General features: G+C 37.1%; 13 protein-coding genes and 1 pseudogene across 33 annotated transcripts in view; 8 read left to right on the forward strand and 6 right to left on the reverse strand.

Moving 5' to 3' along the window:
- Positions 1–269: 269 nt before the first annotated feature.
- On the reverse strand, positions 270–12,250 carry LOC306869502 (chymotrypsin-like elastase family member 2A; the record flags this gene model as incomplete). The annotated part of the gene is made up of 7 exons (XM_079416265.1): positions 270–431; positions 921–1,041; positions 1,361–1,397; positions 1,554–1,690; positions 2,230–2,327; positions 10,936–11,024; positions 12,235–12,250. The coding sequence occupies 7 exons, from the start codon at positions 12,248–12,250 to the stop codon at positions 270–272; spliced, it is 660 nt and encodes a 219-aa protein (XP_079272391.1).
- On the forward strand, positions 2,638–4,959 carry LOC306870487 (carotenoid-cleaving dioxygenase, mitochondrial-like; annotated as a pseudogene). Its single transcript has 9 exons — positions 2,638–2,748; positions 2,997–3,169; positions 3,266–3,477; positions 3,671–3,783; positions 3,839–4,006; positions 4,115–4,247; positions 4,310–4,492; positions 4,587–4,697; positions 4,848–4,959. The product of its transcript is annotated as a carotenoid-cleaving dioxygenase, mitochondrial-like (transcript).
- A 651-nt stretch (positions 12,251–12,901) lies between the features above and the next one.
- LOC306869326 (uncharacterized protein) lies at positions 12,902–17,126 on the forward strand. Of its 2 annotated transcripts, none has more exons than XM_079416034.1 (5): positions 12,902–13,095; positions 13,522–13,769; positions 13,931–14,008; positions 14,802–15,958; positions 16,059–17,126. In XM_079416034.1, the coding sequence occupies exons 2-5, from the start codon at positions 13,707–13,709 to the stop codon at positions 16,447–16,449; spliced, it is 1,689 nt and encodes a 562-aa protein (XP_079272160.1). In that variant the 5' UTR covers positions 12,902–13,095; positions 13,522–13,706; the 3' UTR covers positions 16,450–17,126. The 2 variants fall into 2 exon arrangements, with proteins under 2 accessions (XP_079272160.1, XP_079272159.1); XM_079416033.1 differs by having other exon boundaries at positions 13,842–14,008; positions 16,059–17,122.
- Positions 17,127–17,363: 237 nt separating this feature from the next.
- On the forward strand, positions 17,364–29,197 carry LOC306869892 (dihydrofolate reductase-like). The gene is made up of 6 exons (XM_079416819.1): positions 17,364–17,543; positions 22,316–22,365; positions 22,469–22,574; positions 22,670–22,796; positions 27,173–27,288; positions 28,546–29,197. The coding sequence occupies exons 1-6, from the start codon at positions 17,452–17,454 to the stop codon at positions 28,625–28,627; spliced, it is 573 nt and encodes a 190-aa protein (XP_079272945.1). The 5' UTR covers positions 17,364–17,451; the 3' UTR covers positions 28,628–29,197.
- A 5,144-nt stretch (positions 29,198–34,341) lies between these two features.
- Positions 34,342–37,472, forward strand: LOC306869224 (ankyrin repeat domain-containing protein 34B-like; the record flags this gene model as incomplete). Its single annotated transcript, XM_079415896.1, has 2 exons — positions 34,342–34,544; positions 36,053–37,472. The coding sequence occupies 2 exons, from the start codon at positions 34,342–34,344 to the stop codon at positions 37,470–37,472; spliced, it is 1,623 nt and encodes a 540-aa protein (XP_079272022.1).
- Positions 37,473–38,087: 615 nt separating this feature from the next.
- Positions 38,088–41,378, reverse strand: LOC306869277 (protein FAM151B-like). Its single transcript, XM_079415966.1, has 6 exons — positions 41,183–41,378; positions 40,958–41,083; positions 40,685–40,844; positions 40,321–40,538; positions 39,393–39,528; positions 38,088–38,807 (listed from the first exon to the last, which is right to left on the reverse strand). The coding sequence occupies exons 1-6, from the start codon at positions 41,286–41,288 to the stop codon at positions 38,657–38,659; spliced, it is 897 nt and encodes a 298-aa protein (XP_079272092.1). The 5' UTR covers positions 41,289–41,378; the 3' UTR covers positions 38,088–38,656.
- Positions 41,379–42,062: 684 nt separating this feature from the next.
- On the reverse strand, positions 42,063–45,842 carry LOC306869743 (coiled-coil domain-containing protein 125-like). The gene is made up of 12 exons (XM_079416639.1): positions 45,804–45,842; positions 45,241–45,535; positions 44,773–44,831; positions 44,515–44,601; positions 44,351–44,428; positions 44,165–44,250; positions 43,976–44,058; positions 43,777–43,889; positions 43,592–43,699; positions 43,287–43,440; positions 42,481–42,593; positions 42,063–42,371 (listed from the first exon to the last, which is right to left on the reverse strand). The coding sequence occupies exons 2-12, from the start codon at positions 45,524–45,526 to the stop codon at positions 42,072–42,074; spliced, it is 1,467 nt and encodes a 488-aa protein (XP_079272765.1). The 5' UTR covers positions 45,527–45,535; positions 45,804–45,842; the 3' UTR covers positions 42,063–42,071.
- A 281-nt stretch (positions 45,843–46,123) lies between these two features.
- LOC306869415 (cell cycle checkpoint protein RAD17-like) lies at positions 46,124–52,821 on the reverse strand. Of its 2 annotated transcripts, none has more exons than XM_079416183.1 (17): positions 52,668–52,821; positions 52,200–52,285; positions 51,807–52,055; positions 51,387–51,464; positions 51,124–51,286; positions 50,810–50,946; positions 50,543–50,595; positions 50,323–50,445; positions 50,163–50,232; positions 49,945–50,056; positions 49,644–49,832; positions 49,435–49,520; positions 49,195–49,341; positions 48,892–49,038; positions 48,661–48,781; positions 48,369–48,426; positions 46,124–47,134 (listed from the first exon to the last, which is right to left on the reverse strand). In XM_079416183.1, the coding sequence occupies exons 2-17, from the start codon at positions 52,239–52,241 to the stop codon at positions 46,888–46,890; spliced, it is 2,022 nt and encodes a 673-aa protein (XP_079272309.1). In that variant the 5' UTR covers positions 52,242–52,285; positions 52,668–52,821; the 3' UTR covers positions 46,124–46,887. The 2 variants fall into 2 exon arrangements, with proteins under 2 accessions (XP_079272309.1, XP_079272310.1); XM_079416184.1 differs by having other exon boundaries at positions 46,504–47,134; positions 52,200–52,280; positions 52,668–52,805.
- LOC306870114 (adenylate kinase isoenzyme 6-like) lies at positions 52,790–54,552 on the forward strand. Its single transcript, XM_079417188.1, has 5 exons — positions 52,790–53,033; positions 53,178–53,270; positions 53,351–53,409; positions 53,634–53,779; positions 54,089–54,552. The coding sequence occupies exons 1-5, from the start codon at positions 52,997–52,999 to the stop codon at positions 54,276–54,278; spliced, it is 525 nt and encodes a 174-aa protein (XP_079273314.1). The 5' UTR covers positions 52,790–52,996; the 3' UTR covers positions 54,279–54,552.
- A 2,746-nt stretch (positions 54,553–57,298) lies between these two features.
- LOC306870079 (MARVEL domain-containing protein 2-like) lies at positions 57,299–61,869 on the forward strand. The gene is made up of 8 exons (XM_079417125.1): positions 57,299–57,361; positions 57,719–57,786; positions 58,165–59,363; positions 59,485–59,514; positions 59,961–60,133; positions 60,293–60,464; positions 60,738–60,788; positions 61,139–61,869. Exons 3-8 carry the CDS (start codon positions 58,185–58,187, stop codon positions 61,256–61,258), a joined length of 1,725 nt encoding a protein of 574 aa, XP_079273251.1. The 5' UTR covers positions 57,299–57,361; positions 57,719–57,786; positions 58,165–58,184; the 3' UTR covers positions 61,259–61,869.
- A 923-nt stretch (positions 61,870–62,792) lies between these two features.
- LOC306869402 (occludin-like) lies at positions 62,793–71,582 on the forward strand. 3 transcript variants are annotated; one of them, XM_079416168.1, is made up of 9 exons: positions 62,793–62,995; positions 63,961–64,050; positions 65,617–66,271; positions 66,494–66,661; positions 69,452–69,558; positions 70,069–70,167; positions 70,314–70,485; positions 70,705–70,746; positions 70,886–71,582. In XM_079416168.1, the coding sequence occupies exons 2-9, from the start codon at positions 64,007–64,009 to the stop codon at positions 70,982–70,984; spliced, it is 1,386 nt and encodes a 461-aa protein (XP_079272294.1). In that variant the 5' UTR covers positions 62,793–62,995; positions 63,961–64,006; the 3' UTR covers positions 70,985–71,582. The 3 variants fall into 3 exon arrangements, with proteins under 3 accessions (XP_079272294.1, XP_079272296.1, XP_079272295.1); XM_079416170.1 differs by having other exon boundaries at positions 62,832–62,983; XM_079416169.1 differs by having other exon boundaries at positions 62,954–63,287.
- A 154-nt stretch (positions 71,583–71,736) lies between these two features.
- Positions 71,737–76,246, forward strand: LOC306869980 (general transcription factor IIH subunit 2-like). Of its 2 annotated transcripts, none has more exons than XM_079416973.1 (15): positions 71,737–72,089; positions 72,798–72,875; positions 72,967–73,003; positions 73,096–73,182; positions 73,259–73,309; positions 73,389–73,443; positions 73,529–73,634; positions 73,757–73,847; positions 73,946–74,033; positions 74,103–74,210; positions 74,499–74,553; positions 75,024–75,127; positions 75,228–75,330; positions 75,408–75,447; positions 75,538–76,246. In XM_079416973.1, the coding sequence occupies exons 1-15, from the start codon at positions 72,034–72,036 to the stop codon at positions 75,646–75,648; spliced, it is 1,170 nt and encodes a 389-aa protein (XP_079273099.1). In that variant the 5' UTR covers positions 71,737–72,033; the 3' UTR covers positions 75,649–76,246. The 2 variants fall into 2 exon arrangements, with proteins under 2 accessions (XP_079273099.1, XP_079273100.1); XM_079416974.1 differs by having other exon boundaries at positions 71,740–72,089; positions 73,131–73,182.
- On the reverse strand, positions 76,094–85,555 carry LOC306869979 (endoplasmic reticulum aminopeptidase 1-like). Of its 2 annotated transcripts, none has more exons than XM_079416971.1 (19): positions 85,241–85,555; positions 83,675–84,182; positions 83,429–83,567; positions 83,146–83,280; positions 82,899–83,019; positions 82,658–82,812; positions 82,437–82,550; positions 82,193–82,324; positions 81,956–82,087; positions 81,570–81,653; positions 81,320–81,477; positions 80,481–80,560; positions 80,087–80,270; positions 79,756–79,912; positions 79,223–79,407; positions 77,131–77,292; positions 76,918–77,058; positions 76,761–76,842; positions 76,094–76,637 (listed from the first exon to the last, which is right to left on the reverse strand). In XM_079416971.1, exons 2-19 carry the CDS (start codon positions 84,163–84,165, stop codon positions 76,467–76,469), a joined length of 2,823 nt encoding a protein of 940 aa, XP_079273097.1. In that variant the 5' UTR covers positions 84,166–84,182; positions 85,241–85,555; the 3' UTR covers positions 76,094–76,466. The 2 variants fall into 2 exon arrangements, with proteins under 2 accessions (XP_079273097.1, XP_079273098.1); XM_079416972.1 differs by lacking the exon at positions 85,241–85,555 and adding an exon at positions 85,102–85,184 and having other exon boundaries at positions 76,177–76,637.
- Positions 85,556–90,534: 4,979 nt separating this feature from the next.
- LOC306870081 (splicing regulator ARVCF-like) overlaps positions 90,535–110,399 on the reverse strand; it is a 226,293-nt gene continuing 206,428 nt past the window's right edge. For 6 of the 14 annotated variants that reach the window (XM_079417131.1, XM_079417139.1, XM_079417133.1 and 3 more), the window contains 8 exons: positions 105,329–105,456; positions 103,405–103,555; positions 102,551–102,743; positions 100,396–100,507; positions 99,549–99,636; positions 97,618–97,671; positions 96,851–96,942; positions 90,535–92,997 (listed from right to left, as the gene is read on the reverse strand). In XM_079417131.1, coding sequence (XP_079273257.1) covers positions 92,992–92,997; positions 96,851–96,942; positions 97,618–97,671; positions 99,549–99,636; positions 100,396–100,507; positions 102,551–102,743; positions 103,405–103,555; positions 105,329–105,456 — 824 coding nt within the window. In that variant the 3' untranslated portion in view covers positions 90,535–92,991. Of the gene's footprint in view, positions 92,998–94,241; positions 94,355–96,850; positions 96,943–97,617; positions 97,672–99,548; positions 99,637–100,395; positions 100,508–102,550; positions 102,744–103,404; positions 103,556–105,328; positions 105,457–110,399 lie in introns of all 14 variants that reach the window. The other 8 variants (XM_079417127.1, XM_079417136.1, XM_079417134.1 and 5 more) reach the window with 3 other exon arrangements.

A 110,399-nucleotide genomic window follows, 5' to 3' on the forward strand; every position in this document is an offset into this window, starting at 1 on the left:
GAGATCAAATAAAGATTTAAAACCATAACAAGAAATAGTTTAATAGCTATGCTAATGTTTTTTAAATCAAATCTTTGCATAGTTATGACAGGAAACACTGGCATCTAGCAATAGCTTAGAAAACAAAGTTAATCATAAAAAATAAAGCAAATACATTAATCCAAATAGGAAATAAACCAGTTACTAAATAAACATGTGTCCTAAACTCCTGAAACAATGGAGCAGTCTCATATTTTAGAGCAGTCAATGCAATTTATGCAAGAAATCAATTAAATCGGTATGTGGGAGATGTCATTGAAAGCGGACACACGGGTGAAAACAGTAGGTTTCTTCACAGTGTTACAGCCCAAACCAGAAACGAAGCTGGCAATACCGTGCACCTCCCAGACACCGGCAGAGTTCTTACAGTTCAGGGGACCGCCAGAGTCACCCTGTTGGATGTTAACAAAAAATTGCATATGTAGTCCACACACACAAAAGTGTGTAAAAATATTTTGATCATACAAAAATTTGTTTCAGTATTTGAATTTGACTTGATTTGTGTGCAGCATTCCAAGACCATTTTTAGTGCAGTTTAAATGGTTAGCCAACAGACAAGTGATTACATTTTATATACGCAGATGCTTTCTTTTGTGGTTTGGTTTGTAATGATATTCGTTGGCAAAGCCGAAACAGAAAGGTTACTGGCAACATTGTGTCTAGAATGTAAGTTATGCAATATTAACTGTTCGTTTATTGGGCTGGCACTGTTGAATGAAATCAATATTACACTCGCAATTGCCTGAAAATTCGGGACAAAAACACTCTGGCTCGAGTGATAATGCTATAGTTACTCTGTAAATATAAGCTAACAGATGTTTAAAAAATGATGTGGCTCAAGATAATTAATAAATGAACACAGACCGAATAACTTTACTCACATTGCAGCCAGCAATAACGCCGTCTCCACCAGCGCAGACCATGATTTCTTTGACGGTGGAACCCCACCAATCAGACCTGGAGCAGGTAGCGTGATCCACAGCAGGCATCAGTGTGTCAGTCCTCTGTCATGTGTGTCATGTGTTCCTGCCTCTTGTGTCCATATTTGGCTTGTTTTCTGTCCTTGTTAAATGTTATCATTAGTTTATTCTTGTCCAGCCGTGTTCGTCTCGTTATTTATGATTTACCTGTGTATTTATAGTCCTGTCTGTTGAGTTAGATTTCGTCTGGTCTACTTGTTACTCCCTGGTGTTTGATGTCTGCCTTGCCTTGTCCTGCCCTGTCCTGCCCTGATGTCTTGATGTTATCAGTAAAGACATATTTGCGTTTACATCCTCGTCTCCGTGTTCCCTGTTCCTCCCTCGTGTGTGCACTGTGACACAGTGCTTGCTGCAGTTTCTCAGGAAGAGGGCCTCCAGCTGGGTCACAACCACAGTATGTAGGTTTATGCAAACTTCTGTACAGTTTACTTTATGTAAACACTAAAACATGTAGAAAAATCAGGTTTCTTATACACTAAAAATGTTCCAACTATGTTTACGTGTATGGCAAGTCTCGTGTGCACAAGCACTTACTGGAGAGTCTCCCCCAGCCTGTTATATAGCAGGGGTAGTTGTTTTCGAGGATGGAGCCAGCAGGAGGAACGCAGCCCAGCTGAACAGTGTCACTCAGTGTCACAGGCTCGGACAATTTGATCAGGGCAATGTCGTTTCTGAATGAGCACAAGAATCACAAGTGAGAGCTGTGTTTATGCCCACAGTCTGTGTCACACAATAAACCTGACAGGGCGATAATGACAGACTGACTGTACAATATATATAAAGTAAAACTGATTTGAGTTTTTATATAATCACATTATTTTATAATCCACCTAATTTTTCAAGCTATTTCCTGTGAATGAGGGAGACTTAAAATCTATTATTGCCACAGGAATATAACTAGAAGAAAAATAAAGTAAATGGTAATATTATTTGCTCAACAAACCATTGTGTTTCTGATTATTATAATAAATAAATATTGTACTAAAATTGGACAGTTTTACAATATAGTGGTCCTTATACAAAAATACTTGACCACAGAACGCCATAACAACCTAATTAATTAAAATCTAGCTGAAATCTATTAATGTCCTCAAGTTCACAACATTTAACACAATTAAAAAATTTGTTCATGTTGTTAGTGCTGTTTAATTGAACTCTGTACCAAACAAAGATTAATATATTAGTGGAACAATGGATTGGACACTTATACCTGATGCAGTGAGCAGCAGTCATTACCCAGTTTTCAGCAATGATTGATCCTCCACAAGTGTGATACCATGAGCTACCGCTCTGATACTGCAGAGAGATCTAATCATGGGATACATAAAACGCTCATTAGACATACAGATGCATGCTGAATTTGACTGCTCAGACAGTAGAGCATTGCACTAGCAACACCAAGATCATGAATTTGATCATGGGTTTGATTACCATGGAATGCATTAACCAATGAAATATAAACCTTGAATGATGTAAATTGCTGTGTATAAAAGTGTTTGCCAAATGCATAAATGTAATGTGGGAGAGGGTGTAATGACAAAGTGTGGAAAGTATAACTGTGGCAGAAAGAGTGGCTATTTTTGAGACCAGAGGTAGTAAGAGCAGAAAGGCAGACAAAATGGTGCGACAGTACATACCTGCCAGGGCCAGCTATGGGCCCTGGCTTCCTCTCCAATCACTTAGTGCAAATAGCCGTTGCCATATACATCATGGCTTGTTGGTGTTCAGGGTTAGGCAACATTAAAGGCAACACACAGCGAAGAGATAATGAAACACAAGTGCAACACTTGAGGTTGCCGAAATTTCTTTGCATTCTCTGTATTATTGCACTCAGTTCATGAATAAAATAAGATACCATTTCAGTTCCTCATTAACTCTGATGTCCTCCAGAACACGGTACAGTCTAATCATCCGTCACATTGTCTGTGTCACACCTCACACCATGATTTGATTTGTTATGGTGTGATTTCTTCTCAGCTAACAAAAAAACAGCCATCTGCCAGTGGTCTGGAGTTCATTGGTCCTCTTGTGAGCTCTGTGGAGGAGACCCCAGACCCCATCAGTACAGTTATTAAAGGTGAAATTCCCTCCTGGATCACTGGCAGCTTCCTAAGAAATGGACCTGGAAGATTTGAGTTTGGTGAAAGCAAGTAAGAGAGCAAAATATTGCTATAATCACAGCAAGATCTGTTCAATTTGATCTGGTTGCTTTCTTTGCTCATTTGGCTTCATCTCTTCCTCCTCAGATTCAACCACTGGTTTGACGGCATGGCCTTGATGCATCGTTTCCACATTAAAAATGGCCAGGTGACCTACAGCAGCTGTTTTTTGCGCAGTGACTCTTATGTGCAAAATGCAGAGAAGAATCGAATTGTGGTTTCTGAATTTGGCACCCTGGCAACACCTGACCCATGCAAGAACATCTTTGCCCGGTTCTTTTTACGTTTTCAGATTCCAAGTAAGCATCAGTTGGAGGTGACAATGGCATGTTATCATAAATTCAGATCATTCAGACAATGCTCTGACTGCAGGCCTATAATCTATAAAGATTAGATCAGAATTGACAAGTATAATACTTGTCAAAGTTAATGCAATTACTACAAAACCTTCATCTGAACCTATTCTAATCCTCAGTTGTGTTTGATTAACAGATGCGACTGATAATGCAGGAGTGAGCTTTAAGTACAAGGGAGAATTCTATGTTAGCACAGAGAGCAACTTTATACGCAGAATCAATCCTGTGAGCCTGGAAACCAAAGAAAAGGTAAATATGATTTTTCTCGCTTCACATCTAACATCCATGTTTTTCATCCACACAGCTCATCAAGACAAAATACTACAGTAGTGCCATGTTCACACTGCACCAGATTAATGCTTATGAGGATAATGGATATTTGATTATGGACATGTGCTGTGGAGATGATGGCAATGTGATTGGTGACTTCACAATGGAGAACCTTCAGGCATCTGGAGAAGAACTTGACAGGGTAACACCTTCACAATCCAAAATATGTCAAATGTCAATAATGCTTACCTCTCTTTCAGTTTCATAAAAATGTAACTTTAATGCAATGTTTAACTGTTGGCTTTTCCAGTTCTTCAATTCATTGTGTACAAACTTACCACGGCGATATATACTGCCTCTGGACATAAAGGAAGATGAGCCTAATGACCACAACCTCATCAATTTGCCATACACCACTGCCTCTGCCGTGAAGACTATATGGGGTATGGGAGCAAGTGAGAGGGGGACTGAGAACAATAATATTTATGAATATCAAAAAACTTAGGTGTTCCTGAGCCATGAAGATCTCTACAGTGATGACCTGTTGCAGTATGGTGGTCTTGAGTTCCCACAGATTAACTACACGTATTACAATGCTCATCCTTATCAGTACTTCTACGCCTGTGGCTTTGGACACGTATTTGGTGACTCTCTGCTTAAGATGCATCTAGAAGGAAAGAAGCTAAAGGTACCATCTTAAATTAAAATAGAATTGTATGAGATGAGTTTGAGAGTTCAGTTCAATTGAGAATATAATGTTTGCTCTGTTTTGTTGTCTGTAGGTGTGGTGCCACGCTGGTTTGTTCCCATCAGACCCAGGGTTTGTTCCAGCACCTGATGCTAAGGATGAGGATGATGGTGTGGTCATGTCTGGGGTCATTACACCAAGAGAGGTGAAGTTCATTGTTTCATCATAGCTCCATTGGTTTGATTTTATGACATATGAACATATTATATAAGTAATATATAATCTTAATTTGGTCAAAGTTCAATCTCAAAATTCAGTCTTGACAGGTGTGATAATGTTGTGTAACTTTGTTTAGAAAAAGACCTCCTTGTCCTTGATGCCAAGACCTTCACAGAGCTTGGACGAGCAGAAGTTCCAGTGGACATCCCGTATATGGCACTCATGGACTCTTCAATGAGATGAGCTAAATAAATAAAAAATCAACTCATAAAAGTAAAACCAGCTATGTAATCTTTATAATATGATTTGTTGTGTTTGTATTATATGTTAAACATTTTCTTTTTATCCTAAATATTTTGTACATGGCTAAGTGACATTAAATATTTTGGAAAAACTGACATGCTCGTTTTTTGATTAACTATATTTACTGTATTTTATCATTAATAGATGATGAAATTGAATATTTGTACTTAATGCTTCAGGACCATCCAGTTTCAAGTTAAGGTCACAAGAACATTTTTATGCATCAACTACCCTAATTTTGTATATAGTATAATTTACCCATACATCTCTACTATTTTTAAATTTCAAAATTAAGTGCAACAGTATCTAGAGAGAGAGAGAGAGAGAGAGAGAAAAAATATCGAAGCAACACTGAATAGAAAATAAATATGGTGTCCAAGCATGATCTGCTTATACAAAACTGCTGAATCTGACAAACATTTAAAAATACACGTTGCTGTGTGTTTTTAGTAAATTTAATTTAAAATGTACTATTTGCATAGAGTACACTTGCTGTTTTAATTCATTAGTTTGTATTTTGGTCAATTATGTATTTTCAAATAGGGTTTTGCCTATAATTATTAAAGTAAAACTATACGTTTAGCACAGGTGAGATGTGGCTCCAGAAGGCAGTTCTTCTTTTTGTTATGATAAATGCATTTATTGTCTTTATCTATATCAGTAACTGTCAGGGTGAAATATGCACACACTGGAAAGGGAATGTCAGAGGAAGAAAAATGGAAGAATGAATGGACTGAGGATGAGGACGAACCATCCACACTGATTGGCCTTTGTCTTCAAAGCCTAGCCGAAAACATGAAGGAGATGTGGGCAAAAGATTGTGCCCAAAAATACATGGACCAGTATTTTTTCAGATACATCATGGGTCCCTTCAGCTCATTACTTGAGTACTGCAACATAATTGTACATTTGTGACTTGTACATGTGTAGATGTTCATTAAAACATTTATTTTGTGTGTTTCTCTTTCAGCTGGTAAGTTGTAGGAAGAGCTGTTGTGCATCCTGTCCTCTCTCAGCAAAATAATAGTGTTTTCATTTTTAGGTAAGCTTTGGTAAAATAAAATACTGTTGTTACACATCTTTTCAGTTTGTTGAACACACAATTTATCACAATTGATCACAATCATTGTGCAGCGGAAGCTGTCTTTATGTGCAAGAATGATAATAAATTCAGTAAAATAACATTCAATTTTGAATGCTAAACAATCTATCATATCACATTGTATATATACAGGTGAATCTCAAAAAATTTGAATATTGTGAAAAAGTTTTATTTCAAAAAGTGAAACTTTCATATATTTTAGATTCATTACATGTAAAGCATTTCAAAAGTTTTTTTGTTTTAATTTTGATGATTCGAGCTCATGAAAGTAAAAAAATCCAGTAACAGTAGTAGTGTGAAATGTTACAGTTTAAAACTTTACTCCAGTCTTCAGTGTCACATGATCATTCAGAAATATGCTGATTTGATGCTCAAAAAACGGTGATGCATTTTTTCATGATTCTTTGATGAATAGAAAGTTCAAAAGGACAGCATTTATTTGAAGTAGAATAGAAGTAGAAAAAGTCTTTGCTGTCGTGTTCGATCAAGGCCAGTGTTTATTTCTAAATCTCCAGCTAATGCTCTGATATATTGATTCAATAATATAAGAGGTGTTTGTTTGTTTCTTGTGCCCTGTGTGTTTCATATTTTTCAATAGCTATAATTTGTAACATGTTTGCAGTTATATAAATCCAATGACTATTCAAATTACTATTTACAAATGTATAAAATAAAAGCATCTAACAAAAACATTAAGAAAGAATGGTAGAGGGAAAAATATTAGCAGAAGAATGAACATTTTATGACTGCACAGGTCTTTAGTTAAAAACTTGACCTTTGTCTTGGAGTCCATTGGTAAATAACAACATTCAGCACATTTCCCCCATGAGCGCAAAACCCAGACACACTACAGAAAAACCCCTGACATATTCCTAAACATTAACAAAGCAAACCTGAATATGCATCAAATCACTGTAATTGTATACAGATTTCTTCCTTTCTGAGTACATTAAATTTATATTTTTTTATCTAGGCTTTAATATTTAACTCACCTTCACTTTTCCAATAATGCAATCTTCTTTTACTTTTTTGTGGAGTAAAATTTTATTTGTAGAAGTTGATCCCTTATTTAGCTATTATGTATTTATTTTCCTTGGTGGGTTGGTTTTCCGGTATTAAAATGAGGTCAGCATCCTTGGTTCATCTTAATTGTTCATCATGACCTTAAATAAGCAGAGAGACAAACGAATGAAAAACATGTCATTATTAATTCATATGTAAATCTTTCTAATATTCTTTAGGTAATTTCCCAATCATAGGGATTTGTTGGCAAGAATGGCTCGAGAGAGCGCATAAAGGGACCGGGTAACCAGAAGCAGGGAGAGAGGGACAGACTGCTGACTGGTGGATGTGTGTGGTGATTGTTTGCTCTGGAGATCCCAAGACTGAGATTGCGTTTGCATTGTGTTATATTGAGTGCTGGTTGTGCAACGGTTTTGTTTGTTTACTGAGAACCAAAATAAATACCACCAGTAGCAGTCAAGCCGACCCCGTCCTCTGACTTTGTTACATGAATACATTACTTCTGTTAAAAAGTAAGAGACCAAAGACTATAAAAATACTAAGAAGTTTTTGAGATTTCAGGAGTTCCCCATTAAAGTAAATAGGATTTGGTGTGGCATACTCAAAATAACTGCAACTGAATTAATTGGCAATATTGTGTCTGAAATTAAAGTGACTTTTTTATGAACTGTTTGTTTATTGCACTGCTGTAATGTTGATCTTGCAGTCATCCTAAAATTCAGAATATCAGCACTCTTGCTTAAGGGATAGGCCTTTTGCTTAAATGAGTTATGTAATGTTACTCCATAAACCTCAGCTAATATATGCTTTACTCACATTGCAGCCAGCGACAACACCGTCTCCACCAGTGCAGACCATGGTTTCCTTGATGGTAGAATCCCACCAGTCAGACCTGGAGCAGGTGGCGTGATCCACAGCTTGCTTGCTGCAGTCTGTCAGGAAGAAGGCCTCCCGCTGGGACACAGCCTCGGATTCTCCTCGGACTGCTGGTCGAGGTGGAGGACTTGCATCAGTTTTTAAAAGTCATTTTGGCTGTCGGAGACTGCCGGCTGATGTATACTCCAGCTTTGAACTGCAATTGTTGCAAATTGATTTAAATAATACAGTGCTATGTGCGCTGGTTTACCGACCTCCCAAATTACATAAGGATTTTATTTCTGAGTTTACTGAATTTTTAGGAGGAATCATGACAAAGTACGACAGACTGCTAATTCTCGGGGATTTTAATATTTATGTTTGTTGTCCTTCAAACTCTCTGGCTAAAGAGTTCTTAAATCTTATTGACTCTTTTAATCTTGTTAAGTCTGTGACTGGGTCAACACACGAACATGGTCACACCCTAGATCTTGTTCTATCCCATGGTTTTACTGTATGCGATATCTCTGTATCTCTGATACTGGTTTTTCTGGTCACAAGCCTGTTTATTTGAAATTTCTCTACCTTGTTCTGTTGTTAAACCATGTGTGGCTGCCCGCTTTCTCCGTACAGTGAATTCTGAAACTATTAATGATTTTTGCACTGCTTACAATGATGTTTTTTCTCCTCTAAATTTGGATTGTGTAAACTTATCTTCACAATTATGTGCTGAAGAGTTACTTTCTCTGTTTAATTCTACATGTAGCAGTATTTTAGATTCTATTGCACCTTTGCAGGTTAAGCATGCAAAACATAAATCAAAGCCTTGGCTAAATTAATCTACTTGTGCCCTCTGACAGATTTGTAGATGAGCAGAGCGCAAATGGAAGAAGGACAAGCTTCAAATTTCTTATATGACTCCCTTTAGGGTCTATCTTTAAGAAGCATAATGTCTCATTTCACTGTTATGCAGAAGATACGCAGATATATACCATTACAACAGAATAACAAGAATGTTCTAACTCCTATTTTAGAATGTTTAAATGATATAAAAGGCTGGATGTCCTTACATTTTTTTAAACTAAATGAAAACAAAACAGAGATGATTATTTTTGGGCTGAGTAAGACTGTTAACCTTGGCCCTCTGGCCTCGGGTGTTTTATTCGATAAAGCTTTTAAATTTGACATGCAAATTAATGCTGTCGTTAAATCCTGCTTTTTCCACTTGAGACTTTTAGCTAAGGTAAAGATATTTCTCTCTTGAGAAAGTCATCCATGCCTTTATTTTTTCAAGGCTTGAATATTGTAATTGCCTTTATATAGGAGTTAGCCAGAAAGCATTGTCGCGTTTGCAGGCAGTCCAAAGTGCAGCAGCTAGGATGCTGACAGGCACTCAAAAACGACAGCACATCACACCAGTTCTAATTTCCCTTCATTGGCTGCCAGTACGTTTCCAAATAGAATTGAAGCTTTTATTCTTTGTTTTTAAATCATTAAATGGTTTGGCACCTCCTTACCTTGCAGACCTTCTTAAATGACACACGCCTACTAGATCCCTTAGGTCCTCTGATCAGCTTCTTCTAACTGTTCCTAGGTCTAGATTAAAATTTAGGGGTGATCGGGCCTTTTCGGTAGTTGTACCTAGACTGTGGAATTCTTTAGCCCTGCATGTTAGAGCAGCGCAAACTATACTTACATTTAAAACTCTGTTAAAAATTAATTTATTATCACAGGCTTTGTATGTTCTTGGTTTTTATTTGTTTTACTTTGTTTGTACAGCACCTTGGGAACAATAGTTGTATTATTGTGTGCTTTAAAAGTGAAATAAATAGAAACAGCCACAGTATGTTTGTTGGTGCTCTGTACAGATTACCTCACAAACATTAAACAAAAAAACAAAAAAATTCAGGTTTGTTTTATACACTAAGAATATTCCAACAATTTTACGTGCATTAATGTCAGGTCTTGTGTGCACAAGCACTTACTGGAGAGTCTCCCCCAGCCTGTTATATAGCAGGGGTAGTTGTTTTCGAGGATGGAGCCAGCAGGAGGAACGCAGCCCAGCTGAACAGTGTCACTCAGTGTCACAGGCTCGGACAACTTGATCAGGGCAATGTCGTTTCTGAATGAGCACAAGAATCACAAGTCATTCCTCATGATGAAACAAGCTTATAAATCATACAGAATGATTGAAAATGTAAAAATGCTGAAAGTTTCGAGTGATGTATAGGTTTAGGGGTAGGGTTATATAATATGCGGATATGTATATTGTTATTTTTACTGTTATGTTTACATTTGTACTGTTTGCCATATTTTTGTAGTGTTAAATATTTGTTCCTGTTTTGTTTAACTGAATCTGAATTAAATAAAGCAAATAAATACATTTATTTTTAAACTGTAATTATTTAAAACATTAATTTTGTAATTTATTACATTTGCTATAAATGGTTAGCCAGCTTTAGAGCATTAAGAATGGGTGTCTCAACTGTACCATGCTACTGTTTCAACTGTACACCATATTGGTGCAAAAATGCACCTCATGTTTATGAGCTAATTGTGGAAAATACAAACTACTTATGGCTATTATCAATTTATGATATTTTAGTACACAAGCAAAAGAAATATAATTTGAAAAATCACTTAATTTCAGCATCTAGTTTTTGTGTAGTGATGAAAAAAGAGGAAAGTGTCTCTGCTGTACTCAGCCTACCCTATATAGATAGAGCAACACCAAGATCATGGGTTTGATTCCCATGGAATGCACGAAGTGGTGAAATGTAAATCTTGAATGATGTAAATTGCTGCATGTAAACGTGTTTGCCAAATGCATAAATGTAATGTAGAAAAGAAGAAGATGAAATGACAGAGATGTTATAAGACAGAGGTAATAACGGGAGGGAATGAGCAATAAAGGCAGACAAAACTGTGTGACATTACTTACCTGCCAGGGCCAGCTGTGGGCCCTGGTTTCCTCTCCATTGACCACACCAGAGCTGAGAGGTTCAGTGGGTGGTTTTCCACACCCAAAGGCTGCAGTAGAAATTCAGAATAACACCTTTATGTAATTTGCTTATATATTTGAACAATATCTGACTGTAATCGTTGTTGCAGGCTCCTGAGCACTTCAGTTCAGGTGTGCAGACTTCTTACCGCTAGCGATGCTAGGATGAGGGCGAACGTGTTGACTCGGGTCAGCTGCCGAACGCTTGTCCACTTTTATACCTTCTTTATTAGTGATGTCACATTGGTCACACAAAATAATGAATTACACGCTGCATGAAGTACTCCACCTGTTTGGCAAGGAAAAAATGATCAGCTGCTTTCCTTGAATCCATTCACACGGCCTTCGTGCACAAACCTCTGTCTTGACTAGCAGCTCCTGACAAGGTGGGGCAGATTCTGGGTCGTATTGTAGGGTATATTATCTGCTGGTAGTTTAAGTTTTACATTTAACTGACAGAACACAGGTCTAGTGTCCTTGCGTAATTCAGCCTGAGGGTGGCGCTCTAATATTGATGGGCAGGCTTTACATGCACACCATAATGTAGTATTTATTGTCTTTATATTGATTGAGAATATTACAGGTGTGGGAAAAAATCAGGAGAAGAACAATTTACCGAGAATCCATGAGCACATGGGGAACTGGGTTGTTAAACAAAACAATGTTGAGAAATGTTCTAGAAGAACCTATAAAGTTGTCAGGCATGTGGAAGCTGACTGTGCCAATTAATCCCATTTTTAAAAGGTGCCCATGTCTTTTCAGTAGCAGCACCATGCCCGTGGAACGATTTGCCAGTGCACATCAGGACGTTTGGATACAACATGTAGTATTTATATGTGAAATTTTAAAAGATTACAAATTTTAATATATATTTGAAAATGTAATATTCCTAAAATGGCAATGCTGAACTGCAGTCTTAAGTTTCACATTCCAATAAGCTGATTTACTGCTCAAGAAATATTTATTATTCTTATTAATATTAAAAACAGTTGTGCTGCTTAATATTTTTTGTGGAAACGGACACTTTTTTTCAAGACTCTTTGATGAATAGAAAGTTCACAAAAGCAGCATGTGTAATACAAATCTTTTGTAACATCATACATGTCTGTCTTCTCACTTTTTTATCAATTAAAATATTAATTTTTTACTATCGAATAAATTTTTTTTTTTTCAAGGTATAACATGTTGTTAGTGATTATTTCACATAGTGATTGTGAACAATGTTACATTTGAATGTACTGTAGGTATAACCCATGGTCGAGTTTGAATGAGGTCAGCAGATGATAAGTTGTCAGGGAAATTAGTTTAATATCAGGAATGACTGCAATATCTACCTCCATAATGTCAAAGCCTTAAAATCAATAACACTGTGTGCATCTTATAATATTGGTTCTTTTCTATAATGTACAGATGACTGTATGCTCTGTGACCTTTTGCCTGGTTGGTTGTAAAAAAAGTGCCTTTTGAGGCACCATTACTTTATATAATGTAATTTATATTACCCCTGGCCCTGTGTGTTTTATTTTGTTTGTTTGTTTGTTTTGTTTTTTGTTCTTTATTTCTTGTTGTTTTGTGATTTTGATGTTACTAGGGTTGTATATTTTTATATACTTGTTGATAATTCTAATAAAAAATAAATAAAAATAAAATTGACTGCATTCCTTGCTTTTTGTGGTCAGAAAATTCAGCACACACACACACACACACACACACACACACACACACAAGATAATAATAATATTGCAGTATCGAACCCACTGAGAACACTTAAGATTTTACATGCAGTATATTTATAGGCCTATACTTTAAAATGCATACAGCTTGCTTATTTATTTTTTACTTTTGTGTATTTCATTATATGACGTCAACACAGGTGATCTCCAAATCACTAGGTGGCGCTAATGCTATACGGAAGCGCTAGTTTACACTTCAACTGTGTAGGCTATTTGGCTCTTCTTTACTCTACAAACGGAGAAAAGACAAATAGAAATTATATACTTGATACTAATAATTCTGAAGTCTCATACAAAACTGCTGAATCGGACAAACCTGTAAAAATACACTTTGTTGCTGGAGGTGTCGCGTTACAGCAGTTCATTTGTAAGTGACATTGCATTTTCAGTGATTTCTCTTTGTTCCAGCCTCAATCATATATTTATGAATCGATCAAACGTATGGACTTGTGTTTAGACTGAAAAAAATTTTTTTATGTCTTTACAAAGAAGCACAACACGGATCTTCAAACTGTTGTTAAGACCTGTTTTTAGTAAACTTCATTTACTATTGTATAACACTGATATTTTCAGTTATGACCTGACATGAGTTCACTTGCTGTTTTAACTATTTACTCAGTCAGTAATTTGGTCAATCGTGTATTTTAAAATAGGTTTTCTACTATATTTATAAATATTAAACTCTTTTAAAGAACTATACATTGAGCACAGATCTGTACAGGTGAGGTGTGGCTCCAAAAGGCCATTCTGCTTTATGTATGATAAATTAATTTATTGTCTTTATCTATGTCAGACAGTAAATGTCAGGGTAAAATATGCCCTTGTTCCGGCAACTTGAGCCCACACCGGAGAGGGAACGTCAGAGGAAGAAAACAATTAAGAATGAATGGACTGAGGATGAGGACGAACCATCCACACTGATTGGCCTTTGTCTTCAAAGCCTAGCTGAAAACATGAAGGAGATGTGGGCAAAAGATTATGCCCAAAAATACATGGACCAGTATTTCTTCAGATACATCATGGGTCCCTTCAGCTCATTACGTGAGTACTGCAAATATACAACTTGAGTTCATGTGTAGATAAGTGAGTGTTATCTGTGTGTTTCTCTTGTAGCTGGTGAGTTGTTGGAAGAGCTGTTACGCATCCTGTCCTTGCGTAATTTATTGACACGTGCTGCCCTGCATCTCCTTCTCCTCCCGCAGCTGAGCAGTTTGTCCCTCACATCAGCCTGCAGCCTTGTCAATGCCAACCTCTGCTCTCTTATCCAGATACGCTGCCAGGTTAAACACACACACACACACACACACACACACCCACCCCTTTCTAACTTTAGTATATTTCGTATTTGCCCACCGTTTCTTTAAACATACAGATGTGCTTGTAAGGCTTCAGTGAACTAAATTTAAAGTTACCCATATCAGACCGCAAATACCAGATACGCCAATTACTTCCAAATTTCCATCAATTTAGCAGTGCCTAAAATGCAGCAAAAGAATATCTTTTTTTTTTTTCTAGGTAAGCCTTGGTAAATAAAATACTGTTGTTACACATCTTGTTTTCAGTCAGTAGCACTGAAAAGTTTTTAGTTATTGTGCAGTGGAAGCCATAATTTTTACTTTTAATATGACAAAACTACAAAAAGAGAATACAATAAAAATAATCATGAAATAATAATAAAATGATTAGTAAACAGTCAAATATAATAAAAATGTATACATACTGTTTAAAAGTTTGGGTTGGTTTTTATATTTTTGAAAGAAGTCTCTTATGCTCACCAAAGTTGCATTTATTTATTAAAAAAACATTTTTTTAAATATTACTCAAGTCTTCAGTCACATTATATTTTAATATGCTGATTTAGTGCTCACGAAACATTTCTGACTTGTTATTAATACTGAAAACAGGTGGGATGCTTAATATTTTAACCAGAATGTTTGAAGAATGTCAGTAAAATGCTGCCTTGCAAACATTTTAATAACATGCATGTGAATGTTGTTAGTCTTGCCTGTTGTCAGTACACACAAAGCTCACTCTATTCTTATGTTCACTCTTTTGTCTCTTTGTTCTGCACAGAATCTTCAGTCTCTGGATCTTAGTGGCGCACAGAATATATCTGCATCAGTGCTGTGTGAGCTCCTGGGCAGCCAAAGTCGTCTCCGTTCCATCTCCCTGGCTGGAACTCTGTGTGATCAGAGAGTGATATCAGTGATCTGCCGCCAGTGCCCCAAACTGAAACACCTGGATGTGTCCCGGTGCCTTCACCTCACCCCTGCAGGCCTGCTCCCTCTGGCCTACCAAGAACCCCTTGTCAGGAACGCAAACATCAGCAGTCTGCTAGCTCTGGATATCGGTTTAGCAGAAAATGAGTTAGATACAGTAGCTGCAGTTGCATTTCTCCTGCTCAGCTTACTTGGTCTTCAGAGGTTGGCAATGGAGGGATTGGGACAGGCTTGTGCTCTCATACAGAACAAGCAGTTTGAGGTGACTGAGGAGTTTACTAGACGAGAAGGTGTGCCACTTCTCAAAGACATGTGGGCGAAGCGAACACAGGAAGAACACTTAAAAGACAGCAGTTTACTGTGTGCAGATAGAGAGGAAAGTTATACTTTGGAAGGAAAAATCGATGAATGTTTATCATTAGAGGAGAGTCAGACAGAAGCTAGTGATAGTACTGATATAAATGAATGGACAAGGGCTTCAGGAGAGGGTTGTGAAAAAGATGGATGTAGAAGTAAAGCTTGTAATGGAAGAGATAATGTGACAACATCTCTCAGGGATGTAGAAGGACTGTCTCTGGATACTATAGAGGCGGTAGGGAAGGTCTGCCCTGAAGTGTGTGTCCTGTCTTTGGACTGTCTCCAGAGCAGTGGGGATGATAATGTTGACCGCTTTGAACAGGCAGCAGTTTTAGCCAGAGGACTTGGTAGGTTTTCTGGACAGCTACGCTGTCTTTCTCTACAGTTTGCTGGTCTTCTCTCTGAACTGGTTCCAGCACTTAAAGCCGCAGGCTCACATCTGCTTTCGCTCACCTTGGAAGGCATCAAAGCTGATGGGCATATTCCTCTTCTGGAGCTCATTCATGCCTGTCCCAGACTCACTTCTCTCACTGTTAATTTAGACCCACCCAGGAATAATTTGAATGTAGATGATGAGGAGGAGGAGGAGGATGAAAACGAAGGTCTTCTTTCTAATCTGCCATGCATTCCACACCTCCGCTCTTTAACACTAAAGTAAGTCAAATTAAGTCATTCTTGCTAAACTTTATGCTGATGCACTTTCCCATTACAATCAAATGTGCTGTTTACTGTTTTCTGATCTGTGTCCCAACAGTTTTTCCCTAGATGAACGACAAATAAAGCCTGCATTGTGTTGGAGGTCTCTGAAGAGAGTGCTGTGGGCACTACTTAGAGGAGCTTCACTCCTTCAGAAGCTCTCACTAATCGCTGTTCCTTGTCGACTGGACCCTGTGTTCAAACTTGTCCTGAATCATCCGGCCAAACCCCTCGGAGCCCTAGACAGTCCCCCACTGCACAGTCTCAGATCTGCTAGCCTGAACCGTTCAGATATCTCTATGGAGACTGTAATACATATAGTAAACACTTGTAGGAGCTTGTCTCATTTGGATTTGAGTGGCTGCTGGGCATTGACTTTGAGCAATATCACAACGTTACAATGCAAAGCCAAAAGGAGGCGCCATATGATGCAAATAACATGGACATGAGCTGGGGAAAGAAAAGGCCATGCTGAGATTGAAAATGGGTTGTATCTCACTATGTGATTTTGTTGATTTATATTTTTAGCTTTCACTGGCGTCTAGAATTTTACTGTTTTATTACAAAAAAAGATAAATGTAATGTAATTACATATTCTATGAAACTGATGAAAATATATTTGTTGCTGATACAAAGATAAAACTTATATGATTAACCAAAATTACAGTGCACTGCTCATAATCAGATTTGTAAATTTCCATTGTAATTTTCTATCCATATATCCACATGGCCTGAGATTTAGAATTGATTACCACAAACATAATTATTATGGGTATTTTTGAACCCATAAAGTTGTTTTTAAAAAGGCACTTTAAAAAAAAGAGGACCCAAAGCTGTTCATTACACACTTTGTCAAAGGTTTTTTAATTTTTATTTTTTTAGAAAAAAGTGCCATGCACTTTCTTATATTAGAATAACTGCCGTTTCTATGCAAAAGCCCCGGATAAGAGCAAGTAAATGTACTTTTTAATTTTTTTTTATCACTTTTTAATTTTTTATTTTATCACAACCTTTAAACCATCTGCGTTTTAATGTTGCTGGTAAAAGTGTTGGTGCAATAATAAAATATTATTTAGCAAGCAATAAAAATAACACTTGTATCAATAAAATCTTGTACTCTTTACAGTTGTGTTGTGTTTATTTATTTGTTTATCCACTTCTGATTTTATATTTTATATGCATTGTAATTTGATCTAAACGCTGCTTTCTGTTTGTGTACTGCACTCTTTCTTCTTTCACTGTGGCGCGAAGTCTTCACAATAGTTTATGCTCATTGGCCAGGTTACTAGCGCGAACTTATTCCTAGAGCCAATCAGTTCATCGGCGTCCCACAACGTAATTCATATTCATGAGCCAAGCGTTTGACGTATATATTCGTAAATTCGCTGGCGGGAGGAAGACAGAGAGAGTGCTAGATAAAGTGTAATTTGTTTATTACTTTCAGGGCAGTTATGTCTCGAATACTCAGCTGTATTGTAGCTGTTTGTCCAGACATGGGAATAGGGAAAAATGGAAATCTCCCATGGCATCCAATAAGACTAAGGTGAGCTCGAATTTGTTGCTAAATCTCCAGCTAATGCTCTGATACATTGTTTCAAAAATATATGAGGTGTTTGTAGTTTTCTAGAGCCCTGTGTCATGAGTTTTGTATTTCGCAACAGCTATAAGTTGTGCAAATCGAATGATTATTCACAAATGAATAAAGTAAAAGCATCTTACTAAACATGAATAAAGAATGGCAGAAGGAGGAATATTAGCTGAAGTTGTAACGTTGTTACCTAAGATCGAATATTTTATGATAGCACAGGTCTTCAGTTAAAAGCTTGACCTTTATCCTGGAGTCCGTTGTTAAATATCAACATTCAGCACATTTCCACCGTGTCAAGGCAAGTCACCTTTATTTATATAGCGCTTATAACAATACAGATTGTGTCAAAGCACTTAACAGTATCAAATTGGAGGATAGAGTGACAGTAATGTATAGAAATAAGATTAAACACTCAATTTTCAGTTAAAGGCATTTCATTATTGAATTCAGAGATGTCATTGTCTAGATCAGTTTAGTTTAAATAGTATCGGTGAAATCAAATTGACCATAATCACTAGAAATCAAGTGTCCCCAACTGAGCAAGCCAGAGGCGACAGTGGCAAGGAACCAAGACTCCTTGGGGGGGGCAGTTCTCCTCTGGCCAGGAGATTATTGTTTGAATTAAAATTTTAAATGTATTCCATTTTATATTGTTGCAATTTCTAACAATAATAGCATTATGTAGTTAGGTATTTTATTATTTTTTTTACTTTTTAATTTTTTTATTTTTAGCTTTATTGTATTTAAGTCGAGGGCTTCACTGGGGATATGTCCCTGGGGCTCGTCCAGGCCGCCGCCGACAATCAGGGAGACATCATCTCCCGGCGCCAATCCACCATCTGATCCGCACACGGACTGAGAAACAGAATAAGAAAGAAACAGACAAATATTAGCGTAGATGCCATTCTTCTTACGATGTAACGAGTACATCGTGTGTTATGGGGAGTGTTCATGTGTCTTTAATCTAGATTTAAACTGACAGAGTGTGTCTGCCTCCCGAACAGTAATAGGTAGATTGTTCCAGAGTTTGGGTGCTAAATAAGAAAAGGATCTGCCATCCGCAGTCGATTTTGATATTCTAGGTATTATCAAGCGGCCAGAGTTTTGAGAATGCAGCGGACGTGGAGGACTATAATGTGATAAGAGCTCGCTCAAGTACTGAGGAGCTAAGCCATTCAGGGCTGTATAAGTAGTTAACAAGATTTTAAAATCTATACGATGTTTGATAGGGAGCCAGTGCAGTGTTGACAGAACCGGGATAATATGGTCATACTTCCTGCTTCTAGTAAGAACTCTAGCTGCTGCATTTTGGACCAGCTGTAGTATGTTGATCAAGCGTGCAGAACAACCACCCAATAAAGCATAACAATAGTCTAACCTTGAGGTCATAAACGCATGAATTAGCATTTCTGCATTTGATGTTGAGAGCATAGGTCGCAATTTAGATATGTTTTTGAGATGGAAAAACGCAGTTTTACAGATGCTAGAAACATGGCTTTCAAATGATAGATTGCTATCAAACAGCACACCTAGGTTCCTAACTGATGAAGAAGAATTGACAGAGCAGCCGTCAAGTGTTAGATAGTGTTCTAGGTTATTACACGTGGGGTTTTTAGGTCCAATAATTAACGCCTCTATTTTTTCAGAATTTAGCAGTAAGAAGTTACTCGTCATCCAGTTTTTTATATCGACTATGCATTCCGTTAGTTTCTCAATTTGGTGTGTTTCACTGGGCCACGAAGAAATATAGAGGTGAGTATCATCAGCATAACAGTGAAAGCTAACACTATTTCTCCTCATAATATCTCCCAAGGGTAACATGTGAAGCGTAAAAAGTAACGGCCCTAGTACTGAGCCTTGAGGTACTCCATACTGCACTTGTGATCGATATGATACCTCTTCATTCACTGCTACGAATTGATGGCGGTCAGATAAGTACGATTTGAACCATGCTAAGGCACTTCCACTAATGCCAACAAAGTGTTCTAGTCTATTCAAAAGAATGTTGTGGTCGATAGTGTCGAACGCAGTGCTAAGATCCAGTAGCACTAATAAAGAGATACAACCACGATCAGATGATAGAAGCAGGTCATTTGTAACTCTAATGAGAGCAGTCTATGATACGGTCTAAATCCTGACTGGAATTCCTCACAGATACTATTTTTCTCTAAGAAGGAATATAATTGTGAGGATACTACCTTTTCTAGTATCTTTGACAGAAAAGGGAGATTTGAGATCTGTAATTAACTAGATCTTTGGGGTCAAGTTGTGGGTTTTTTAATGAGAGTCTTAATTACAGCCAATTTGAAGGTTTTGGACCATATTTCATATATCCCCTAATGACAATGATGAATTAATAATAGCCAAAAGAGGATCTATGACTTCTGGAAGCAACTCTTTTAGTAGTTTAGATGGAATAGGGTCTAACATACATGTTGTTGGTTTAGATGATTTAACAAGTTTATACAATTCTTCCTCTCCTATAGTAGAGAATGAGTGGAATTGTTCCTCAGGGGATCTATAGTGTAGTATCTGATGCGATATTGTAGCTGACGGCTGCATGATTACAATTTTATCTCTGATAGTATCGATCTTGGAAGTAAAGTAGTTCATAAAGTCATTACTGCTGTGCTCTTGAGGAATGCCAACACCTGTTGATGCTTTATTTGTCATTAATTTAGTGACTGTATTGAATAAATACCGGGGGTTATGTTTGTTTTCTTCTAGAAGAGACGAAAAGTAATCAGATCTAGCCGTTTTTAATGCTTTTCTGTAGGATAGGGTACTTTCCCGCCAAGCTATACAAAATACCTCTAGTTTTGTTTCCCTCCAGCTGTGCTCCATTTTCCGGGCTGCTCTCTTTAGGGTGCGAGTGTGCTCATTATACCACGGAGTCAACAACAAAACTCACCCACACTACTACAGAGGTGGGTAGAGTAGCCAAAAACTGTACTCAAGTAAAAGTAAAAGTACTTGTAGAAATATTTACTCAAGTAAAAGTAAAAGTAATAGTCTGAATAGTTACTTGAGTAAGAGTAAAAAAGTATCGGATAAAAAAACTACTCAAGTAGTTAGTTACTAGTTACTTTGGATCATATACTGAATATAGTCTATTTTTATTTAGATATATAGATATTTAGATACAATTTACACACACACACACACACACATATACATATATATATACATATACATGCACACTGCCGTTCAAAAGATTTTTTTTTAATGTAATTTATTTCAGTGATGCAAATCTTAATTTTTATTAGCCTTTACGCCAGTCTTCAGTGTCACATAATCCTTCAGAAATCATTGCAATATGTTGATTTATTATCAATGCTGTTCTTTTAACCTTCTATTCATAAAAAAAAATCCTTAACAAAATGTCACGTTCCCAAAAAAAAAACTGCAAATCCCTGTTGAAAAAAACAGCATATGCTGGTATTGGTATGTTTTGAAGCATGGGATGCTGGTTTGAGCTGGTTTAATGGTCCGACCAGATTAAGACCAGCACATGACCAGCATAAACCAGCATCCCAGCTTCAAAACATACCTATACCAGCATATGCTGTTTTTTTCAACAACACTGATAATAAATCAATATATTAGAATGATTGCTGAAGGATCATATGACTCTGAAAACTGGAGTAACAGCTGATAAAGATTCAGATTTGTATCACTGAATTAAATTATATTTTAAAGTATATTAATTGTTATTAATTAATTATTAATTATGTATTATTTATATATGTATATAACCTCTGACACGGAGAAGAGAGAAATCTCCTCACATGACATCTAAACATAACGAAATAAATGCATATGATGGATCTTCTTCCGTCTGTTCCGCAAAATGTAAACAAATGTGGCCTTTATTTCTGCAAGCCTAAATATTGTGAAAATATCTATATTAATTGTGTCTAAGCAAAGGCATTCCTCCTGGAACTAACGCGGGTTTGGCGGGTGTTCATTTCATACTCTGTGACAGCTTATTTAATGAATAAATTCTGGATTGTATTTAATGTATAAGGTACATTTATAACTAACTGGTAATGTCACAGTGATATCGTGTAGTCAGTGCAATCGAATCTATAGCCTACCTGTGGAACCGACAGCACTGTTCATTTAATAAAGATCTTCATAGCTAGCAAACCATAGCCTTTGCAGATTTGCTTTCACCTGACTGTAGATCCAAAGCCACGTCTTCAGCGCTCTTGATGTTCTTAAACTCTCTGTTATCTGAGAGAGAACCGCTTCAGACGACACTGAACGAATCATTCAAACTGATTCACGAATCGATTCACTGGTTTGCCAACAGGTTTGTTTGAGCCTTCGAACAGAATTGACTCAAAAGAATGAATCATTCGCGAATGGGCATCGTTCATTGCCCAGAGAAAAGTAGACGGCGCGTTTGGAATAAACTGAAGCATTTTTAACTTTATTATTACGTATTGCAATAAGATAAAGTAACGAGAGGAGCGTCGCCCACAGTAACTAAGTAAAAGTACCGTTTTTTCACTAAAAATGTACTTGAGTAAGAGTAAAAGTACCCATTTTTAAATATACTCTAAAAGTATTAGTTACCCAAAAAATTTACTCAAGTAAATGTAACGAAGTAAATGTAACTAGTTACTACCCACCTCTGCACTACTATAGAAAAACCCCTGACATATTCCTAAACTTTTTAATGTATCCCAACCATTGGCTTTGACTCTTTCTTATCGTTTCAGTAATGAATTCAAGCACTTTCAGAAGATGACCATGACCCCTTTAATTGAGGGTAATGCTGTGCTTACATTGTCTTATTTTTGTCACATTTTATGTTTGTTCAGAATTTATTAAAATCTTAAACCAAGTCATACATTCTGTGTGTCATTTGACAGGTAAAAAGAATGTGGTCCTGATGGGCAGAAAGACTTGGTTCTCTATTCCTGCTGCAAACAGACCCCTAAAGAACAGGATCAACATTGTTCTCAGCAGAGAGCTCAAGTAATCCCCTTTTAATGTTTACAATTTTTCCATCTTGTATTAAATCACTATCCTTTATAAAAGTCAAGTATCTGTTTCTATCACTCACTACACAGGACAGCCCCAGATGGAGCTCACTACCTTGCTTCAGACTTCAGTTCAGCTCTCCATCTGTTAGACAGCAGTGAGCTCGAAAAACAAGTGGACCAGGTTTGGATAATTGGTGGAAGCGCTCTGTACAAGGTTGGTAAAATTATGCAAGCCTGTCATATCTATTGAGAAGTTCAGAGAAATTATATAAAAGTATACACATATGCTGAATATGCAGTAAACCTCTTATAAATGCATTATTATATAATATAATAAAATATAATGTACACACACACACACACACACACATATATATATATATATATATATATGTGTGTGTGTGTGTGTGTGTGTGTGTGTGTGTGTGTATATAATTAATTAGGGCTGGGCGATAATTTGATAACGATAATTATTGCGATTGTAATTTTCCTCGATAAAATGATATGAAGAGTTGATAAATATTCGATAATCGGTGCATTCCAAACGGGATATATCGCCCTCCGAAGGGCACTTCGGAGTGAAAACAATCATGGCCGCCATATTGAAGTGTCGTTCCAAACCGAAGTGCTCAAAATTAGCCACTTCAAAGGGCCCTTCGGAATGAAGGATTTCGAAGGGTACAACTGATGGACACTTCAGGCCCCCATGATACTTTGCGCTGATTCTTTGCATGATTCTCCGTGTGATGACCACAGTTGTGTTTTTTTGGGCTTAAAAAAATATGGTTGCTTGTTAGGGAAATCTGACAAGCAATTTTGTTTCTTTATTTATGTTCGCAGTAGCTTGGTGGAGAATAGACTCATTTAGACCAAAATATTAATTTGGTTTAAGCCAGGTTTCAGCCAGGCAGAGTACATCAAAATTATTATCTGTGATCATTTCATTTACAATAACTGCTTTGGGTGCGAGTGAGCTAATGTTTAGGAGCCCAAGCTTTAAAAATTGTTTTTGTTCATTTATTTGGCGTTTTTCTGGTTTAATCACGATCAGATTTTTTCTAGATCCTGCATTAAATTTATATTTTGACCTCGCTATTCGGGGAACAGACACAGTCTGTATAGATTGGACAACGCAAGTACTTCTATCTTTTAAGTGGGTAGAACAAAAGTCATCATAGCAGTTATTTGAGAATTGGCTTACTAGTCAGATGGAGCGTAGCGTCCTGGAGATGTTGTCCGACAGGAGTTCCGCTCTGACTCTGCTGGGGTGCAGGCCATCAGCACGGAAAAGCCTAGGACGCTCCCAGAGAAGATTCCAATTATTAACAAAGAGCAGTTTCTGTTCTTTACACCATGACAATAACCATTCGTTTAAAGCAAAAAGTCGACTGAACCTTTCGTGTCCTCGTATATACGTGGGAAGCGGTCCTGACACGATGATCGTCTTCGTGGGCGATGTGCTGCGTACCGTCTCGATCAGGCTCCTGAAGTCCCTCTTCAGTGCCTCCGTCTGCCGCAGCTTGGTGTCGTTAACTCCCGCGTGCAGCACAACAGCACCGATGCTCTCATCGCCCTTCAGGATAGCGGGTACCTGCGCAGAAACATCGAGAACACGAGCACCGGGGAAACAGTGAGTGCACTTTACCTTCAGCTAATGTAGCACGAACGTGCCGGACGATGGAGTCTCCGACGATCACAGAGTCGCGTTCCGTCTCGCGGAGGGGAGCGAAGCGGTTCTGGGTGGAGATCTCGAAGACCGGAGGTGGAGAGGTCGTCGCCCGGGGCCTGGCTCGCGTCTTCCGCTGCTCGTGCACCCAGGGTCCATGGTGTCCCAGCCCCGGAGTGAAGGACATCTGGGATCGCGTCCTGGGTGCACAGGGTCTGTGCAGAGAAACACACGGAGTAGAGGTGGTGCTGTATACTTATTTGTGATTAAACTTATAGCATATGTGCATTTATACTGAATGTTTTTAGACTACAGTTTTTCATAGTTATATTTTTATCATGGTATTGAGGTGCTATACAGTCATGGCCAAAAATATCGGCACCCTTGGTAAATATGATCAAAGAAGGCTATGAAAATTAATCTGCATTGTTAATCCTTTTGATCTTTTATGAAAAAAAAATCACAATTTAACTTTTCATTGGATAATAACAATTCAAAATGGGAGAAAATATCATTATGAAATAAAAGTTTTTCTCTAATACACATTGGCCACAATTAACGGCACCCTTTTATTCAATACCTTTTGAAACCTCCATTTGCCAGTTTAACAGCTCTAAATTTTCTCCTATAATGCCTGATGAGGTCAGAGACCATTCCTTCATCCAGAATCACTCCAGACCCTTTAGATTGGTTTTGTGCTCAATGACCCATTTTTGTGTTTTTTTTTTTAGGTTTGTGTTTGGATTATTGTACGGTTGGAAGATCCGGCATGGCCCATTATAAGATTTCTAACAGAGTCAGTCACTTATTGATTTTTTTTTTTTATCTGTTGGTGTTTGATAGAATCCATGATGCCATGTGTCTAAACAAGATGTCCAGGACCTCCAGCAGAAATATAGGCTGACAACATCAAAAGTACAGCAGTATATTTCATTGAGTACACATGGGGTACTTTTTACTGTGTTCACCAAACCCATCTTGAGTGTTTTCTGCTAAAAAGCAAATTTTTTTTTTTTGTTTCATCTGACCATAGAAGCCAGTCCCATTTGAAGTTCCAGTCGTGTCTGATAACTGAATATGCTGGAGTTTGTTTTTGGATGAGCTAGGATAATTTTTCTTGAAACCCTCCCAAACAAAATGTGGTGATGTAGGGGCTGTTTGACAATTTTTATTTTTTTTAAGGCTTTCTTACCCCAAGACTCAACTATTTTCTGCAATTCTCCAGCTGTGGTCCTTGGAGAGTCTTTAGCCACTCAAACTCTCCTTCTCACCGTGCATTAGGACGATATAGACATGCGTCCTCTTCCAGGCAGTTTCGTAACATTTTATGTTGATTGGAAATTCTTAATTATTGCCCTGATGGTGGAAATGGGAATTTTCACTGCTCTAGCTCTCTACTTAAAGCCACTTCACTAATTTGTGAAGCTCAATTATCTTTTACTGTACATCAGAAATATATTCTTAGGTTTTTCTCATTGTGATGGATGATTAAGGGAATTTGGGCTTTGTTTTCCCTCCCATTTATATTTCTGTGAAACAGGAAGACATGGCTGAATAATTTCATGTTCATAATCACCCTGGAGTGCTGAATATACTTCAGAGATATTTTACTCATAAGAATTTCTAGGGGTGCCAATAATTGTGCCAATGTTTATTTGAGAAAAAACATTTATTTCATAATGATACCCCCCCCCCCCCCCTCATTTTAAATTCTTAACCAATGAAAGGTTAGATTTTTGTGATTTTTTTTTTTTTTTTTTTTTTAAATAAAAGATTTAAAGTAAAAGGATTGGCAATGCAAAAATTTACAGATGATACTGATTTTGATAATGAACAAATTTACCTCTGCATCATAACTCAAGCTAATATCAAATGTGCATTTCTAAGAGACAAAAAAGTGATATTATTATTATTATTATTATATTATTAGGCAACCCAAACCTGTTTCTTGATTTGAAACAATATCACTCATTAGAACGTGCAGAAACTAAGAAATTAATCTTTTTTATTGAGATATGTATTTTAAGGAAATTTAATGGTCTGGTTTCTACAACTTTCACTTTGGAGCAAAAATCTGGCTTTAAGCTTGAAAGAAATAAAGATGTGACATTTCAATATCGACTGATATGAAAAAAAAAAAATTGTGATTTTTTTTTTTTTGGTTTTTTTGGCCAGATAACCCAGCCCTAAAAAAAAATATGCACACACACACACACACGTTTGTTTTTGTGAATTGTGTGGACATTCCATAGGCGTAATGGTTTTTATACTGTAAAAACCATATTTTCTATTGCCCTACACTTAAACCTACCCCTTACAGGAAACTTGGTGCATTTTTATTTTCTCTAAAAAAACTCATTCTATATGATTTATAAGCCTTCTGAAATATGGGGACAATATGGGGAAATGTCCTCATAAATCACCTTCCCCTTGTAATACCTATGTCATTATATAAATTTGCGTCCTCATATGTCACAAACACACACACACACACAACATTGTATGGCTTTTGATCAGTTCCATGTGTTTGTATGCACATTCTCCATTTATTTCTTCCTATCTATATAATACATTAAAATATATATTTTTTTGCAACCTAGTTTTTAAAATTTAAGGCAATCATACAAATGATTTATTAAATTAATTGTTTTTGTAATGTGGTTTGGTAGGTTTTAATATGAGGGTAAAATGGGCTGTTTCACCAGTTATATGCATACAACAATATAAATTCTACACCCACCTATACATCAGTTGTATCTCAGTTATAGCACAGTTTAGTCAGATCTTTGTATAGTCAGTTGTTATGGAAACTGCCTCAAGGCAAAATATACAAAAGACTCCCTTCCTTCATACTCCTCCCTCCTCATTCTGTTAATATCTTGTACACTGTAATCACTTTGTTAATGTTGTGCTGTGTTCTTCAGGAGGTGATGGAGAGTTCTGGTCCCAGGCGTCTTTTTGTAACACGGGTCCTCAAGCAGTTTGACTGTGACACATTCATACCTGATATTAACATGGACAAGTACAAGCTCTTGCCCGAGTGAGTGCTCATACAGTTGTTTGTATGCTTACATGAAGGTCTGTGTGAAGAGAGTTTAGCATTGCAGTTCTTGAAGGCAGCTGCTCAGCTACATTAAAGTGACAGTGAAAACATTGTTACAAATGATTTCTCTCAAATAAATGCTGTGGTTTTGAACTTTCTATTAATCAAAGAATCCTAAAAAAATTACTGTTACTACAAAATATTATGCAGCACAGCTATTTTTAACATTGATGCTGATAAATGTTTATTGCGCATCAAATCAGTATATTAGAATGACCTCTGAAGGATCATGTGACACTGAAGACTGGAGTAATGTCTGCTGGAAATTCAGCTGTGCCATTAGAGTTTCAAAAGTTTTATTTTGAAAACCGAGGTTTTAAATTGTTATATTATTTCATAATATTACTGTATTTTGGATCAAATAAATGCAGCCCTAGTGAGCATAAGATACCTCTTTCAAAAACCTAAGTAAAAAAAAAGGTACCAAACTATTAAATGGTATTGCATTCATTTCAAGCTTTCAAGAGCCCTGCAGAATAAATTAATTTGCATATTGCTTGCAAAAAATGTTTCATAACATAAGTAATATTAATTCTTCAGTTTAGTGTTAAACTTCAAAAGGCCATTTGCCAAGGCTAAAACTCCTGACTGTTTTGAAACACGCTTTTTTTAGGCACAACCTTTTTTTGTACGTATGTTTAGGAATATTTGTCTGGTCGTGTCCTTGAATAAAGTGGGATTAATGGATTTACTGGCACTGGAACAGACATATGCTGTATTATGGATCCAGAGAGAATAGTGAAGAGTTACATTAATGAGGAGAAAAAGCTCTCTTGTTATGTAAAAATGGCATCTAGCATCAAAGGTGGGCCGCATGACATGTCACATCTCTCAGGCACACAGTAAACCTTTAAAGAGAAGTTAAAAGCACGCAGAATGTTGACACAGGTTCATCACTGCCACTTCATCTGACAAAGAGCAACATGGATCTTTTGTTATTTGTTCTCAAATTCATTTGGTTGGTTTCAACAGTTAATTGGCACATTGAACAAGAATCTATATCAGTCTAAAGTGGAAAAAAAAAATATGAAAGTACAAGCATGTAATTGTGTATGTGTCTGTATTATGTTTTGTACTGCAGGTGATCTTTTCTTGTGTTAGTTGAAATGCGTGCTTGTAAAATCAGTCCATAGAAATGTGTGGGTAATGTCTTATTGTTCCTTCTATTTCTCTCTCTTGTTTCCTTCTGGTCAGATTCCCAGGTGTACCCACTGGCTTGCAGGAGGAGAATGGTCTTCAGTATGTATTTGAAGTATATGAGAGCACCGACCACTAAGAAGATCCTTTAAGAATGATGCTAAGGTTGGAGAAATGGCCTGGCCGGGTAGTGCGAGTGCTCTGACATGTTTGCGTGGCACAGTTTTTAATGGGAGACCTGTTTTTAAATCAGAGTTTTGTAATTGCCTGACCTCCTCCATCAACCCTTTTTCTCCGTATCATTTGTTTGCCACATTTCCTGTCCACTTTTACTTAGTAATAAAAATGAAACATGATTCTAGGACAGTTTACATGTTACTTAATGATTTTATTCTAAAATGTTATGTATGGCCTTTGTCTACTTTCCACTTTGTATATAAAGTTGCAAAGTCATGAAAAGACAGAGGGTGGGTAAAAGGATTAAATTGATGGGATCTAATCTCCCATGAGCACAACAGCTCAACATGTTGCAAGAGTGCTGACCATTAGGTCTGTGCTTATTTTATTTTTATTAAATATGCAAAAACAGTTGTTTTCCCACTGTCACTGCCATAATCTTATTTTATTAGTATCAGGTTTAGTTCCTGGATTATGATTTCAAATATTCAGAAAACAATATACCTAATTTTGATAATAGATTTTATTTTCCACATCTGCTATCCACTTAATTATTCTTCATCTTGCCAACTGCAAAAGACAACCTGCTCATCTCCATATCCAATAGCACTGAAGTGTCTGCTCTTAAGCCAGCCTGAAGATCTGACTGCTCTCATGAATAAGCATGTTGTGTTTGGTCTTCAGACTGGCTGATTGACAAAGGTCACAATACTAGCACTTTCTCTCTCACCCACTCAGAATCCTTCATGACCCCTAATTTACAGTTTTTCTCAATTGCTTTGGCACATTTTTTAAACCAGTCTTAACTGTGAGTGCAAATGTCACAACTGTTTGCTAGAACTTTATTGCATGTCTGCAAAATGTAGTTACTCACCCAAAACATTTCATTCATGCTTCAAAACCTAGTTATTGTGTCAATAATTTAACCAAGGCCACCAAAATATTTTTGTCATCGTGTGAGCCACACTGGTCGAAATGTTTAGTTGTTTTTTCACCATGACAATCAACCATGGAAATTAAGGTTTTATAAAAAAAAAAAAACTGATATTTGTTGAGAAGAGTCAATAGTACATAGAAAAAAAAGTATATGAGCATTTGTATTTATACAGTACATTTATGTTTGGATGAATGTATTACATGTAAAGTAGTGTGAAGTGTAACAGTGCACTCTGTTACAGTAGTGATGTAAACTATGGCAACAGTTTGGATGACAGTTACTGTACTGAAATGCAGAAGGCTGCACTTCTTATGTGTGCCATATTTCCTTTCAAAAGTACAAATTTACACATTACTGTGTGTGGGATATTGATTGAAAGAGACTGTTTCAAAATGTTTGAATTATTGAGGATATGGTCGATCTCCCAATTTTTAGCTGCACACTTCAGCCATTGTAATGCCATGAATGACAACATTATTTCATCTGATATGCGCCTATGTCCTTGGCCTCTTCTTCCTCTTCCTCTGTTTTGCCTCTGTACACTTCCATGCATCCTTACTCCTCTTCTTCCTCTCGGCTGTTGTCCCTGATCGTTTTCTGGATGTTCATCCATCGTCAGAATTTGTAACTCCTGTGTTGTCCTCTGTCTATATGCTTCCCAATTGAAGGGTCATGAAATGCACCTTTGAGCTATTTCAGAGAATTGGTTTATAATTGGTTCATCTATATTCTCTTCATTGGTGAAAGTCAAGATTCACTTGCTGAATTCATGGCAAATTTACAAAAAGTCTAATAGAGATGTGTAGAAAATATGCTTGACAGTTTAGGACAACTAGATCAACCATTTTGCATTTAATGACTTATGCGATGAACTAATGACTAGATGTTTTGAGGGGTAAGACAATAGCACAGAGAACTATATAATACATTTTGAGCAACATGATATTAGCAACTGATAATGTAGGAAACAGCAGACAAATGTGCATGATCAGTTGCATGAATGTACCAAAGAAATCACAATTTGTTCAAAAGAATGAGAAACTGCTTTTATGATGTGCACAATTGACTAGATGATGTGGAGGTTGAACAGGTAGTTTTGAAAATTTCAATTCTGTTCTGAGAAATGCACCAAAGCAACTGAGAAAAACTGTAAAAAGCCAAATGCCGCAATCAGGCAAAACCTTTTTAAGCTGATTGGTTTCAGGTATGTCAGCCTAATGTACTACGAATGTTTACGACCAGGCTGAAATAAACCTGACTGGAATTCCAATTACCTAGCACATGCACCTTGTACGCACCTTAAGTAGCACTTGGATTTCTTTTCAGGGTACAAACAGTATCTAGAGACTTGAGAAGTGTTTGCATTTTAATTATTTTATGCAAGTGAGTTGCCATTTCAAATCAAAAGGTAAAGGAGAGCAGTGGACTTGTTTTTGTTTAAGTTAGCAACTTTGTGTCCATTATTATTCCATTAGGAGCTTTATTATTGTCCTTTTCTTTAGTGCCATTGTTACAGGCTTATATATAGTGACTGCATCACTCAAATGAATCAATACACACCCTGCACATCCCTCAGGAGCTGAACTGCTGCCTCAAAGGCGAGACAGTTGTGTCATAATGATGTAACTGCACCATAGGAGTCACGATCATGTGAGCGTGTTGACATCAGAGTTAAACAAATGAGAATCTGCGCACAACCTCAGCATGTGAGTTCAATAACCCTCTTTTACAATGTGAGAATAATAGAGCAATCGCTTACTGACGCTGCATGTGTAGGGACTGGCGTCACCTTGCTCTATTAAGCTTGATTGTCCTGATACACAGGGACATGGTCTGTGTTGAGGTTGGTAGCTTGTTTCCAGACATGAGAGCACAGGCACTTGTTCTCTCCGTCTCTCTCCTCTATCTGTGCCACTCTTTCATTCACCCTCAGTGAGTGCACATCTGCACACGTTCATCTCCCACTTCAAGCTCCAGCTTTAGTCTCACCCCTGGATTACTCATCTATTACTAAGATGACATGCCACAGGAACAAGATGTTGGACTAGACCTGCAACTGGTTTAAAAGAGGTAAGGATCTAATCTCATCTCCTTAAGAAGTATGAATAATTTTTATGAAATAAATTACTTTACATTTTTATGCATTTTGCATTTTAACTTTTTGTGTTATTAAAGATTTCTTGCACTTTTATTTTTTTTGTTTTGTGAAGCTGCTGGTCTTGGTTTTTGACGCAAACCTGTGCAAGACTTTATGATGTGAGTGAATAGAGTTTTTTTATATATTAGATTTTACCTTGGCTCTATTCGTCGGTGTAAAAAAAAAAAAAAGAAAAACGCATAAATAGTTCACACCAAATAGCATTTCACATCAAAGATGATGTGAGATTTTTAAATGTGTATATATCTACATGTAATATGAATTTAAAGTTAATTTAAGTTTAAAATATTTCTTTAAAATAAAGTATAAAAATACACACACACACATATATATATATACACACATATATGTTATGTAAAATTATATCAAGTCTCTAAATGATTGAGTGTAAAACTATTTTAAACAATCCTTTTTATTTAAATTGTTTAAAATGATCAACTTTAAATACCTAGTCCCCCATGCAAAGTAAAGGAACTTGTTTGCTGCTTTCATTTAGCATATAAATTTATCGTATGGACATGGAAATGTATTCGTATCAGCTGAGGAGGCTTATAATTTATTCTCCTGATCCTGGCAAACCTCGAAAGCACAGTGAGGAAGCTTTTATTACCCTCATTAATCTAGACATACAAAAAACTATTCTTATTCAGTTATCATTTGATGTCACAGAGAGTGGGTTTTCATTTTCCCTGCAGGTGTTTTGAGAGGGACAAAATAAGCCCACCGTTTGCGAGGAGAATGAAGTATTGCGTGATCTAGCACGAATCACAGATGCATACAGGTGTGTGAAGTGGTCTGTTTGGTGCTCCACTTCAGCGCTGTCGCTGCAACAATCACCACCCTCGTCTGTCTTGGGCCTCATTTGCTCCATGCTTTTTAGCACGAGGCAGCGACAGAGAGAGAGAGGCCTGTCATTAAAAATTCTCTCTGTTCCCAAGGGCGATTGAAGACTAGGGGTATGGCACACAAAGCTGTGCTTTTAAATGCCAGCCCAGGGAGCTCTAGGAATTAGCAGCTTGAACCGAAATGTCCTGCAGGCATCAGGCAGTTTGCTTGAACCAGACCAATCAGGACTTTTGCATGTCTGCACAACTTGATTTAAAAAGCAAAAACTGTCAGAGCAAAGTGCTTTATTAGCATACAAAACATAACACGTGGAGAAAGAAAGATGAGGATGTCCTTGTTCAGGAAAGGCAGAAATAATTAACCTTAATATTAAAGTTAGGAACATAATGCTAAATGAAAGACTCAGCACCTTGGTTAAAAATGAAAAGAAGATGAGTGGATTATAATACCTTTGTCACATGCTGCCTCCACTTCCAAGAAAAGCTGCAGTTAAAGCATCTTCCCAGATTTTGATCCTTTTTATTTTTATTGGAGGACACAAAAAGATTCATCCTCTTACTCATCTTACCTCAACTCCAATGAATTCACATTTATAAACCTGACTGAGGCAGTATCGCGCTCACTCTTTGTTAAATAAAGAGTGCACTGCGACTGCGCTCTGAGTTGAGAGAACAAGGCCACATGCACAATAGACTGCATAAAGGAATGCCATCGTTCAATGAGGCAAATACAGACTGCCTCAAGCTATTGAATTTCAACCTACTGAAAAACTATTGCTCTTATAAGAACAGATTGTGCATGTCTGGTGCAGGCTAACATGTTAAATACAGCACTTATACTGTGCCCCGCTAATTTGAAAGTACAGTTAAAATTGTGTCAGCATCATAAATTTCATGTGTCTCTGTCCTTTTTCCGTTAAAAAGCAAACATCAAGGTTACAGCAATGCACTTAAAACGGAAACAATTGGGATTTTTTTTCTTTCTTATTAAACCAAGCTGGTTTTAGCTGTTTGGTCACCTGGTCTCCCAGCCTGACCAGTTAAAGAAGTGGTCAAAACCCATCTAAAACCAGCCTGCTGACCAGCTATGACCAGGCTACATGACCAGCTAAAACTAGCCAACCAGTTTTTTTTCCAGCAAGGTTACTGTAAACCACATTTTTGATATCCTTTTTAAAAAATGAAACGGGTTGAAATTTGAATTTTATGCCCAAAGTGCTGTCGATTCGGCTTAACTTTGTATTAAACCCAGAATATTGGTTTACATGTGTTGCCTAATTGCATGTTGGGAACAGAAATATTCAGTAAAAATTAAAAGAATATGAAAGGGGAGTAATTAAGCTTATGCAAACTGGATTAGATAACTAATTCACTTCTTCTTGTGAAGTGCCACCTAGATGTGCCACCTACATAGTCATCATAACAAACATCTTTCTATTAATGTCTATACCTGGTGAATGGCGAGAGACTATAGATTAGAGCAGGAAGCCTATCTAGCATATTATTCTGAGGCAAAGAGGGAGAGAACATTTCAATATCAAAGAGTTATCAGGTTTGCTTTGATGCGAATGAATCAGATAAGTAAACTTAACTTAAGTAAAAACTGCAAGAGAAACTGTGGTTCTGATGCAATGTGCTCACTTTCTCTTGCCTGACAGAAGTCAAAGAAGAAATCAGCTCCTATGATCCACTGAGCCAACGCGACATTAGCCTCTCAACGGTCTCACCACTTAATCATGGAGGACTCGACAGAGGTGCGGACGGACGGAAACTCTTTGCTTAAAGCAGTATATCTGTGCCGCCTGAGGTTGACGCGTCTGTTGCTGGAAGGAGGGGCTTACATTAACGAGAGTAATGAGAGAGGAGAAACTCCACTGATGGTGGCCTGCAAAAGCCACCATGCTGATGCTCAGAGTGTGCCAAAACCCAAGATCATCAGGTGGGTCTACTGTAAGTTAATTACACCAGCTGAATGTGCCATCAAACGTGGATATTAGTTTATAATTAAGTACATTAAAATGCTATTCATACATCAGTACAGTGACTCTTGTCTTATGAGCGTGTTTTAATTTCTGAAATGAAATTCATTTGATGTTTTTGGAGGAAGCATTAAGTGCAAAAAAAAAAAAAAGAATCTGGGTTGAGATGTGTCTCCTAAAATAAAATAATAAAAAAATTAAATATAGAAAAGAAAAGCTTATTTTGTAGTTTGTCATAAACTTAGTTTTATTTCTTAGAAAATAAATATTTAAAAAAAAATTGCTTAAATTCAGACCTGCGTGTCAAGGCAAAAAAATTATCTTAAACTACAAACAATTTTAAAAAGGTTTTGCCATTAAATGTACCTTACTGGTAAGATTATTATTATTATTATTATTATTATTATTATTATTATTATTATTATATATATATATATATATTTAAAATATATAAAATAAAACATTACTTAATAAACACATACTCATAATTTAACAATAATTAATTCAATTGCTAAAAAATGATAGTAAAGACATTTGTAATGCAACAAAAGATTTCAAATAAATGCTGTTCATTTGAACTTTGTATTCATCAAAGAATCCTGAAAAAATACATTAGGATTTCCACAAGAATAAGCAACACAACTGTTTTCAACATTGATAACAAAAAATGTTGAAAATGCACCAAATCAGCATATCAGCATGATTTTTTAATTTTTGGGATTATTTGATACTGAAGACTGGAGTAATGGCTTGCCATCACATTTTAAAAGATGTTAAAGTAGAAAATTGTTTAATTGTAATAACATTTAACAATTTCACTGTTTTACTGTATGTTTGATCAAATAAATGAGACTCCAAACTTTAGAATTTTTGATGTAGTGTAACGTAAAAAATTTTTGTGTGAGTGTGTTTACACTCATGTATGATACTTTATTGACACAATAATGAAATTTTGTCTTGCATTGCTTAATGCTAACGATTCTTAAAATTGGCATAAAGGTTTATAATTATCACTTGAAACAAGTGACATGACATGTGGCCAAGTATGGTAACCCATACTCGGAATTTGTGCTCTGCATTTAACCCATCCTAAGTGCACACACACCGTGAAGCACCTGAGCAGTGGGCAGCCATTTATGCTGCGGCGCCTGTGGAGCAGTTGGAGGTACAGTGCACCTCAGTCGTGGTATTGAAGGTGGAGCGCTGAATAGAGCGCTGTACATTCCCTCCCCTCACCTACAATTCCTGCCAGACCTGAGACTCAAACTCACAACCTTTGGGTTACGAGTCCAACTGTCTAACCATTAGGCCACGACTTCCGTGAATACCAAAAGTATATTTCTTGGCACACCACAGTTTCCCTTCTATTCACAAGATTTCTTTCTGTTTTTCTTTATCATGGATACTCTGATATGCCATTGATCTATTCCTTTATGAGCTCACTCCAACGAATCAATCTTCTCAACAGGTATCTTCTTGAAAATGGTGCAGACCCCAACATTCAGGACAAGTCTGGTAAGACCGCCCTAATGCATGCCTGCATAGAGCGGGCAGGCGATGAGGTGCTGTCACTTCTGCTCTCCAGTGGAGCTGACCCTAGTTTGGAGGACCACACTGGTTCCTCCGCTCTGGTCTATGCAGTTAACGCTGGAGATAAGGATGCACTGAGAGTACTACTGGACGCCTGCAAGGCCAAGGGCAAAGAAGTTATCATCATTACAACAGACAAACTACCGTCCGGAAGACAAATGACCAAGCAGTATCTGAACGTACCACCTCCTCCAAATCTTGAGGACCGATTTCACTGTGCCCCTGCGTCATATATGTGCCCTTCTGAAATTAAACTCTGTACCCCTCTTATCTCACCACCCACCAGTAACCAATCTGAGACCCTGGGATCCACACCAACACTGCCTACATCCAAGCCAGGATCACCGACTCAAGATTCAAGCCCTCTGCAAGCAGCTAGTGTGGCGAAGCTTTTGCAGCTTCAGAGGCTTCACTCTGAGCCCTGGCTGAAGATCCCTCCATCTCTGCTCCTGCAGCAAAGTAAGTCCTCATCCTTGACCGAGGAGCTTCTAGATATCACTCCTGAGGAGGAGCTCTCCTTTGGGTACAATGGTTGCAGACCTCCACTGAGAGCGATTGTAGCTCGGCACCAAAGCATCGACGTCAAGGACTCTACTGGTCTGCTTAGAGCCTTTGAGACAACATCTGATGCTGAAAGAGAACTAACAAAAGAACAGAAATGGCTGAGTAGAAAAATGTCTTATGATGGTGAATTGCTACCACACTCCTCACATCAGAGCCTCAAACAGGCATCCATCCCAGACTATCTTCCCAACCTGGCTGTTTCAAGCCTACGCAACGTGTTTCGCCGGCGCAACATCGGAATGGACCACTACAGTTCTGACTCTCAGTTGCCTCAATTTGGGAGACAACCCTCTGAAGACCTTGGGAAGACTGGAGGAGGAGGAACCAGGGGGACGGAGAAACGCAAGCTTGTTACCAGCCGCTCCTCCACTCTCTCTGGATCCAGAGAGTCTCTGGAGAGTCTTGTTCAGAGGAGCCCGGCCATGCTGGAGCGGAGGGGATCTGGAGCCCTGCTCCTAGACCATATCTCACAGACCCGGCCTGGTTACCTGCCACCTCTCAATCCGCATGCACCCATTCCAGATATTAAAGTCAATACCAGTGTTGGCCTGAATAGTGGAAGCAAGCCTGTGGCACAAACTACACCCATTGTTTCTGGATCGAGGCATTTTGTGCCCTGTGCCCCGAGCCATCCCAGAGATCACAAGAATAAGAAGAGTCTGCTAAGACGACACTCCATGCAAACTGAGCAGATCAAACAGCTGGTCAATTTTGAGGAGATCTTTGGTCAGTGAACACCCCAAAGGTAGGTTGGGGTAAATATAGAGATTTAATGTCATGTCAATCTACACTAAGTCTGAAATCTGAAGTGAATAAATGTTAGATTGAAATACGATTTATAATAAATATCTCAATCACCTCCTTTATGCACTTCCCAGACTGGACAATGGGAATATATGTTTGTTTTGATCAAACTTTACTGCACTTTACTTCTGTTCTTTGTGCTCTCACTCTTCTCTTTGGTGTACTGGATCAGAAAATTGACACTTTGTTGCTGTTTAAGGCACTGCTTTCTCTTTAAACCTGATTATTTTCTGCAGTGTCTCAGTATTTACAAAAACAAGAAAATAGTGTGACCTTGTATTTACCCATTGACTGAAAATAAATAGTAAAAAAAGTATAAAACATTGCTTTCACTTTCTTGCATATATAAGTGTTGTATGCACTTATATATATATTCTTCTAATTTACCTATTTATCAAATACACCTGGAAAAAATAAATTCTAAATGTTTAGCACAACTGTTTTCACTTGTGATAAATGGTACTTGAGCACAGTAGATTAGAATGGTTTCGGATGGGTCATGTGACCCTGAAGACTGGAGTAATGATGGCTCAAAGTTCAGCTTTGTCATTACCGGAATAAATTACAATTTATTGTGGTACAACGGTCATTTTAAACTGTAATAATATTTCACAACATTACTGTTTCAGCTGTATTTTGATCATACGTTTGGGCATACTTCACTGAGCATATTTCTTACAAAAACATCACAAATCTTACCGACCTCAAAATTTCAAACTGCACTGAATGTTAGAGGCATAAAAAAAATCCATAAATTTATTATGCATTTATGATGATAGAATTCAAATATACTAAATGTTACAAAATGCAAATGTAAATGACAAAAATATAACATTTCTCTGAGAGTTGTATTTGTGTCTCTTTGTACATTAGTGGGTAATTAAACATGACAACCAATGACATGCATGTTTAAACCTTATTGTATGACTCAAATACAGAGTACATGTTGATAGGTAAATCCCAGGTCACATATTTATGCACTATTCCAAACCGTTTTTTCTTTTTTAGTATAAATAGCGTGATTAGTGTGTTCACACTTTGTTACATTATTTATATATTGTGTTTTATTGCTGTTTTACATCTCAAAGACAACATCAGTTAGTGCATTTGCTTTTTAGGTGAAGCCAGGTAGTCCTTTAAACTGTTTGATCTGAGATTCTAACAAATCATAGTAGATCCTGGTTTTGCTGAAGTTTTGCCTGTAAAGCAACAGATCCTCCACTGTAAGAACATCATGTTTGCCTGTCCATACAGTCAGGCTGTACCTGACAGAGAAGATGAGATGTTAAACAGAATTTAATTTACAAGGCTGACATTAAGGTAGAAAACAATCAACTTCACCAGTGAATAAAAATGTATGAACGGTCCTTTAAATTTGACATCTTAATATGAAAATGTCAAATAAACTAAAGCACAAATAACACTCATTAAATAATTTCTTCTATTAATGCTTTTTCATGGTACAAATAAAGGCCATACTTCCCATTCACTTGTCTGAGTAGTTGAAAAAATTAATTTGCCTTTAAAACAACTGTTGAAGAGCAGCACTATCTCTGTAGAGGAGGCTTAACCCTTCCCTTCACATCCTCTATTACCTCAGAACTGACCTCCAGTAAAGCAATGAGTTGCTATTTCAGTCACAAACAAGTGTAATGGACAAGACAGAACCAAATTATCCAGCAAGAAATTACTGATCATTAGAAGGAACTTGATTGTGTCCTTGCTTATATAGCACAAATCAATCACCGAGGTAATAAAAAGGCTCCTTCATAGCCTGGCTCCTTAATAGCCTCTATAATAGTAAATATGGACATACATTTAAATAGACTGATTAATGGAGAATTTCTCACTGGTCTGACTGCTTCAAGAGCCACTGGAACTGTGGGAAGGACACAGGAAGGAGAGCTGCTCGGACTGGAAATGTGACTGGTTGCTTTAGGGATCTGCATAATTCTTCCATCTGATGAACCATCTCCCAGCTATAACCTATTTCCCAAAATAACACAAACACAGCAAATAATAATCAAAGTCTGAATAATAGTAATTGATTATTAAGACTGGTATACACCAAAGGAAGTCCAAACAAAAGGCTGGGGGCAAAAAATAAAAGTATTTTTGTTTTCATACAAGGACAGACCAAATATGCAGCTCATCTGCTTTTCATTGTGATTTTGATTTAAACGCTAAATCTGTGTGTGTATATACTGCCATTCAGAAGAGATTTTTTTTTTTTTTTGAAAAATGTTTATTTTCCTCACAAAGATACAGTGATCAAAAATACAGTAAAAACAGTCATTTTATAAAATATTGTTACAACGTTTAAATTTTCTGTTCTCTGTTTAAATATTTATTTTAAAATCATATTTTATTCCTCCTATGGCAAAGCTGAATTTTCAGCAACCATTAATTCAGCATTAAAGATACTTTAGAAATCATACTAATATGCTGATTTGATGCTCAAGAAACATTTCTTACTATTAATGTTGAATACAGACGAGCTGCTTAATATTTTCCTAATATTAAAATGTGAGCATTTTTCAGGAGTCTTTGATGAATAGAAAGTTAAAACAACAGCATTTATTTTATAGAGAAATGATTTGTAACATTAGAAATGCCTTTACAGTCATTTTTGATCAACTTAATGCATCCTTTCTGAATAAACGTCTCACTTTCTTTACATAAAATAAAAATCTTACTGATCCCAGACTTATATAAAGCTCAGGTCTGATCGCCAATAAATACAAAACTTTAGTCAACTTAGTGTAGTAACATTCTTACCGGGATTGTCTGCATCTACATCCCATCCAGTGGTCCAACCTAAAGAGAGAACATCATTTTCTGATTTTTGTGCTACTTCCTGTAGAAACACATGAGGGTCCAGAGGGGTGGCTGTGCCTCTAGGGCCAGGGAGAATATCAGCATTGATCCACACGGGTCCCTGCAGCTGATCTCGAACCTCTTCCAGTAGAGTCATGGATGGGGATACAGCTGCAAGACTGTGAATCAAAATGCAAATCAATGCTGATCTGCCACTCATTCATCAGCAGCAAAGACAGTATGGGAGAAATCAATCATGACTAGTGTCAGCATTATTAAAATTTAAGAATATAGAGGGGGGGGGAAGAAGAAAAAATTCTGCCACCTTTTGAAATCCAATTTTATTCCTTTGTCTGATTTCACAACTTCTTTAAGCCAGTCCTGCAGAGTTATATCACTGTCATTGTCAGGTGGGTGAGCCATAATAGGCACTTTTGGATCTTGACCCCTGAGAAGTACATCTGCTTCAATCATCTGTGCAGAACCTCAATGAAGACCAAAGAGAAGAAAGAGAAAACATCATCACATAACACATTATTTCTTAAGCTCGATCATGATATGGTCGTAAGAAAAACAAATGCTTCATATTTGTACTCACCTCGTAGAGCCTCTGTGAGTTTGCTTTTACTGTTTACTGCATGATACCACTCAACATCAGCAGCATCTTTTCTTTGTATCGTCCCCTTGTTGAGGAAATATTCCAGTGTATGTTCGCTCATTGGTCCTATGAATATGCAACATACGAATCTACACTGATTCTTTTTGATCTGGACCAATGCAATGATAGTATCTGATTGGACAGCTAGCAAGTTAGCTTTCTTACCTTTGGAGTTTGACAGTGACTGTAGTTTGAGGTAGCAAACGACAAAAGATGCGATAACTGTTGTACATAAGACAAAACGATACCATTTATTTTTAACTAACCCCATATATTGTTATAAGTAATATACTTTTTCGAACATAACATTAACATTACGACAGCTAACGTCCTAAACCGGTAGCATGAAGCATTATGGGATATGTAGTTATTCAGTCCTCTGTATTTCTCTCTTTCACTTCACGAAAAGTACAGTGCCAGTCAAAGGTTTGGTTATTATGAATAATAATTAATTATACCTCTATTAATAACGATGAAAATATGTTTTAAAACACAATATGTCAAATGTCGCAAAAAAAAAAAAAAATAGAAGTAAAAAAAAAGTATTTATTCCCTTTCCCTGTGTGAACCATGATATTTAAATTTTTCATATTGTGAAGATATTTATTCATGGGCACTTTTAATTCTCACAAAACTGTTTTTAAAAAATCGTAAAACTAAGTATTAGCTGTTGGAAAAGGTATATAATGTTTGTCCAAATATATTTTCAATAACTATTTAACATTATATAACTGTTGTGAAGCTTTAGAGATAAAAATGAAACGGAGATTGGTGACACATGGTTTTTTATTAGCAATGTCATTCAGCTTAGATTTTGATGCATAGATGAGGGAGGATTTAATTTTATAATCCATTTAGCTGTACTTTATGCATATTAGATCCTATCAACTGTTTAGATTTTTTGGGGGGTATTTTAAGTTCTGTTATTCTAGGTTATTCAGGGTTACCTGATGTTCTGGTTCATCCTAGGTATTGGCACAAAATATATGAAAACATTGCAGGTATTTGTCTTATGAAATAATACGACATGAAACTTCATTCTTTTCTCGTTCTTTTAAACATCTTTATTGGCAGTTTCTTTCATTTCAGTGGAGGGTTGATTTGGTTTGGAGGACTGCTCATCATCAGAAACAGTGAGATGCTGAGATCCACAGCTGTCTGCAGAGCATCTACAGTCTCTTCTTCTGCTCCATTCGCTCTCCTCAGAAGCCTCTGTTTTTGTTTTACTGTCTTTGTGTGAGAGGCTCAGTTCCTCTAGCTGCATCTGGAGGCGTTTTTCCAGATCTTCAGTGTTTCGCGCCAACATGTAGCTCACCTTCCTCTGATGTGCCAAAGCCTCCTCTTTGTCATTTAACTGGAGAGGGAAGACAGCCAAAAAGTAGTAAACTCAAATAAAGAGTGAAAGTATATAGAAAAGTATATACGAAATTATGAACATAGGCTATAATTAAATGTATACTGACCAGATCAAGCAGCATATGCAGTGTTTCATTTGAATCAGCTGATAACTTTCCTTCGCTTGTTGTGGGCAGACATTTTTTGAGCCTTTCACCTACACTGAGAGACCCTTGCTTCCCTTTAAAATAATAATAAAAAAAAACTAGTAGAGATAAAACTGTATTTTATAAAAAATAGCATTGTAAAATTTCAGCATTGTGCCACATGAAACTGCAGTAATGGTGTCTAGCAGAGATAGTACAAGGAAAAGACGGACCAGTTATAGAAATGAGCCAGTGGTATTATTGGTTAGTGCACTGCTTTCTGTTTTTGGTCCAGAATATGCATTCACATTTTTTCTTTTTTTTCTTTTTTTTATTGATTTTATTGATAGATTGATTGATTGATTGACTGCATGAGCCAGATCTATCATCACAAACTAAACCTATTCAAACAGTTTGATTTAGTGTAAATAAAGCTTAGGATATTACATAAATATTAGATGAATAAACATAAACAGTCTGGAGCAGTAAACTAAAATAAATAAAAACTAATACTTGAACTATAACTAAAACAGAAAATAAAAATGAAATCTGATAATGTCATCTATATAAACAATTGTATAAAAATAATATTACAAAATCTAGATATTAGCCAAAACAGCACAATTTCAATACCATTTTTGTCAAATTTTATTGCTGATTTTTCATTCTTTTTAAACTAAATATTACTCTAGCTTTGGAGATTTCTGTGAACAGTTTTAATGAAAGTGACATATGTTACACTGCATGATTTTTCTCAGTTTTAGCTATACAGGTGAGCAGCACTTTACTTCTCTCGTGTCTTTGGTAATGCGGCTGGTGTCTGTCGGTCTCAGCCTGCCGGAGCACGTTCTCACCGACTCTCCTTAACTGCTGCTCAAAGGCGATGCGGAAAGCATCCATCATGACGTAAGCCTCCTCCTTCCTCTTCTGCTGCTCCTCCAGCTAATGCAGACAAATGCATTGTGTTACAAGACCCTCAAAGACCAATGAGCAAAGCCAGCACTGTAATGGATTTAATACATGTATTGGCTGAATAGGAGGGTTAATTTGCAAGATAATGGAACAGAAGTATTGACAAATACAAGACGAGCACCTCTTGCTTGAGCTGGAGAACCTGTTTGCGACTTGCAGCAGCACTTCTAGCACAAGAGCACGACTCGCCCCCATTAGAGTTACACTTACATGCCCCATACACTGCCAGCTGAGAGATAAGAGGACAGAGATCTGTTTAGTCCAGAACAAAGCTGTTTAACACAGACTATAATAGATCAACATTACCTCTAGTGCCGAACCGTCTGTTCTCAGGCTGCATGGAGGCTGGGTCCTCTGGTAGTCCCTTCTTTCCTTAGCAGTGAGCATGGACAGGAGCTCCAGACATTTTTGGCTCAGAGCTAAGACACAAAACTCATAATTATTCACTGGAAACAAACCAGCAATTGGGTCCTGAAATAAATGTAAGAAATATGATGTGACTTACAAGCATTCTCTGTCTGAGCATTCTGATGCTCTCTTGTTTTCTCCTCTAGTGTTTTCTTTAGGGCTTCGTTTTCTGCCAACACCCTGAAGTGGTACAGACATGAACCAGTGGGATGTGGGCATTTTTAAAGTGACATGAATTTAGAATGTCGACAGAGAGAAGATGCCAACTTTAAAGGCATCTTTTTACCTCTCATACTTTAAACTCCATGAGTTTTCCACATTCTTGAACTGCACCTGGTTGAAAGTGATCTCCCATTGCAGTGCATTAACCTCCTGTGTGGAAAAGAATTCAAAGAAATTAGATCATATTGTTAGGAAAATGCTTGACTTAAAAATTTATGAAAACGGTTTAGTTATTGTTTGAGCAGGACACCTTTTCTAGGGCCTTGTTCCTCTCTTCACTCCTCTGAAGCAATATTTTAGTATGACAAGTTGCTTTGTCCAAGATTGCCTTAAGGGAAAAAATGTAGCACAGGGTTTTAAACCACTTCATAAATGACCTAATAATTAAATTAATAATCAAATATTTTGAAATACCTGTCCTTGCAAGATCCTAAGAGCCTCATGTTTTCCCTCCAGGTGGCGATGAGTGACCTCCAGTTCTGTGCGTAACAGCTCCACTTCCTGATACAGATGAGATTAAGATTTACATACACCTGAGGCATGCTCATATGTGAAGAGGTTTATCTTTTCTTCACTCCATTCAAAACTCACAGGGGTGCTACTTTTCTTCAGCTTGTCCTCTATTGTGTAAGACATGGAAAATATTTTGTTGGAAAATCTCAGTAAGTTTACCTCTGTGACCTCCTGTAGTCTTCTCTGCAGCTCTTCACTTGTGTCCTCAGAAGAGCTTTCTACAACAGAACGCAGTTAGATGTAAAAAACAATAAAAAATAAGACACTTTTGTTTTTTGCATGCCAGCACATGATTTCCTAGGTTTGCCAACACATCATATCCTGGTAGTAGTGTGGTTCTCAAATGACTATTGTTGAATATTTGTTTAAGTACAGAATTGCTCAAGGGAGTACACAAAGTTCCCTCCCCGGTAAGAAACAGCAGGTGTTGACTTCACCAAATATTGCAAATCAACAGAGCATGCACATTAAAAACCCCTGGTTGGACATTACCAGGAAGTTATCAAAAACTTTTAAACATGAAAATTAAACTCTATACAGTATAGCTTATTCTGCTCAGTGTCCAAGAGAGAATCTAGGCGGTCTGAAGTGTTTAAATGACTTTAGATACCAGTCCAGAAGACTAACCAGACTGTCTTTTCTCCCACTGTGCAGCTCGTTCAGCTTCCAATTCCTCCCTAAAAACAGCATACATGGCTCTGCATGATGTCCAAGAGAAGGGTCCATTGCTTCTTTCGCTGCCCCCTTTGATTGGTCGTGACTGAGACAGGAAGCCCAGAAACTTTCCCTTACTCTTCATTTGCTGGAGATGGTCATGATGTCCTCTGGACCTGGCCCCCATGCCATCACCTAGATCCCCCTCTCTCATGTCATCTTCTGTGGGGCACTGAGGGCATAAACCCTCACCTTGCATCACAATAAACTTAAAAAAAAAAAAAAAAAGTTTGAGAGACGAAAAAGTATAGGCTATCAGTTATGTTCAGTACTACGCCTAATTAAAGACATTAAAACTGAAGTCTATGTAAATATCATGTTTGACAGTCAAAACAGAAGACATGGAAATGTTAAAACGAGCTTGATACTTTCTGTGTGGCTTACTGGTGGTCAACTCAAAACGATACTTTTTTCGTTCCTCGAAAGTAGAAGTTAGAATAACAAGGTTAGACAATAAAAATATAACCATTACAAACCTTTAAGAAAACCTTCACTTCAAGACTTTCCGCTGACTTCGTGACGAAGTGAAACTAGTAAAGGGGCGTGTCTGACCCAACAGGTGCTTTCTTACAAAAGTACACACTATAGATCGTGAAATATGAGTTTTCAAGTGTTTCAGTTCCAGGTACCCCCAATAAGATAGCAGCAAAAATAACCTTCATTAAGATAATTTATAGAAGCTACTAGTATTTTCCTTTCCTATTTTGAGTTTCCACATGAAGGACTGTCTAAACCAATAAATAAAATAGAACAAGGACAGATAAACAACTGTAAAAAATGAAAAGATTGTTTCTTTAACCATCATATATAAAATCTTTAATGATTTATTTATGGGCTTTTTATGCCTTAATTGGACAGGACAGTGTAGAGTAGATAGGACAGCTTTGGGTGATGAGAGAGGGGAGCGGGATCGGCAAAGGACCACGAGTCAGGATTCGAACTCGGGTCGCAGTGAGCACAGTTGCGCGGCGCACTGACCGCAAGGCTATTGGCGCCGACAATCGTATATACAATTTTATATTTTTTTTTAGCTATACATTGTATACAAATGTAACCACATTTATAACAAATACATGACACATACTTTCCACTGACTCCCAGCTGTATCTTCAGCCCCTCAGCAACAGTAACAAATATGGATTCAGATATTTAATAAATAAATAACAAAACATCCATCAAAGTTGCAAACATTGATTTATTGCAGTCACTTAATTTACTTAAGTGTAGATTGTCTACTTCTCAGTCCCAGAGCATTGTTACACCGTGACAACATAAAACATTAATAATTATGGCTGTAAATTGTCATAGTATGTTTTATTTTTTAGAAATACTTTCACTAATATCCTCTGGAAAAAAAACATGTGTACAGAACACTTACATTTCAAGACAAGTAAGAACATATGAACAATTCTCTACAGCAAAAATACTGTGTTGAGACATAAATATCTACTAACAATTACCATCTTAAAACAAATAAACAAAAGCAAAAACCTATGACCTAAAGGTATAACAACTGCATCATGGCAAGTGATATTAAATATGTCCATAGCATGTGATCAGTCAATCACTGTCATATTCCTCAATTAAGAGGTCTTCCTCATCCAAAAGGGCTTCAGTGCTTGTGGGCTGCGGCTGGCTGGCACAAAGTTCCTCAGGAGGATCCTGGCTGTTTGGCAATGTGGGCTCAGTTGCGGCATTTCCTGCTGTGGATTCTGGGTCAAGGGACTGAGCAGCAGCAGAATCTTCATTTTCACTGTCAGCATCCAAAATGCCAGGGTCTTTGTCATTAAGTGCTTCAAGTCTCAGCCTGAAAATAAAGACTTGTATTAAACTATTTGACAGGGTTCCTACACATTTTCCATTTCAAAATTCCATACTTTTCCAGACTCAAATTTCCAAATCTCTCTGTAGATTTTCAGACCATATTTAACATAAAATGGTTCATAGAGCATTATTTTCAGCTTTATATTTGGTATATAGTACAGTCATCTGTAAATATTATTATTTATTGTCGCAGGGTTTTTTTTGTTTCATTTATTTTCACAAAATGACAACATACAGAGTCCCTAATATATATATATAAAAAAATACAGACTTTTACATGCACACAAGAAACATTTTTGGTGCCTTCGAGAAACTATTCACATGTGCATGGGGATGTTTTGCATGCTTGCGCATTACAGTTTCTTGTTTTATATAACCTATTTCCTTTGTGTATCACTGCCATCTTACTATGAATAAAAAGATAGCATGGATGCACATGAATTAACAGAGATCTACCTGCTTAAAATGTTGCTTTTCTTATGGTAGTACCTCTAATATCAAGGCCTAATGTACAATTTAACACATCCTCTGTGGTGGTGGAGAAACTGACACGAAATGGGCTGATGGCATAACATTTGCCAAGTTCAAGAGTCTATAAAAAAAGACTGGTACTGTAAAAAAGTGTTTAAGATTTGGCTTTCATTGGGGCAATATGCCATATTTCTAGGCCTTAGGTCTCTTTAATGCATAGTCTGTGGCGACCAAGAAACCACACTGCGAAATGGGCTGATGGCACAACAGGTGGCTCAGTGTGTATTGTCCTATGCTAAACTTAATGGTTTCTTGAGCGTACATAAAAGTCTGCATACTTTTTATTTTTGCAATGGTCCTTTAATTATGTAATACTGTGCTAAGAATATAGTGTGAAGAAACTCAAAATGCTTCTAACCTGCATTTTGCATAATGAAAAATGCACCTTGAATTCATTCAGTCATATTTAACGATCACTAAAGAATCACTAAACAGCTGCCATAAAACCTCACTTCTTGAACAATAAATTTATTTTCATTAAATTCTGAATTTTCTATTATAAAAAAACTAAATAGCGGCAAAGGTCTGGAAACACAAATATTTTTCCATACTCTGCTTTCCTTTTTCCATACTTTTCCAGACCTGGAAAATATTTATACTTTTCTATACTTTTCCAAATCCCGTAGGAAACCTGATTTGAGAAATCTTTCAAATGCAATAATACTTCAAAGTTTATTTTATCTCACCTTCCAGGAACCCTCTTTTGAGAAAGATGGCCAACATTCTGGATGAAGGCTATTTGAGCTGATATGAGAAAGATGAAAAATATATTAAATTGAATAAAAAGACAAAGCTGAATTATGTATGAGGAGAAATACACCATTCAGTTTTGACCACAGTCTTGCATACTTGCGTAGGAGGCAGGAAAATAATAAATATTAAACTTGAAAGATTATGATATGCAGTTTGATTACATTTTTTTAAATAAATTGAATTGTGTATTTGTATATTTTGTAAATGCTAAGGTCACATGTTCACCTTGATTTCTCATTGGGTTGGTGAGCTTTGCAAGGTAAGGCACCAGTTCTGTCAGGAGGCTCACAGGAGTAAGGCAGAAATTTAAGAAGAGTGACTGTGCAGTCAGGTAATTCTCTCGATACTGTCACAAAAACAGGGTTAAAATATATCAATATGATAGATTTAACAATTACTCAAAATTCAGAATAATACAAAAGTACACCAGATAGATAAAGTAAAAATTAAATATACCATCTTGTTTATGTGCAGCCAATGCGGTTTATGAAGAGGCCTGAATCCAGCATTGGACTGGCAGCCGGCTTGCGCTCGAGAAGAGTTTGAGTGCATAAGGCCTCTAGTGGCCACTGATGAGCCATATTCCAACATAGTCGACCTTGACTGTGAAAAGATGAACACCATTTAAACAAAGTTGTTGCTGGGATGCTACATAATGACAGTCCTCAGAAATCGAATGTTACATCTGCAGTACAATCAGAGCCACCCTGCATATCCCCATGTATGCTATTATGGAAGTCCAATAGCATTTGCACTCACGCTCCACTCTGCTGTCAGGAAGTCTGCATCAGAGAGGTACTCGCTGGCTCGTGCTATATCCTCCACATCCGAAAAGAAGTCAGGGTAGTTCTGATGCAGGTAGAGGTTGAAGAATTCCCCAGACATATGGGAACGTTCAATGACAATCTAAGGAAAATATCCCAATCAAAAGACTGTCAGAACATTAAAGCAGATGAAACTTTTTATATAGTGCAATTTACAACATAAATTAATATTTACTTCAGGATCAACAAGTAGTTTGTCCCTCTGATGATCTGTTAAATGTGGAGGCAGCTTGGGTGCTTGAGAGCTTTCATAGCTTTCACCTAAAAATCACATGCCATTCATTGGCATAAATATGAGTGAATTTACACACGGTTCATGAAGTACAACATATCATAGTAATCGGAGAAAAACATTTTGGAAAGAAAGATTTAAAAATGACTAACGTTTGCAGTACAGGATTTTCCCTAAAGCTCTGAAAAGGAAAAGTGAAGCATCTTTCCCTCCAATAGCTGGGCTTTCATCCTGCATGTCTGTTGATTTTGAAGACTTGCTCCTGCCCTTTGCCCTCGCGACAGGTTTTGCTGTGGATTTGCCCTTCTTGGAAGCCCAGAGTCTTTTCTCCAGACAATTGTCTGAGAATTTAAAAAATTAATGCATAATTAGAGCTATATACTTATTTTAAAGAATAACAGAATAAATAATTTCTATATACTATATAAACAGGTCCAATAACTAATTTCTCACCGGTAAATGAAGAAAACTGCAAACTGTTGATGGCACTGCGAATATCTCCTGAACTTCCTGAGCAAAGAAGATCTAGAGCACATTTATCAGGAACTGAGATCCTGCCAGAACTCTGCAAAGACCATTTAAAGATATAGATATGCTGAGTTAAGTATTATGGATCTCAGGGTTGAAACTATCTGCTCAGAAGGCATAGAAAAACAAACCACACAACCTACCTTTCCTGCCTCAATGGTTACAATGCGATTAAGGACCTTCATCATCATGGTGGGGGCCACAGGGTTAAAACTGAAAAAAAGAGATGCTTTACCTATGACGACCTTGGGTTAGAATATTTTTAACTAAATTTCTGAAAAATTTAATTGGTTGTATTTGTACCTAATGTTGTGAATTTCAAGTTCATGCAGAACATCCTTAAAGAGAAGTCTGGAGTTCTTGTCTCCGCTGAGACTATCAGACACAATCAGGACCAGCGGGCACCTGCCAGTCTTAATAAACTGCCTAAACGAACAAGCAACAAAAATAAGGACAATGATATGCAAGATACCAGTGACAGCTAAATATTAACAATACTTCAAAATATAGTGCTGGTGCTCACCTGAGTATATCGTGCAAGCACCCTGGTTGCCTATAGAACTGGTTTGGAAATTCCTGAGATAAAACAAGAAATAATGGGAAAGTGTCACTCAGCTTCTCAATTCTAATTTAATATTATTTATGTTCAGTTTCTCATCATCTTTTTCATCAGTTGCTTTTTACTTGCCCAACTCTTTCTTTTTTGTATAATGCATTTCAGATTTACGCAAAAAAAAAAAAAAGTTTTTCAACATCAGTGACATTTTTGAAGAGCAGTTCTGTGTAGCACCTCTATAAAAATTATTTTCCTGTCGTCAGTCACTTTCTCTCCGTTCATATGTAGACGGTTGTATTTGTTGGCTCTTAGCAGGAACTCTTGGAATAACCCTGTCTGTGAGTTGCCATGGAAACGGTTAAACCTTGAATCTGTTAGAATAAAAAAGTCAGAGAATTAAGCTACCAAAAATCTTTCATAATATACAGAGAGTTACTTCATCCATATATGATTCTGATATTTGATAAAAATAAGGGTGCTAAATAATTATTACGCATGGTGTCACAACATGAAAATCAGTCACGACTAGTAAGAAGACAACTGCTGACCTGGATCAAAGCTTTGTGTGAACAAATCCTCTGTTTTGTACTGAGTGGTGGTGGAGGGATTTGACCACTCTTGGATCTGAAAACCCAAATCCTTGGCAAGGACTCGAACAGTTGCTGTCTTCCCACATCCTGAGGGGCCAGTGAGCAACAGAATGGCGCCACCCTGTGGAGCCATAACCACAAACACAACACAGAGTATGAAACAAATCCTAAATGATTCAATAAACATACATCACCCAACATACATGTCATACTTGTCAGACCTTTTTTGATTTGTCCAAATTAACTCTCAACCAGCTTTCAACTTCTTCTATTTTCTTTTTGTGGACTGCCAATTCAGCCTGGTAGAGAGGGGGAAAAAGCATTTAAGCAACAATGCTTGTAGACTGAGATAAAAACGATATGAAAATGTTAAGTAACAGACAAATGTGTTCTTAGGGGCAAAATCTATCACACTCTAGAGTAAAATAGTTTGTATGACCTAGACTAGAGTACTCAGCCCTACTCAGTGAAATCTAATTTACTGCAGTTTTTAGATCAAACGCATCAAAACACTTTTGAAATAGTCATAAGTTACTTTAATCACACACCTAAAAGTGTAGAGGCTTCGGAACTAAACTGCAGGAAGGTGAATTTTCCAAGAATTGTACCAAGCACCCCTGAGCCTCACACAATTTCGGTACCTGTGATTGGGGAGCATGCATATCCACCCAAGGCTCATCCTGGTCTGGTTTATATGCTTCACTTGACACACTGATCTGGTTGCAGGACACATTAGTATCTCCTTTCCTCTTCCTGGATTTTGTCTCTGCTTGGTTCCCAGTAGATGGGCAGCGGGTAGTTTTGCTTTCCCCTGAGAGTGGCCCCTTTTTCAGGGACCGGTTCACTCCTCCCAAAAGTTCACCAAATGATGGTTCCACCCAGCTGTTTATCTTAACAGAAAATACAAGCAGAACACATAATACATCAGTATCAGTAAATTCAGAGCATCCACATCCACTCACAGTGTGCAGATGATCTTTTGGAATGCGAAAAAAGAAAGAATGATTAAAAGTACTTTCAAAGATGTTACATACTTTTCCAGAGGACTGCTTTCCTCCCAGAGACAGCTTTGACATTATCAATTCTGACGTCCCATTCAGTTACTCCATGCAAAACTGTGCTGAGATGAAAAACAAATCATTTACATAATTTATAAAATTATGGAATAAAAGATAGGATTCACCTCTGCGAGCTCACGAGAGGAGGACAGCAGTAAATGTTAGTATAATTACAAGTGGAGAAAACAGAAAGTAATATTCTGCTGCGTGCTACCAGAACAAACTTTATGAAACATGTTTTAGAGGAACTCTTATACCAGTAACCTCCACATTTAATAAAAGCGTTATCCAGCATTTTGGACACGTTTATTAATCAAAGTTCTGCAAGTTCGCTCCTGACCGTTAGCTCGACACAACGAAAGCTAGCAGTCATTGTCAAGTTATCAGGCCAAATAAGCAAAACCGTGGCTAGTACACTGTTTAGGCAATACAGTATTAACTTACCCTGGTCATTTCAACAGATGATGTTTGTAGAACAACAATGCTGACTATTTGTGGTTGCAAGTAACAAGTAATACTGTGCTAACTATCCCTTTAAAGCTGTGGCGAACCGCCCCTCCGCTGGCGTACACCGATGGCGTCATCAAACACGCGCCACAATTTTTAACACGTTTTATGTTGATCAATGTTGTGACAAGCACATAAGAAGATATGACCGACGGATTATTTACATATATGTTTTTGTATGCTTATTGATACTGAGTTTACATCTGAGATTTGTGGAAAACGAGCTGTGTTATTAATTGCATTATTTCCACGTGTGATACCTTGCAATGAGAATCATGAAGAGACCAAACGTTCTTCTTACAGGTGAGTCTACATTTTATTAGGTAGTTGTAGTTTGAATGTATTAAGTAGGTATAGCAATGATCAAAAATAGTTGTTGTAGTAATAATAATAATATATATTTTTCATGATTGCTAAACATTGATATGCTTCCTCATGAACGGGCAGGAACCCCTGGTGTAGGAAAGACCACTCTAGGCAAAGAGCTGGCTCAGAGGACAGGACTAACCTATGTGAATGTTGGGGATTTGGCACAGGAGGGTAAGTTATTGTTCTTTGAAATAAAGGTTTGTTGTTGTGGTTTAGTTTTAAAAAATATATATATATTTTTTTCTCTTTAGGTCAGTTGTTCGAAGGATTTGATGAAGAATACCAGTGCCCTATATTGGATGAGGACAGGGTATGCACTATTGTAATGGATCTAATTGTTCCCCCTTTAATTGGATGATGTAGTCACAGAATTTGTACAGTGTAATCTTGAACAATATACATTTTATAGTGTTTTATTAGATAGGGATAGGGTATTCAGAAGGTTATTGAAACAGCACTGATCACCAGTCAAAAGCAAATCCAACAGGCTGCACATAATAAAACAAAATGTTAACAACAATATCATTGTTTTAGGTTGTGGATGAGCTGGAGGACAAAATGGGAGATGGAGGCATCATTATTGATTACCATGGCTGTGATTTCTTTCCTGAACGCTGGTTTGACATTGTTTTCGTCCTCCGCACAGACAACACCAATCTCTACAATCGTCTTGAAAGCAGGTTTGTGTTTATAACAGTTAACAGTAATGTTCAAATCAGTACATATGCGATATTTGGACCTTTATGATTATTTTAAATCTTTAAAATAGATCTGGAATAAGCAACAAAGTAAACATTTGAGGACAAAAAAATCATTTTAAATCATCCTAGGTGCATAGAAAAGTTTCCCTTATTGGAGAATCACTCATATAGTATATTCAGAGAGTCTTGGTGATTAAAGGCCTAATGTACAGTTCGGCAGTCATTTACATATTGTGTGGCTGTATGCTTCCTGTTGCAGTGATTTAATTATATATTTTTCATATTCAGAGGATACACAGGAAAGAAGCTTCAGGACAATGTGCAGTGTGAGATTTTCCAGACTATCTATGAGGAAGCCATGGAAGCCTACAAAGAGGAGATAGTCCACCAGCTCCCCAGTAACACTCCTGAGGACCTGGAGAGGAATCTGGAACAAATTGTTCAGTGGATTGAACAATGGATGAAAGACAACAATTGACATGGGACATTATATGTGAAAGGCTCAAACACTTTTTGAGTTCATGTCAAAGTAGAGAGACATCATATTTCATAGTTATTGTTTCCCCAGACAGAGTGTTGTTCTTTTCACTATCATTGATCTAAGGACTTAAAATGTGTGGGGCTGTTAAAAATTATTCGATTTGAAACTTGCTTCCAAAATGAATGGAAGAAATAAATATATTTATACAGTATTTAAAAGAGCCTCTTTCTGTTAACTAGTTTTTGTTGTTGTTTTTTTTTATTAAATTATCAAAGAAAAAAATTAATTGTTGTTAATTATTATTGTTTAGCTGCCACCAAACACCAGAAACATTTTACATCTATTAGTAAGTGGAATTTAGGATCAAATCTAATTCACAAAAATAATGGTAAATTACTTTTCTCCTCAAAAGATGGATCACAAGTACATACGTAATTAGATTAATTTGGCAACTCTTAAACGTACTGTAGCTACACTGTCTTATTTCTAGTAGAGAAAAAGTCACTTTATTCACTTTTCATCAGTCATTTAAAATCGCCGTTTATATTTTTGCTTTAGAATTTTATTTTCTCTCTTATTCTCTGTTAATGGTCTATCAACAATCAAACCATCATATCTACTTCTAAAATTCCTGAATCATCCAGTCCCTCTGGCATATCATCAAGTGCAAGGATAAAAATAAAACTCAGAAGGATGAAAGAAACTAAGATTTTTTGTTGCCTCAGGTTGGTGCTGTGCAATAAGTGGCTTTTTCTTTTCTTTTTTGCAAATTTGAAAAGACTGCAAAAAATGTCATTCAAATAGACTGATCCCTTGTAATTGGAATAAGGTGGCCACATTAACAATATTCAGTGAGTGATTAACATTAAGAAATGTACAATTCTCAAATCATGTTAGGCTGCTGTGTTTTGCCTGATCCACTTCATGTTTAGCAATCTAGATGAACAATTATTAGAAGCTTTTCTGAATTCTTACGAGTAGTAAATTACAGTTTATGTTGTCATTACTGACCATTTCTACATACACAGGACAAACAGTGCAATCCTCTAAAAACCCACACAATTGTGCCAATGGGAAAATCTGAACCTACCTCAATTAATATAGGGTTAGATGTGAATGGTGAGGTATGATAAAACAATAGTTGCAAATAAATTTAATGACATTTTTACATTTGTAGCTACCAATTTAGTGGAACAGCTTCCCCTGAGTAAGGGAAGCTATGGGATTGAATTTGTCAGAAGGTTTTATGAAAGAAAGGGTGTATTGCCAAACTCTTTTTCATTTCGTAAGGTTTCGGTAGAAGAGATTGCGGTCATGTTAGAGCAGTTACAGGTGTCTAAGGCAACTGACTTGGATGGTATCGCAGCAAAGTTTTTACGGGACGCAGCTACTATTATTGCACTTACTTTTGCTCATATTGTGAATCTTTCTTTTGAGAAAGGAATAGTACCAGCAGATATGAAGATGGCTAAAGTAATTCCACTATATAAGAAGGGAAATAGACTGGATTCTGGTAATTATAGACCAGTTCCTATTTGGTGTGTTGTTTCAAAAATAATAGAAAAAGTTGTGCATAAACAGATTTATGACTATGTCAGCAAGAATAGATTAATTTATGATTTCCAGTCTAGTTTTAGAAGGTCTTATTCAACAGACACTTGTTTATTGTATTTCACAGATTGTATTAGAAAAGAGCTAGATAGAGGAAATTTGTGTGGCATGGTCCTGCTAGATCTACAAAAAGCTTTTTATACGGTGAATCATTCAATATTATTGGACAAAGTAGGAGCTATGGGTTTTTCGGATACAGGTAAATCATGGTTGGCTTCGTATTTATCAGGGAGAGAGCAAAGGGTAGAAGTTGGAGGGATGCTGTCTGAGAGTAAAACAGTTTACAATGGAGTCCCACAGGGTAGTGTATTAGGTCCTCTTTTGTTTTTATTATATATCAATGATATCCAGGCTGCTTGTGAGAGTAATATGTTCTTATATGCCGATGATGCTGCGTTATTGGCTTCTGGGAAGGAGACTAATACAATTCAAGAAAAATTAGGTGAAGAGTTGGTTAAGGTGAAGGATTGGTATATATATATATATATATATATATATATAACTAATAAAACATCGGTCAATTATCTAGGATGTGTTCTGGACAATAATTTAAGTGGGGCTAGTATGGCTAGGAAAGTATTTGGAAAAGTGAATTCTAGAATTAAGTTTATAGCTACATTTGCTGTTTGGGGGGGGGGGGGGGGGCAGAGATAGTTTAATGGTACTTGCTACAGTCTTAGTTCAGTGCCATTTTGATTATGCATGTTTTTCATGGATGACCGACTTATCCAGAACTTGGATGATAAAGTTACAAAAATCACAGAATAAATTGACAAGATTAGTTTTAGGATTACATTGTTTTAGTCATGTGGATAATATACACTTTCAACAGCTTGGTTGGTTACCGATTAAAAGAAGATTAGTATTACAGAAATGAAAAACAGCACATAAAATCATTATAGGGCTCCAGTATATTTTAATTCTTATTTTTCTCGGGTTAATGTAAGACATGGTCATTTTACTAGACAGAGCATTATGGATATTAATTTATGTAGATACAGGACACTGTATGGTCAAAGGTCGTTTAAATATTCAGGTGCAAAGGAATGGAATATGCTGCCATTAGATATTAAGGTATTAACTAATTGTGAGGGTTTCAGAATAAGGGTGAAGAGACTGCTTTTAAATAGGATGTCTTAAAATGTATAAGGAATTGATCTGTTTGAGTGAGCGGATTTTTTTACTAGGATTTTCTTCTCTCTTTTTAAAGCAAGGACCACAATGGAAATAAGTTACTGTAACTTTATTGTGTTATCCTTGACAAGAAGGTTGTAACAGTGAATTACTACTTTTTGTGTCAAATAAACTCAACTGAACAATTTGTCTTGATAGATTAGCGGATTTTTCATAATGAAGTGTTTCATTGTTTTCCTGTCGAACTGGTTTGTATTGTGACATCACACACTGGGGCAGGACAAGTCACGTGATCGATTCCCATTCACCTGCAGCACCAGAGGCGGAAGACAGGTGTAAGTATCGGTACCACGTAAGAAAGCGATGGCTTTTAATAAAATACTTATATTTTGAGGTAACATTTTGTAGTCAACACTCCCACATCTTGAGTGTAGATAATGAATACGCTCTTACAGTGCAAAATTATTTTGCGTTTATTCATTTTGGAGGACTTCAGAGCTTGTATGCGTAGTTCCGTTTTATTTCTTATATGTTCTTTGTTGACAGGCTGGTTTCAAACCGCGTTAAGATCAAATCATGCAAAGCTGACTTTGTGCCGTCGTTTCTATAAAATCACATTTTTGCTAGATTTTTAAACTCGCTTTTTAAGGTTTTTGACCGGTGTGTAACTCGTTTGTTTATTTTTGTTCCAGGTTGCTTTGTAAGGGGAAAAACACAGTTTTAAATTCACCCTGTGAGGCAATGTAACTACCGTACCCAGGTAAGACATTTACTCACTTCAGAGTTTTGTAGTATACAGTATGCAATTTTTTTATGTAGAGATATAATAGTGCTTACACATATCAGAATTTTAATTGTGCATTTTTCATAATGTAGATCATAACGTTGTAATTCCTACATTGACCAAAATATTTAAAACAATTGTTAAATGTAGTACAAATAATATTCACCATGTTGGTTATAATAATAGGCCATGGCATAACAGTAATTATTGGCTTATTAATATCAGATAGACTTTAAATATCAATGAATCCTTACTTTTATGTTGGTAAAAGATGTGCAATTGACATGATGTCTGTATGTGACACAAGACACTATAATAATGTAGATATCCTTTCTGATCCTCCGTTCACTCAAGCTGCTAGAAGAACCATCCCCATGTCTTTTGGAAACGGGTCAGCGTCCCGCTTTGATCGGGTCCGTGATATGCCTCATTATGATCAGGTGCCCATCGGTTCACTGCCGTGGGGTCAGCAGGCTCCTTACCCACTTGGCGGTGAAGTGGCAGCATCCAGCTATGACAGTTTACCACCACCACCACCCCCCGAAAACCCTCCTGTTGGCCCAGATTTCTACCCGAGTGATGTTGAAGACCAGGTAGATGATGCCATGGACATCAAACCTGTCCGACGCTTCATTCCTGACTCTGTGAAGAACCTCTTCAGAGTCAGTGGCAACCGAGGCAGCAAGAAATGGACCTTTCCACCACCACCACCTGATGTGAACACCACCACCGAAGGCGTCCTGTGCTCTCCTCCACACTCACGCGCACCCTCACCAACAGCCCCCAGCTCTTACCTAGACCCTTATGGAGGGTCTGGAGGCAGCTACAATTCAAGAAAGGAGCAGGCAATGTTATTAGGGGAGCCGCTGGAATCGGTTTCTGGACGCTCTTTGCAGACTGCTATGACTTACAGTGAGAAAGTGGAGGAATACAATCAGCGCTATGCGTATATGAAGTCCTGGGCTGGACTTTTGCGCATTTTGGGATGCGCAGAGTTGCTTTTGGGGGCTGCTGTTTTTGCATGTGTCTGTGCGTACGTGCACAAAGATAATGAGTGGTTTAATATGTTTGGTTACTCCATGCATTCGATGCATGGGGGTATGTATGGGGGAACATCAATGGGTGGGATGTATGGAGGAACTGGAATTTCCTACTCGGGACCCTTGACTCCTTATGTTATTGTGGTGGCTGGAGTGGCCTGGATAGTGACTGTCATTCTATTAGTGTTAGGCATGACCATGTATTATCGTACCATTCTACTAGACTCCAGCTGGTGGCCAATCACAGAGGGTGTGATAAACTTGGCGTTAGCGTTGCTCTACTTGTCAGCTGCAATTGTGTATGTGAGAGACACAGTGCGTGGAGGTCTCTGCTATTATCCACATTTCAACGCTGGGCCTAATGCGGGGTTTTGCCGAACAGAGGCTGGGCAGAATGCTGCCATCATCTTCCTCTTTTTCAACATGCTGTTGTATCTCGTGGGAGCAGGCGTGTGTCTGAAGCTGTGGAGACATGAAGCTGCAAGGATGCGCCGAGAGAGAATGGGTCAAGATGTAAAGTTCAAATCCTCAGTTCTTTGAAATTGATTAACATAAAGTGAAATATAATGCTCAAATGATTCAGTAATAGCAGTAAATCTAATTTGCTTGTTTTTCTGTTCTTATTTATATTTAGATGAAATCAGGAGGACTTCCGCTCAATATGGTAAGCGGTTGAATTTTAATAGTAAGAAGAACATTTTCAGATTTTAAAATCATTGTTGTAAACAAGTTTCAATTTATTTATATAGCACATATAAAACAGCCACACGGTTGACCAAAGTGCTGCACAGAGATTCAAAAATAATAAAAATAATCTAAAAATCAGCACGACTAAACAATTAAACAGGGTCTCGCCCTAAAAAATAAGTAAATAGATATTAAAAACACGAGAGACAAAAATATGAACCCATAAAAACTAAGCAAAAACTGTTAAACCTTAAATTATCTATAAGCCAGAGAAAACATATGTTTTTAGGAGAGATTTAAAAGTGGACAGAGTAGGTGCGAGTCTGATCTCTAAAGGGAGGCTATTCCATAACCGCGGTCCAACCACTGAAAAAGCTTGATCCCCTCTATGTTGGATCTCTAATGCACTATTTGTGATTATAGATTGGTGCTGGCTCAAGTGTCTCTGTGCCCATCCAAACCGCTCCAGTAATGGCCATTCCAGAATCTTATGATGGCACACCTGTCAACCCAGTTATGATGGAACCAGAGATCTTAAGGGGGCATATTCCTGCTGGCCACATCCCCAAACCTGTGGTCATTGCAGACTATGTGGCGTGAGTTTTAAAGAATGCTTATGTTCATTCAAGCTATTTCATGGAATATATAAACATTTTAATGAAGTTCAGAAACTAGCACACATTTAGGACTGGTTATTGTTACCTGATACGTTTTAATCTCTTATCCATTTTGTATCTGAATCTTTCTCCTCACAGGAAATATCCCACAATTCAATCTGATGAGGAGAGGGAGCGATACAAGGCTGTGTTTAATGATCAATATGCAGAATATAAAGAGTTGCATGCTGAGGTTCAGGTCTTAACGCAGAAGTTTGAGGAGATGGATAATCTGATGAGGAATCTACCACAACAGCCTTCCAGCCAAATGGTAATTGTTTTAAATTCTTTCATAATTATTATACTTGTTTTTATGAGCTTATATTATTTGAGAAACTACATGGAATATTTGTAATTGAAAATTTGTTTGTCACATCACCATTAAAATTAATTAGTTAAGACTCAAAGATGATTTAAAAACAGCGAAGAGCTGGTGACCAACCACAGTACAATTCCTTTATTCATTTATCAAAATACATTTCTCTAAAATCTTTTTATTAAAACAGAAATATTTTAGATATTAATCTTGGTTTTCCTCCCACAGGAGCAAGAGAGAATCAATAGCATTATTCAAGAGTATAACAGAAAAAAGGCTGTAAGTACTGTTTAATACTGTTATCTAATCTACTTCTATGAGTTTTAAAGTAATATACAGAATACATGTTAGGTATTTTACTTTTCCCAGAAAAGGTAAGCCATGACATATATGTTCTACAAGTTTCTTTGACCCATTTTAAAACATTCATCTGCCTGTTGCCTTTCTACATTCTTTAGTCATTGCAAAAGAATGCCATGGTATCTGTCTGCGTTTGAATGCCACAAACAGTAGAAACTGAAAAACTGGAAATGTTAGGGGGACATAAATGGAACTATTGACATGTGTACATACTTCCTGGCTGTGTGTGAGTGCACGCCAAAGATAACATTACCTGTTTCTGGTTGTAGGACCCGACATACCAGGAGAAAAGGGAGAGATGTGAATATCTGAAGAGCAAACTTGCACACATAAAGCAGAAAATTCAGGAGTATGACAAAGTCATGGACTGGAATGATGGTTACAGCTAAACAGAACTCCTTTATGCTTTATTTACAGAGGTTCCCAGAAAAGAAGCAACTGGCTGAAAGAAAATTGCCCATGGTTATACCTTCAGGAATGAATTGAGTTTTTGATTTGTTCTTGGCTGGTATTGAAATAATTTCATATTGAATTCAATAGAGCAGAAAAGTACAATGAAGGACACCTACCACTTCAAACCCATCACTGAAAATGTTACCTTCTTTATTACTAATATATCATGTGGAGCAACATCAGCAATGTTTTAATCATATACTGTATATTATATGTGATATATATTTCTATATATACTTTTTATTTTAGAAGTAGGTAATTTGTAGGAAATCACTGGAGTCTTTGAGCTTCCTGTAGTAAAGTATTTGTTTAAATAGCAGTATCTCTACAATGATCCTTGATTGCTTGGTATATTTATAGTTTTCTTAGTTTAATTTTCACTTTTTGTGTATTTTATACTGTACAGTCATGTGAGTTATATGTACATATTTTTTTATATTACATGTCCATCTACCTTCGACTTCATTATTTTTTCATTGATATTGTAAGTGGATAAAATAAACAGGCCTGCCTCTACATTGTACTGGCAAGCAGTTTTTTTTTGCACAAAATAATGATCTTGGAGTTCATATTCGGAGATACATACCACCTCTCATGTGTCTGTTTATACTCAACACGCTATATAATACATGGCTCAGAGCATTACAGGTCTGCTGTTATAGTTGTAATGTACAACTATAACAGCAATGTACAGTAATGTACACTGGCTTGACAGTTCTGAAGGGATCAGGTTACAAGCTGCAGTGCACTCCAGGGAGAAAAGCTGCTCATATACCTTATGCCTCATGAATATTGAATTTGGTGTGTAATAATCTAGCACAATCCTGCATTAATCATTGTTATTGTTTGCATGGCAATTTATGGTAATTGAAACCATAATTACAGGTCTGAGCAATGTTGAACTAAGGAGACTCTGACAATTAGCAAAGCACTTATGAACAACTTGCTTTTTATTTCTAATTAAAGGATGACTGGAAGGGATTTTAAAGATACCTCCCAGATTACAAGTGTGATTTGAGCAATCAGAAATTCCATTGGTATTATACATTTCTTACAATTTATGAGTATGTTTTCTAATTATAGGCGTCTAAGATAAATTTTTGCCTTTGGTGTAGCGTAGGGATGGAGAGACGACTCCCATAAAATTTTGCAAAGCATATTTAATTACTGAATATTTTCAATGAATGTGGTACGCTTTGGTGTTTTATTAAATATATCCTTAAAAAAAATTGGCATTAGAGACGGAAATAACAGAAATTGGTGTCTAAACTACTAGTTTACCACTAGTATAAATTATCTAACAAAATTAACACAGCCTGAAAAGTAGCTAGTTTTAAACATAAAATGTGTCAAGACAATATATTTGTAAAGCTATAGATATATATATGTATTGTGAAAAGTAGCTATGCAAATGAACCTGGCTTGTCTTGCGTCTGTGACTCCGCGCGCGCGCGCACACGTTCAGGGCGGGGCTGCACCTGTGCAGGTGAGGATCGGGGGAGGCTGGTTTCACTGATGTGTTGTGAGAGAGACAGCAGATCTATGAAACTCTCGGTATTCAGCGGGCGTTCCCTGAAGGCTGAGCGTCTTGCAGGTCCGTGAAATACTCTTGTGAGGAGTGCGGAAGGGTTACACAATATTTACCAGCTTTGACTGCTTTGGTAAGGAAGAGGGTGAGTTTCCGCGATACGATTAATTTTTTTATTTTGTAATTTGTTTTTAAATATTCCCAGCTGAATACCATAGTGCATTGTAGCCTATGTTGTTGATTGTTGTGTTTACTAATACGCAGCTGAACTTTAGGAATTTTAAATAGTTGTACGCTAAGCGTCGTCTTCGTGTTTTTGGACCATGTTTTTCTCCAGACCTTCGTGATGTGGTTATTCATGTAAAGGCGTCAGGTGTCCTAATTCTGAGAATATTTTGACGTTTTTTTTTCGAATGTACACAAGCTGAAGTACTGATGTAAGGCCTACTGATTTTTTTTTACACTTGACCTCAAACGTTGATATAATATTCTCATATTTCTTTGCATGTTAGAAATTTGCAACTTATCCATACACAAGATAAATTAATTAAAAGTACAGTGATATTAAGTTGTTTTGCTACAACCTACTACAGACAGGCTGTGATGTAACTCTAATTGTAAGCAACTGGACACATTTAAATTTAAACCAGTAAAATTAATTGAAAAAGAATTCACAATACTGACTGAAAACTCTAAAAACGTTTTTAATCTCACAATAATATATTGAAAAGCATTATAATTGTCAGCCATATTTTTAATTAAAATTAAAGATTTGAAAAAAATATATATAATTAAATTAATCTTTATTTATTTATTTATCCTAAACATTATTTTAGTGGTCATGATAGTGATCTTATATATCTTACTGGCTATACTGATGGTGTTAGAGGACAACACTTGGTCCCTTTTTACAATTATGTAAAAAAAAAACAAATCACATTCTGATTGCAGAGCCATTAATAAGTAATGTAAAAGCCACTTTGTATCTTAAGTTGTATCACCATCTCTGTATCTAGATTAGATCAGGGTCTGGTTTTTTGGTTTTATTTCCTCAACAGTGCATTATTATATCACATTGATTCATCAATTGTTTTTTCATTCTTACATTAGATTTCACCTGGATAACCCTGTGAAGTTTGTCCAGGAAGCTAACATCATGCCGAAAAATTCAAGTCGCCATCCTGCATATGGCGGCAGACAGTAAGTTGCATATTAGAGAAAGCATGTAATCATCCGTTATCAGTACAGACACATTTTCTTTATTGACCCTTTACTGCCTCACTGTAATGGTGTTATGACCCAAGCAGTGTTGTTTTAGTATCATTGATGTTTTATGGTTTTTGTTAATATATAGAATTATTTTTTATTTTTTCCACTTTAATCTTAGTTTAAATTTTATTTAATTTTGTTGTTTTATAATTTGTATTAGATTTTTTTATATGTCTATATAGTTATATGTGTGTGTGTGTGTGTGTGTGTGTGTGTGTGTGTGTGTGTGTGTGTGTGTGTGTGTGTATACACTCAATGGCTACTTTATTAGGTACACCTTGCTAGTACTGGGTTGGACCACCTTTTACCTTCAGAAATGCCTTAATTCTTTGTGGCATAGATTCAACAAGGTGTTGGAAACATTCCTCAGAGATTTTGGTCCATATTGACATGATAGCATCACACAGTTGCTGCAGATTTGTCGGCTGCACATCCATGATGTGAATCTCCCGTTTCACCACATCCCAAAGGTGCTCTATTGGATTGAGATCTGGTGACTGTGGGGACCATTTGAGTAAAGTGAACTCATTGTCATGTTCAAGAAACCAGTCTGAGATGATTTGAGCTTTGTGACATGGTGCATTATCCTGCTGGAAGTAACCATCAGAAGATGGATACACTGTAATCATAAAGGGATGGACATGGTCAGCAATAATACTCAGGTAGGCTGTGGCGTTTAAACGATGCTCAATTGGTACTAAGGGGCCCGAAGTGTTCCAAGAAAATATCCCCCACACCATTACACCACCAGCCTGAACCGTCGAGACAAGACAGGATGGATCCATGCTTTCATGTTCTTTACGCCAAATTCTGACCCTTCCATCTGAATGTCGCAGCAGAGATCGAGACTCATCAGACCAGGCAACATTTTTCTAATCTTCTATTGTCCAATTTTGCTGAGCCTGTGCCAATTGTAGCCTCTGTTTCCGGTTCTTAGCTGACAGGAGCGGCACCCGGTGTGGTCTTATCATCTCTAACTAGTCTGCCCATTCTCCTCTGACATCAACAAGACATTTTCATCCACACAACTGCCGCTCACTGGATATTTTCTCTTTTTTGGACCATTCTCTGTAAACCCTAGAGATGGTTGTGCGTGAAAATCCCAGTAGATCAGCAGTTTTTGAAATACTCAGACCAGTCCATCTGGCATCAACAACCATTCCACGTTCAAAGTCATTTAAATCCCCTTTCTTCCCCATTCTGATACTCGGTTTGAACTTCAGCAAGTCGTCTTCACCACATCTAGATGCCTAAATGCATTGAGTTGCTGCCATGTGATTGGCTGATTAGCAATTTGTGTTACCAAGCAATTGAACAGGTGTACCTAATAAAGTGGCCGGTGAGTGTATATGTTTATGTGTGTGTGTGTGTGTGTAGTTAAGTTAATTATTTTATTTCAAGTAAAGTGTTTTTATGGTTTTAGTTAGCTATAATAACCCTGGATCTGAGTAAAGTTTTAAAACATAATTAGTTCGTTATCTCACTTTGTCATTTCAGTCACCACCGATCCTCCCATCGCACACCTTCTTACCACCCTGATGAAATGCTTCACTATTACCGCTGGACGTCACCCCCAGGTGTGATGAAGATTTTGTGCATCATCATCATCATTTTGTGTGTGGCTATGTTTGCCTGTGTAGCCTCCACACTGGCATGGGACTATGATGCTAGCGCCATGGGCCTTGGGGGTCTTGGGATGGGCAATGGAGGCAGCTATAGCAGTGGATCGTACGGCGGTGGATACGGCGGTGGGCTTGGTGGATATGGAGGAAGTTACGGTGGGGGTCTCGGAGGCTATGGAGGCGGCACATACATGGACCCAAAATCAGGCAAGGGCTTCATCATAGCGATTGCAGCAATTACCTTTATCGCTGTGCTCATCATCTTCATCCTGGTGGTGTCGAGACAGAACGCTGCACAGTCTCCCGCATTCTATCTGGCCTCCATCATTATTTGTGCCATTCTGGCTGCGCTCATGCTCATCGCCACCATCGTATACCTGGTCGCTGTTAACCCCACCTCTCAGACGTCTGGATCCATGATGTATAATCAGATCTTGCAGCTGTGTGCTCAATACAAGAACCAAGATCAGGCCTCTGGCATCTTCATCAATCAATATTTATACCACTACTGTGTAGTTGAGCCTGAAGAGGTGAGCAGGTTCTTGTGAGCGGAAACCATTTTCATAATATTTGTTCAGTTCAGGTTGGTTATTATCAGACATATTTTAATACCTTTTAATATCTTTCTTCTAGCTGAGAGTCATACAAACACCGAAGCCAATCTGTTGTTGTTTATTTACAGTGCTATTTAAAGTGTTCTTTTTTTCTTTCTGTCTTTTTCCTCTCCCTTTCTCTCACTTTTTTTTTCCAAGGCCATTGCTGTTGTTCTTGGGTTTCTGGTTGTGGTTGGATTGATCATCTTACTTGTGTTCGCGGTGAAGACCCGAGGGCGGATCAGGAGATATGGCAGGGAGCGCGTTCTGTGGTATGACGTGAAGACCATCACCGACGGGCTCACGTCTCGAGGCATCGGGGAATGGGTAAGAATTTTCACGTGTGAATACCACAAAAGATATTTTTCATTTCTTGTTTATGTTAGTTTTGTGTTTTGGGTTTATGATACCATGAAATTTAATACTGTTTGTAGCATTAAGTTTGTACTACTGCTACTGTATATTTACCAAGAATGCTTCTTGTTTTATTTTCAAGAGTTGCTATGTGGTGCCTATACAGTGGGGCAAATAAGTATTTGATACACTGCCGATTTTTTTCAAGTTTTCCCAATTACAAAGAATGGAGAGATCTGTAATTTTCATCATAGGTACACCTCAACTGTGAGAGACAGAATATTAAAAAAAAATCCAGAAAATCACATTGTATGATTTTTGAATAATTCATTTCCATTTTATTGCATGAAATAAGTATTTGATCACCTACCAACCAGCAAGAATTCTGGCTCTCAAAGACCTGTTAGTTTGTCTTTAAGAAGCCCTCCTATCCTCCACTCGTTACCTGTGTTAATTGCACCTGTTTGAACTTGTTACCTGTATAAAAGACACCTGTTCACACACTCAATCAATCAGACTCCAACCTCTCCACTATGGGCAAGACCAAAGAGCTGTCTAAGGACACTAGGGACAAAATTGTAGACCTGCACAAGGCTGGGAAGGGGCTACAGGACAATAGGCAAACAGCTTGGTGAGAAGACAACAACTGTTGGCGCAATTATTAGAAAATGGAAGAAATTCAAGATGACTGTCAATCTCCCTCGGACTGGGGCTCCATGCAAGATCTCGCCTCGTGGAGTATCAATGATCCTGAGAAAGGTGAGGGATCAGCCTAGAACTACACGGGAGGACCTGGTCAATGACCTGAAGAGAGCTGGGACCACAGTACACTACACTACACTACACCGTCATGGATTAAAATCCTGCAGCGCGCGCAAGGTCCCCCTGCTCAAGCCAGCACATGTCCAGGCCCGTCTGAAGTTTGCCAAAGACCATCTGGATGATCCAGAGGAGGCATGGGAGAAGGTCATGTGGTCAGATGAGACCAAAATAGAACTTTTTGGTATGAACTCCACTCGCCATGTTTGGAGGAAGAAGGATGAGTACAATCCCAAGAACACCATCCCAACCGTGAAGCATGGGGGTGGAAACATCATGCTTTGCAGGTGCTTTTCTGCAAAGGGGACAGGACGACTGCACCGTATTGAGGGGAGGATGGATGGGGCCATGTATCGTGAGATTTTGGGCAACGACCTCCTTCCCTCAGTAAGAGCTTTGAAGATGGGTCGTGGCTGGGTCTTCCAGCATGACAATGACCCCAAACACACAACAAGGGCAACTAAGGAATGGCTCCGTAAGAAGCATTTCAAGGTCCTGGAGTGGCCTAGCCAGTCTCCAGACCTGAACCCAATAGAAAATCTATGGAGGGAGCTGAAACTCCGTGTTGCCTAGCAACATCCCCAAAACCTGAAAGATCTGGAGAAGACCTGTATGGAGGAGTGGGCCAAAATCCCTGCTGCAGTGTGTGCAAACCTGGTCAAGAACTACAAGAAACGTCTGACCTCTGTAATAGTAAACAAAGGTTTCTGTACCAAATATTAAGTTCTATTTTTTCTATTGTATGAAAGACTTATTTCATGCAATAAAATGGAGCTTAATTATTTAAAAATCATACAATGTGATTTTTCTGGATTTTATTATTTTTTTTTTTTTTTTTTTAGATTATCTAAAAGTTGAGGTGTACCTATGATGAAAATTACAGATCTCTCCATTCTTTGTAAGTGGGAAAACTTGACAAATCGGCAGTGTATCAAATACTTATTTGCCCCACTGTAATTTCTCCACTGTTTTTAGGAGTATCGTTGGTCTAGAGCAGTGCTTCCCAAACCTGTCCTGGAGGACCCCTAGCCCTGCACATTTTGTATGTCTCCCTTATCTAACACACCTGATTCAACTCATCAGCTCGTTAGTAGAGACTGCAAGACATGAATCAGGTGTGTTAGATAAGGGAGACATACAAAATGTGCAGGGCTAGGGGTCCTCCAGGACAGGTTTGGGAAGCACTGGTCTAGAGCATTGTTATTAACTATTCCATGAAGGGAAGTTTCAGAGCTAGATTTCCATGAAGAGGTGTTTTTAGGTCTAGTTTCTGGGTGTGTCCTCTTATGCACTTTCACTTGATGGAAAGCATGATTATGACCAAAAATTCCATGATGAAACGCATGGAAAACTTAATAGTGACTTAAAGGTTTATAGACTGGTTGGTGGGAATTGTTAGACCAAAAACATTTGCATGTTCTAGTGTTATTCGGTCACTCCATTGGCTTTCTTACACAAATCACCATGTAAGCAGTGGTTGTCCTTTGTCACAATGGTATTTGTGGAAGTGGTGGAACCGGTTTCGCCTGGCTTTAATGTTTGTCCAGACTATTTACCGTACAAAAAGACAGCGGAGTGAGTTGGGGAAACAGAAGCTTAAGTAAAAGAGGCCTACAGACTACCAAATGATGAGTGAAAATGTTTTGGGATTACAAATGTTGTCAAACTGGTTTTATGGAGCGGTGGGGTATTAAAAAAAACACTTTGGAAAAACACCTTTTGATACAGTGTTAAGATTGCTACAAACAGGACTTGTAACAGGTTTCAGTGTGTCAGGTTGTTTTAAATTGTTAAATGCACATGATATTTCCAAACCATAAAAATGAAATATGAAACAGTTGAAGGGTGAGCTAAATATTTTTTTAATGGAATTGCCTGCATGAAAGTTATTTATTTATACAAAATGTCTAGATATGAACTCAGACTTTCTTTGTTTTTCTTTAGGTTAAAAATGTTTCTGGAGATCCAGAGACTTTTGTCAATGACCGCAATGACCATATAGTGGTTGCACAGCCAATGGTTCACAGCCAGAAACCAATTTATCTTCCAAGGTAGGTAATCTCAGTGCTTTTAAAGATTTTATTGAATAAACAAATGCATAGCAAATGCACTACTTTTCATCCTTCTGTAGACTTTGTTCAGTGATTTTTGCCTTGATGGGGCTTGAATAAGTTTGATTATCATAGATATGAATTACATTTGTAGTAGCTGACTACAAAGATGATATCTGACTGTATGCAATCTCATAATCACAAATAAAATTGTAAGCACAGACTGACTCAAAATGATTGGTCTGCTCAATATTAGTCTGTCACTAGACGTGGTGCCACAGAGTGAAGGAATCCAGGAAATGTATGAATAGGACCTGGTGGATGTTTTGTCATGAACACGAATAACCAGTTTCACAAACTGATTAACTGAAACTATTGTGATCCGAAATCTATTCTCACTCTGTCAGTTACAATCAAAATTGTAATAATATCACACCCAAGTTATTAACTAAATTTCTGTTGGTGGTGTTTTTTTTTTTTTTGTTTTGTTTTTTTTATTTAAATCAAAAGTGATTCTGACGTGACCAGCACTTTCAGTGGACTGAAGAGTAAACTAAGAGACTATGACACTGGAGAGTCTGGAGATGAGCTGGACACTGACTATCAAAGGTGAGGAAAATCTTTGCGTTATAGTTGGTAGTACTGGAGCACAGTACTAAAAAAATAAAAAAACGCAGCATTTGTGAATCTTTGTAATTTAGTAACACTTGTCATATTTCCCCATTTACCTCTATTCTGTGCTGCCATGCTCTCAGTGAGTATCCTCCCATCATTAATGAGCAGGAGAGGCTAGAGTATAAGAGGGAGTTTGACAGAGACCACATGGAGTACAAGCGTCTTCAGGCTGAGCTGGATGATATAAATCAGGGCTTGGCAGAAGCGGATCGAGAGCTGGATGGCTTACAGGAAGGCAGCCCACAGTTCATGGTATGTAATCTTTAAAGTGAAACAAATTCATGCTTAAGGTTATGGGGTGGCAAGTCTTGCAGTATAAAGTCACAGTATCTCTTTCACATGTCAATAAAAAATAAACTTCCTTAACAATATTAAGCATTAATTTAATAATATCTCTCCTGTTTTGATAAAATCATTGTTATTTAAATGTTACATTAATATATTACTCTTGTTTTTTTTCCTCCTAAAAAGGATGCCTTGGATGTATACAACAGGCTCAAAAGTTTGAAGAAGGTAAACTCTTTCGGATTAGAATATTGTGAATTGCATAATTTGTCACAGCTGTTAAATATAACTGATGTTTATAGTAGATCATGATTATAACTTGTGTATAGGTGCAAATGTAAATGCTGACCCGTTTCCTTTCTCACAGTCTGCAGACTATCAGATGAAAAAGAAAAGGTGTAAACAGCTAAAGACAAAACTGTCCTTGATCAAAAGAAGGGTTAGCGACTATGACCACAGACAATAAATCGTGGCACTGGAAACTCAGGAGAGGATGTTATGTCATGTGATGTTTTTGGGACTTTATACTGTATCTGTATTTAAAAATATGTATCGCTGTATTACTATCAAGAACTGTATGGCTGCTGGATGACTGGTTATTGCTTTTGAGCCAAACTAAGCTTGATCAAAATATTGTGGTATCAATGAAGTATTTTGTTTTAATTTTTTAAAGCTAGATGAAGTCTGCTTTTAACCTTTTATCTTCTGCCGCAGTCAAGCCAAAGTTGGTGTATCTTTTATATATGAGCAAGTCTGTGGCCACTTTTTGTTGTAGGGATCTTCAAGCAAAGACATTCCAATGTTGATTGTTATAATAACTTCTTAGTGGATTTTCTTTTTTAAACATGTTTGTTAATCTGTCACCAGAATAATCTATTAAATACACACTTATAGAATAGGTGTGAATTCAATTTCAGTTATATAATTTATATAACTTGGTTCTTTAAGTCAATTCAGTCAAATTTATAGAGAATTTAACTTTTAATGTGGCAGGTGAATTGTTGAATGTAAAAAATGTGTTTGCTCGATATGTGTACATAGTAAAATAAAGCCATTCAATTTCCAAATGTCGTCTTTTGTATTCATTTCAGCTTCTGAGATTAAGGTGGACAGTTAAAAGCTAATCATAAAGTGGTTTTATGGATCCATATGTGGAACATGTAGGCCCTCCCAGAACTCGGAACTATTGTTCAGTTTTTGTACCGGAGGACATATATCGACGGACAAGGGTTGCCCGAAATAAATCCCGGGTGAAGTGGATTGTTTTTATAGTCCACTGAGCAAGTTACATATTAAAATGTCATTAATGCAAAAACCCAGTGTATAGACATTTTCCTGTATTTGAGTATATACTTTATTAAATATAAGTTTAAAGTACGAAAATCTATACAATGAATAAGGGAGTCTCTGTGAGGAGACAAAATGCAGAAATCTATTGAAACCTCTGAGTACAAACGTTTCTGAAGAATAGAATTACTCCATAACGTTCCCCTAAAGAAAGATTACTTCTAAAACATGGATGAAGAACCAGAGAGAGCAAAACGCTGGGAAGGAGGATACGAACGAACATGGTGAGAAGTTGAGCTTTATGCTTTAGCTAACTTGTGTGCGTTTTCAATTTAAATGCATTATCTCAAATTGCCACCAAAAAGTGGTCATTGTTAATAAAATATACTTCATAAAATATTTATTCCGTCAATAATTGTATGAAACAAAGGCTCAGAAACTATGGCTTAGTATGACTGTAAGGGGCATCACAAGACTGTCAGCCACTGATATTTGTGACCCTGGACCACAAAACCAGTCATAAGGGTCAATTTTTCCAAATTTAGATTTATACATCATATGAAAGCTGAATTCATAAGCTTTCCATTGATATATTGTTTGTTAATATTTACAATATTTGGCCGAGATACAACTATTTGAAAATCTGGAATCTGAGGGTGCAAAAAAAAAAAAAAAAAAATCTAAATATTGAGAAAATCGCCTTAAAGTTGTCCAAATGAAGTTCTTAGCAATGCATATTACTAATAAAAAAATAAGTTTTGGTTTACAGTAGGAAATGTACAAAATAGCTTCATGGAACGTGATATTTACTTATCCTAATGATTTTTGGCATAAAAGAAAAATTTATCATTTTTGACCCATGCAATATGTTTTTGGCTATTGCTATAAATATATCCCAGCGACTTAAGACTGGTTTTGTGGTCCAGGGTCACATTTATTAAAGCACATGAGAACACATACTCTGTAATGAGCAGTTGATGTGTCTCTCTTAGGGAGGTGCTGAAGGAGGATGAATCTGGATCTCTCAAAGCCACTGTGGAGGACATTCTTTTCCAGGCGAAGAAAAAAAGGTACAGTACTCAAATGCAAAATTTAAAAATCAGTTTGAGCTGATTGCATATTGCTTTGATATTCACTTGCAGTCTCTCTGTCACATTACAGAGTGTTTGAGAGTCATGGAAAAGTTCGGCTTGGGATGGTAAGATGCATTTTACGGTCCTCCATAGTTATATCATTATTTTTGTTGTCGGAGACTCATTATAATCATGCATATAATTCCCACCAAACCAGATGCGTCACCTCATTGTGATCATTGACTCATCTAGATCAATGGAAGATCAAGACCTGAAGCCCAACAGGCTCACCTCAACCTTGAAGGTTAGTAGCACTGCATCTGTAGCGACGTATGGAATCTTGACATTTAAATGAACTGATTTCATTTTGCATTCTTCAGCTGATGGAGTATTTTGTAGAGGAATACTTTGACCAGAATCCTATCAGTCAGGTAATGCACTTGTCTCTGTATCTGTTTGTGAGCGTTTACAACGTGTGCAGCTTCGGTTAACTGTACCATATCGTCACAGATAGGGATCATTACCACTAAGAACAAGAGGGCGGAGAAGCTCACTGATCTTGCAGGTTGATGCATTTGTATTATGTTTGCATGGTTTGAGAAGATTTTTTTTATCATTATCTTCACTTGACATTGTTTTACTCTTACCAGGGAACCCTAAGCAGCATATAGCAGCTTTGAAGAAAGCCGTGGACTCCACGTGTATTGGCGAACCATCTCTCTATAACTCTTTGAACTTGGCTATGCAGACTCTGAAGTAAGGCACATGTTCAGCGTGTGACACTTCCATCTGGAACTGAAATGCAACAGTGTTGCATACAGTGCTTAATAATCTACATATCCCTTTACCGCAGTAACCATATTTCTATTTTCATGCAGACACATGCCTGCTCATACAAGCAAAGAGATCCTGGTTGTTTTCAGCAGTCTTACCACCTGTGACCCAGCCAACATCTATGAGCTTATCAAAGTGAGTTTGAATTAAGTTAATGGCCGCATACTGCAATGGTTAGTATGGTCTAATGAACGCTCATTTCTTTGTGGTCTTGTGTTTTAATACATCAACAGACTCTGAATGGTTTGAAGATCAGAGTGTCTGTGATTGGCCTGTCAGCAGAGGTTCGGGTGTGCACCATCCTCACAAGAGAAACTGGAGGTTGGTAGTCTTACTTTAACATGAATTCTCACTTGTATAATGTTTTCTAAATTCTGTTTGGCCCAATAGGATCCTACAATGTGATTCTGGATGAGAGTCATTTTAAAGAGCTGCTGATGCTGCATTTGAAGCCGCCTCCAGCCAGCTCCTCCTCAGAGTGCTCCCTCATTCGCATGGGTAATCTCACAGTCATTGTCACCACATTTACACAATTTAAATGGAGTAAAATGTTGAAAGTACAACACCTATTACTGGTAGCTAAAAGCTTAGTCAAAAATTTGCCAACACGTTTAAGAAATATGTAGAACTGGGAATTTTCTGCTGTATGTCATTTTCTTTTCTTTTTTGTCTTCACTGCACTGTAAATGTAAAGAAATGAAAAATGAAATTTTGTATTAGTGTAAGCTACAATATATAATTTGTATTCTTCCACAACATCTTTAATGTGCATAATAATTTGCTTAGGTTTCCCCCAGCATGTCATAGCCTCCATGTCTGACCATGTCTCATTTAGCATGTCGTGAGTACAGTTTAAATCTTATGTTCTTACGCTCACCAATTCTGCATTTATTTAATCAAAAAGTAATATTATGAAATATTATTTAAAATAAACTGTTAATATTACATTATATTGTATTACATATAATGTAATACAATATAATGGCAAAGCTGAATTTTCAACCTTTAGACCCAAGAAATAATTCTTATTGTTATCAATGTTAGAAACCGTTGTTCTGCTTTATATTTCTGTGGAAACCATGATATTTTTTTTTTTCAGAATTTTATTGTTGAATAGAATTTTTAAAAAAGAAAATATCTTTACTGTCACTTTTGAACAATTTAATTCATCCATTCTGAATTAAAGTATTCTTTAAAAAAAAAAAAAAATCTTACTGACCCCAAACTCTTGAATGGTATCATTAATGTATAATTATATTATTTATAATTTGAAATCATATTTAGTATAGTTAATTTTCTAAAATATTTTAGGCACCTAGACAGCGCTGGAGAACCAGGACTCACTCTTGGCGGCTACTACTGCCCACAGTGCAGCGCCAAATACACTGAGCTGCCAGTGGAGTGTAAAGTGTGTGGTATGTTCTCAGCATGTCTCTGTTCTTCAGTCTGTACACTAATCTTCAGAGAGTATCGATGTGTTCAGTTCTCACAGTCTGTGTCTTCTCTCTGGTAAAGGTCTGACTTTAGTTTCCGCTCCTCATCTGGCCCGTTCCTTCCATCACCTCTTCCCCCTTGAGGCCTTCCAGGAGACCCCACTGGAGGAGTATGAGGGCGAGAGGTGAGCTCCACACTCACTCTGTGAAAAACCCTCTGTCTCATTACAGCATATATCATAGCATTAATCTGTCTTTTCAGGTTCTGTGAAGCTTGCCAAGGAGAGTTGAAAGACAAAAGTGTAGGTTTTCCCATTTAAAATCTTTTGCATGGGAACATTAATAGTTTCTTGTTTAAATGACATTTAGCCTCTGTTTTCTCCTCTCTGCAGGTGTTTACTTGTCTAGCATGTAAAAAAGTGTTCTGTGTAGAGTGTGATCTCTTCATTCATGACACGCTGCACTGCTGTCCTGGCTGCATGCAGACCGACAGGACGTCCTGATGTAAGATGGCCTCACTACAAGACATTTGTGACCTTCAGTACAAGTAGAAAATGAGAGATGCAGAAGAAAAATAGGAAGTCCTCAGATTCTCACTGATTATTGAGGGTTAACGTAATGAAAGCCAGTGCTTGTCAGATCTTTGCCATCTTTCTGTTTACTTGCATCATATAGTTGTGCTCAAGCTGTAACTGTATGAAAGGGCGCTCCCTATGGGGAAAAGTGTCTCACTGGACCAAATGAAACCAGCATCAGAGAAAAACATTTTTCAGTGTCCTATTTCTACTGAAGCCACTTAGTTGTAATAGATTTAACATGACAACTGTTTCTATATTTTGTTTCCTACATACCATGTTAATATACTTGCCTGTGCTCAATGACGCAGATGCAAACCTGTAACTAGGTGTTGAGATGAATTGTTCAAACAAATTAATTTTTTTTTCTTTTAAAACCGTACTGACTTTACATGACTTGTTTTTGCAAACTAAACTATTATATATATTGTATAAATGATTGCTGGTATATATGTTTAAGGTGTTGATGTTAAATGTCTCGATTTCTATAGTTAAAAGAGTTGATTGCAAGGACAAAGTGTATGACAAAAATAAAAGATATTATAAAAGTAATCCAATTCACAAGAATTTCATTTCTGTATGAAAGGTTGGAGACAGATGAGATTCTTCAGTTTGACCTTTACAAACAATGGTACAGCTATTCAAAAATATTTACTTCAGTACTTCTTCTCAAAACCCTTGCATCATATTAAATTGCATTATAAAATGTATACACCTATGACTTTGACATTTCCAGTTTAAGAGCTTCACAGCTCTGTATTTTTATGCTGGTCATACTGTCTGTGCAGCCAGGCCTTCAGTAGTGGGAGGTTCTTGTCCATCCAGCGAATGTTCTCTTCAATGTTCTCCAGGGCTTGCTGAATACATCTCAATTCTGCTCCGGTCTCAGCCCGCAAGGAACTGAAGAAACTACGAATCTGATGAAACAGAGAAACACATCATGTAATGAAGGATCAGAAATGCTTTTGGTCTAGACAAACTGATGAAAGCTCCTAATTATTTGTTGTCCTTATTATTTGTATAAAACCCCCAATACCTACCTCAGCTAGCATTTCTCTGGTGGAATACTGGTTGGTCACTCCCACTACCATGTGCGCTATAGAGTGTGAGCCAAGATCAAACCTATAAACAAAAACTTGAAGTCATTAAAGGGCTCAGAATATAACACTGGTGTGTCTAATTAAATCAGCATCTTACTTCTTAATCAGGGAGTCCCAGTTAGCTTTTAAAAAGTCCCATGCGTGTTTATAGGCCTTAGGATTTTTACTGACTGAAGTCACAACATATGGCAGATCCTGAGTCTTCATCACCTCTCCCACCAGACTCTGCTCCATCATCCTGACACAAATGAAGGATGACATGAGTGACAATTCTTACTTTCCTAAACTGATTTATATCTGAATATCTCACCATTTTAGCTTGTGATCGAGAGGGCTGGTCGTGAGGGCCATCTTTATCCTGCTCTTCATTGAGACGTACATGGACTCCTTGTACTTCTCAAACAAGAAATCCCAGCCATCCTCAGTCCGGGCGCCAACAGAAAACACAGCCATAGTAACATCATTAGGAAGACTAAAGGACAAAAATAATTAATTTCTCCTTACTGTTTCATTCATTAAGGGAGGAAAAAAGAAAACATGCTATTACTATTCCAGAGTTTTCAATGGTAACAGTGTAGACCAGGGGTCCGCAAGTAAGTTTGGCATCGGGCCAAAAAAAATAAAAATCCACCACTAGATGGCGGGCTAGAACATAGTCAAAGGATAATTTAAGATATTAATTGATGAAAAATGCAACCAGAATTGCCTGTGACTGACTGTTACAGTGTATTTTGTAACTGATAGTCAGCTGTTACTCTGTGTAAAATCCTGCGGCAGTCGTTAACACAAAGCCACATTTGTGTGGCGGACCGGTGTCCGAACAGCAGTGGCGGCACTAGGGCGGGGCTTGAGCCCCATCAGAAACTTGCTTAGCCCCGGCACAGCACCCCCCCCCCCCCCCCCCCCCCCCCCACCCCCCAAGGATTTCCAAATGATTTTCCTGTTTTTTAACTCTCGGTGTCACTCTTATAAACATTGAAAAATAAACATTAAAAACCTAAACAAAAAAAAGTGCCTCATATGTGGCCTATAAACAATTTATATTATGGGGGAGGGTCAAGCAGCTCAAGCAAACTGTGCGCAAGAGTTACAGTGAACATCAGTCAATTCACTATAGAGAAAGTGAAAGTAAAAAAAAACTGACGGCTAACGCTGCATTAACGGCGCATATTCAACGAGAGACGAATATGCTGATATGCTACTCTAACATATGCTGATAACGGGATATAATTGTCTTAAATTATTCCCTTAATATTTCTCTTGTGGCTAGTATATAGTGAAAAACATGAGAATAAATGTATTTCGCGTAATACAGGTTGTTTTTGAAAATCATGAAATAAAGCTGCTCTTAATTTTCATTGACTGCAGTGTTAATAATAATAATGTTAATAATAATAATTATAGGCCTATAATTCATTGTATAAATTAGTAGACCTGTTTTAAAAAATAATTTTAAAAACAGTTTCAATGAGTAAGCTAGAGCCTATTTTATTATCCTCACAGCGCATCATGCGGTGATGCGTTATAAAATTATTGTAGGGCAATAATTTCATGTAATTTATTAATAAAAGTACTCTAATAATAATAATAGGCCTAATAATAAGAAGAATGTAACAGGCCTATATTAATTGGAAATACTAAATCCTCTTAATATTGCCAATTTTTTATGCTTATCTCTGGCTATCATCGACACATGATATCATGCAAATCAGCACAGGGAGGTTATCACCTGCAATGTGTGCCCGTGTGGAAATAGTTTTATGAATTGTAAAAAAAAAAAAAAAAAAAAAAAGTAGTTTTTATTGAATTGGGGAAAAAAAATCAACTTTCTCTCTTTTCTATATTCATTCATAAATTATATTACTTTGTAAGTGTCATATTTGTCAGTTGGCATTAGTATATTACTAATAACAGTGGCAAATGAGAAGTTTAATACCACAGGAAAAAAGTAAAATGTGCCTTTTTAGAAGCTGCTGTATATAAAAAACTGATAGCTAAAGTTTAGGCGTTCATTACTTTCTCTCAATTTAATTAGTTTTTTTAGCACCTCCTCTGAACTGTTATAGGCTATTTAACATGTGAATTCTTGCTAAATATGCAGTTATATTGGTGGTGGAGCGCTCTTGGAGCGAGTGAAAACCACGACGCTCTGACTTTTAAAAAATCCGATCCTCACTCCGAAAATCACACTGCTCCGCTCCGCTCACATACTCTGATTGTGAGTATCTGTTGCTGTCATGAGAGATCTATTTCTGAACCAGCCGCTATCAAAATAATCTGGCAACGGGCGCAGGCCAGATATTATTGCTGGCGGGCTGCCTGTTGCCGACCACTGGTGTAGACCATAGTGTTCATTGTTCAAAAGGAAGTTTCAGAAAGGAAAGAAAATGATGACCTCTCACCTCATATTCCCATCTGAGTTCCTCCACTGGTTGAAGAGATGGGTAGCGGTGCTGACACAGTGAGGATGACCCCGCACACAGCCGAACAGAAGCAGGTAGCTGCGCAGCATCCTCTGAGACACAGAGCCATCATCAGTCCACGACTGCTGGTCTATGAGCTTCCTGAACAGCTGCAGTATGTAGCCCTGGACCACAGCGAGAGAACCAGCATTAGTTACACAACTACAACAGGGAACAAGGCATGGTGAGTTTATTTATACAACTCATTTCATACAAAATGGTCATTTAATATGCTTCATTCACTCATTTGTTTTTCTATATTAAAACAAACAAAAAGGTTATTTTAAAGTGTAATATTTCACAATATTACTGTTTTTACGGAACTATTGAATTATTTTTATTGAATTATCTATTATTAAATGTCAAAACAAATTTTTGTTTTATTCTTAGAATTGCACAGACTGAAAAGAAGCTGATTTCAAATCTGAATCCTGAATGAATTAATCCACAAGCTAGGAAGATCACTGACTGACCTTCATCTGGTTCTCCAGCTCCACCATGTCTCTCTTCTCCATGAGTTTGTACAGAGGCACAAGCTCACTGAAGCCCTGTGTCACTGGCATGATCTCAGTTTCCTTGCTTAGGTACAGGGTCAGGTCTAAAGCCTTAACCAGCGGAAGTTTACCAACACTGTCCAGAACACATGGAGGGAGGATGATTTTAAATCAACCAGAGCATGAGAGCTTGCCAACACTTTTATTGTATAATCTGCAGTACTTTACATTGACTTGTTTGAATCCTGATACATTTTCATCCTGCTGACCAATAAGAGCACATACTGTACACAGATGAATGAGGACTGACCTGACCAGCTGGAAGGCGTTGTTGATGAGGCTGGCCCGGTCATTGCTGCTGAGCGCTGTGTGATTGTGTTTGAGCAGCATGATGAGGTCATCCCAGCCAGAACCCTCATAGTGTACAATGTAATATCCACTCATGTCCACATTAAACTTGATCCAGTCCACCTCCTCCGGCAGATACAGAACATCTGTGACGACATACACAACAGATCTGTTAGAAATCAGTGCTACAGTGTTCTATGGATGATCTTTCAGTCTTTGTGTTGTTTAGTGATGTCTAAACACCGACATTTTAAATGAATGTAAATTATTATCAAAACAATATATTATATAATATTATTTAATAATATTAGCACAAAATTAGTAATAATATTAAATAATTCTATTAAAACAAATACCTGTTTTAGTCTTAAGCAGGAAGCGGTGCACTGTGGTGGAGTCGCTGGTAATGTAAGTCAATGGAACGTGCCACAGAAAGCTGTAAGATCAAGAATTTACAATCAAGTGTAAAAAAAAAGGAAAATTAAGAGTCTGAAAATCAGTTAATCCTTATAAAGCCTCTTGTACACAAAAAGGGCCTTGCCGTGACAAAGCAAATGGAATTTGTATGATTGTTCATGATATGTATGATTCACTGCTGCCCCACCGTTTTAGCTGCAAAAAAAACAGTCAATTGTGACATCATTGTTAACCCTCTGGTGTTGTTAGCGGTCAAAAATTTCAACTTAAACTGTGGTAAATCTTGAACGCAGACTTAAGTTTGGTCTCTTTTTAAAGACGCTTGACCGATTAGTGCTCAAATGAGAAATGCACTTTTAAAAAGTTTAAAAAGTGAAAAAGATTATTATTATGAAAAATACACAGATATACTATTTTAAAACGTTATATCAAATATATATTTTCCAAAACATGTTTTACTCTGAAACTGCTAGAGTTGTGCTCCAAATTTGAGGTTGATATCCCTACTAGATGAAATTAGCTTCCCAATCATTTCCAATGTGGCCATTTTTATCGCAAAAAAATACATGTGTGACTATATTTTTCAGGACCATTTAACCTTTTAAATTCATGTCCATGATTTTTTTTTTTGGTGTGTGTAAATGACTGTACAGAAAAAGAATAAAAGAATAAAAGAATAAACCCTGAATAAATCATATAAAAAATAAAATCACTATCAGTATCAGTATCACAGGCATAAAAAATAAGAAACTGTCGATCTCTGATATTAATATTAAACCTGGATGTTTGTGAGGGGTCATCACTCTTGAGGTAACGCTCTTGACTTAGTCTGACTTCGCGACCTTTGACCTCCACCGTAATGAGTGGAAAGCCCTCCTGCAACGTCCATGTCTCCATCATAGCCTTAACATCCAGCTCATCCTCAGAGTGCCATTTCTAAAAGATAAAATATCACAGAAGTACATGACAACACCCACTTAAAAACAGGGTAAAGAGAGTTCAGATTAATGATTAACAAAGTAACCCACAGAAGCTCCAGAGTGTGAGACTGAGCGCCGGCAGGACTCATCGCCCTTCAGTCTGCCTTCATCCAGACCATCAGAGTCACACACCTAGAACAGAGAGAGACTTTGAAAACTTGTTAACACTCACTACTATATCATCATGAGATCCTGTACTCCTAAAAACTTTGTGAAATTTTGTGAGCAAAAAAGGCCCATTGTCAGTAGTGTAGCAAGAGGCACAGCTCACAAAGAAGTCTTTTTTAAAACGAGCAGCTTTCTGTTGGATAATGTGGCAGATTTGCTTAACTAACTGGATTTCACCTGGGAAACTTAACAGGTAAATGTAAACGCAACTAATGAATTATAAGAAAGTTCTATGCATCTGCATCACACATGTAAATTGTACTCACATTGGTCAGACTTTCCCACAGGTTATTATTGACCGTATTCTGGTAACTGTAGCGTTTTAGGTATTTCACAATGCCCAATTTAAACGCATCTGGGGTCAGAAACTCTCTCAGCATGTTCAGAATACAAGCCCCCTGAAATGATATTAACAATTGTAAATTGGTTTTAAAAAGCTTTTGAAAGAGTATAACAAGAAACACATCTTGCACAGGAAAACTTTGCAAAGCTTGCTTATGCACCTTGTCATAGGAAACATCATCAAACATTTCCTGTATCTGGGCAGGGTTCTCCACCGGTGTGGACACTGGGTGAGAGGAGCTCAAGGAGTCTACCTCCATGGCCTCAAAACACTTGCCTAAGAAATAATCCTCCTGTGGCACAAAGAAAATTGGGATTTATATTAGCAAAGATCTTCATCCAACTCATGCTAAGTGCTTTTAAAATTATGATTATGAAAATAAAAAGCTTTTTACTAAAACTTACAACTTGCAGTTCAGGATTGGTGATGTTGACAGACACAAACTCCATGAACTTGGCAAAACCTTCGTTCAGCCACAGATCATTCCACCACTGCATGGTCACCAGGTTTCCAAACCACTGACAAGAACAGACAAAGAATGAACAATTCATTAATTAACCACAGCAACATGTAGAATAATTACTAGAATACATCCCGTCATAGTTAACTGATGTCATAAGTTTACCTGATGGGCCAGTTCATGGGCGATCATCATCGTGATGCCCAGCTTGTCAGAAGCAGAAGACTTGTGAGGGTCAAAAAGAAGGCCTGATTCCCGGTAGGTGGTCAGACCCCAATTCTCCATGGCTCCAGACTGGAAGTCTGGGATAGCAGCAAGATCTACAGAGCAGATTATTTAAATGATGAACTCAGAAACATGCCTTTTGCATTTTAAGTAGTAGATGAAATGCCCATGTGGAGCTAACCCTGTTTGGGTAGAGGGTACGGAATATCAAAGTAGTCATCATAGAAGTCAAGCAGTTTCACTGCAGCATCCAGAGCAAACTCTGCCTGGTCAATCTTCTCTGGCACAGCATACACTGAAATCTGAATTCACATCAAATAAATACATTTATGGAGCATCACAAAAAGTGATAATTGATGGAGGTGGGATCTTATGGTACATAAGGGCTTGGTTTGGTTTTAATGATATAAGACAGATCATCTTCTAACCTGGACTCCATGCTGACTCGTTTTGCTGATGGACAGAAAGTCAGAGACAATGAAGGCCACCAGGTATGTGCTCATCTTAACACTCACATCAAACTGGTCCTCAAACAGGCTGCCTGGCAGCTCTAATGTTCTCAGCTGGAGTAAAGAAAAAAAACAGACTCAACAGAAGAATCAGAGTCTCCAATGGCAGATTAATAGTTCATGCACTTTATGATTTATTCAGGTTTTAGTCAGAAAACAGCAAGATTGATCAATGGAGGATCTATGGATATTATAACAACACCTTAGGCATGTTTGAGAGGGCAATATGCTTTGCTTCTCTGCGAATCCGCACAGAAAAGTTGGCTTTGAAGGCAGGTTCATCAAAACAGGGAAAAGCTGCCCGTGCACTGGTCGGCTCAAATTGTGTGGAAGCCACAACCCTGAGAACGTGATTGGCACAACATCAGATTATTACTTCGAAACACTGATAAATCACTTTCAGAGCCACTCAGAGAGATATTGGCTGTGCTTACATAAGGGTTCTCACCTGAGGTCTCCCTTGTTGGTGCGATATGTGCTTTTGTAAAATCCATGAAAGCTCTCAGAGAGGTTGGCGGCAAACTCCAGTTGAATTGAATATACATGGCCTCTCTTCAGCACTGCATGCTCAGATATAAGTGCAATCTGCTGGAAGTATGGGTATTCTAGCACCTTTAGGGCCTGTAGCTGACCTATGTCTGACACTAGCAACCTTGCATTGGAGATATGAAGATCCTTGCTGTGCAGTATAATATTCTTGGTGTTTTCGAGGACCTCAATTTGGATCTGCACCATTCCAGTAAAGTCTAAACTTGTGAGGTTGGGGTGGATAAGGAGATGGTAATGAAGGGGAGATACTGTGTCTGGAAGTCTCATTTTGTTCCATGGGAATGGTTCTCCATTGGTTGATGTGGGGAATGAAGTGGACTCTTGAGTGACTGCAGCCCAGAGGTGAATGGGCAAAACTATGAGATACACGAGCAGAGCAAAGCAAATCATGGCTGCCCAGTACTACACTGTTGGGAAAAAGGGGGAAAAAATTTATTATAAGCTCCGATAATACAACACAAGCTCATAAACTCAACATGGGCTTGATTACTTTGAACAAGTTCTACTTTCGTCTTTGTTTAAAAATTATTTAGTGAGTAAGTGTATAATAATGCACTTATATGTGACCCTGGACCACAAAAGCAGTCTTAAGTCGCTGGGGTATATTTGTAGCAAAAGCCAAAAATACATTGTATGGGTAAAAATTATCAATTTTTCTTTTATGCCAAAACTCATTAGGACATTAAGATCATATGTTCCATGAAGATATTTAGTAAATTTCTTACGATAAATATATCAAAACTTCATTTTTGATTAGTAATATGCATAGCTAAGCACTTCATTTGGACAAATTTAAAGGCGATTTTCTCAATATTTTGATTTTTTTTTTTTTGTAATATTTGTATCTCAACCAAATATTGTCTGATCCTAACAAACCATACATCAATGGAGAGCTTATTTATTCAGCTTTCAGATGATGTAAGAATCTCAATTTCGTTAAACTGACACTTAAGACTGGTTTTGTGGTCCAGGGTCACAAATACACTGCATATCCCCTCTTGTAGAAATCTAATTTCTCCGAATCGGTTCTTTTGAACAATTCGTTTACGTCATGACGTAGTCATATTCGGTTTAAAACATCCCAGTAAAGCCGCATGTTGCACTTTTACTGATCGATTATGTATAATTAATAAGAGTGTTTATTGTAATTTCACATATCCAATGTCTGTTAGTTGCGCATATGATTCTGCTCATAAAAACATCATCATTTACAGAAACAACGCTTTTTAAAAAACGTTTTATAATTATTTGTTAAAAACAACGCCGTTTCGCACGTGTTAAGAATGTCATGCAGCCAAGTGCAAGATCATGCTCTACTTAGCCTACCGGTTTCCTACCAACGTCTTGTACTGTGATGTAAACCGAAACAAGCACTGCGCGTGCAATACGCTTCACCAAACGTCATCTGTACCGTATTGTCACGTGCCAGAGATAAAGTTCAAGTTTATTTTCACAGAATACTTACGACTGTGAACCACGCTTTTCAGTTAAAATCCTCGATGTGTTCTAAATGAATCCAGGTTTGGTTCAGCTGAGCATTCAAATCAATGAATGTGAAAGTGAAAATACAATTCCTCAACATTTGCATCATGGGAAGTTGTATTGTTATTATTTTTTTTAATTAAAGGCGCTGCTCTAACCGATTAGCTGTTTCAATATAAATTTAGGTTAACACTATCAAATAAATACAATCAGCAGGCCTATGCATATAAAGTGGTAAGTAACCATTGTAGACGCATGTTGCCAGATCCTCCCTCTCAGTTCCCCAGTCTGTGGAAATGACCTGAACCTTCAAATGTATGGAAGCATCAAGCATGTGTAGCAAAATTCAATTTGAAATGCAAAATGGCAATGCATTTCTGTATTTAAATGTACATTTTCCCATACATATGTGCAACATTTAGTGCAAAATGAAAATTCAATCATTTAAATTAGACATTTTCTACACAAGTTTTAATATGCAAATTAAAAACATATTTTAAAGCTTTATAAGTTGCAAAATTAAAATGAATTACCCAAATTGATTAGATATGTTTAACATGTCCAAGCAAAAACTGCAGCAAATTTATCATTGAAATGCTGTTTTTCCTAAATGCATTTAGGGGTAGGACACTTCGGGATTGCATTTTCATCGTGATACCGCGTGATAACTGTAGCGCAATGCATTGTGCAGCAAAAGGGAAGCAAAATGGTGATTTAAATGTATTTTTATTTTTCTTAAATGCATTGACACTTACATATATGCATTAAATTGCATTTTCAATTGTATTAAACATATCTAATCAGTTTGGGTTATATATTTTTATTTTTATTTTGTATAAGAAAATCAATAATGAAAAACTGTTTCATTTAGTTGATCCAGAAAACAGGATCTAGAGGTGGTCCAGCCATTTGCGGCATATTCCCCGGCAGGAAACGTCAAGGTGTCCTTTACAACCTTAATATACTTCACAGTTCATGCATGCTTATATATTATTCTTCAAAGAAACATTGTTTTTAGTTTAAATTTGATCAAAAGTCAAATTCAGCTTTGCCATCACATGAAATAGAAAAGTTACTTAAATTGTAATAATATTTCATAATATTACATACATTTTAATCAAATAAACATGCATTTGGTGAGAATAAGACTTCTTTCAAAAACATTACAAATCTGACACCACACTTACACAACAAATAAATTCTTATGTTAAATATTTATAAAAAATATTTTATAATACATTACATTAATAATTGCCTTTCCTCATCTCTAATATCAGTTTTTCCATTTTTTTAAACGCCTTCTGTGATGGAGGTGTTATCATGACAGAAAATCTGTTATCTTATGACACTGTAATGACAGATATAAGTTATGACATAACTGAGCAAGAGATGAAAAGGAATGTCTTTATTACACTTGATTGTTCTAGAAAGAAAGCGGAGCGTGTGATGACCTTTGGGGCTTATCAGCCCATATGACACCGTAGTAAACTCATCTACTTTTTTCTTTCACTAATGTTTCATGAATTACTTTATATACCAGGGTTCCTTATTAGCATATCTTGCTATCACTAACTTAAAGGCTGATAAAATTATGCCATTATTATATAGATATTATAAAAGTGATATTTATGCCTGAATCAAATTGTGATATAGTCCAATACAGCGACTCATCTGTTTTATATGCAGGGACAACTTGTCTATGCAAACCAAGGTAAAATGAGTGACTATGAGCTGTTAAACAGAACGCTGGATCTGAGGGGAACCATCGTCATCACCAGATATGGAGGAGAAGGGAATCCTTATAAGTTCCTTATAAGGAAAATGCAGAATTAGCTTTCATTTTAGATCTCTGACAAGATCTAGATAGTATGGTTGTATTGCCTTGAATGCATAAAAATGTTTTTACTCTCCTGTGGCATGAATATAACAGGCTATAAATGCAGCCAAGTTTGGGATCGTTGGGGTGCTGGTGTATACAGAGCCATATGACATGAATGATGGCCTGGTGTCAGAAAGTGAAACCTACCCTCACTCCTGGTATCTCCCACCTTCTGGCGTTGAGCGAGGCTCATACAACATTGACTTTGGAGACTTGTTAACATGTATTTTTGTATGTGTGTTGTTCAGACATTTATGGGAAACACAGGGACAGCTGGGTGCACGGAGCCATTGACCCCAGCAGCGGCACAGCAGTGATGCTGGAGATCACCAGAGTGCTGGGGAAGATGGTGAAGGAAGGTCAGGCCTAATAACATCCACTGAAAAACTGCTTTTGCCATTAGATGTGACTGTAGGGCTGGTTGTAATGACCCAAATGAAGTAATTTGCTATGGCACTAGGAGTATTACGGAAGTAACACTGTGTTCTTAAAACTATATGAGTGCTGGGTGGCAATAAAGAAAAAATAATAATAATATTGCATCAAATTCTAGTGTCAGTTACAAGCTGAAAGACTAACAAAAATCAAATATTTTCTGAAAGGGAGATGGCGACCTCAGAGATCCATTATCTTTGGCAGTTGGGGAGCTGAAGAATTTGGCGTTATCGGATCTGCAGAATACACAGAGGTTTGTTGATGAAGACGCCAGTAGCATTACTAAAAATCTGGAAATAGATCATAAAGGTGTTAAAAGAAATGTTCATTCTCAGGAGTACCTCAGTCAGCTGAGTGAACGCACTGTGGCGTACTGGGCTCCAACACTCCACCGATCTGGGCTTTATGGCGGTGTGGCCAAACTCAATCCTCTCCTCAGTGAAAACACATGAAAACACATTTGGAATTTGCAGAAAAGCACCTAAAGCACCCTCAGACTGTGAGAAACAAGATTCTCTGGTCTGATGAACCTCAATTCTAAGCATGATGTTTGAAGGAAACTAGCTCTGCTCATCACATTCAGAGCACTATCCCAAAAGTAAAGTGTGCTGGTAACAGCCTCATGCTATGGGGCTGTTTTTCAGCGGCAGGGACTGAGAGACTCATCAGAGTAGAAGAACAGCTCAATGCACCAAAATATTGAGATAGCCTTAATGAAAACCCAATCCAGAGAATTCACAACCTCAGACTGGGCAGAAGGTTCACCTTCCAACAGAACAATGAGCCTAAACACACAGCAAGAGTGGCTTAAAGGCAACTCTGTGAATGTCCTTGAGTGGCCTAGCCACAGCCTGGGATTAAACTCAGTCAAATATTTCTGGAGAAACCTGACAATTGCCAAATGCTGATGATAAAAGCTTGTCACATCAAACAAAAAAAGACTTGAGACTATAAAGGTGCTTCAGATAAATATTTAGTTAAAAGGTATGAATACTTATGCAATGTACTTATTTCAGTTTTTTATTTTTAATAAATGAACGAAGTTGTGACAATTCTGTTTTTGCTTTGTCAATATGGTGTATGGAGTGTAGATTGATGTGGAAAAAAAGGTCATTTAAAGCGGTTTAACAAGGCAGCAACATAAAAAATATTATGGGGTATGAATACTTTCACAAGGCACTGTATATGGTCAAAAAGATGAAATTCTGATAACTTGTAATGTAAATCAACAACTTTTTAACAATACATAAAATAAACAAACATAAAATGTCAGCTGCTTCTCAATTAGGTCTTAGTAAGATTATTTTGAAATACTTAGTTTTATATTCAAAGCTCTAGTTTTAATTGTTGTGTGCAAAACATAATGCACTGCGATATAATGATATACAGACATTCTTCAAAATCCTGATCTTATTTAATACTTTTTAACATGATTTTTTTCTAAAAAAAATACTAAAAGGCTTTTACTTGCTGAAAAGCAGAATCTATCAACAGATGAAAGAAGGCATGTAGAATAGTGTACAAAAACTCTTTTAGCAAAGTTTGCTCATGTTGGTAATTTAGATGCCTGAGATATCGGTCTATCATATACGTTTTAGAGGGTTAAAGTGGTGTAAAAACCACCTGCTGTGGTGTCATAATGGAATAAACAAAACTTCTGTCTTCACAACAGACCCCTGAAGGTTCGCCAAGTTAATGACCAGCTCATGCTGCTGGACAGAGCTTTCCTTGACCCGTTAGCATTCCCAGAACAATATGGTTTCAGGTATGAAGCAGCATTATTAAAACATCCTGCTACTAATGATTGGCCCCTTATGAATATTAATCAGCATCCCCCTTATCACTCTCCATTTTTTCATGTAATGTCACACCTGTTTGCAATCCCTTGTAACGCTGTCTGGCACCACACAGGCATGTGATATGGGCGTCGAGGTCATCAAGTGTGCCCACCTTCTCCGGCCTAGCAGATGCAGTAGAGAAGGCTGAGAGCACCGGGCTGAAGGAAGACTGGGATCAGGCTCACAAACACACATCCATTGTCACACAGGCCATCGCAGGAGCTGCACACACACTGGATAATGTGATTTAATGCACAAAAGGAAGAAATAGTTGACTGTTTTTGCCAAATAAAATTCTTGAAATTAATATTTCCTCTCTCAGAGTTGTTAAACAGCCAGAGGGAGTATCAACCTTTAGATCACGCACAAATGTAAAAAAATTGAGAGATTTCTGGAGGAACTAAATTATTGCATTCCCAGCAGATTCCTAGCACACTATGTAACAAAAACCTGAACAATCATTTGACAAGAGGTTTATAGTAAATATATAATTTGAAATGAAGATTGAAAGTGCCTTGTGTATTAAAGGGATGGTTCACCCATAAATGGAAATTTGGCCATTTACTCACACATAGGTCATCTGTATGGTTTTCTTTCTTCTGTGTAATGTTCTTCTTTGAATTTTTTTATTTTTTTATTCATACACTGAAAGTCAATGGGGTCCAAAACAACAAATTCACACCATTTAATTTTTTTGGTGCATGATACCTTCAACCCTAGTGAAAAATGAATATACTACAATGTATTTTAAATAAATTTATTTCATGCTAAGTACAGTATACTACAAATACATTTACACATTTATGTGCTTAATAAAAATATTTTTAGTATACTAAACTGGTATACCTAAAGTCTGCTAAATTGGAACAACTAATTTTGTGCTTAATACACTTTAACTGTATGGAAGTAGTGTTGAAGTCCAAATAAAATAAATTAAATAAATGCATTTTAATGTTCACTAGTCAACATATGAAGTTGATCAAAACCTTTCATCAAAGTTGTCATAAAACCTAAAAACCAAAATGTGACCACAAAACCAGTCTTAAATGTTGACTACTGTATTTTAAATATATTATTTTTTACTAGGGAAGTTAGGGGGGGAAGGAAAAGAAACAGACAGGATATGCTCTTTTCAGGCATGATTTATTGAAAACACACCAAAGTGATACTCTACAAACCTGTATTTATCTTTAACAAGAGCAAGTCTCTCTTCTGGGTATTAGTAAAATTAACAATACATTCGGTCACTGTGGCATTGTTCTTGAGTGCTAGGAAAGCATTAACAACTATATAATTAAACCCTTTTAATGTGTCTATCTTTTAAAAGTTTATAATACAATGTAATACAAGGCAAAACCCACCACCAGTCTAGACTACATTGAGAACACAGAGTGAGTGAAAGTGGGAGGAGCCAGAGAGAGGAGGTGTGTGTGTGTGTCATAGAGACAGAGAGAGAAAGAGCAGTTAGGGACCAATAAAACATATAAAACACACTTATTTTCATCTAACATGGAAAAAGGTTAAGGCACATGATAGTTACAAACACATTTGCTACCAAGTTGTACACGTACTGAGTTTTGATGCTTTGAATTAGTGATATCTACAAAGGTAGGTTTCTCTTGAATCCATTTCAACATCCATTTTTTCTATAAATATACAATCTGATGCAAATTCACACTCTGGGAACCTCTTGTACTACACGGTACCAAAATCCTTTGGTTGTTTTCTGCAAAAAGGCAGTCAGGAACAGACAGTCAAATATTAATAATGAACATACACAAGGCTAAAGATCTCGATGTGAACGTACACAACATTTCCTCTTTTAAAATTAAATCATTACACTGCTATTTTGTTATTCTGTTAAAACACTATGGAAAAAAACCTTGCTATAGAGAGTTAGATATAGAGTCACATGACAGAAATCAGATGAAAAAGCAGGTTTGTGCTGCATATTTCACATTATGAAGAAACTGTATGGTATAAAAAAAAAAAAAGTCGGTCTACTTGGTATGCCAGTGTTTGCTCATTTTTGTATCTGTATACGTATAACAGGATTTCTTTACACTGACAGTGGGAACATTTGAGTGTCCACAATGTAATATCCAAATTGCATAAAACTAAATGAATAAAAACAACATTACAAATTTGTTATACTCAAGTGATAAATTTTTGACGTAAAAGTATTTTGGCTAACATGGGAGCTGAAATGAAAGGAAGTCTCTATCCTCGCTTCCTCTTCTGAAATTAATTCTGGTCTTTCTTTAAAGTAGATCATTTTGAACATGTTTTCCAATTGAAAAAGGAACACTGAAAATAAATGCTTCCATTCAACACAAGATGATGTGCAAAATATAAAATATGAATAGACAATGACTCTACAGCCTTTGATACACATTTAACTAAAGCAATGATCTGTTTATTATATTATAAATCATTTTTATACAAACATGGCCATGCTTTATGTACGGAATACTGAATGTACTCTGAACAAACTGTTATGGATTCACATCTATCATTGTTATAAAGAAGATTGTGACCTTTTTGCCCTCTTTTTTAATATTTGTAACCTAATATACATTTATAAAAAAACAAAAATATAAAATGCTTTTAAAATCTACTTTTATGACAACAGGAGCAAGTGAATCCTCCTACTATCCCTCATACCACAATCTACATATTAACAGATTTTTTTTCCCTCATTACCCCTTATTAAATAAACCAAAGCAATAGCTGATAAGTGCCTCTGCAGCTCGACATGTCAAAGGGAATACGGGATCAGCAGACCAAATCTGGCTGAAGGCATAGCAGCTCTCCTCCTTTCAGCTCCGCTATGAGCAGATGTCATTGTGCAGGGTAAATCCCTGCTTTTGAACAGTTCTCAGTGAGAAGAAACAAACACAGTGATAATATGTCTTTAAAGTTGCTTTATAAAGCCAGCACACAGAAATTGCGAAAGCGTGCAGTTCAATACAGACCCCCCCCCGCCAGACTTTGTATGTGCCCCCACACCGTTGTAATGGACATCAACAACAAAAAAAATAAATATTTTTCTTCCTTTCACAAGTGTCCAAAACCCAAACTTTCATTAAAATGCTACAAAATGTAAAAAACAAAAAAAAACATTCACAATTCACTGCACTTCTGGGGAAAACAAATCCACAAAACAAACAGTAATCAGGCAGAAACATACAACAAAAATAATATAGGCAAAAATTATATTTTTTGTTTTGACTGTTTTTTTCTTATTTCCTTTTACCCCTCGATCCAATTCTTTCCGAAACACGTCCACGTCCATGACAGCACTTCCTGTACACTCAAATCAATCCATCATTCCAGCTCCATGACAGCAAATCCTCAGTTGTGGGTACACTACGTCCAGTGGGAATGTACATATGAGAAGCGTTTTTTTTTTTTTTTTTTCACTTAATCTCAAAATATTGGCTGTTGAATGAAAGTTTGCATTTTTCTCTCTTTCTTTTAGGCAAAAGTCTTCAGATGAGTCCACATAACGGTGAGCTCTGCGGTTAATGGCAGTGGTGACTTGTGAAATCCTTGTGTGGTAAGATGTGGCGCTGCTGCTAGCTAAGCCTGCAGAGGGCAGGAAAGCCATCAGATGACATTACCAGACTTAACATGTGTTCTAATGAGAGATATTTCAATTACGTTCACAAACAAAGACATGATTACATTTCTAAACATGTACAAAATAATGTCTACCAAATAAAAGTGAGCATGTTAATTGAATGATGGATGATTTTTAGGAAGTTGAAACAAATGACTTTTTTTTTATATATAGATTTAAACAATATAGCCAAACTTAAAAGAAAATACGATATGATATCAAAATAAAACTTTAGTCTTCAAGCAAATATGTTTTCATGAATGACAAACTAATAAGATCCATTGGACAAGACCTAATTCTATAAGTTTCTATATGACTTGAATTCAACTGATGATGCTTTTCTGCTAGACAGATACAGTATGGGATGAAGAAAGCAGGGATGATGAGCAGATATTTGGCAAGCATGAGAATGAAAATAAACACGATGGTGATGCAAACCCAGAGAAGTCAACACTGCCTATGAGAACATGTATGCCAGTGTAACTCGATCCTTTTAGTCCACTTTCCACAGAAAACAAGTCAAAACCGTTCAAAGGTTCAGGGTGAGGTTTTATTTATTATTATTTATTTATTTCAGCAAATATTCAGTAAGGATGCATTGAATTGATCTAAAGTGTCAGTAAAGAAATGTATAACCTTGCAAATGTTTTCTATTTCAAATAAATGCAGTTCTTTTTATTTACCAAAGAAAGCTGCAAAAATGTATCATGTTTTCCACAAACATTAAGCAGAAAACTGTTTTCAACATTGATAATAATAAAAGTTTCTTGAGCACCAAATCAGCATATTAGAATGATTTCTGAAGGATCATGTGACACTGAAGACTGAAGAATGAAGAATGATGCTGAAAATGTAGCTTTGCACAAGAATAAATTGGCTTTTAGAATAATTGTGATTTTTAAAAAAATATTAGTTTTTTTTAATTTTTATCGAAACCCTTCTTTAAACAAGATTTTAAAAACCCACCAAACGTTTGAACAGTAGTGTACATGCACTTAATCATGCTCCACTTTTCAAGATATCTGTTTGATACTATCTTCACATCTATTCTGATTCACAATCTGAACATGCACTCATCAGATTCAGACAATGCACTTCTCTGGTTTAGACAGAGCAAATGATAATAAAGGGTGGGTGTTATTTCATAAACAGGATGGGTGAGAACAAATCCACTACTATAAAACATCCAAATCAAACGCATAAAACCTACCATGCATGCATTTAGACCCAGGAGTCAACAGGCTGAGGTTTAACATCACAAGCATCCACCAGACTGACAGTTGGCCTGTTGCTCCTGATATAGTGTTTCCTATTTGTGTCATTCTGCAGCAACGGGAGAGGGGTTCAAATCAGCAAAACCAACAGTTTAAACATACAGAGAAAGGCCAGAGTTAGTCTTCGCAACAGGGGAAGCTCAAGGAGATGGTCCTCACTGCAGAACACAAGATCCAGGGGGGCGTGGTTGGATCTAGATCCAACTCCTCCCAACTTACATATACCTGAACCTACCTGTCTCCACCCCCTGATTCCTAAACCCACCCATCCCCACCTCTAAACCCACCCATCTCCACCCCTAAACCTACCAATCTCCACCCCCTAGATGTGGATCCAACCCCGCCCCTGGATCTTTGTTCTGCAATGAGGGGCTACTGAGCTCAAGGGGAAAATAAACAGTTTGAAATGATAGAAGAGAGAGGTCATTGAAGTCAATGCATGCAAGATCCAGAAAACAACAAAACTTTGTTTGGCAAGATATTTAGGGACAAAAGCATGTTGCGCCAACAAAGACCCCTAGAGGGAGCAAAGTCATCGTATTAGACGGAAAATAAACCCTTAATGTCTGCCAAATATTGTGGCAATAGAAAAGAATGAATCTGTTTGTTCAGTTGACGTTTGCAGTCGCAGCGACAGAAATCTGAATTAGTCATGACATCTATTAAAGCATCTGGAAAGCCTAACAAATAAATACGGCAGGCAGCTGTTGAGATACAAAGCCCTGTCACAACGCTCAGACGGACTACAGATGGTACAGAAATGTAGTCGTCAATAATGCAGCGCTCATCTATGTGCACAGTGTGGTCTCTCTCGAATGCAGACGCAGAAAAGTGAATCACTCTCATGCTGGGCTCTGATAACACTCATAATATGAGATGACTCCATAAAGTCAAAAGGGAGTGAAAGAACTCAATCTACTGTTGCAGTAGTCGGCCTCTCCTACAGATGCCAGTCAGAGCGGGAAAACAGCAGCACCAGGCAGACCCTTAATCATCTCTACATTAATGACTTTAAAATTCACAAAGCTGATGCTTAATTATCTATTTAAGCACAACATGCGGCTAACAACAGACTGTATGAGGGGAAGCCAAGTTATACTTAATATGGACAGATATGAGTATCTTAAACATACAGATATAGACTGTTATCTGAAAGTCTGCAATAGTAACTAATTACATGTAATCTACATTGCGTAATGAGATTCCAAAAATTAAGTAGTTGTATTTAGATTACATTACATTTTAAAATACTTTTAATCAGGCTACAGTTACTGATTACATTATTCACACAATAGCAATAAATTGTTCATAATTTATTGATTCTCCCTAATTCTTATTTTTCATCTTTTAAATTTTAACATGCTTATTTACATGTAATGCATTTAATTAAAGTACCCCTAAGATTTTAAAATATATATTTTAATAATTAGTTATCACATTTGCATGTTCATGGTTCTCTGACGTTGGTTAATGGTCACATGACATGCAGGTAAACAAAATAAGTATTTAATAAGTGTTTTATTTTGATTGATGTTATTTTAATATGATTTATTTTAATTTGCCATTTTTATGATTTAATTAATTATTTGATTTTTAATAAACTCGCAAACACTCGGTTCCCTCATGAACTAATGAGTTTGGGAGGCCTTGATAATGCAATGTAATGTTTAACACACTTCATGTTGTCAGTAACAACGAATGGAATATAGTTGCATTTTCTTTGTTTTTTATATCGGTATGGTAGATTAGGATGATTAATGACTATTTAAATCAATGTGATAAACGAGTTAGGTCAAAAGTAATCTAACAGTAATCAAAAAGTAGCCTGATTATAATACCTAAAATGTGTAAATGTAATGTAATGGATTATGTTACTAACTACAGTTTTTGTCATGTAATTTAGATTACAATATGTATATATATATATATATGTATATTATCAACAGAATCATTTGAATGGAAAGTTAATTTAAAAAATTTACCTTTTTTGCATTAACCAAATTCTTAATTTTTCTTGTATGTCTACCATCTTGGATGGAATTTTATTTCTTGTATTTTACAAGGCAGCATAATAGCTCTAAAGTATCTGCTGTTTTTAACTGCCATCATACTGGGGTTATCTATGATGCCATAAAATCAGTATTGCAGTGTCTTATAAGCGACTTTAGGAACTTTTTTCATTAGGCTGCTTATAAATATGGGCAGTCATGGGTCACGTTTCCAATGCATGAAAACCACTTTGGTTTGTTTTGGTGAACCAAATCGCTCATTTTGGCTCAGATTGCTTATTGTTCTACAGATCTGACAACACTGTTTTGCAGCCTTCCACTAATTAAACTCACCACTTCACTGTGGCTCCAACACAAATTCACTGTTAATATATCATTTCTCTTTCTGCCGCAAAACTGCAGAGTTTGTGCCTGAAGCAACAAATGAGACAGAGAGGATATTACCCCACTACCACAGACAGCACTGTCACGCAGTGTGCCTTCTCAGATTAAACAGATGTAGAAACGTGTCTCGTTTCTGACACTTCTGCTCTGACCTTTAACGGCTCCCGCTCCTGCAGATCCGACGAACCGTCGCTGCTCTTGTACTTGGAGTCTTTATCTCTCTGGTCAATCGTCGAATTGCCATCTAATGAGAGGGAAAGAAAGCAGAAAAGCTCTGTTATAACGATCAGTGTGTCAGCACCCTCAGCATGGCTCTTCAAACAAGCAGTGACAGATCCCTCAACCTTCAGCTGGGAGCATCCCATACGTGCTGCGTTCACAGATGTTCTCGTGCTCGCAGCTGAGCGTGTGATGCGTGTGATTACTGTGCGGGTTTTGTGTTTGTGTGCATGTGGGCCGTGTGTATGAGCCGTCCCCCACAGGCACCGCATTTCATCACTTCTTTCTACCCACTCAAGCAGCACCCCATCCTCAGCCTCTGTCCAATTATTGTCAGTCAGGTTTGGAGAGGATGCTGCTTCAGTGGAGAAGATCAGAGAGACGGCACCATAATGAAGAGGTGGTACTCTGTAGAGAACAAGCAATAGTGCTTCTGTTCAAATTTTCATTGGCCCAGAACACACCAAACACAACAACACTACAAACATCTTATTAAAAGAGGGGTACTGCAGACAGCGTTGGAATGAAACTCTTCAGGGAAAAAGAAATGCAGTTAGAATTAAATTACTTTTAAAATTAAACAATGTTGCTTGAGAGGAATTTTAGGGGGAATGGAATTAGAGGGATTATGGTTTTGTATTCTCACAAAACCACATTAGTCTGTAGTTTTTTTTTTGAGGGCATGCCGACATTGTCTTACCTGGACCGAGTTTGTCCATAGGTATCATATCCCCACCGCTACACCCTCTGTTGCCTGCAAAGCATTTTACAGGCTGGATTTTTCACACCACTAATACGCACGATCACTTTTAGAATGTCAATTTAAGTATAAAATCTCGAAATGTTGAAAAAGTATCTTAAATACATAATTCTCTGTGAAATCCTAAACTATCCACAATTGTAAAGCAAGAAACACCAATCAGAGAAGACACGGCAAGTGAGAACAGTGGCAAACTGACTCAAGTAACCACCCACCTTCCATAAAGCACGAGAATGACAATCAAATCAGTCATATTACACTCTCAGTCATTTTTTTATATTACTTTACACTATTGTTCAAAAGTATGGGGTCAGTACGACTCTTTTTAATAAAATTTCACAGAAAACTTTAAGCAGCATAACCGCTTTCAAATATGATAAGAAGAAATGTTTTTTTTGAGCAACAAATCAGCATATCAGAATGATTTCTGAAAGAACACTCAACACTGGAGGAATGGCAACTGCAAATTCAGCTTTGAGTTTTAAAATATATAATATTATATTCTATGTGCACTAGACACTTTACACACATTGCTGCGTGTACACAATTCCACAAAAGACTCAGCAATATATGTATGTTTACATGCTCATGCACTACAAATCATCCTGCTCTGTTCCCCAACCAGCTGCTTGACTCAAAATGTTTCTCTTTGCACATGTACAGTATTTATGTGAAGCATTCGTATAGTTTGTATTTTTTTTATTTTTTTTAGTTTGTATAGGGTAAATATTTATATATAGTATACTTATAGTTAAAATCTGTCAGCAGGTTAGTTGTGTATAGGTTTATAGTGTATATGTGTATAGGTTTATAGTGTTTTTTATAGGTTTAAAGGTCTAAAGTGTTTTTTTTACTTCATTGTTGTATGTCTGTATTTATGTAGCACCGTGGTCCTGCGAGGCATGACATTTCGTTCCACTGTATGTCCCCACATGTAGCGGAATGACAATAAAGCTCGACTTGAACTTGAACTTGATATTAAAACAGAAAAAAGCTATTTTACATTGTAATAATATTCTTATAATGTTACTGTTTTTTTACTGTATTTACATGTAATATAGATTTGTTTTGTATTTCAGATTAAACAAATGCAGTCTAGATAAGCATGTTGTTCAAAAATATTAAAAAACATTACCGTCCATTAATTTTTTAATGGTAATGCATATTTGAATATTTAAGAATACACTTAGAACATAATACAATGATATTAAGTTAAAAGTTTTAGATTTTATTGTTGTGCTGATTCAGTAACATCCTAGAGTATTTTATAGTGGTTAATTTGGTTCAAGACCTTTTTATAGTTTTTTAATACAGTTGTAGAGAAAATTAGTGAGAAAAATGCTTCTGAAACAAAGGCTTCTGAAAAGGTGGGCGGTCACTCTTGTGCTCTATTCTCCACAGTAAGGCAAGCAGGGAATGGCATGGGACTGATGGAAGTGATCAAATGCATCACTGTCACGAGCATCCATGCTAACAGCAGTAATAAAACCAGGAAAAAAAGCCAAAGCTGTCATGCTAACTCCTCTCTCAATGAGATGTGCCATGGGTGGACGGATGGTGCTTTTTATTGCAGCACTGCAGTAATTTACCATCATTTTACTTGAGAGTGAATGAATAATGAGCTCCTACACTGAGGCCCATTAATCTGCTGTCTGATCCTCATAAATCATGCTGTATCATATGAACCGCTCAAATGACCGATTAACGCACAAGAGATGCTGAGCAGCAGGGGTGAGAGATCAAGCATTGTGCCACGTGTTAAAACACAGAACGTAGTAGAGTTCACAATATATGCTCGCTCAGGTGCACCTGAACTGAACACCCAGATTTGCTGCTATCAGGGTGTGTAAAGTCTCTGTTTGGGGGCTAACCTTGGTTCTTCTCCATCAAGGGAAGTGTAGTATCGTCGTAGCCAGGCTTGCAGCTCTTGGATCCTTTGGGAGTTCCAGCTGCTATCGGCTGAGAAGGATCAATAAGAGAATGTTTCAGAAACACAGGCCAGAATGGCAAACCTTCACAAAAAACAGTTACAACTGAACTTTGTGTGTAAATCTCAAAGAAACCGTCAAGAAATGTCTGAATAATTTTTCACTTTCTAAAGAAAACTGTATTGTGCATCAAGGAAAAGAAATCTATTGTTTCGACCATTATGATTTTTTGCATTCTGAAATCATTTGACTGGCAACTTGGCACAATAAATCAAATTAAAAACATTTGATCTCATTCAACAACAACAAAAAAATACTGTGATGTGAAGAATATATGGGAAACATTTTCATAATAGAATTAATGTACATTTTTAAAATACAGCAAATATGAAGTATACATCACGGCAGTATTTGTTTCCTTGAATATTATTTTAATAATTATTATTAATTATTTTGATGACCTGTAATATAATTTTATATCATTTTTGTTTTATATTTTAAAATGTAAACAAAATCACTGTGTCCGGACAGGAATGTATTACGTTAATGAGAAGATTTTATTTTTTAAATAAGAATTTTGGGAGAATAATTCTGCTAGATTTCCACAAAAATAACTCTATTAATGTTCCATTTTCGTTATGCAAATATTTTCTTATGAATTTCTTTACATTTTTGAAGTGAAGTGTGACCCAGACATTTCTTTACAAGATTAACCCTTCTCCACTTTACAATTTGGTGCAAGAATAATGGAGAAATCAGAGTGTTTGTGTGTGTTTATGCTTGGCTCTACCTGGAAGTGTGTTTTATTCCAGCCATCCTTGGTCAGGGCGTTTCTCAGCTCCTTATAGCTCCAAACCGTCTGTAGTACATGGGAAGCAGCTTTGGTCTCCCTTGCTGACTGGCTGCATAAACATGGAGGGAAAGAGAGTTATGAGGAATCTAGAGCCCAGTGGAATAACTCTTAAATTCAAAGCCATCTATTCCCCTCCCAGCATCGCAGAGTCACTATAGCCCCAATCTCCAACCCCTGTGGCCACAAATTTCTCTCTTTTCACTTCATTAGCTTTTCCTGTGATCCTCACTTAATTACCAGGAGCCTATGACTTCAAAGCCGCATCTCCAGAGTCGGAGAGGGATAGAGAGAGGCCGTGTAGCCACTCTCCAGTCTAGCATGTACTCTTTAAAAAGTTAATCTCTCACAATCAATATTTAGTTTTGGGTAAAATCGCTGAAACAGTATAAATGATGTGAAGATTTAAATGAGGTCACATGTGAAAAGCATGGAGGAGGTTTGTTTAAAATATGGCTTACTCTCCGGAGGTCTCTGCTGCTTTTGATATCTACAGCACTACACCATTTAATATTCAGATTTTCACACGCATATATTAACGATGACATGTGTGGTGATAAAAATAAGACACTTCAAAGAAAAGGAACTCCTGTTGCTGTTTTTCTCTGCGAGTTGAGGAGGACCCAAACTAACATAAGATGTTCACACAGATCAAAAACACGTTGTTGGTATATAGACAGAACTAAGCGAGCCTTAAGAAATCATAACTGGTTGAAGTAAAAGTACTGTAGATAGTTGGCTTGATTTATAAATCAATTATAACATAGAAAGATGAAAAATAGAGGTTAAAGGGATAGTTCATACGAAAATGAAAATTCTGTCATTAATTAATCACCTCCATGACATTCCAAACCTGTAAGACTTTTGTTCATCTTCGGAACACAAGATAGTTTTGATGAAATCCGAGAACTTTCTGATCCTCCATAGACAGCAATGCAACTACCATGTTCAAGGCTCAGAAAGGCAGCAAGGACGTCGGTAAAATAGTCCATAAAACAGCATCGTGGTACTCTCATGAAAGCATGGTGAAGACTTACACGCAAGAGAAGAATCTATGAAATTTTCTTTTCATTCAAAAAGTATTCTTGTAGCTTCATAAAATTACGGTTGAACCACTGATGTCACATGAACTATTTTAACAATGTCCTTACAACCTTTCTAAGCCTTGAACGTGGTAGTTGCGTTGCTGTCTATGGAAGGTCAGAAAGCTCTCGGATTTCATCAAAAATATCTTAATTTGTACAATTTTCATTTTTGGTTGAACTATTCCTTTAAAATGTTAAAGCTCTTTTGATTTAATATTCTAGATTCTTAAAACATCTGATATGAGCAGAAATCAGAAACTTGCAATGTGAATATAGCTTAACTGATCAAAGGGACACCATATATTGTGCCACTAGCATAAACAAAGCAAAAACGCTTGTTTTGTTTACTGACTGGAGACATGCTGATATCTCGTTTGGTCTCGTTCTGTCTCGCGTATCTTGTCAGTGTCTGTGCTTGCTTGGCCATTTGTTGTGGAAAAATAAGGAAAGTGTGTCCAGCTAAATTCAATTAGTATTTTGTTAGACGGGTATAAAAAAGCTTAGTTTACCGCGGCAGTTGTCGTGTGAAGGCCTTTTATTAAGTTTTAGTTTTATTTAATTTGAGTTATTTTAATACTTCAACAAACTAAACTGAAATGAAATAAATATACATTTATAAATGTGTATGTATATATATTTATGTATGTGTGTGTGGTTGTACATGTATACATATATATAGTTATTTTTTTGGTGTTTGGCTTAGTGTTATGGTAGAACTTTTGTTCTTTAATATTTTGAATTGTTTTTAGCTTTATTTTTTGTTTGTTTTTCATTTAAATGTTAAGTTTTGAAATTTTGTTGTATGCATTTGTCATTTTTATTTAATTTCTTTATTTTTAAAATGTGTATAGGTAGTATTTATAAAGTTTTGGCTTTTAGTTTTGGATCTGTTCTTAGTTGTTTTTAATACTACAATTGATTACTTCTGTTGTCCTCATTTGCTAAATGACTAAATAATAATAATAATAATAATAATAATAATCTTGGTCCATTTTCTGTTCCCTTCTTACCTGGTCCTGTTGATGGCAACTAGTTTGTCGATTGCTTGAGCAGTAATGAGAGAGCGGGCGTTCTCAGAGCTGTCAGTGATGATTTCATGGATGGTGTTGAGGATGGCCACCACTGTGTCCTCCTCCAGGTTTTTGGCTGGCCGCTGCTGTCCACTGGGCAAGTTGCTGACCAAGTCCCTCATGGCGTAACTCCCTGAGGATGATAATATAAAAGAATGAAAGATTCAGCTCTGAAAGAATGTTAAGCAAGTTGCAGAGTCACCCTGCCAAACCACAAACATAGAGTTATATTCAAAATTAATTTACATGTTAAAAGAATAGTTTACCAAAAAATGAAAATTTAGATTTTTCTGATTTTGAATTACTCAACCTAATGTCATTCCAAACCCGTTAGACCTTTGTTCATCTTCCGAACACAAAATAAGGTATTTTTGATGTATGTTCAAGGCCCAGAAAGGTAGTAAGAACATTGTTAAAGTAGTCCATGAGACATCAGTGTTTCAACCTTAATTTTATGAAGCTATAAACAGAATGACAGAATTTTCATTTCTGGGTGAACTATTCCTTAAAGTGTATTAACATTTAACGTTGTGTGTAAAAATCAAAGAACCCCAAGTAACCAATTAAAAACAATTAAATGAATTAAATAAAAATCTACCAATGTACTGATTTAAAGTGTATTGAATTGGAAAACAATTAATTAATTACCAATAATACTGATTTTACTGTATGTATAATAATACAAATAAAATAAAAGCAGGCTTGGAGAGAATAATATTACAAAATCTTACTGACCCCAGATAGAAATGTATTTAACATTATGGGTTCTAATAATCCATAAATACTGCTCTTGCCTATGAGGTCTTTGTTGCGGCGGTCGATGGACAGGTTCCTCAGAGCGATGGCCACAGCTCGCACCACCTTGTCCGAGTCCGAGCGCAAGAGCTCGACGAGGATAGGCAGCCCTTTCTCCTTACGCACTGTCGCCCGGATATAGTTCGACCACTGTAGAAATGAGAGGAACAGACTGTACTAAGCCAGTGATTCTGACATTTTTCCACTTTTCAGATTTGCAGCTCTGAAATCTTCCAGAACAGCAATATGCTATGTGCGTGAGAAAAAGCTCCTCTATTCTGGGAAGCTGTGATCCAGTAAATAGCCATTTGTCCCTGTTAGACTTGTGTGCATTTGTCGCTCCAACCCCATGAATCACAAAACCTTTATGTGACACAAGACATCTCTATTCCTCAGCCAGTGCCCCTGAGACAGTAATTAAGTTATTGCAATGCCACATTATGGCCAATAGGAGATGGTAGTGAGCCTAGAAACACATTTGGCAAAAAAAATAGGAAAAATAATAAATTAATAAATAAAATCTCTCTAATCCTCTTATAGACCACAGATGTGACATGCCTGTCTCCCTACAGCAGGGGTTTGTGATGTGCTAGGGACTCGGGATTCACAAGCACGTGTGTGTCACCAGGCATAGAGATGAGGCAGGTCTGAAAAGGTGTAACCACACAGAGAAGCTGTGAGCTTATGCATGACTGCACTTCAGGTCCAACATGGAGAAAGGAGCAGGGTCAGGGCAGTGCAGTTTAATGGGATTTACTCTTGAAATAGGTGTATAGGGAGATGTGTTTATTAGGGGCATTTCCTCTTGACTTCTGCCTCAAGAGAGAAGAGAGCCCCACACGACACTGTGGCACAGACATGTCAAACTCGTAATTAAGTATTGACTAGGAATGTGTTCAAGGAGCACTGCAAGCAGACAAAAACAAAACATTACAAAGTAAGCTTTATGGAATTGCATAATGTACTCTAGCAGACCAATCAGAGTTCTGTGGTGTGGGGGTTGTTTGAAACAGAGTCATTAAAGTGATGAAACTGGTAGTTGGGGATGAGAGTTTCAACTTCACATATATAGCTTTGAACTCATTCTTTTAGTCATTTTGAGAGAATGAATAGCCAATGCTTGGAGAGCAGTTATTGCTTAATCTACCCTTACAGGACTTGTCAACAGAGAAAATTAGACTTTTATGGTTTTGTTTTTAGATTTCAGCAGGACAGTATTAAATCAGACATAAATTGAAATAAATTCTTTAAAAATATATATATTTTTTAAAGAAAGTAATACTTTTATTCAGCAAGAATGGATTAAATTGATGAAAAGTGACAGTAAAGACTTTCCCATTGTTTCAAGTTTCCACAAAAATAACATAAAATGTGAAAATAAAAAATAGGAAATGATTCTTGAGCACTAAATCATCATTCAAATGATTTCTGAAGGAGCATGTGCAAATTACATTTTCTATTAAACAGTTATTTTAAACAAAAGAAATATTACTGCCTTTTATATTACAGCAGCCTTGGTGAGCACAAGAGGTTTCTTGTTTAAACACATACACAAAAATCTTACAGACCCACATTTGAATGGTAGTGTATACCACAAAAAGTCATTTTAAAATCACAATAAATAAACTATTTGCTCATAAATTCTCAAAAGATTCACATGGACAGCTGACAGAAAATAAGATGAGTGACGCAATCTTGACAACGCCTCTAATTAGTGTGTGCTTTATTTCTATATTTTGATGTCCATTGGCATAAGCAGAAGAACAGAATACACTATCCTGAATCTCTAATGGAACCAAATAATCATGAATATAATTCTGATCTGGGATTGTTTTTTTTAAACGGATCTAAATAAGAATCAGTTTCCAATTCCTGGTGCTTCCAAATTTATGTGCAGGAGGAATGTTCTGAGAAGACACTTACTGTCCACTGTCCAGCGCTGAGGTTCTGCAGAGCCCCGGCCGCTGCTTCTAGTGTGTTATAGTTCTGGCTTTCTGTAAGCAGGGACAGGTAGAGTCGGACCACCTCCGGCTGATACAGTAACTCAAAACCTGCACACGTATATGACAGATAGACAAGAGAATTACACATAAAACACCGGTGAACAAAGTAGACACACATAGAGATTAGCTATGAGGCGGTAAAAAATTGATTGCATCTCCTCCTTTCAGTGTTGTGATGCACCTGGCGAAATGAAAAGTGGACAAAATAACAGGGTAGGACAAATGCATGATTATCACAACAGAGAATCAGAGACAGAAAATCAAAGACACTCCACTTTCACAGATATATTGAGCAGTTCAATAGACAAACTGCCTAAAAAAGCCAACAGCCTGATGGACGCTTGGGTTCTTGATAACAGCAGCCCAATCTCAGGCAGTGTAATTAGGGAGTCTTTCATTAAACATGACTTGAGGTTAGAAACCCAAAAGAAGCAGCTCCTTCTTGCTGATTCAGGGTCAGATCCTCCAACACAAAATACAAAGACATTTTGAGAATACCCAGTTAGGTTGGAGACATTTGCAGTGATAGTGAGGAGTGGATAATTAGCTTCCACCTGCCTAAATGCTAAACGATGCCGGCGGACATATGAATAACTGTATGCTACTCCAGGGATGTGACTTTTTGACTCTAAGAATTGCAAGATCCACTGATCTAACGAACACAAACCGAGAAAGTTCTCTTGTATATTCCAGTGGTTCTCAATTGGTTTTCATTTAGGAACAAATTTTACACTATGGAGATTATACACCAAGTGGTGACTCAAAACAATACCACAGTTGTTTATTGCACAAAATAAACAAAAATATGAATTTAAAGGTATTACAACATTTTAATAATCTATTTATTTATTTATTAACCTGTCCTCTACTGGCCCTTGTCAATCATGGCCTCCTAATAATCCCCATCCACTTGATTGGCTCTATGACTCTCTCCTCTTCACCTGTAGCTGGTGTGTGGTGAGCGCACTGGCGCCGTTATGCTCTGGCTGCCGTCGCATCATCCAAGTGGATGCTGCACACTGGTGGTGGTTGAGGAGAGACCCCCCACATGATTGTAAAGCGCTTTGGGTTTACAGCAATATACAATAAAGCGCTATATAAGTGCATCATTCAGTCATTCAAAATTTTCATTTTGGCGTGAACCATCCCTTTAAAATCAATTAATATCCACTGAAAGTTTCAAGTTTTGTGAGTTTCCTGTCTGGGTCTGAGGGTAACCATTTAGTTCAAGTCTTCTACTGTGCAACCACCGCACATCCATCATGTTCACTTGAACTCTCTTCACGACTTGGCCTAGGCAAGCATTTAGCCAAGACTGAGCATGACGGATGTGTGGTGGTTCAACAGGCCGCCGCCTTTTCCACTGCCTGGAGTCTGGAGAAGTTCAAAGGAACCTGAGCAATGATATTCATACAAAAGCAGCAAAACTGCAAAGTGGTGTAATTCGGTAACATGTCTGAAATGAGTTTGCACTGTGGTGGAGAGCAGACAAAGATGGAAGAGCTGCCACACTAATGCTTGTTTGCTGGTGTGTGACTGCATTAGAAAAGCTCAGCCACTGCCTGACCCATCTGCACTTTCCAAATGTGCACCTAACACCTATAATTTAGAGGGGGAAGAGTGGCCTTCAGGATGTGGGCTGCTCACTACACATTTTTATTTCTGTCTGACTGATGGTTTGAGCGAAAGAACTGTCCTTGACTTTTTTTTTTAGCAGTTTCCACACTTACCATCAATTACCATTTAAGGCTATTTTAAGTCTTCTCCTCCCCACTGTTTTAAAATTCTTCTTGAGTGTGTTACTATGCTAAAAGACATCAGAGCAGCCTTAGAGACTGGTATATGTACAGATTACCTAATGCGTGTGCTCACTTCAGTATTATGCTTTTTTACACAGAGCTAAGTGGAAAGTCATAAGTCATAGTCATTCAGATACAGAGCTATATTCTTTCTTTGACAATAATAATACACCCTAATCGAAAATTGAGTAAACGTCGAAAAACTAAATGATTTATATTGTGGAAAGATGACTGCCTGCTAAACCAGTCAATACACACCAAATCAGCTAATTAAATCAGTTTTTGTCTTGTGGAGAAACGGCTGACAGATTTATCATGGCAAATGGAGGTTGTTCTCCGCATTTGACTGGCGCTGGTGTTAAACCCTACTGCAAAATTCCTGTAGTATTCATGACATCACTTTGATATTCGGGAGTCTGTAAGTCCAAATTCCCCTCCTTGTGCAATTCTTGGAGGCCGGATTTGCCCCTGAGCAGTAGTTACGAAACAGCTCATTTTAAGCTGTGATTAGGAATTAGTTACCAAAACGTTCATCTTTCAGAGAGAGAGATCAAAACATCTCAGCTGTGCAAATATCATTGATTCCTGCCGGGATCCAAAGGCCACTTCTTTAACAAAGCAAGAACCGTGCTGTATTGTTAAATACACTAAATGAGTGGTCACATACATAAATGTCAAAGCCACTGTAGAAACATCCACATGGCACCCCTGGTGCCTTATTATATGAATGTAATTTGCAATTCCAAGTGAAAAAGGGGAGGAATCACGAGAAGGATTCAGAGAGACATGCTCTTGCTTTTGTAGTGCTACTCTCTTTTGGTAGGTCAATTAAAATGAGTAAATGACACTAAAACAAACAACGCAACCCAGCTAAAAGGGAACATTTATTTTAAATTTACAAAGGAACAACCTGTAGTACCATTAGTAGAATGTTATGATCATCAAAGAAAAACATTCTCAAAACATTTAAAACCACAACTTTTAGAAATAATATCTGGAGAAACATTCTTTAAACAAAATTTAACTCCTAAATTACCATATATTTGGCTCAATCAGTGTTGTTATCATTAAATAAAACTATGAAATTTTGTTAACTATTATTAATTTTGTTAACACTTTAATGTAGTGACCAATTCTCACTATTAGCGAGTCACTTATCAACATTAATAACATATTGGCTGTTTATTAGTACTTATAAAGCACATATTCTGCATGACTATATTGTACATCCCTAATACTAACCAATACCTAAATTTAACAACTAATTTACTAATTAAAAAGCAGCAAATTAGTTGTTTATTGAGGCAAAAGTCATAGTAAATGGTTGGTAAATAGTGAGAAATGAACCTTGAAAAAGTGTGACCCTAATTTTTAAGTGCTAAAAAATGACTTAAACTGTGAAAGTCAAAGAGAAATAAAAATGAAAGATAAATAGAAATATAAAAACAAACAATCAAACAAACAACAAAAAAGACAAGCACATTAAAAATAATAAAACTAAAATTAAAAATTAAAATTACTGTTGCTGGAGATACAAAATTGGTTTACTTCTCGGTTTACAATGAAAAGCGTTTATATTTGAATTTGTGAATACAGATGAGGAGAAAGAAAGAATGGATTCTCCCCTGAAGCGTCTCCAGAGGGAAAATGATTCATGTCCATTCAACTCCAAGCAGGCCTGAATGACAGTCTACCTTTGGAACAGACTCTTTATGTGACGCCTTGTGAGTTGAATCCATGAAGTGGCAGGAACTTCAAATGCCAACAGACAGCACCAAAAGGATGGTGGTAATGGCTTACAGTCAACATCACAGCATCCGTGCTTTTATGGGCTGCCCGCGGGAACAGGAAGTAGGGTAGTCTACAGGGAATAGGATGCACCAACAAAGCACCTTTCTTTTCTTTCTCATTCTGCACCCCTTATCCCTCCACAGGCCACTGAAACAGAATGGACAAGCCTGTCGAATATTTGATTTTCTCTGGAAATACTTCTTTATAGATTGAGAGCCTCTGGCCAGCTCTTCAAATGCTCTGGTTCTTCCTAAAAGTGCCATCTCACTCTCTCCCCTGTGCTCTGGCTGGCCAAGTCCCACTGTGACATCCCATAGCAGATCCTGGCTGCTGAGACCAGCTTGTCACCGCTCACCCAAGGAGGTCTTTTTGATTTCTACTTGCCCTCAATGGCTCGTATTATGTGGAACGCCAGTCTTCAAACCGCCCTTCCTAACAAGAGATTTTGCCTCTCTATTCATCCACCCTATCTTTCAACTGTCAAAACTTTTCAGTTTAATTACTTTTCTATGTGAATAATATTGAGACTGTAGTGTTGAACTAGAATTACTAGAATTATTTCTCCAGGTTTGTGTGGGTCTTAAACATGATGGGCTTCTGGGTGAAGGAGATGTTTATTTGAGGCACAAAGCTTGGCAAGAATAGATTTTCAACAGCTGTGAAACCTTTTGAGTGGCTATGTATAAAAGAATGCATTGTCAATGCCATTGTAATAATCTATATTTATGTCCGGAGATGCTGGTGGAGTAGACACTGGCATGAGAATCCTTTGCCTGAATTATGAAAAAGATATCAGTAATCTCATTTTTTTCTTTGGCCATTAAAAAAAAAAAAAAAAAAAAAAACTGACAGGCTGAATTTGTCAAAACCTTGATCAATTTTCCACAGACCAAAATAATGGTAGCTGCTAAACTCGTTCCGAGAGATGCATCGAGATATCAGTGCGAGAGAGAGGAAATTGAATTGCGTTATTGAATTACTAAAGATCTAGAGGTCAGATAAAGTCCAGAATTTACCCTGCATCTTTTTTTAAAAGAATACTAGTCGAATAGCCCAGGGTTGAGGTGTGTGATTGAGTGAGTATTGAAGAGGTAGGAGGAGATGAGGAAATAAGCAACTCTGTGTATAAATTCAACTGTGGAGTTGAAGCAGGCAGAGGAGGAGATGATCATAGACCAGCACTTCAAAATAGCCATCGCTTCAATCACCCAGGCAACCAACCATCCAACCACACTAGCAAATCTATTCATTAATAGACTTTTAAGAAAGAGAGAGAGAGAGTAAAAAAGAAGAGAGACAAACATCTCTAGGTGACAAAATGCTATATAAATGCTTCATTTAGCTCTGATCCAAACTTACTATGCTGCCTACCTAGAAAGCATTTTAAGCCATCAGAGGTGC

The sequence above is a fragment of the Barbus barbus genome, assembly GCF_936440315.1.
Source record: "Barbus barbus genome assembly, chromosome: 5".
Taxonomy (NCBI): Eukaryota; Metazoa; Chordata; class Actinopteri; order Cypriniformes; family Cyprinidae; genus Barbus; species Barbus barbus.

What these genes read in the sequence shown, in the direction of transcription:
- LOC306869892 (XM_079416819.1), top strand. Translation starts at nt 17,452, where the DNA reads ATGTCTCGAATACTCAGCTGTATTGTAGCTGTTTGTCCAGACATGGGA. An exon ending in CATGACCCCTTTAATTGAGG is followed by an intron (nt 22,366 to 22,468) that starts GTAATGCTGTGC and finishes GTCATTTGACAG; the next exon opens with GTAAAAAGAATGTGGTCCTG. An exon ending in GTGGAAGCGCTCTGTACAAG is followed by an intron (nt 22,797 to 27,172) that starts GTTGGTAAAATT and finishes TGTGTTCTTCAG; the next exon opens with GAGGTGATGGAGAGTTCTGG.
- LOC306870114 (XM_079417188.1), top strand. Translation starts at nt 52,997, where the DNA reads ATGAGAATCATGAAGAGACCAAACGTTCTTCTTACAG. An exon ending in CTATATTGGATGAGGACAGG is followed by an intron (nt 53,410 to 53,633) that starts GTATGCACTATT and finishes TCATTGTTTTAG; the next exon opens with GTTGTGGATGAGCTGGAGGA. An exon ending in TACAATCGTCTTGAAAGCAG is followed by an intron (nt 53,780 to 54,088) that starts GTTTGTGTTTAT and finishes TTTCATATTCAG; the next exon opens with AGGATACACAGGAAAGAAGC.
- LOC306869326 (XM_079416033.1), top strand. Translation starts at nt 13,544, where the DNA reads ATGCCCTTGTTCCGGCAACTTGAGCCCACACCGGAGAGGGAACGTCAG. An exon ending in GGGTCCCTTCAGCTCATTAC is followed by an intron (nt 13,770 to 13,841) that starts GTGAGTACTGCA and finishes TTTCTCTTGTAG; the next exon opens with CTGGTGAGTTGTTGGAAGAG. An exon ending in CTCCGCTCTTTAACACTAAA is followed by an intron (nt 15,959 to 16,058) that starts GTAAGTCAAATT and finishes GTGTCCCAACAG; the next exon opens with TTTTTCCCTAGATGAACGAC.
- LOC306869979 (XM_079416971.1), bottom strand. Translation starts at nt 84,165, where the DNA reads ATGATTTGCTTTGCTCTGCTCGTGTATCTCATAGTTTTGCCCATTCAC. An exon ending in ACCAACAAGGGAGACCTCAG is followed by an intron (nt 83,568 to 83,674) that starts GTGAGAACCCTT and finishes TCACGTTCTCAG; the next exon opens with GGTTGTGGCTTCCACACAAT. An exon ending in AACTCAGATGGGAATATGAG is followed by an intron (nt 77,293 to 79,222) that starts GTGAGAGGTCAT and finishes TTTGTCCTTTAG; the next exon opens with TCTTCCTAATGATGTTACTA.
- LOC306869402 (XM_079416168.1), top strand. Translation starts at nt 64,007, where the DNA reads ATGCCGAAAAATTCAAGTCGCCATCCTGCATATGGCGGCAGACA. An exon ending in CCTGCATATGGCGGCAGACA is followed by an intron (nt 64,051 to 65,616) that starts GTAAGTTGCATA and finishes TTGTCATTTCAG; the next exon opens with TCACCACCGATCCTCCCATC. An exon ending in GTGTAGTTGAGCCTGAAGAG is followed by an intron (nt 66,272 to 66,493) that starts GTGAGCAGGTTC and finishes TTTTTTTCCAAG; the next exon opens with GCCATTGCTGTTGTTCTTGG.
- LOC306869743 (XM_079416639.1), bottom strand. Translation starts at nt 45,526, where the DNA reads ATGCAAGGTGAGGGTTTATGCCCTCAGTGCCCCACAGAAGATGACATG. An exon ending in TTAGGATCTTGCAAGGACAG is followed by an intron (nt 44,429 to 44,514) that starts GTATTTCAAAAT and finishes TTTTCCCTTAAG; the next exon opens with GCAATCTTGGACAAAGCAAC. An exon ending in TTACCAAAGACACGAGAGAA is followed by an intron (nt 42,594 to 43,286) that starts GTAAAGTGCTGC and finishes ATTATTTTAAAG; the next exon opens with GGAAGCAAGGGTCTCTCAGT.
- LOC306869980 (XM_079416973.1), top strand. Translation starts at nt 72,034, where the DNA reads ATGGATGAAGAACCAGAGAGAGCAAAACGCTGGGAAGGAGGATACGAA. An exon ending in ACCAGAATCCTATCAGTCAG is followed by an intron (nt 73,310 to 73,388) that starts GTAATGCACTTG and finishes ATATCGTCACAG; the next exon opens with ATAGGGATCATTACCACTAA. An exon ending in GTGCTCCCTCATTCGCATGG is followed by an intron (nt 74,211 to 74,498) that starts GTAATCTCACAG and finishes TAATTTGCTTAG; the next exon opens with GTTTCCCCCAGCATGTCATA.
- LOC306869415 (XM_079416183.1), bottom strand. Translation starts at nt 52,241, where the DNA reads ATGTCAAAGCTGTCTCTGGGAGGAAAGCAGTCCTCTGGAAAA. An exon ending in TGCTTGCACGATATACTCAG is followed by an intron (nt 50,446 to 50,542) that starts GTGAGCACCAGC and finishes TTGTTCGTTTAG; the next exon opens with GCAGTTTATTAAGACTGGCA. An exon ending in GCAGTTTTCTTCATTTACCG is followed by an intron (nt 49,833 to 49,944) that starts GTGAGAAATTAG and finishes TTAAATTCTCAG; the next exon opens with ACAATTGTCTGGAGAAAAGA.
- LOC306869277 (XM_079415966.1), bottom strand. Translation starts at nt 41,288, where the DNA reads ATGGGGTTAGTTAAAAATAAATGGTATCGTTTTGTCTTATGTACAACA. An exon ending in GTCACTGTCAAACTCCAAAG is followed by an intron (nt 41,084 to 41,182) that starts GTAAGAAAGCTA and finishes GCATATTCATAG; the next exon opens with GACCAATGAGCGAACATACA. An exon ending in CTCTTGAAGCAGTCAGACCA is followed by an intron (nt 38,808 to 39,392) that starts GTGAGAAATTCT and finishes CTTCTCTGTCAG; the next exon opens with GTACAGCCTGACTGTATGGA.
- LOC306870079 (XM_079417125.1), top strand. Translation starts at nt 58,185, where the DNA reads ATGTCTTTTGGAAACGGGTCAGCGTCCCGCTTTGATCGGGTCCGTGAT. An exon ending in AACAGCCTTCCAGCCAAATG is followed by an intron (nt 60,465 to 60,737) that starts GTAATTGTTTTA and finishes TTCCTCCCACAG; the next exon opens with GAGCAAGAGAGAATCAATAG. An exon ending in AGTATAACAGAAAAAAGGCT is followed by an intron (nt 60,789 to 61,138) that starts GTAAGTACTGTT and finishes TTCTGGTTGTAG; the next exon opens with GACCCGACATACCAGGAGAA.